The sequence below is a fragment of the Schistocerca cancellata genome, chromosome 6 (genome assembly GCF_023864275.1).
Source record: "Schistocerca cancellata isolate TAMUIC-IGC-003103 chromosome 6, iqSchCanc2.1, whole genome shotgun sequence".
Classification (NCBI taxonomy): domain Eukaryota; kingdom Metazoa; phylum Arthropoda; class Insecta; order Orthoptera; family Acrididae; genus Schistocerca; species Schistocerca cancellata.
Genome location: NC_064631.1, coordinates 27,460,972 through 27,605,150, shown reverse-complemented (window position 1 = coordinate 27,605,150; position 144,179 = coordinate 27,460,972). Strand labels below are relative to the sequence as shown.

Below are 144,179 nucleotides of genomic sequence, written 5' to 3'. Positions count from 1 at the left end.
CCCCAGTTGTACAGCCGACTTTGCTAGCGATGCTACAACTGACAAATACGCTCTCATTTGCCGAGACGATAGTTAGCATAGCCTTCAGCTATGTCATTTGCTACGACCTAGCAAGGCGCCATTACCAGTTACTATTGATGCTGTAAAACATGTACCGTCAAGAGCGATGTTCACCAATTATGGTATGTACTATTTTTGGCTACTATAATTCCTTGTCATTTTCCAGACCTCACGCCAGCCTGCGTGAGCTTAAACGCGTGCCTTTCGGCTTCCTCCAAACTCTGTGAATTGGCTCCTGCCAATTCACAACAATTTCCACACTCCTAAACATCCCTGGGTCCACTGTTTCCAATTTTATAGTGGAGTGGAAACGTGAAGGGACACGTACAGCACAAAAGCGTACAGGCGGACCTCGTCTGTTGACTGACAGAGACCGTCGACAGTTGAAGAGGGTCGTAATGTGTAATAGGCGGACATCTATCCGGACCGTCACACAGGAATTCCAAACTGCATCAGGATCCACTGCAGTTGCTATGACAGTTAGGCGGGAGGTGAGAAAACTTGGATTTCATGGTCGTGCCGGTAAATCACGTCGGTAAATGCCAAGCGACACCTCACTTTGTGTAAGAAGCGTAAACATTGGTCGATTGAACAGTGGAAAAAACTTGTGTGGAGCCGCGAATCACAGTACACAATGTGGCGATCAGGGTGTGGGTATGGCGAATGCCGGGTGAACGTCATCTGCCAGCGTGTGTCGTGCCAATAGTAAAATTCGTAGGTGGTGGTGTTACGGTGTTGTCGTGTTTTACGTGGAGGGGATTGCACCCTTTCTTGTTTTGCATGGTACTATCACAGCACGGGCCTACATTGATGTTTCAAGCACCTTCTTGCTGCCCACTGACGAAGAGTGACTAGGGGATGGCGATTGCATCTTTCAACACGATCGAGCACCTGTTCATAATGCATGGCCTGTGGCGGAGTCATTAACAACCCTGTAATGGACTGGCCTGCATTGAGTCCTGACCTCAATCATATAGAACACCTTTGGGATGTTTTGAAACGCCGACTTCGTGCCAGGTCTCACCGACCGACATCGATACCTCTTCTCAGTGCAGCACTCCGTCAAGAACGGGTTGCCATTGCCCAGCACCTGATTGAACGTACGCCTGCGAGAGTGGAAGCTGTCATAAAGGCTAAGGGTGGGCCAGCACCATACTGAATTCCAGCATTACCGATGGAGAGCGCCACGAACTTGTAAGTCATTTTCGGCCAGGTGTCCGGATACTTTTGATCACATAGCGTAGTTTCATGAGGAATATGATTAAACAGGTACAAACAGTCCCTCACTCAAGCAAAAATGGATTTAGAAAGAGAGAAATTACCACACCACCACATCTACTGGAAGTACTGCAAACTGGGCAGAGAAGTAAGACATCACGATGAAGAGAGACAAAAACCATGAAAAGTTGTTAAATTGAGAAAACTGATAATAAAATTCCGCTATAAATATAGGTATTCATTCTACATAAAAAAAGCAATCGCTAAGAGAAAGCTATAGCACGCTCCAACATACTCTAATGAGCATAAAGATGGACAGAAACAATCGCATAAGAAGTCACAAAAGACATGAAATGGGAAATCATAAAAATAGACAAAATTTAGCTTGTAATGACCGAATCATGAAAGGGTGCCACATAAATAAAAATAAAATTGTCCAAGTACGAATATTAGCTGTAAGCCTCGTAACTTAGGTAGAGGAATAAAGTGTGGTGTCACCCCCAGACACCACACTTGCTAGGTGGTAGCTTTAAATCGGCCGCGGTCCATTAGTACATGTCGGACCCGCGTGTCGCCACTGTCAGTAATTGCAGACCGAGCGCCACCACACGGCAGGTCTAGAGAGACGTACTAGAACTCGCCCCAGTTGTACGACGACTTTGCTAGCGACTACACTGACGAAGCCTTCCTCTCCCTTGCCGAGAGATAGTTAGAATAGCCTTCAGCTAAGTCCATGGCTACGACCTAGCAAGGCGCCATTAACCATTTCTAGAGAGAGTCTCACTTGTATCATCAAGAATGCTGTATACAAATGATGGATTAAAGTTAAGTATTCCAGCAGCTACGTACTTTTCTTTATAGCATTCATTCCGTATCCTGTTTCAGACCTAACGCCAGCCTGCGTGAGTTGACGCGTGCATTTCGGCCTCCTCTCTCAATTAGTGTGCGTTGTGTTGGCTAATCTGCCGACACAACATAAAGTTCAAACCGCTTTCGTCAGTCCATTAAGAGATCGTACGCATAGAGAAACGGCAGATTTCACATGCACTGATGGTGAATTGGATGTATCATCCACAAGCAATCAGCTGGAACGCGATATAAAGAGGCTCTCAGGCGCCAATCCAAACAGTGTTAGGTAAGAGATGATGATGATGTTTGGTTTGTGGGGCGCTCAACTGCGTGGTTATCAGCGCCCGTACAATTATCCAATCTTTGCTCAGTCCAATTTCGCCACTTTCCTGGATGATGATGAAATGATGAGGACAACACAAACACCCAGTCATCTCGAGGCAGGTGAAAATCCCTGACCCCGCCGGGAATCGAACCCGGGACCCCGTGCTCGGGAAGCGAGAACGCTACCGCGAGACCTCGAGCGGCGGACTGTTAGGTAAGAGTCCGAGGGTTCTCGCAAACGGGAGAGATCCAGCGCCTGCCACCTCGGATGAACGAGTGTACAGCAGATGCTATTTAAGAGAGCAGTCTTATTCAATTAACTTTGTGCACTAAGAACGAGTTGCAAAATTTGCCTCTACGTATCTCTGGGCTAGCGTTATTGATTTCCATCATTCCATCATTCATTTATCTACATACACCTATGCCTGTGTGTCACATTATGACAAACACTTGAACCTAAGGATTGGATTAGAACCTTAGAATATGTCACTTTCATCATTTGTGGTCTGCTGTAGTACCACACATTAATGGATGTATCCGAATCTTGACAAAGTTATAGGCTGGACTGGCCCTTTGGTTCTGGTAATTGCATGTAAGAATAATCTATGATCTACACCTGCTGAAATTGTAAACTAGTGTCTGTGCTCTTCTGCATGTTCCTTACTATCATGTGAAAAAGTAATAAAAAGCAGACCAGTAAACCAGCCCTGAGTCTCATTTCCCCTATCATCACCAAGTCTACCTCCTTAAACTAACATTCAAGTCATTCTAGACTGTCTGCAACCACAGAGACCTAACAAATCTCTGCTTCATCCCATCGCTGTTTCAGTACTGTATACAGACGCTCGTTTTCCAAGAAACGGATGGCCAAAAATCCCGCTTCACCTCTGATCTGAGCATGAGTTTCTAAAATAAATGTGTCACAAAGCAGAGGGGGCTTAAGACCTACAAAACTAGTGTAATATGTGCAGATTTTGTCTTAGATTCATGGCTGAGTACCTTTACTAAATGTAAAGCGTCCTAAAGTAGGGATGAGAGGATTTTCTCTAAGGGAAAATAGCAAGAACCGTCGTAGGGCGAACCGGCTTGAGCTTTCGACATAGATTAGGTAGAGTGCACAGGTAAAGCCGTTATTTTTAGTTGAAACGTCCCCTTAGAACAATTTATACACGACTGTGCTTAAACTGACACACAATATTTTTAGCGCAACGCAATCTCACTTTCAAAAATCCCTGCAAAAGAATGGCCCTGACTAACATTAACCTATACGTTTCACAAATCACTTTCCTCACCAAAAATCTTCCTTACTCGAACTACTGCAATACAGCGAGCGCCACTACTGCCAGCTAAATAAAAGATTCAAACTACGGAAGGCACTAACTACTAGTAGGCATAGTTAGCAAATGAAAGATTTTAATAGAGAACAAACAATGTATTTACCTTAATAGTGTTGAAAAAGCATAATATACATAGCAGTTCATAATATCCATTCTGTACTCAAAAATCCGCCATCTCATTTCCCACATCCTCCACTGCTGGCGGCTCACCTCCAACTGCGCAACGCTACGCGCTGTTCACGTCCAGCTGCCCAACACTACAATGGCAGACAACAATGCAAACTAGCCACAGACTGCACACAGCACAGCCAGTGATTTTCATACAGAGCGCTACGTAACGTTGCCAATAAGAAAATATAAACAACCTACTTACATAGTGTACAGCAGGCGAGAAGCAAGAAAGAAGGAGAAGTCACCGTGCTGTGTCGAAGAATTATGAGATCGCAGCTAGCAGCCCGCAGCTATTGTTTACAAGACAATCACCGGATTTCCGTCATTCCTGCACGAGACGTCAACACAACACCGCCGCCTGACCGAGAAACAGAGTGAGTGGATTCACGACATAAACTATGTGATGAAAACTATCCGGACACCTGGCTAAAGAGAGTTACAAGTTCGTTGTGCGCCACATCGGTAATGCTGGAATTGAGTATGGTGTTGGCACACCCTTAGCCTTGATGACAGCTTCCACTTTCGCAGGCATACGTTCAGTCAGGTGCTGGAAGGTTTCTTGGGGAATGGCAGCCCATTCTTCACGGCGTGCTGCACTGACGACAGGTATCGATGTCGGTCGGTGAGGCCTGGCACGAAGCCGGCGTTCCAAAATATCCCAAAGGATTCAGATCAGTCCATTACAGGGATGTTACTGTCGTGTAACCACTCCGCCATAGGCCGTGCATTATGAACAGATACTTGATCGTGTTGAAAGATGCAATCGCCATCGCCAAATTGCTCTTCAACAGTGGGAAGCAAGAATATGCTTAAAACATCAATGTAGGCCTGTGCTGTGGTAGTGCCACGGAAAACAACAAGGAGTGCAAACCCCCTCCATGAAAAACACGAACACACCATAACACCACCGACTCCAAAATTTACTGTTGGCACTACACACGTTGGCAGATGACGTTCACCAGGCATTCCCCACACCCACACCCTGCCATCGGATTGCCAGATTGTATGCCGTGATTCGTGACTCCACACAACGTTTTTCCACAATTCAATCGCCCAATGTTTACGCTCCTTACGCCAAGCGAGGTACCGTTTGGCATTTAGCAGCGTGATGTTGAGAGGTGGCATGAGCCCCCTCTCATATTTCTATCTTACGATTCTCCTCTCTAATTGCATGCGGTGGAAAGTTGCTATTCCTTCACACGCGGGGATAGGTTCGGAGATGAGATGGGCACATTTTTAGCAGGACAGGACGCCAGGGTCATTGATGAGGAAGGTGATTTGGACGCGATCTCAGAGCAGCGTTGCGGCCGTGATTATGATAGTGAAGTAGAGGATGAAACAGAGACAGGCACACAGGTCGAGACGGTAGCAGAAGTTTATAATCAAACGAACGAGAGCAGACAGGGGCTAGCTCGGTCACGTCAGAGCTCTAGCGCCCAGGTGTCCAGAGTTACATCTCCCACGTTTGAAGAGGATCAAAAAGATGACGTAAACCCAATACTGAGCTTCCTACGATCAATGAAAGAAGAAGCTGACGAACAACGCAAGAAGGAGAAGGAAGAAGAGGAGAAACAACGCAAGAAGGAGAAGGAAGAAGATGAGAAACAACGTAAGAGGGAGAAGGAAGAAGAGGAGAAACAACGTAAGAAGGAGAAGGAAGAAGAGGAGAAACAACGTAAGAAGGAGAAGGAAGAAGATGAGAAACAACGAAAGAGGGAGAAGGAAGAAGCTGACGAACAGCGTAAGAAGGACACTGAGGCAATAATTTCGCGTATAGGGGAAATTCGTGGGGAATTACTAACAATAAAGAAAGAATGTGGAGAAGCAAAACAAATGTCAATGGTAGCACAAAAAGTAGCAGGCTTAGCCAAAACGGCAGCAACAGGGGCAATGAAAATCGCAAAAGTAACTTCTCAACTCGCAGGGCGCTTGCGACGTGCAACACAAGCACACTCAAAATCCCTAGCGGTCTTAAAGACTCAAGGTAATATTGTGGTTACGAACATCACGAAACGAATGAAAGAAGTAGAGAGTCGGATAGCAAAACTAGAGCGAAACGGGCACACGAGCACTGCGCGTTCGGATACCAATGATGGAGTTCACGGAATTGTGTCTCCGAGGAAAAGCCTGCCGTGCTCTAGCCCAGTGACAGAGTGCGGAACTAACAATGCACACGCAGAAACAGAGAGTAATAGCTCCAATAATTGCAGCCCACTTAGAAGAGCGAATGCTGAATGCCACTTCCACTGTGATACAGAGGTAGCAAATCACAGTTATCAGCAAGATAGATCAGGACACTCAGCAGACGTGCAAGTATCGGAAACGAGTGACAACAGAAGTGCGAGGATCGGACAGGATTTTGATCACAATCAATTCCTGTCGATACTAAAATTCCAGTAGTTCAAAGATAATGGAGGGTCGATGCATCCGAAAAGCTGGGTGATGCAGTTTACAAATTCATTACCGTCGTCATGGCCAACTCAGGCAAAATTAGAATTCATGTGTGGACACATCGAAGGCCAAGCCGCGGAAAAGATGCGGGGCGTGGTAGCGACGTGTCGGACTTATCAGGAATTTGTTGGTGCATTCCTGCGGACCTACTGGTCAAAGGAAACGCAAGATAGGATTAAAAAGGAAATAATATTTTGTCCTGAACTGGAAGTGTCCGGGCATAGGAGCGCAACCAAATTTTTTGATGATTTACTCAAGAAGAATCAGTTTTTAGATAGTCCATATAGCAACGGAGAAATCATTAAATTTTGCTTTTCCAAATTGCCAGTTAGGTATCAACAGACACTTGTCGGGAAGTGTGGATCTGACATAGATGCATTCAAGAGTCTAATGCGCGTACTCGAAGTAGTCTTCGATAAACAAGACGCAAAGGACAGGAAGAAGGCGCAAAATAACAAATACCACGGGCCAGCAAGGGAAGACGACAACAGATCGCATAATCGCACTGGTCAGTTAGGAAACCAGGGTTACGGAAATCAAGGTTACGCTATTCAAGGTTATGGAAACCAGAGACACGGAAACCAGAACGTCAGGGAACAGGGTCAATCTAGACAAGCAATCTGGGACAGGAGGAATGACGAACGGCAAAGCGACCGTAATTGGAGAGAGCGAAATCAAGGAGAACAGGAGAACCAGGAGATTGAAATTAGACCTGCAAATCCTAATGCACGTCAGAGGAGGGGGAGTCTAACAAGGGATTGGCGCTAGTCCATAGGATTCCACCACATCTCTCACACAAAGAAGTTCGTGGAATAATAGTAGTTTAAGTGGTGTACATAGTAGAATAGGCAAATATATGAACCTTTCTTCGGGGAACAATAATCGTTGCATTAATACACTCCTGGAAATGGAAAAAAGAATTCACGGTGTTCTTATTTCAATTTCCAGGAGTGTAGATTAAGATTGTTAAATTATTAGCACGCTGCGTTTTCTCGCATAAGAATTTACTGCTGTTAACTTTTTTTGTCTATGTTCGCGATCTCATCTGTCGTTGCGATAAGAGGCACTACCTTTCCATGAGCAATGTTTGTGTCCTTTCCTATCTGGTGTCCATGTTAAGGGGTAAAGATGAGTGACGAGATGTCGCACAAACGGGCGCATACAAGAAGCGTTCTGAGAAGTCGTGATACGCTCCATAGCGGCCACAACCAGTTCGTGAGACGTTCATACCAATGCTTGCAGACACGCGTCAGTGCACTGCAAGATTGTGGTATATTGCGTGATTTCGAGGATGAATATGGGCAGTATAGTTTCTGCAGAGCTGCGCCAGCATCGTTGTCTTGCAAGTCGGGGTGAACCTGTGAGCGTTTGACTCCAATGGTGCCCTAGACGAGAGAAACGCGGGCATAAAGCCTACCATGCCAATGTGCTGGTTGGGGATTTAGCGTGCTGCTTGTGACTGTCACAGATGAATAACCAAGGAATTATACTTGGAAATTCGTGACATACTGTATAGCTGATGGGTAGTGGGCGACGGAATCCTCAACAGGAACCAGTCCTGGCTTGGTCATATTACATTGCCTCTGGAAAGGTGTGCTTTGATCGCGAATACTGCATAAGATAAAAAAAAGAAGTTGCAACTATAAATTTATTGTCTTATATAGGCATGGCTAACCCAGTCTCTGGAGTTTCAGTGAGGCGTAGTGAGAACTCGGAGGCCATTTCGTACGGCGCGCACATCACTGTCGTCAATAGCGGCGTGCAGCGAGACATCTCAGCGGAACAGGAATTATGTAAGAGTGTTGTATAAGGTAAAAAGAAAAAAATAATAATGATAATAGAGAGAGTACCATATACTAGGATAAATTAAACTTTAGGATTTTACAATAACTAGATCCTTAATAGTGTGGCGGTTTTCCACCACTAGTGTTCAGCAGAGCGCGCCTGTTGGGATGCTATTTTTCAGGTCACCAAACCACAGACCCAAGATGGAGGGAAGACGGGCGAGCGAAAGTAGCATAGTTGCATGTTCTTTATAGCACAGTAAAACTTAGACCTGCATAACAACATAATTTAATTAAAAGACATAGAATGTAGATCGTTGGCAAATGGTAGTTAATTCTTGAGCATGTCTACTGTCGATCTATATAATTAATAGTAATATTAGTGCGGGCCCGCACATTTAGCTGTTCATCCAGTGTAGCGTCACACACCATGTACAGTAGTGAGACCGGTCTCTATTTTGTTATAATGATAGCCATAGATTAAGAGCTATAAAAGTAAAATAAGAGTGTCTAAAATGACAGACCATCAATGTGTCATTGTGTAAATTTATTATAACATAGAAGGTCATGGGAAAAAGTTAGGCATAAGATTTTTGTCAGAACTGTGCAGATGACGGGTATCGTGGCAATGCAGAGGCCAGCCAGCGCAAAAACAAGAGGTCTTCGGCTACCTGCCCGAAGGTGAGCGTCCGGTCCTGCAAGCTGACAGTCACCGGGCCGTATACCTGAGGGATTAGGCGGGATCCTCGCCGGGCCACAAGCGAAAGTGAGGCTGGCCATTGACACTGACACGCGACCCACATGCGACAGCCTGCTAGCTCTCCGATCGCGGCAGCCGTTTGAAGGGATTCCCTGCGACAGACTACGTCGTCGTGAGTACACGAAGAAGATCACATATCGTGTCAGAACCTGCGCCTCATGTGCCTCAGGACAGAAAGGGACGATATATACTCACCTGTTTGGGTTTTTACAACTCACTAGCATTGGCCGATCTACATACACAAAGTAGTATCGTGCCACACTAACAAATGTATGGTCTCATTTCTAACTTCTCCTCTCTATTAGAGAGCAGTTTTAGCAATCGTCGCTCCTAGTTCGATCCTGTATGGATGACCTCACACACTTGTGGAGTCACTCCATGTGCCATCATCCCTCGTCGAACTGCAATATTGGGAAACGTAAAGTACTGTCCAGCGAGAGAAGAGACCTAGACTAGTGATGTATCCCAACAAGTAGACCTCAGAGACAATTAATCGACGTGAGGAGGGCCTATCACTGTGTCTTCCTACTGTACTGCCGTGATCATATGCATGGGTCTGACTACAATCTCAACAGCGTACTGCAGACGCTCCAGCACTCCCTATTGCTGTTGCAACAACGTAGCAACAACACCCGACGTTTAGCTCCATGTGATGTCAGAACTGTGGCCCCATCCCAAAAGCCCCCCTCCAATGCTCAAGACATGGAACCACGTGCATCAATGCATATGACTCAACATACCAACCCCCTCAGAGAAACTAATGAATTTGTGAAGTGCTTCGAACATTTCTAACAATGTGATTTAGTGCCTCATTCTCAGCACAGTCGTGAACAGTGTGCAATGTGCACGCACTACTTAATGTCCCATGAACCTTGTTTTTTTTCTTAAATTTCTTTCTCTAGTGTTGTTTTTGTAATGTATGTGATACCTTGCATGTGTTTGTTTTACACTGTAATTCTTATTACAAATTACTGTGTTGTTCTCCACACCATGTTTTTTTTGTATCTTGTATTTATTGTTGTGTGTATGCAAACAGCGTGCCTGAAGTCCCCATAAACTGAAGCAGATACCAACACTGTCATTGTGAATGGATCATCAGTTCAGGGAACATTTTGTAAAGGTTATTCTTGCTGCAGGGAGACAGAATGAATCGGAGGTTGTAATCAGATTCTGAAAGCTCACAAAGAGATTGTTAACTTAAATAGTATCATGTGTGAGTGAGTTCAGGTTAGTTTAATGATTAAAATTGTTGTAACATCTTGGGCATTTAATTGCGGAGCACTCCAACTCTGATTGTAAAGAATAAATTGTGCCATATTTGGCTCACATGCCCGGGCCATATTTAGAGAGTGAATGTCTGTGTGAATCGGTGTTTGGAAGGGGCTCCCTGGGTATGGATGTGTGATGTGAGTGTTAGTGTTCCATATGAAGAAGGTGAAGTTGGCTACATCATAAATAATCCTCCCTCTATGAGCTGCATTTTTTCAGTTGCAGTGATTTTCTTTATAGAGTGCAGCATGTGCAGCCAGTTTGAGAGATTGTTCTTGGGCGATTGACTCACTACCTTGCTCCTAAGTGAGCCAACCGCTCACCAATTACAATCTAAAATGGCGTAGGGGCTATGAGAGGTGGCATGAGCCCCCTCTCATATTTCTATCTTACGATTCTCCTCTCTAATTGCATGCGGTGGAAAGTTGCTATTCCTTCACACGCGGACTTCCCACGCAGCATCTCTCGTCACCCGGGTGGTCTGGTGACAGGCGGGCTCTGCTGATCTGGAAAGCTTTAAGCCGACGGGTGTGAGGAAGTCGAGTGAATGCTTTGCAGACGCCGACATTGTCAAGAGGCACGCCCGCAGGGCCTGAAGTAGCGGCTGGGCTAGAGGTTCCATTACTTCGAAGAAACTTAGTGAAAACACTTTCTGGCAGGCTACCAGCGAGGCGTGGGAATGACTTGTGTACCCAGGCAGCTGTTTTTTGTTTTATGTTTTTTTTCTTTGTAGACAGAAAAGGGCCGAAAGTATGGTAAAATGGGCCAATCACGTTGACGCTTTGTAACACCAGCTTCGAGAAGTCGTCCAGGGAATGATGGCATCAGACGTTCCGGGTAGCCTTCTGTAATTGGGAAGCTGGCGCAAGCACTGTTTATACAGGGGACTGGAGTCGTGAAAGCAAGAGGAGAGGTTTTCAGCGTTAACACAACATGAAGATCTAGTGTTAAGCGAAGAAGCACCCATCATCCCTTGAGCCGTGGTAAAAAAAATTACTGTTTTGAAGAGCGAGCCGCAGCGCGTTGTGTGAAGCAGTCGCCCTCCGTTTCTGGCGGTGGCGCCGCTGTGGTAATCGCAGCTTTGGTGTCTCCCTCTGGTGGGAAAGCGCATTTAAGGGGCGCTATCAGCTCGGCAGGGCCCCCTGCCACGTCTTCACTGTTGTGTCCCCCCTACCCTCCATCTCTACACCTTTCATCTCCTTTCCCAAGGTGGCTTCCATCAACTCCCCCTCCCAGATGATGCCCTCTCTCCCTCCATTTATCCCTCCTATCAACTCTGATCCTCACCCCCCCTCCTTTCCTCTGTCCTTTTCCTGGGCTCCCTCTCCCCCCTTCCATCCTCATTTTTCCCCACCTACCCTCTCTCTGCACCCCTTCTCTCACCCGAGTCCTTTTGCATTTCCCTCCTCTGCCTTTTCCCATTCCCTCTGGCGTCTTCCCTGCTGTTCCCCCCCCCCTGCCCCCTTTAGTTTTTCCTCTCCCCCCTCCTTGTCCCCCCCCCAAATCTGTCCAGGTCCAGACCCCCATCTGCCCTTGGCTATTGGGTGTCCTCTTTGTGCTGACATTTTAGTGCAGTGTGTACAGTGAGTGTTCAGTGTTGTGTGTCTTTTCCGAAGTGTTGCGAACGGACATCATACTGTCGCTGGGTGTGATTTTTATGTCTCTTGCAAACAGAAACCAGACTGACGCCATGTTTTTTAATTGTCTGTCTACTATGTTATCTGTCTGATTCCTGTGTATTTTAATTAGCATTGCCAACCCTTTGCTTTATGTTTTAACTTTGCACAATTTTCCGCCGTTTTTCCAATTTAAGTTACAGTTTCTTATCTTCTTCTTACGTTTTAAAAAGTCTGTAGGCTGCAGAGCAGCGTAATAAGCTGCTGCCAGCTTATAAAGGAAAAACAACTCGGCAGTGAGTCAGTTGGGGAGTGAGGTAGAGTCTGTCAGTCTCGGCGAGTCTGGTCAGTTGGTCAGCCGGGTCAGTGTGGGGCAGTCAGTGTCTGTCTGTCGTCCGGGGTGCCAGTACGTGTTAGGCCGCCAGTCTGCTCGAGTTGTTCAGGCAATGGACATTGGCGGTTGGATTGATCGATTGGTCGGTCTCTTCCCGGGGCAGGGATGTCAAGTAGTCTGAGGGCATGTCTCCTCTGCAGGGGTGGGTCCGACCGAGTGTATCGCTTAGTCAATGTCGGTCTGCCTTCTGGAGTGCCAGCATGTCTGTCGTTCGGATCGACCTTTAAGGCCGGTTGGATCGATCGGTTGGTAGGTCGCGCACTGGGACACAAGATATCTTGTCTGTTTTGAGCGTCGGCGCATGCGAGGCCGCCACGTCAGGCCAGTGGGCCGCGCCGTATAGCGAGGGGTAGTGGCTTCGCGGCCGACACGGGAGCAACAGGAGTCAACCCACGACATCGGTCTGGCCGGCGCGAGCTGCGACGCCGTGAGACGGGAGATCGGCGCGCCTTCCTGCGTCCGTTGAAGCGGCTGGCAGCGGACGGTTGGGGACAGCGTTTTGGAGGTGCTGCGCCAGGTCTTCCCCAGACATCGCAGTTTATTAGAACTTAAGTGATTGCTGATATGTTGTTTCATTTACTTGTTAAATTCTACCTGTTTTCTTGGTCAGTCTCTCGTCCCCAGCTTGTTCGTCTGTCTTTCGTCCGCATTTGTTAGGTAGTTAGTGTCTGTCTATCTGTCTGTCGCCCGCATCTCGTGGTCGTGCGGTAGCGTTCTCGCTTCCCACGCCCGGGTTCCCGGGTTCGATTCCCGGCGGGGTCAGGGATTTTCTCTGGCTCGTGATGGCTGGGTGTTGTGTGCTGTCCTTAGGTTAGTTAGGTTTAAGTAGTTCTAAGTTCTAGGGGACTGATGACCATAGATGTTAAGTCCCATAGTGCTCAGAGCCATTTGAACTATCTGTCTGTCGGTCTGCCGTACGTTAATAGTTGCCCGTGTCATATTTGTCGGATTCGGTGTTAACGAATTTATTGCTTTAAGGCCGAATTCTTGAAACACGTTTTTTACCTTGCCTGTCATCTTGCGAGGTGGTATACGTGTAATGTAGAGCATGTTGTACATGTTATGTAAGTCTGCATTTTGTGGGTTTTGTTTAAATAGTCATTTTAGGTTATAAGGTTGCCACACTTCCACCGTAAAAGACCTTTAAAAAAATCAAATTGCACTTTCGGTGGCAAATAATTTGAGTGTTGTACCATTTCCATCCCTCTTACAGGGTGCATAGTTTACGTGTTTGTGTGAGTTGTTAAAAATTTTTTTGTTTGAAGTAACCTGGTGTGTTGCAGATTTGCACCAGTGAACTCTTTCAGAGGTTTCTGTGAGCGGTCGTGACTACGGCCGTGCTGAGAGGGAGCAGGCAAGCTTCTCAGCCCGAAGGCTCCTACTGTTAATATTGTTGCTTCTGCCTCTGAATAAAATTGTAACTTGATATTTCGAGGGTGCTTTTCTGATTATAATTTTAAATCTATTTTTGAAAACGCTTTTAGGAATAAAATTCACATTTGTTACAAGTAATTTCATTTTCCATCAGTTACTTCCTGGCAACTACTTCCACGCTCACCTAGTGTGATTAAATGTGTTAATGTTCTTGATGAATCGCTAGTAAATAAAGTAAATACCTTAAGAAAAAAATTTGACAGTAAATTCACGGTTCACCCCTTGCAAAGAAAAGTTCGATGAATCCGGTCATCTGAGAGATTACTTTTCAGACGTAAGAAAGGAGGCCAACATGCGAGAAATTATACTACAGAGAAACGCGTCAGGAAAGTAGACGCCATGCAGGTGCGTTGTAGTGGAGCAGAGAAACAAGCATGCCATAGTCCCTCATCGCCGAGAAGGACAGAGTAAACGCTATGGGGAGGTCATCAGAGAGGAACTGAAAGCAAGCTACCGAACGTGTGTTGTCGATGAGATCACCAAGGGCAGCCAGGCCGCATGATCTGGCAAGACTCGTGGTATGTTTCATTTATAAAGAAACAAGCCACCTATCCCGACATTGTAACGCCGATGCTGCGTTAGCGAATACAAAGACTCAAAAAACGGGAAACGAAAGAATGGCAAAGTTATACTCAGCAGACTGCAAGAGCAGGAACGATTCTGTGAATATAAGATGTGCGCAGGGAAGGGCAGGAACTACAAGTTTCATTGTAGATAGTGCTGTTCAGGTGAGTTTAATAAAGGAATCAGCACTGTAGGGTACGTTTGCCAGTAACGCTGACGAAAGAATAAAACTTAAAGGGATCGCTAAAGCAGTAACAGAGCCTCACATAACAGCAATGTTAACGCTGAGGACAATGCCGATGTGTTTGTGGAACACAAGTTTCAGATAGTGGAGGATGAGTTAGATGTCCCGTATGAAGGAATTGCGGATAGGGGTTGATGGAATTGGCTTTATTCAACCATTCCAGGGATGTTCTCGGTGCCATGTGGCTGTATTAGATGACAGCTAAATTTTAGGAACGGTAGTGATGATCAGAAAGCGCTGATGCTGATGTCTGCACGTTTTCCGCCAGAACCAACTACTACTGTCATCGACCACCCTCCCTCCATACAGTCCCCACTTGGCCCCATCCGATTTTCATCTGTTTCCAAAACTTAAAGAACACCTTCGAGGACGTTCGTAGGAAGTGGTGCAAGTAAAGGTGACATTGTGACTCCATCTACGATGAGAGTGTCAACAAATTCGTCTCTCATTGGAAGAAATGTGTTTGTTGCCAGAATGATTATGTTGAGAAATGTGGAGCATGAAGAATAAAGATGTAGAATGTTAAAAAATTTGTTTTAAGAGTTTATACATAAAAATTCGAAGGTATTAAGTTTTAGCCCTTCATCGTAATAAAATGATTTGAGACTAATACTGTAACAAGGAAACGTAAAGTAGGAATTATTCATAAAATATAAATATGACGATGGCAGAGGGCACCTTTTTTAGTGAGTTGTTGGCTGATGACTTTTTGTTACTTACGACTGAAAAGCTGAAGGCTCTGTATTTTCTCCTGTTGTAATAAACGTAAAACGAAAGTATTTACTTTCATTTTATTGTACGAAGGATGCACGAGAGTCACATCTCGCTACCAGACTTGAGTATTGAAGTCTTATGTTTACAGTTTGGTTGTTCTATAGCTCACGTGTGATGATTTCCTACAAAAAATCACCTTGCTCTGTTGTGATTAAATGAGATATAAATTGGTGGCGCAGCGACGTCAGAAACTGTCCAGAGAAACGTATTTCACAGCGGTAACTACTTGTCATCTCCGTCCGATAGGTTCGTCGATTTGTTGCTGAGGTAACATAAATCGACAATCTTAGAAAGTGTACTTATTTATTGTATGGATTGTGATCGATTTTCACTATGCGTAAAATCATATTTTACCTTCACCAACAGGCATTGTAAGTTGCGAACATGTTTCATTCATTTTCGTTCAATGTCTGCTTTTGTGACGACAGCAATGGCAGATATCACGTTAAGCAAATCATCTTCCCTCCAGGGCTTATCAGCGCTGAAGCGGTATCTTGCGCTCCTTCCGACACCTCGCTTTGCTTATCGTCGGATTATTACGGCCATACGCAGTACACCAGGAATAAATATTATATCACTTCCTTATCGAAATATTTTTTCCACTCTCGCGAGATATCGGATGTCGTCACAAAGACGTTTTGAGCAGGTTTATCGAAAAAGCTGTCTCCTAACGCATTCTACATTAGATTACTAAGAAGCACGTGCTTGAGCGAGAAAGAAGATGATGTGGTAAGATAAAAGTCGCAATGAACACCACTTTTGAGGAAATGCATTAATGGAAAGCTGCAGTTGAGTATGGTAACAGCAGTTAAGTATGAAGGTGGGACTGGGTGCACCAGTTGCAACGAATGGAAAAAGCATGCGTCATGTCCAATTTTATCAAAGTAATTATTACGGCTGTTTAAATAACGTCAAACTGATTTATGTAGCTTTGTTGGTTATAAACCTACCAGTACACGATTTTAGCGGGTCCGTAACAGTTCAGAACGTTGTAGAAAAACTAAAAGGCTGTTGAAATATGTTATCCATATGTAGTGTCACAAAAGAAAACTGTGGCACTCGCATTTGTACCGCTTCTGGAACACGGTAATGAGAGCGAAGCATATGTAGTTGTTAATTTTCAGAGTGTGAGAATAGATTTCTCGCTTTGTGTTTTTCTACGTTCAGCTAATGACGGGGTCAACCGATGTTCCCGGAGAAAAGCAAAGCGCGAGTCTAAGAAACGTAATTGCTCAAGAAGATACAAACTGTATAATTATTGGGAAATAGGGAAACATACATACGAGGGCTATTCGGAAAGTAAGGAACGATAGGTCCCGAAATAGAAACCATAGTGAAATGCAAAACTGTTTTATTTGCAACGGTTAGCTACACCTTCTTCTCTACACAGTCGCCGCTCAGACTTGGATATCTGTCGTAGCGTTGTACCAACTTCTCAGTTCCCTCGTTGTAGAAGACAGGCGCCAGTGCTTTTCGACAACTTTCTACTCTGGACTGCAGATCGTTGTCTGTGTCAAAATATTGCCTTCATAGCCATTTGAGCAGAGATGAACCTCAGGGGTGGCCAATTACGGGCTGTACTGTGGGCGATCAAACACTTCCCATCGAAATCGCTGCAGGAGCGTCTTCATTGCCCCTGCAGAGTGCGAGCGAGAATTGTCGTGTAGAGCGAACCGCATGACAGTTATGTTATGTGGATTGCATAGCTTCAGGCGAAATCTTTCGCCAGGCCCTCATACTTGGCGGGAGACGCTAATTTCCAGCCATCTTTACGTTCACACTGTGAGCTCAGAACTGAAAAGAGCGACACGATGCGATCGACGGGCCCACTAGACACAGTGCCCAGTGCATCTGTGCAAAGCTTCATCATTTCGCGACCGATCGTTCCTCACTTTCCGAATAACCCTCGCTCAATATAGAGCTTAAAGAGATGTCGAAGGAGCTAGGGCCCGTGAAGAATGGTTGCCTAAGACGTGTTATTGTACTATAAATTGGAAACCGCTCGCGATAAATCAAGAAAAATTGGCATGCAGGTAAATGTTAATGAGACACGTTAGCAAATGGTATGACGTCGCCATGACTACACCGCTCTTACATTTTAAAAAGGGACTCACACGTTTAAATTACTTGGAACTTTTCATCCCTGGACTTGAAGCAAGGTTCTTACACCATGTATCGGGAGGCATGATCCAAAAAATGATGAAAAAAGATCGGCTTTGTAGTCAGCGCTAACGCTAATCCTCGGTGTTGACGCTGTGGATTTTCCTTCCTTTTTTTCTTGAGATGTAAATAGGCTGGACGCTAGGCAGACCTTTCCAGTGTTGTCCATATCATGTGAGCGGATGTACCGGCCGATGTTTGCAGTCCTCAGGCAGATATAGACAACTGCAAAATTTCTACTACCAAAACACGGATTCCATATTTTTTGTCGTATGAAGTGTCTGTCTCCCAGGTAGTTCTGCGGTGGTACTTTTTTCGCTAGGCGACACAAGAAACTGGTCAAGCGAAATGCAAAGCAACTGACGCGTGTCGTTCAAGGGTGGTGGCCCACAATTTTAGCATACACTGCTACCAAGCCACCTTGTTATCTTAATCGAAATTAAGCAAATAAAACGGTAAGATCGGAAACCTTAGTAGTTTTTTTCGTTTCCTTTAGCCCACATTACCACATTTTAATAAGAGACCCAGTACCTGCATGTAGTTGAACCAGGCTGTGGGTTGGTTATCTCTCCGACATAATGGGCGACACAGATACCCAGGAATCAGTTAATAGTGTTTACACTACATACACGACATTTGTGTCTGTCTTGCAGGCGACCACCTACTCGCTTTCCACCTAAGAAATTTTATTTCTGTGTTAGCGGAGAGGGATAGCCGCATGCTATAAAGACAGTAATTTTTACTTCAGTTTGATTTTGATAAAAGTCCATGTACACTTGCTTCAAATCCAGGGTCACAAAGGTCGAGCAACCTTAGTATGGAAATTCGTCCTCACTGTACGAAGGGACGTGATCCCCAGGTAAACCATATTGTTTGGTAATGTGTCTTGAAACAGCTCGGTGGTAGGCCAGTATTAAGAGTCAACCTTTCTTGATGTATCTGCAGTGTCTGTTAATTTGTGACCTGAAGATGGTCGCTTTCTGAGAATACTTTTCTGAAAACAGGGGACGTTTGCCTACATTGGACCGCTTTTATATTTTGCTACCCCGAAGCCTTCGTCATGTACTTAACTGAAACGGAATATACTGTAAAATAATTTACATTTTACACATTTGCATCACATGGTATTTCATTTTGAATAAAGATGTAGCTTAGAGGCGTATAATTTAAAACTTGGCAAAACTATGAGTAAAAAATAAACAAAAACTGTTATATTTTAAAGAACTTGTATTTCAACTCATTTATTAGACACAGGTGACAATTAGGTAGTTAGGCCATTTACATAAAGCTGGACCAATAGTAAAACTGTGAGTGAAAGGTAAATAAAAACTGTAATACTTTAGAGAAGTTGCATTTCAACACATTTATTAGATACACAAGACATTTAGGTAATTCGGCCATATTACACAAAACCAATATTTGTGTAGTATTCATCACTAGTAAAATGAAAGATGCAGCACTAACCTGACTACAGCAGGTGTTTAAAGTGACCCCCATTCGTCTCTTGGCACTTTTGAGCTCTGGTCAGCAATTGCTGAGGACGAATCGAAGCTGGACTGCTGGAATTTCTGCAATTTCATCCGAAATATTCTGCTGCAGTTCTATGAGGCTTGTTGTAGCACAACTTAAACTCGAGTGCTCCACACACAAGACGATCGCACACTGACATATCAGGTGATCTTGCTGGCTAGCTGGGACTGCGACCAGGCTGACATCTGCTGACACCCCTGTTAGGCGTGAAGATTGTGTAAACGTGGTCCAAGGTTCGGACGGCTGTATGGGAAGTTGCCCCATCCTGTTGGAACTAAGTTGGTGTGGTTATATGCATATATTCACGTCCAGTCGATCCACTTGCCGGGGCCACTTTTATTTTTCCAACTCTGCTTAAATCTGGAGGGAGAAACATCTTGTTCACAACCTTCTTGAACATCCTTAGGTGCCATACAGTCGTCATCACTTGAAATGTCTTGTGCCTTCTGCCTTCCACTGTTTCTAGAGATCGACTTCTCTAGGAAATTATCATCAATTTTTAAACACTGCTGAAGAAATTCGTTATGTGAAAACGCGTTCATATTCACAAGCCAAATTCCTGCTGGCCAGAAGACATTCTCTGTGGTTGCAATTGTTGTTGCTAGGCCATGGGTTCCATTCAACAGTCCAGATATCTGAATCTACGTTATAGTTTTACCTGCGTTTTCAGCAACCATTTGTTCGGGGCTTTAATGAGAAAGGTTTGACGAGGTGCACAGAACGAAACATCAAGTGGCTGAGATCTGTGGGTGGTGTGCATATTACGTGATGCACCACACTTGGTTATTGCTTTTTTGCATGTCTTTGCACGTCTTTCAGCTGTCTTTTTCGAAAAATTTCTCTCCATTAAACCCCTTAACTCCTACCATTGACCTTCCTTCTGGCTGACAGGGGGAAAGTTGTGGATTTCACCTCATGAGTAAAACCACTTTTTCCTCGTCATTTCATTCTCTTTGTTGAAACAATGAAGTAGCTCACGTATCTTTGCTACGTAAATGCTAGGTTATGATTATCTTTGATGGTATATCCGAAAAACTCCCTTCAAGTAATAGGAAGTGGCTTGCGAGTTTTTTTCCATTTCAGACATACACTCCTGGAAATGGAAAAAAGAACACATTGACACCGGTGTGTCAGACCCACCATACTTGCTCCGGACACTGCGAGAGGGCTGTACAAGCAATGACCACACGCACGGCACAGCGGACACACCAGGAACCGCGGTGTTGGCCGTCGAATGGCGCTAGCTGCGCAGCATTTGTGCACCGCCGCCGTCAGTGTCAGCCAGTTTGCCGTGGCATACGGAGCTCCATCGCAGTCTTTAACACTGGTAGCATGCCGCGACAGCGTGGACGTGAACCGTATGTGCAGTTGACGGACTTTGAGCGAGGGCGTATAGTGGGCATGCGGGAGGCCGGGTGGACGTACCGCCGAATTGCTCAACACGTGGGGCGTGAGGTCTCCACAGTACATCGATGTTGTCGCCAGTGGTCGGCGGAAGGTGCACGTGCCCGTCGACCTGGGACCGGACCGCAGCGACGCACGGATGCACGCCAAGACCGTAGGATCCTACGCAGTGCCGTAGGGGACCGCACCGCCGCTTCCCAGCAAATTAGGGACACTGTTGCTCCTGGGGTATCGGCGAGGACCATTCGCAACCGTCTCCATGAAGCTGGGCTATGGTCCCGCACACCGTTAGGCCGTCTTCCGCTCACGCCCCAACATCGTGCAGCCCGCCTCCAGTGGTGTCGCGACAGGCGTGAATGGAGGGACGAATGGAGACGTGTCGTCTTCAGCGATGAGAGTCGCTTCTACCTTGGTGCCAATGATGATCGTATGCGTGTTTGGCGCCGTGCAGGTGAGCGCCACAATCAGGACTGCATACGACCGAGGCACACAGGGCCAACACCCGGCATCATGGTGTGGGGAGCGATCTCCTACACTGGCCGTACACCACTGGTGATCGTCGAGGGGACACTGAATAGTGCACGGTACATCCAAACCGTCATCGAACCCATCGTTCTACCATTCCTAGACCGGCAAGGGAACTTGCTGTTCCAACAGGACAATGCACGTCCGCATGTATCCCGTGCCACCCAACGTGCTCTAGAAGGTGTAAGTCAACTACCCTGGCCAGCAAGATCTCCGGATCTGTCCCCCATTGCGCATGCTTGGGACTGGATGAAGCGTCGTCTCACGCGGTCTGCACGTCCAGCACGAACGCTGGTCCAACTGAGGCGCCAGGTGGAAATGGCATGGCAAGCCGTTCCACAGGACTACATCCAGCATCTCTACGATCGTCTCCATGGGAGAATAGCAGCCTGCATTGCTGCGAAAGGTGGATATACACTGTAGTAGTGCCGACATTGTGCATGCTCTGTTGCCTGTGTCTATGTGCCTGTGGTTCTGTCAGTGTGATCATGTGATGTATCTGACCCCAGGAATGTGTCAATAAAGTTTCCCCTTCCTGGGACAATGAATTCACGGTGTTCTTATTTCAATTTCCAGGAGTGTAGAAGTTTACTGTCTTCCGAATGTGTGTTTACTATCAGCATGTGTGTTTACCATAAACACGAGCGCACTTATTAAATCAATAGTCACAGTTTCTGTCTGCTGCCACGGTGACCTTCATCTTCTATTTCACATGCATCCTCCTTGAGAAGCTAAAAACTTATCACCTTCCAGTTACTTATTGTAAAAGTGCACTTCAAAATTAATTGTTATGAGTGTCTCCTAAGATAGACCGGTCCAGATTAGGAAACACGCGGTAGTTCGACTTCGGCAACTGGCCGCCGTATAAGAAAAGGAAACACAACAGGAATGCACTAAATTAAACTCTAGTTTTGCAATGTCTAGTTATTAACTAACGAAATCCAGTTATGGAATAGTTTGCAGATAATTTATTTGTTACTCGTACTGTGTAAAAATGCTTATGGTTTGTTGCGCAACGTTTTTAACAAAAACGAAGACAATATAACAATGGCAACTATTTTTTTCTCCACAGCTACAGTCGACTGACCGCTGTGTCACGCGACCTTGAGAACATTTCTCTCCAGTACGGCCACTTGAAGGTTTAAATTACCAACACAAAGCACAATACGAAGGTGGCGCAACTTAGGCAACGGCCCAGCATTGGAAACTCTCCCTTAAATATTCCTCACAATAGTTTTAGATGCTTCCACGATGTCTTACCTTAAATACAGGCTCCTCCAAAAAATGTATACACATTTAATGAACGAAAAGTATTACTTATGTGTTTATTTTACATTTAATAATTGATCACACATGTTGTACAACCTTCAGTTAAGAACGTGGTTGCTTTAAATGTTCAAAATGTTCGCCGTTGGCGGCTATACACATAACAGAACGACGAGCTCTCGCTGCAACTACGTCAGTCAGTGTTACAGTGGAGATCGCTGCACATGTCGCTGTAACCTCCTGGCGAAGTTCCTCCAGCGTGCGTGGCTTACGTCGATAGGCGTTATCTTTCACAGCTCCCCGCAAGTAAAAGTCCATAATGTTAGATCTGGCGACCGCGTAGGGAACTCAATGGGCCCTCTTCGTCCAATCCAATGCCCCGGAAAATTCTCATCCGGGGAAGTTCGTACGGCTTGATGGTACTGTGGTGGCGCCCCGTCCTGTTGGTAGAAGACCTCTTCATCAGCTCCATAAAGCGGACGTATACCTTTCAAAACTGATGTGCGTAACATTTCCAGGTACACTTCTCCAATGACAGTAGCATCGAAGAAAAAGGGTCCTACTAAGCCCCTAGACGACAATCCACACCGCACACGATCCCCTAGTGCACTGACCGCTTTGTCCACATGAACATACGGATTTTCCGTTGCCAAGTACACACTGTTATGCCGATTCACGGTTCCATTAAGATGAAATTGTGCCTCGTCACTCCACACTACCTTCGTCACAAGTTGTTCGTCATCAGTTACCACTTGCTGACACCATTCGCAAAATTGCATTCGGCGATCAGGATCGTCATCATTAATAGCGTGCACTAATTGTGGAATGTAAACTTTCCACTTTGCAGCTTTCCGAATTCTTCGTAGACTTGTTCTGCTACCCCCAACTTCACGTGCACATTGCGTAGCAGACTTCTGTGGAGGATTAACAAACGTTTCCAGCACGAGAGCCGACGAAGCAGGGCTTGTAGCTGTACGCTGTCTTCCTGATCTTCCTTTGTAATTGTTAGGCGAGTTGGTGGTTCTGTTTCAAACTCCCGTCTCCATTGACGTTGCACTCCAACGGCATTATCAAATTTGAAAAACGACTTCACAATACATTTTCGTTGCTCGAATGTCAAGCGTGCTCCAGCCACCTTGTTTTCTCAATACCGAGATGAAAGTACTAATATCTGTTGAGCCAATAACATACTACAACACACTCGTAACTCAAATCGAATGACAATATCGATACCGAGCGCTCTAAGATGCTGCAGTCATGGACCGTGCGACTGGTCCCGGCGGAGGTTCGAGTCCTCCCTCGGGCATGGGTGTGTGTATGTGTGTCCTTAGGATAATTTAGGTTAAGTAGTGTGTGAGCTTAGGGACTGGTGACCTTAGCAGTTAAGTCCCATATGATTTCACACACATTTGAACATTTGAGAATATCGATATCTCGATAGAGCCTGACAATGAATGTATAGATTTTTCTGGCGGACTCTGTACAGTGGATCTGCTCGGCACTATCAAAGAAAACTACTTCTCCAAACTTTAGTTTCTAAAGCCAAACAAAATTTGAGTACATTTTTATAAAATTCGATTACTTTTTGCTTGCACTGTACTGTTCTAAAAAGCTGAAAATTAGAAAAAAAGCTTCATGTTTCATTTTATATTCAAGCGATACTAAGTTTATGCGTGCATTTACACCACATTCCAACAAATTGGGTGATCGTAGGAAATGGTACTCCGAAATAGTGTTATGAATGACAAACTTTCGTGGAAAATTGTGGATTTTCAGGGAGAAGCTCAATCATAGGTGTGTTACAGAGAAAGGAATGCTCTTTAAAGTGGTAGTTAATTTAAGTCTGGATAGGTGTCACTTTAAGTTAGAAGAATTTTCATGTCATTATTTTTGCAGCAAATGGTACCTTTCGGTTACTTTCTCTCCCTTTTATTTTAAAAATTATAAAACTAAAAGTGATAAGTAATGCAGGTAGTCGAGCGCACAACAACCAAATGAGGTGTTGCATGTGTTATGAACCAGCTATTAGACAACAAGACCGCAACAGGGAACCCGTCTAAGCGAAGTACGTGAGGAGACCAAGACACGAGGGGCGTTCAGTACGGAATGTAATACATTTTTTCCGAAAACAGGTTAGTTTTATTCACAATTCCAATATGCCATATTATTCCCCACTCTCTTGGCTACAAAACCCTGTTTTCCAACGTTCAGTGCGACGGCTTCATGCAATCCTACTGGGAGGGCCTGTACGCCCACGTGGTACCACTTTACTGGTGAACGTCAGAACCAATGCTGCACCCATAAACCCACCCCATCATCCACGTACTGCTTCCCTCGGCGTTAATCCTTCATTGGGCCATACAGATAGAAGTCGGAAGATGCGAGATCGGGGCAGTAGGGTGGATGAGGAAGGACAGGCCAATGAAGTTTTGTGAGCACCTCTCGGGTGGTCAGACTTGGGTGAAATCTTGTGCCGTCACGGGGACTGAGGAATTCGTTTGTATTTTCGTGGCGTTGAACAAGTTGAAATCGTTTCCTCAATTTCTTGAGGTTAGCACAGTACACTTCCTAGTCGACTGCTGCACTTTGAGGGAGGACATCAAACAGAACAACCGCTTTAGAGTCCCAGAAGACCGTCGCCATCACTTAAACCAGGCTGTTCCAACCGAGCTCCAGGGAGCCGGAGCGCTCCGGAGCGCTCACTGCGGCAGCTTGGAGCCCGCGTGGAGGGGGAAAGCGAACTCACTGCCCCCTGGCCGCATGCAGCCGCAACTGACTCAATAATCCGTGTTCAATGACCGCTATGACTAGCCGCGTGAGCCCTACACCTCTATTGGAGGATACCTTCTATTCATTGAGAGGGATGGTCGTCCGCAGTGTCTTGTATGTCATAAATTATTTAATTCTGCGAAGAGGTACAATATGCAGCGACTTTATACACGTCTTCACGCAGTGCACTACGATCAGGTAGAAGGCGTTGCACGCAGAGAACTGGTAGCCAGACTTAAGAACGACATACCAGGGGACCTAAGTTTACAAACGGTTTCGTAATACGGAGGGTATCGAAACATGCAACATATTTCGTGTTCTGTAATGCGTTTATAATTTTCAGGTGAATGAGAGCGGAGAAAATACTACTGCATCTGCAATTCGAGCAAACTACAGGGTCGCTCACATCATTGCGACGAGTGGCAATCCGTTTTCGGTGGAACCACTCGTAAAATCGTGCATGGTAGCAGTTGCAGAATGTTTTTTTCCAAGGGAGGTGCAGGTAATTGAAGGGGTTTGCCTGTCGAAGCAAACAATGTCTCGTCGAATCCTGGACATGGCAGCGGATTTAGAGACACAGCTCAGGAAAAAGGCGGAGAGCTTTGTCGCGCTTGGCGAAAGCACCGACTTAACGAACTGTGCCAAGCTTGCAGTCTTTGTGCGTGGTGTCGACATGGAGCTAGAAGTAACTGAAGAGCTCTTGGATGTGTTACCACTCGATTACACCGCAACAGGACGTGACATTTTTGAAGCTGTTTGTGAATCAGTGGACAATATGAATTTGCCGTGGGATAATCTCCATTCTGTGGCGACAGACGGTGCACCACAAATGATCGGGCGTCACCAAGATTTTGCTTCTCGTTTGAAAAATAAACTCAGGGACGAATTCGGGAAAGTCATTTTGACTCTTCATTGTTTTATTCTCCAAGAGGCACTGTGTGCTGAAACAGTAGAGCTAGGTTGCGTAATGAAAGATGTCGTGAAGTGTGTGAATTTTGTGCGGCGTCACGGTATGAATCATCGCCAATTCAAAGGATTCCTGAAAGATATGGAATCGGAGTATGGGGATATACCTTACCACAGTACAGTTCGTTGACTGAGTCGGGGAAAAGTTCTTGATGTTTTCTTTGCCATTCGTGAGGAAAAATCCCTTTTTCTCGACATGAAAGGGGAAGAAATGCGTTGTCTGAAAGATTTAAAATGGATATCAGACGTGGCGTTCCTAGCTGACATAACTATGCATCTGAATAATTTAAATCTGTCACTGCAGGGTAAAGGGCAGCTAATCGTTGACATGCACGACCAGATCAACGCGTTCATGGAAAGTTACGTTTATTTGAGAGGCACATGAGTAATGAACATTTAACGTTCTTCAATCGTCTTGCTTGTTTAAAACTACCTGAAGGTACCACTTTCGGCGATTACCAAGCAAAGTTAAACCAGCTCATCACGTCGTCTGAAACACCATTCCATGACCTCACTAGTTTGGAAATGGAACTTAAGGTGTTCAGCAATTCTTTTTCAGTTTCCCCCAATGACTTGTCATCGTCAATTCAATTGGAGATTATTGATTTGCAAAATTTAGCTTTGTTGAAAGAGAGGTACTACAACACGTTGGATTTGTCACTATGGTATCGTTCATTACAGCAAAAAACATTTCCCAAGCTTCACAAAAATGACGCTCAGACCATGTGCATGTTTGTATCTACATATTGTTGTGAGCATCTTTCCTCAGCAATGAGAAGAGGAAAAAGTAAGGAACGATCGTTTCTTCAGGATGCAACAATGAAGGTCATCCTCCGCATTAACGCTGCGAACACTTTGACGCCTGATATCTCCGATCTTGTAATGAAAAGAAAATGTCAAGTTACAGAGGCCCAATAAATATAATATGCAATTCCTTGTAAAACAGTTGTTTCTTATTTATTTGCTGAACATCGTATTTCCTGGTGTAGCACGTCACCACGCCTTAGCAGCTAAGAGTATGAGGTTGTCGATCTTGTAAGACGCAGCTGGAACATCAAAATGTTTGCCTTGCCGCCTGCCTGAGCCAGCCGTACCACGTGCTGGCGTGCTGGCCCACTTGAATGGCCACAGCGAGCGACACGGCTCCCTGGAGCAGGGAGCGCTCCGTGGCTCACAACGGAGCCGACGAGCTGGAACAGCCTGACTTAAATGGTTGACGGTGCGGCGTTGAACTTTTACTTCGGAGGAGAGGTGGTGTGGCCCCATTATGGTTCGAAGTGATGAACCCATCGCCTTTGCGATATTGGACAAAAAATCGTTACGTTCAGCCTCATAACGCGCAAGCAATTCCTCACATACGATCCTTAGTTGCTCTTTATGGTCTTCTGTAGGGGGGCAAGGAATCCAGCGGGCACACACCTTCGAGTATCCCAACTGGTGGACGAGTCTGTCAACAGCACCAATAGAGATGTCCAGTTGTGCAGCAAAGTGTTTGATTGTGATTCGTCGATCACCTGGAATGAAGGTGTCCGCACGTTAAAACACTGCAGAGCCGCAGCTGTGTGTAAATGGCTCGCACGCAGGAGATGCGATAATAACAGACGCCTCGCCCAACGAGTCACCATGCTTTTGTTCACTGCCAGGTCTCCGCCCATGAATATCAGCATTGCTTTGGTTTTCCGTAAAAAAAAAAAAGAATCTGTGACAGCTCTCTGCTTGGAACGCAACTCCGTAAAGACGTCATTTTGAAGGCTGCTTACAACGCCCCCACCTATTGGAACTTCACGAAACTATGGGGGACGAAGTGAGAATATTCCATGAGGTCCCACAACAAAACGTGCATTTTTTCAATTGAAAAAAATGTGTTTCATTGTTTATTGAACGCCCCTCGTATTTAAGCTTGGGAGACATGGCCTCATAAAAAAATTTACTGACAATTTTTAGTGTCGCTTGGCGCAGAAAGAATGAATCAAGCGATATAAAATCTATGCAGAATTCACAACATTAACTGTTAAAGAAGCGTGCTAAGGTTGGAAGCTTTTACGTAATTGTCATAATTATTCAGTGGTACACAGTAATTCATATACTGTCATAGATTCTGAAATTTTGCCGCGATGTTTTGTTGTTCTTTATTTCAGGCACCCCTATTCACAAAACACTGAAGTTTGTATATCTTGTATATCACCACTGACTCGATTAGCAAACTTACACACAAAATTTGAACCAACTCTTCGAGGATCGTGGGGGAAGGGTGAAAGACATCTCTTAATCATTTGACCTGGAATCACCCAAAGGTGACTCGAAAACACATGTAGTGAAGTAATAACTTTCCAAAATTGCTGCCAGATGGCGCGTATATATAGCCATTCAGAAATAGAAGGGAATGCCTGCAAATGACGCTTTTTGAAAAGAATGGTCAGAGCTGCAAGCGAAGCCATAGAAAAGGACCTTCCAGAGACAAGACCCCAAAATTATAAATATTCTGTAATTCATCTACTTCACCTGAAAGGAGAGAGGCAAGACATAAAAAACACTGGATCCACCAGACTCCTCTCCATGATGTGCAACCGAGCGAGGTGGCGCAGTGGTAGCACACTGGACTCGCATTCGGGAGGACGACGGTTCAATCCCGCGTCCGGCCATCCTGATTTAGGTTTTCCGTGATTTCCCTAAACCACTCCAGGCAAATGCCGGGATGGTTCCTTTGAAAGGGCACGGCCGACATCCTTCCCTAACCCGATGAGACCGATGACCTCGCTGTTTGGTCTCTTCCCCCCAAACAAACAACAACAACAACATGATGTGCAATACGTTCACAAAACTGGCACCAAATGCTTTCAAAGAAGCACTGGACCGAAACAACACAGTGAACAGAACAGCTTTAGAAATGAACACCACAGTGGAGTACTCGCACGAGCGCGGCACCTCGTGGCCGGCCGCTGTGGCCGAGCGGTTCTAGGCGCTTCAGTCCGGAACCACGCTGCTGCTACGGTCGCAGGTACGAATCCTGCCTCGGGCATGGATGTGTGTGATGTCCTTAGGCTACTTAGGTTTAAGTAGTTCTACATAAGCCAGATAATGCAGGACCTAGGATGCAGAAGTTTCACGGAATTGAAGAGGCTGGCCGACAATTGCACTGAATGGAGAGCTGCTGCAAATCAATCTTAGGATTGGCAACTTAAGAAGAAGAAGTCTGGGGGACTGATGACCTCAGATGTTAAGTCCCACAGTGCTTAGAGCCATTTTATCCATTTTTGTGCACCTCGTGTTCTTATCAGACTTAGAGCGGAGAGCTATAGAAATTACTCCTACTTCCTGCAATTCTTTTCTTATGACCCCGTCTCCTTAAACTATTTAGTACCAATATATGTGCACTTTTTCTGAAGGTCACATCACACGTTATTGTCCGTAGAATGAACTACATCCAAATGTAATGGGTTGCTAAATATTCGTCACGCCTCAATACACTGCAGTGATTAAAACTTGCTGTTAATTCAATTTCATTATACTATGTTAATTATTTGCCGGCCGCTGTGGCCGAGCGGCTCTAGGCGCTTCAGTCCGGAACCGCGCTGCTGCTAAGGTCGCAGGTACGAATCCTGCCTCGGGCATGGATGTGTGTGATGTCCTTAGGTTAGTTAGGTTTAAGTAGTTCTAAGCCTAGGCGACTGATGACCTCAGATGTTAAGTCCCACAGTGCTCAGAGCCATTTGAACCATTTTTTGAATTCAAGACCCATTGCGTATCACACATTCACTGAGCGGAGCATCTTTTCCCTTCTTCCTCTGACTGATGTTTCTAATATTCTCGTTTATAAACGGCCTCCCATCTAACATACAACAAGCAGAATTCATTATTTTTGGAGATGACAGTAGTACCGTACTGTAAATAAACGTAAACACACATTAACAACGAAAGAAATATTAATGTTCTCGGAAGTATTATTGACCAGTTTTCAACAGGTTGTCTCTCTTTCATATCCAGAGGGACACAAAATATTCAGTTCTGCATATTTATAGGTACTGCACTGACAATAATACAACTAATGGTGAGGAAATAATAAGTGAGGAGGAAATTTCAAAAGTTTAGTCTCCATAATGATGAGAATTTAAACTAATTTAAACTGGATAAAGCACTCAGTTAAACCAGATTTGCACTTCGAAAGATTGCTACCCTTGAGGGAAAAAAATCAGTAAGTTAATATATTTCGCGTAATTTTAGTTAATAATGTATGGAATAATATTCTGGAATAACTTGTCTTTAAGAAAGGAAGTTTTCAATGCCCAAAAACATGCTGTAAGAGTAATATATGGTACCGACACACGAGCATCTTGCAGAACATATTTAGGCATTTTGACAACCGCGTCTCATTATTCGTATTCCCTCGTGAACTTCGTTGTAAATAATTCACCATAGTTGAATAGAAACAATTATGTACACAATTACAACACCCGAAGCAAAAATAACATTCATTACTCCATATTAAAGTTGACTTTAAGAGCTACACCAAAATTTTTGATTACCTACTCTGTAATGTAAAATGTCTGACAGACAGCAAAGTTAAATGTGAATAAAATGTTGAAAAAATTTCTCCTTGACACCTTCTTCTACTTTGTAGGATAATTCCTAGTTTCGAACTACGTAAGAGGTGGTGCATAGGAATTATTAATTTACTTTGGGAAAAAGTTAAAAAAGCACTAAATGTTCAGCACATAGCTGTATTTATGTATGTCTGTATAAAATGAATATAAAGTGGCTCGACGTACAAAATCATAATAAATTCTCCACCCGATCCATGGAACATGAAACTATCTAATCACTTACGATAAGAAGAATGATGTCACCAGAGCTATTGACATATCTTATGACTCACTGTTATAGATAGATCCGTCACAAGCGTAGTAGTTTCGATTTTACCTTAGCCACTATGACGGTGTACTTCCCTCTCGGACACACAGCTCTTCTGCTGACAACAGATGACTCAGGAATTCTCCGCCGGAGCCAAACTTTCACAGATAATTTGCTCCGTTGATTATCTGTCAGGACGGCCACTTCTTATATACAGATGGCGAGGTGAGACGTAAGGAGTTGGAGTTGAGGCAAAAGGCAGGTGAGTGTGGCAGGCTCTCGCGTCGTTTCTCTCTCTCCCTCTCTCTCTCTCACTCCCTCCCTCCCTCCCTCCCAGTTTAACGGTATGCCTCATTCATACTTAGACTATCGGGAGATGCACACGAGCTGTGGCAGCGAACGGGTGAGTGTAGCAGCACGCTAGTTCCGCTCTCTCTCTCTCTCTCTCTCTCTCTCTCTCTCTCTCTCTCTGTCAACTTAACAGTAGGATCCATTCGCACATTCATGTCCGTAGTAGAAACTGACAGTCAGCGTATATCTATGAGACTCACGCAGCCTGAGACCTTCCGCGAACGGTCGACCTTGATCTTCACTGCGCATGCGCTGTTGGTGCCGCCTCACTTGCTTATCTCTCTTGGTTGCAGTATCGCTCAGTCTGTCAGTAGTGGGTGTGGGTTTGTTCTACAAACGACACGAATGAATTTCAAAACTAGTCTCCGTTTGCATTGTAACAAAACTCTCATGTGAGAAAAGCGTGAATTCGTAACCTTGGGGTTAATTTTCTAGTTTTTGATTGCGAAGTGAGTGTTTTCGGCTGACTGACGATCCGCTGCCAGTATTGTCAGAGCAACGAGGGCTACTGTAGTGGTTAGCTACCCGATGTTAGTGCCACGGACTTCATGTTGTGTTCAGTTTAGTCACTTCATTGTTTCATTCTCACTCTCGCAACAAACTTGACGATGTCAAATGTGCCGATTGACAAATACAGCACAATTTTAAACAAAATTTATTTATGTGGCTATAAGTTTGTAATTGACTGGGTATTATTTATTTTAACTCTTGGATGGAGTAGGAGAAACAGTCTCAGTGTGTACTTGATATTATGCTGGAGTTTCTGAGACATGTTATTTGCAATGGTAGATTTAATAAATGTATATCTCACCCTCACTCTGTACCAAATTTAGATTCACTACAAAGTTATAAAGATCATATTCCCCCTTGTACTGACGTGTTAACAACTAAGTAACTGTATTTTTAACATTTCTGATGTTTTAAATCTTGCTTGGTTTTTTAAGAACCGTGTCATCTACAGGAGATGTATTTAATGCTTTTAATAACTCATTAAAACGTGTTATGTTTGTAAATTTTAACAGCCTGTCTAAATGCACGACTGGTTTATTCGTTATTGGGAGGGCTGACATAGTTACTACCACTAATTGTATACGCAGCCATTAAGGAGTTTTCCGTATTTCGCTGTCTACGTAGTGTTATATTCAAGAAAGTGATTTTTAAAATAACGTCAATCACGCCACGAGGCCAGGTGGGTATTTCCGAACTCGTGTTTTCGAGCGACGGCGTTGCGTTTCCTGGCAAGCGAATGTGAGTTACGAGTTCGAGGCATGGTGAAGGCCGCTCACGGACGGGTGTGTGGTAGTAAGCCAGGCCCGTTTTCACCGTTTCGTCCTGTGTGGATCGCGCTGCGTTCTTAACCACAATTCATATATGACATAGTTTACAGTGACGGCTGGTCAAGTGCTTCACAAGAAAGCAATAGGAACCTTCTCCTCTTTCTTCTTTTTCTTCTTCCTCTTCTACAATTGAACTGTTTAGGTATTTACGTGTTATGATACTGATCTTTTCCTCTGGCTTCCTTGAATTCTCCCTTTTTCGTTTGTATCTAAGACATTCAGAGATAATCTTTGGATACTCATTCTGTCAATGTGTTCATTCCATTCTGTTCTGCCTGTATTTATGTTAGTTCCTAATATATAAATGTTCAATTCATTCCCAATTTCTCCACTGTATCTATATCATATTCATATGTAATGTCATATCCTACATATCTTATACAAAATATTCTAATATTGATATAAAACATCAATTTATTGTAATATTAAACAAAAAGAATAGTGGATCCGTTTGTATCACTCCTTCAAAAATTGTTGGAATAAGGAACCCCAATTCGTAGAACCAAAACAAGAACAACAGGAGAATATGGTGGTGTATTTAGAACTACGTAGAGAATTTCCGTGTCCGTTCTAGTCCCTTGCTCGCAATTTTCATATCTTCAGCCAGGCAATACAATCGCAAAAAAGAAAACGGTGGCTTCGCAAAAAACTTTTTCCAACGCATCATGTTCACTTTGTACACTGCAGGTATGAAACTGCCAGGAGAATAAAAGACTGAAAGACAAACGCAACACCAACAAATAATTAAAAATTGTTCAAATGGCTCTAAGCTCTATGGGACTTAACATCTGAGGTCATTAGTCCCCTAAACTTAGAACTACTTAAACCTAACTACCCTAAGGACATCACACACATCCATGCCCAAGGCAGCATTCGAACCTGCGACCGTAGCAGCAGCGCGGTTCCGGACTGAAGCACCTAGAGCCGCTCGGCCACCGCGGCCGGCAAATAATTAACGTAGTATAATGAAATATCGGGAATGAATTTGTCTAGGTAACATATTTAAGTGATTAACATTGCAAGATTACAGACAGCCATTGCAAATTTAAAATTATGGTACATTAATAACTGGTGTAATCGCCGGAATGTTGAATGCAAGCTTGCAAACGTGCATACATTGTGTTGTAAAGGTGTCCGATGTCAGTTTGTGGGATGGAGTTCGATGCCTTCTGTACTTGGTCAGCCAATACAGGGGCGGTTAATGCTGTTTGCGGATGACGCTGGAGTTGTCATCCGATGATGCACCAAAGTTCAAAAATGGTTCAAATGGTTCTGAGCACTATGGGACTTAACAGTTGAGGCCATCAGTCCCCTAGAATTTAGAACTACTTAAACCTAACTAACCTCGGCACATCACACACATCCGTGCCCGAGGCAGGATTCGAACATGCGACCGTAGCGGTCGCGCGGTTCCAGACTGTAGCGCCTAGAACCGCTCGGCCACTCCGGCCGGCTGCACCAAAGTCATATGCCGAGTATAAGCGGCTTCCCCTCCTGGAAGTGCCTCATGGCCATCTGTAGACCAGTCTCCTTGCGACAGTACATTACCGTGATCACCGCTACCAGCAATCGTATACAATGGTTATGTCCCTGCCAAGTCTTTCTGCCGTATCGCAGAAGGATCATCCCGGTTCTCGTAGCTGTATTACACGACGTCGTTCAAACTCCGTGACGTGTTGATAATGCGTCTTTGTCACCATAAAGACATTCTTGACTAACATCAAGTCACCACGTCCAATGTCAGAGGTAACTAACACTCACGACATAGTGTATGTAAAGCAAACCTGGTTTGCATCCGCATAGTGGCTTTACTAACGCCACTCTTATGCGACCGACAAGAAATATAAATATACGAGGCGTCTTTTTTAAATAAGTACCGTTTTACCACACCGCGGCCGCAGCGCTCCGGTCGGCGTTCTGCGCATGCGCCCTGGGTACCTACATCTGTTGTCTACAAACTGACGCCATTACAGTCTGATTCTTCTTTGTTTACGTTGTGTACTGAGTGTTTAAGATGCCTCCGATAATCGTGAGTCCCGCCGACTGTGAAGTACGGGCTGTTATTTCTTAGTGCTAAAGGCCTAAAAGCGATCGATATTCATCGTGAGATCTGAGCAGTTTACGGAGAAAACATTATGAGTGATGGAATTGTAAGAACGTGGGTGAGAGCATTTAAAGATGGCCGCACAAATGTGCATGATATAACAACGGAGTGGGCGTCCTTCGGTCGTTAATGAAAGTTTGGTGAAGGAAGTGGACAATAAGGTGAGAGAAAACAGATGCTTTACGATTTCCTCCTTCCTTCCCTAATGTTTCTCATAGTGTTTTGTATGGTATTGTGACCGAGCACTTGAATTACCGAAAATTGTGCGCACATTGGGTACTGAAAATGTTGACGGATGTGCACAAAACCAGATGTTTAGACAGTGCATTGACTTTCCTTGAGCGGTACCACAATAACGGTGATGATTTTGTAAGCCAAATTGTTACGGGCGATGAAACATGGGTGGCCTACATCACACCAGAATCAAAGCAACAGTCCATGGAATGGCAGCATTCAGATTCACCCAGAAAAATGAAGTTTAAGCAAACAATTTCTGTCCAAAAAATCATGTGCACAGATTTTTGGGACAGAAAAGGAGTATTGCTTGTGGAATTTCTGCCTCGTAATGAGACAATCAATGTAGCAGCTTACTGTAAGACATTGCACAATCTGCGTCGTTCAATTCAGAACAAAAGACGTGGCAAGTTGAGCAAGGGCATCGTTTTGCTGCAAGACAATGCCCGTCCGCATGTGACGAATCAGACCAAAGATCTCATCACATCTTTTCGATGGGAAACTCTAGATCATCCTCCGTACAGCCCCGATCTTGCGCCCAGTGACTACCATCTGTTCCTACACTTGATGGAACACCAGGGCAGTCATTGTCTTCAAGACGATGACGAAGTCAAAACAGTGGTGATGCAGTGGTTAACAAATCAGGCGGCAGACTTCTATGAGGAGGGTATTCAAAAAGTGGTACAACGTTATGACAAGTGCCTCAATATTGACGGAAATTATGTAGAAAGGTAGATTAAGGTACAGGCTTGCATGCAAAAATAAAATTATTGAGATACCATAGCAAGTCTTTTTTAAATTTCAAAACGGTACTTACTCAAAAAAACACGCCTCGTACATCATCTGTCACATGCAGAAACACCCCTACCAACTTTTGTTTATGTCGCACAGCTCGTTCTTGATGTTGCGATTTTTTATTAATATAGTTTACATATTGAAAGTGCATATCCCACAGCATGATTTTTGCAGATAACTTTAAAAGAAACTTAGTGACATTCTAGTCGACAGATTTGTATGTTTGAGAACGGCACATCTCGAATTAATTGCGCTGACAAAATTTACGTACAAGAAAATTATGCAAGAGGTATTTGCTGGAAACGAGCTTTGTATATGATGGAGTGCTTGGAACCGGATCAGGGAAAGCGACTGTATTCCTCTACGTTAGCTGCTTTTTACAGCGCCAGTGGCAAATATTTCTGAGGATTGCCAATCCGAAATGCCGTACTCTGTTTTTAAATAATGTGAAAACGCGACGACATTTGAGTATAAACTGTCTGATTCCTTACCGCGTCAGAAGAGGGTAAAACCTCAGTGTTTTGTCATTCACATTCATCGTCTTCGTCAGAAGCGGCTGACTACGAACAATGCTTTGAATAACAATTTCTGCCTTACTACCTAGCGTGTTCAGTTATTTTCATGGACTACGCTAGCAACTTACCTGTGCCAGTCATTAATGCTAAACACTCAGACACTATTAAGTCGGTGATCTCTAACAAAATACCACCTTTTTCATTAAAATTTCAGAGCGGAGTTGTTGGTCCTTTAAAAGGCCACGAATCGGCTCTGCGTACATAGGAGCAGATGAAACAGCGAAGCAACAGGGACGTCGTCTTGTTACCCCACCACCACGCCATTCGAATTACAATCGAATTTAACGGCCTGTCTTACCTTAGAACCTCGTTCCTTGAGGACGTGTTCAGCATAAATAACGTTTGAGTAAGTCTACGGCTTACGTTCAGTCCCCTACTAATTTTATTGCCTGCAACTGGTCGCTATTGAATTTCAGTGGTTTAATTCGGTCAAAACTTTTGATGTTATGGAATGCTTCCGATATCTCCTTTCTTTTCTTATAGGCTCTTCTCAGCTATTCAATCAAAAACATTTTAAAAAATGATGAATGGAATGTAAGTTAGGAGAGATATTTATCTCACCATCAGGTTGTAAAACTTAGCTCATGAGATTAAAACGTTAAAGAGACTGCCAAAACAATTCCGTTGTTCACAAAATGAAATGGAATAAAAGCACATTGGATTATCGGGATTACTGAAGAATGAGATAGAACCCATCGGCTTTGACCAATGACGTCAGAAGTTACCAGAGATGATGTATTGCACAGATTTAACAGCAAAGACGAACGTTGGGAAACAAACGAATGCGGGATAGAGAAAACAGATGGTAGACGTGTATCACGTATATCCGTATTTCGAACATAATGTTAGATTTATTACTTCTTTGGGTCCTAGTATCCTATTGTTCATTTGACCTATATAGCTCAACTGAAGAATGGGATACCAGTGCATAAAAGAAAGAAAAAAAAGGGACAGAAATAATGTTAGCATGGACTAACTCAGTTGACAAATATGAGTTGTGTACCGATCTTCTGTTGATCTATATAGCTTAACTGCAGTAAGGGATACAAACTTACGTATGTCGACGTGCCGCCTTCGCTAACACTAGTACCCTGTTCTTCAGCTGACTTACATAGGTCAACTGAAATACGGGTGACAAATTTTACAGTTGTTGCTTTTTTCGTCTCCGCCACTATTAGCATCCTAATATGCAGCTGGTACTAGTACTAGGGGAGGGAAAAGACCGAAATACTGTACGTAAAATTTGAATCCCATACTCCAGCTGGCCTATACAGGTCAGCTGAAGTAGGAGATACAAATTTTTCGTATGTCGGTCTTTTCGCCTTCGATATTACTAGTAATGGCTGAAAAATCTAGCAGTAATACTAGTGCTAGTAAAGGCGAAAAACAGCGACAGTTGTAATATTTGTATCCCGTACTGCAGTTGTTGTTATTGTTGTTGTCTTGCATGATGCAGCTCTCCATGCTACTCTATCCTGTGCAAGCTTCTTCATCTCCCAGTACTTACTGCAACCTACACCCTTCTGAATCCGCTTAGTGTATTCATCTCTTGGTCTCCCTCTACGATTTTTACCCTCCACGCTGCCCTCCAATGCTATATTTGTGATCCCTTGATGCCTCAGAACATGTATTACCAACCGGTCCCTTCTTCTTGTCAAGTTGTGCCACAAACTCTTCTTCTCCCCAATTCTATTCAATACCTCCTCATTAGTTATGTGATTTACCCATCTAATCTTCAGCATTCTTCTGTAGCACCACATTTCAAAAGCTTCTATTCTCTTCTTGTCCAAAGTATCGTCCATGTTTCACTTCCATTCAAGGCTACACTCCATACAAATACTTTCAGAAACGACTTCCTGACACGTAAATCTATACTCAACAAATTTCTCTTCTTCAGAAACGCTTTCCTTGCCATTGCCAGTCTACATTTTATATCCTCCCTACTTCGACCATCATCAGTTATTCTGTTTCCCAAATAGCAAAACTCCTTTACTACTTTAAGTGTCTCATTTCCTAATCTAATTCCCTCAGCATCACCCGACTTAATTTGACTACATTCCATTATCCTCATTTTGCTTTTGTTGATGTTCATCTTATACCCTCCTTTCAAGACACTGTCCATTCCGCTCAACTGCTCTTCGAAGTCCTTTGCTGTCTCTGACAGAATTACAATATCATCGGCGAACCCCAAAGTTTTTATTTCTTCTCCATGGATTTTAGTACCTACACCAAATTTTTCTTTTGTTTCCTTTACTGCTTGCTCAATATACAGATTGAATAACATCGGGGACAGGCTACAACCCTGTCTCACTCCCTTCCCAACCGCTGCTTCCCTTTCATGCCCCTCGACTCTTATAACTGCCATCTGGTTTCTGTACAAATTGTAAATAGCCTTTCGCTCCCTGTATTTTACCCCTGCCACCTTCAGAATTTGAAAGAGAGTATTCCAGTTAACATTGTCAAAAGTTTCTCTAAATCTACAAATGCTAGAAATGTAGGTTTGCCTTTCCTTAATCTATTTTCTAAGATAAGTCGTAGGGTCAGTATTGCCTCCCGTGTTCCAACATTTCTGCGGAATCCAAATTGATCTTCGCCGAGGTCGGCTGCGACCAGTTTTTCCATTCGTAAAGAATACGCGTTAGTATTTTGCAGCTGTGACTTATTAAACTGATAGTTCGGTAATTTTCACATCTGTCAACACCTGCTTTCTTTGGGATTGGAATTATTATATTCTGAAGTCTGAGGGTATTTCGCCTGTCTCATACATCTTGCTCACCAGATGGTAGAGTTTTGTCAGGACTGGCTCTCCCAAGGCCGTCAGTAGTTCTAATGGAATGTTGTCTACTCCCGGAGCCTTGTTTCGGCTCAGGTCTTTCAGTGCTCTGTCAAACTCTTCACGCAGTATCGTATCTCCCATTTCATCTTCTTCTACATTCTCTTTCATTTCCATAATATTGTCCTCAAGTACATCGCCCTTGTATAGACCCTCTATATACTCCTTCCATCTTTCTGCTTTCCCTTCTTTGCTTAGAACTGGGTTTCCATCTGAGCTCTTGATATTCATACAATTGGTTCTCTTTTCTCCAAAGGTCTCTTTAATTTTCCTGTAGGCAGTATCTATCTTACCCCTAGCGAGATAAGCCTCTACATCCTTACATTTGTCCTCTAGCCATCCCTGCTTAGCCATTTTGCACTTCCTGTCGATCTCATATTTGAGACGTTTGTATCCCCTTTTGCCCACTTCATTTTCTGCGTTTTTATATTTTGTCCTTTCGTCAATTAAATTCAATATTTCTTCTGTTACCCAAGGATTTCTACTAGCCCTCGTCTTTTTACCTACTTGATCCTCTGCTGCCTTCACTACTTCATGCCTCAGAGCTACCCATTCTTCTTCTACTGTATTTCTTTACCTCATTCCTGTCAATTGTTCCCTTATGCTCTCCCTGAAACTTTGTACAACCTCTGGTTTAGTCAGTTGATCCAGGTCCCATCTCCTCAAATTCCCACCTTTTTGCAGTTTCTTCAGTTTTAATTTACAGTTCATAACCAATAGATTGTGGTCAGAGTCCACATCTGCCCCTGGAAATGTCTTACAATTTAAAACCTGGTTCCTAAATCTCTGTCTGACCATTATATAATCTATCTGATTCCTTCTAGTATCTCCTGGATTCTTCCATGTATACAACCTTCTTTCATGATTCTTAAACCAAGTGTAAGCTATGATTAAGTTATGCTCTGCACAAAATCCTACCAGGCGGCTTCCTCTTTCATTTCTCTCCCCCAACCCATATTCAGCCACTATGTTTCCTTCTCTCCCTTTTCCTACACTTGAATTCCAGGCACCCATGACTATTAAATTTTCATCTGCCTTCACTACCTGAATAATTTCTTTTATCTCATCATACATTTCATCAATTTCTTCATCATCTGCAGAGCTAGTTGGCATATAAACTTGTACTACTGTTGTAGGCATGGGCTTCGTGTGTATCTTTGCCACAATAATGCGTTCACTATGCTGTTGGTAGTAGCTTACCCGCACTCCAATTTTTTTTATTCATTATTAAACCTACTCCTGCATTACCCCTATTTGATTTTGTATTTATAACCCTGTATTCAACTGACCAAAAGTCTTGTTCCTCCTGCCACCGAACTTCACTAATTCCAACTATATCTAACTGCCCTTTTTAAATTTTCTAACCTACCTGCCCGATTAAGGGATCTGACATTCCACGCTCCGATCGATAGATAAATCCAGTTCTACAAAGGAGAATCAGAAAATAAAAATTCTCCAGAAAAAATAATTCTTCCAAAATCTCTCAAATTCACCAAGGATGAAAATAAGTACCGAGTGAATTGGAACGAAGAAATAACTTAATACAAGATACAAAAATCATACACAATATCTAGCACTATCTTTTAAAAACACATTCATGTATTTTGCTATAATGACGCCTCCTCACAGAAGATAACCGATTTAGTATCTATGATTCGAAAATAAAGACATTAATATCTACGAGTAAACTATGGCGTCATTGGTCAAAGCTGACGTGTTGTCTGCCATCTCCAGTTGACCCGGACTATGTATCCTCGTCTTACACTAAAAGGGTCGTCTGTCAGTGGCCGTCCCGAGTCACACCGCACACTGCACCAGACGGGATTCCGCTGATCTGCTGTGGTCTTCCAGAGTCCCAAGCTGACGATTCTCAAGAGATGCGGAGATTGTTGTGAACCGACATGTTCGTGGTATTACAGGGTATGCGTAGCTGTTAGCTCAACCACAATGCTGTTCTATTGGTCGCCCACATTTTCCTCATTACCTAAGCCTCCGGTCGTCACTTTATAGCAGCTTCTTCAAAGAGGCATTGCAAATTAATAGTTATGTATATGCCTTAAAAGAAAAGCACACAGGCGTTAAGAAATCGTCTTTCCGTCCTCGTTAGCTAGTCCCACAAAATTCTGCGAACATTTTTAAACCACATGGTGCTAAGACAGCGTTACAGAGAAATGATCTAGTCAGTATAACCCGAAACATGTCTGAAACCTGGTAGTGAAGGGAGGGCAGGATTCGCCCGTACGATTATGGACGGGGCCGTAATCAGTTACTATTGGTTGCCTTTTACAGATACACACAATTTATTTCGAACCAGTAATTCCAGACTCAACAATAAATAAAAATACCAAACGTTATTAATGAAGGAATAAACAACTGTATAAATAATAGTGTTTCCGGTGGGTTACAATTTAGCAAATCGCCATTAGATACTGCAGATAATGTTTTATAAGCAAGCCACTGTGATCCGAGCAGAAGGCGTTACACTGCAAAAAAGGCAATAAATTAAGAATTGTTCAAAACTCGCTGCAACTTACAAATTAGGTATTGAAATATTAAAGGTAAGTCGCCACAAAGACAGCAGGAGGCACCAGACGCCAGGAATGGCAGTAAATAAGCTCTTAAAGGCTTACTGCGTAAATACAAATACCAAATTAGAATTTTAAGGCAAATGACCACAATCACGGCTGAAGGACTTACACGCCAGGGCGGCAATAATATAAAAAAATTAGAAACCTAAGGTGAAACAGCAAATACAATAGCAAAGGTTAATGTGAAAAAAGCGACTTATCTCCTTTTAGAACACACATGTCTTACAAGAACTAAGAGGCCACAGACGGTGCTCCAGGAATCGACCTCTGAGAAGGTCCGGCAACAAACACTTCCGCGAGCGATGAGATAGACAGCCAAGAGTTGCATTTACGTCACAAGATGGTAAATCAGACTAGTGGCGGTCTAACGAATGACTAATGATAATCTTGCTGAAGCTACCTGACGTCCGATAAACCAAATGCAACGATGGAACAATACGCCAAAGCCAGGACCGGCGGTCTGCACTGCGTCCCAAGAATACTGCGTTTAGAGCGCCCGGAACGAGAAAGGAATCACCCACCGTCCGCTGACTGAAATTAACAAATCGTAACAAGCTGAACGCAGTAAATAGTAATAAGAAGACGAGGAAAGGTAAACAGATCCATCTTCCCCAAGCACTCCACTCGCTGCTCTTCGCCCCGGCTACACCACGAGCAGCAATACGGATCAGGTCACTGGAGAACCGCGAGATATCACAGTGGTGGAGGTTTCTTACTTGGATCGAAATGCACTCGTCTTAAAGCTTGCTGAATCTGGTATAAGACGGGGTCGTGCACTCCCGTGACCAAAGCCCTTCCATCCGGCAGCCCGTGCATGCCAACTAAACGATACCGTCTGGCCTCCAACAGAGGGCGGAAACCTACAAACAGCACCAACGTGAGCCGCAGTATGGCTCAATGTCGTCGTTAGAAAGAAAAATCAAGTTCGAAAGATGTTATCAAACTGAGTCCACATCCTACAGTGAAAACTGTATCGTCCAGTCACAATAATGTGATCGCCATCTACGTTCTACGTCAGCGTGCAAGAGCCACTCACAGATGGCAGGTGTCAGCACTGGCGACGGAGTATGTATGAAGAATTAAGGCGGGACCCGTAAAAAATAGCGGATGTTCTCGTGCCACCGAGGTTAAAGTACTTCGTGCATGGCAAAATGGCGCTGTCCGAAACCTGCGCCGAGGCAACCACGCCTACGTGTAGTTGGTTTTTCCTCGACGCGGTGGCATGTACCAGCAGGACAGTGTAACGTCCCACACCTCGTTGTGTATGTACAGGGTGTTTCAAAAATGACCGGTATATTTGAAACGGCAATAAAAACTAAACGAGCAGCGATAGAAATACACCGTTTGTTGCAATATGCTTGGGACAACAGTACATTTTCAGGCAGACAAACTTTCGAAATTACAGTAGGTACAATTTTCAACAACAGATGGCGCTGCGGTCTGGGAAACTCTATAGTACGATATTTTCCACATATCCACCATGCGTAGCAATAATATGGCGTAGTCTCTGAATGAAATTACCCGAAACCTTTGACAACGTGTCTGGCGGAATGGCTTCACATGCAGATGAGATGTACTGCTTCAGCTGTTCAATTGTTTCTGGATTCTGGCGGTACACCTGGTCTTTCAAGTGTCCCCACAGAAAGAAGTCACAGGGGTTCATGTCTGGCGAATAGGGAGGCCAATCCACGCCGCCTCCTGTATGTTTCGGATAGCCCAAAGCAATCACACGATCATCGAAATATTCATTCAGGAAATTAAAGACGTCGGCCGTGCGATGTGGCCGGGCACCATCTTGCATAAACCACGAGGTGTTCGCAGTGTCGTCTAAGGCAGTTTGTACCGCCACAAATTCACGAAGAATGTCCAGATAGCGTGATGTAGTAATCGTTTCGGATCTGAAAAATGGGCCAATGACTCCTTTGGAAGAAATGGCGGCCCAGACCAGTACTTTTTGAGGATGCAGGGACGATGGGACTGCAACATGGGGCTTTTCGGTTCCCCATATGCGCCAGTTATGTTTATTGACGAAGCCGTCCAGGTAAAAATAAGCTTCGTCAGTAAACCAAATGCTGCCCACATGCATATCGCTGTCATCAATCCTGTGCACTATATCGTTAGCGAATGTCTCTCGTGCAGCAACGGTAGCGGCGCTGAGGGGTTGCCGCGTTTGAATTTTGTATGGATAGAGGTGTAAACTCTGGCGCATCAGACGATACGTGGACGTCGGCGTCATTTGGACCGCAGCTGCAACACGGCGAACGGAAACCCGAGGCCGCTGTCGGATCACCTGCTGCACTAGCTGCGCGTTGCCCTCTGTGGTTGCCGTACGCGGTCGCCCTACCTTTCCAGCACGTTCATCCGTCACATTCCCAGTCCGTTGAAATTTTTCAAACAGATCCTTTATTGTATCGCTTTTCGGTCCTTTGGTTACATTAAACCTCCGTTGAAAACTTCGTCTTGTTGCAACAACACTGTGTTCTAGGCGGTGGAATTCCAACACCAGAAAAATCCTCTGTTCTAAGGAATAAACCATGTTGTCTGCAGCACACTTGCACGTTGTGAACAGCACACGCTTACAGCAGAAAGACGACGTACAGAATGGCGCACCTACAGACTGTGTTGTCTTCTATATCTTTCACATCACTTGCAGCGCCATCTGTTGTTGAAAATTGTAACTACTGTAATTTCGAAAGTTTGTCCGCCTGAAAATGTACTGTTGTCCCAAGCATATTGCAACAAACGCTGTATTTCTATCGCTGCTCGTTTAGTTTTCATTGCCGTTTCAAATATACCGGTCATTTTTGAAACACCCTGTACGTGGTTCGAAGAGCACCTGGTTGAGTTTATCGCACTCCCACGGTCGCCAGTGGCGTCGGATTTAAACTCAATCGATAGCCTGTGGGATAACCTCGATCTGGCTGTTCACACCATGGATCCTCAGTCGAGAGAACTAGCGCAGCTGTTGAAGCCACTGGAGTACCTTCCAGAGCCTCACTGACTCTCTTTCTGCCTGTTCAGGCTTTTGACAGGTGGTCACGTCAATGTGACTGGACAGTGTGTATTGGACAGACGCGAAGAGCATTTTCGGTCAGATACAAGGAACGTAAAGAGGCATTCAGACTGAGTAATTATGACAAATAAGCTGTCGCGAATTATGTAAACGAAACAGGCCTACCTCATAAACGGGAGAAGAAGACTTGGAAAGAGAGGGAACTCGGTTCGCTGGAAGAACTGGAGACCGCCATTCACGAAAAGAAACATGGCAGTATACTGAATACGTAATTTACTGGCAACGAAATGAGATTTCTGAACGCCTTCACAGAATTATTTTAAGACAGGTACATAATTATGACCGACCCTAGGAGAGATCAGATTTCGGAGAAATTTCGGAACACGCGAGGCAATACTGTTCCTACGACATACAGCATTTGCAGACTTAGAGAAAACTTTTGACAATGTTGACTGGAACGCTTTATTTGAAATTTTAAAAGTAGCTGGGGTAAAATGCAGGCAGCATAAGGCTATTCATAACTTGTATAGGAAACAGACGGTTATTATGACAGTCGAGGGGCATGAAAGGCAGGCAGTGGTAGAGGGAGGAGTGCGACAGGGTTTTAGCCTATCCCTTATATTATTCAATCTGTGCATTGAGCAAGCAGTAAAGTAAACCAAATAAAAATTTGGAGTTGGAATTTAAGTTCATGGAGAAGAGATAAAAAACCTTAAGATTTTCTAATGATATTGTAATTCTGTCAGGGACTGCTACGTACTTGGAAGAGCAGTCCAATGGAGGGCATGTTGTCTTGAAAGTAAGATATAAGATGAATATCAACAAAAAGCGAACAAGAATAACGAAATGTAGTCGAATTAAATCAGATGATGCTGAGGGAATAAGGTTAGGAAACAAGACACTTAAAGTAGTAGATTTGTTATTTGGGCAGCAAAATTATTGCTGATGGCCGAAGTAGAGAGGATATCAAATGTAGACTGGCAATGGGAAGAAAAGCGACTCCGAAGAAGGAAATTTATTAACACCAAATACAGACTCAAGCGCTCCGAAATCATTTCTGGAGGTCTTTGTGTAGCCATGTGTAGAAGTGAAACAAGGACAGTAAAGAGTTTTTGGACGACAAGAGAATAGAAAACTTTGAAATGTGGTGCTACAGAACAATGCTGAAGATTACATGGGTAGATGACGTAACTGACGAGGAGATACTGTACAGAACTAGGAAGACAAGAAATTTCTGGCACAACTGGACTAAAAGGAGGGGTTGGTTGATAGGATACACTCTGAGTCATCAATGGATGACTAATTTAGTATTGGAGGTAAGTTTCAATGGTAAAAATTGTAGAGGGAGACCAAGAGATGAATAGAAAAGGCAGATTCTGAAGGGTGTAGGTTTCAGCTGTTATTCGAAGATGATGAGGCTCGCGTAGGATAGAGTAGCTGCCTGAACAGTCTTCACATTGAAGACCATAACAACAACAGCAACAACAACATTATTGTAAAGTTACAATACCTCTTTGATGAGGACCGCACATTTAGTAAATTGAAACCTTATAGTCAAGGGAAGGCAAGATTCGATTACGATTGTGGGCGGGGCCGTAATCCGTTACTGGTGGTTGCCTTTTACAGGAACACACATTTATTTTTAAAACAGTAATTCCAGACACAACATAAATTAAAAAATACCACACGTTATTAATGAAGGAATACACAACTGTGTAAATAAAAGTGTGTCCAGTGTGTTACAATTTAGCAAATCATATAAAATACAAATACATAAAGTTAAAAAAAAAACGAGCCACTGTGATCACGGTTGGTTGGTTGGTTTGGGGAAGGAGACCAGACAGCGTGGTCATCGGTCTCATCGGATTAGGGAAAGATCGGGAAGGAAGTCGGCCGTGCCCTTTCAGAGGAACCATCCCAGCATTTGCCTGGAGTGACTGTGATCACGGCTGAAGGCCTTATACGCCAAGAATGGCAATAAATCAAGCATGTTTAAGAACTCGCTGCAATTACAACTTACAGGTGCTGAAATATTAAAAAGTAGGTGGCCACAAACACAGCAGAAGGTATCAGATGCCAGGATACAAGGTTTTAACGCTTATTGCTAAAATACAAATATCAAATTATTTTTTCAAAATGGTTCAAATGGCTCTGAGCGCTATGGGACTTAACTACTGTGGTCATCAGTCCCCTAGAACTTAGAAGTACTTAAACCTAACTAACCTAAGGACATCACACACAATCATGCGCGAGGCAGGATTCGACCCTGCGACCGTAGCGGTCACGCGGTTCCAGACTGTAGCGCCTATAACCGCACGGCCACTCCGGCCGGCAAAATTATTTTTTCAAAGCAAATGACCACATCACAGCTGAAGGCCTTACACGCCAGGAACGGCAATTATATAAAAAAATTAGAAATCTGCTGTAAAAGGTTAATTAAAAGAAACAAGCAACTGACCACCAAACGGGTGAAATGAGATGATGGTAATCTTGTACATACATAACCTTTAATGTAGGCATTACAATAATAAAACGCAAGATCCAGTCAAAGACGGTGCTCCAGGAATCGACCTCTGAGTAGGTCCGGCAACAAACACTTCCGCGAGCGATGAGACAGGCAGCCAAGAGTTGCATTCACTTCACAAGATGGTAACTCAGACAAGTGGCGGTCTAACGAATGACTAATGATAATCTTGCTGAAGCTACCTGACGTCCAATAAACCAAATGCAGGAATGGAACAATACGCCAAAGCCAGAACCGGTGGACTGGACTACGCCCCCAGAATAGTGTGCTTAGAGCGCCCACCAGAGTAGAAGAATCACAAACGGCATACAGTCAAGAAATCTGTCAAAACTACACGCCTTACAAGACAGCAGCGGCAAGGCGAGGAAACGTACACTGCCGTTACATACACTAACACCCTGGGCAGGTAACTGGGGCGTTAGCGGCCACCAGGCAAGAAAAGTACAGCTGGTTGAACTCAACAAATTGTAACAAGCTGAACGCAGTGAATAGTGACAAGAAGTCGAGGAAAGCTGATCATATCCGCTTTCCCCAAGCGCTCCACTCGCTGCTCTTCGCCTCGGCAACACTCCGAGCAGCAACACGAACCCAAGTCACTCGAGAATCGCGAGATGTCACAGTGGTGGGGGTTTCTCTACTTGGATTGAAATGCGCTCATCTTAAAGCCTGCAGGATCTGGTTTACGACGAGGTCGTGCACCTTCATGACCACAGCCCTTCCATCCGGCAGTCTATGTGCGCCACCAGCAGTCCCAGCTTGTTCTAGCACCGCGTGGACCTGGCTCCTCCTGAGTCCCCAACCAAAGGGCTACACTCACACGACGTGGAAAAACAACGACGTCGTCCCAGAGATGGAGCACACAGTCCAGTATGTTTTCATTCCATTCCATCTTGTGAACGTCGCAACTGCGTTGGAGGACGTTTCAGCATTGCCTCTCCAAAACAAGTTGCTGAGTTGTGTGTAGGACAAAAATTATGGTTGCACGCTACCAGTTATTGTTGTCAGAACATAACAACAGTAACCTCAAATCCGTAATGGATAATTTGAAATTACAGAATATAAGTATCTTAGCTAAACTCCATTCGACCTTACGTAGTTTGTTCCAGTATAAAAGCATTGTCTGTACAACCTCAATATTTTCCAAAACTAGGGCAAAGTTAGGGACGTAAAAGGAGGGACTTACAAGACTGCTTCAAAGACGTTCAGATCAAAACTTCCCGACGTATTCGGCTTTTTTTACTTGTTAGTATCAGTACCCATGTCATGTAATATAATGCAGCCACCAATGAAATTATATCCCCTCAGTGAAACGTTTTTAGATATTGACCTGTATGCTCTTCAGCCGTATGATGCTATATGTTATTTACTATGGCTGGCGAATAGTGTAAGATTAGGATCAAAGGTGGCCGAGCGGTTCTAGGCGCTACAGTCTGGAACCGCGAGACCGCTACGGTCGCAGGGTCGAATCCTGCCTCGGGCATGGTTGTGTGTGATGTCCTTAGGTTAGTTAGGTTTAAGTAGTTCTCAGTTCTAGGGGACTGATGACATCAGAAGTTAACTCCCATAGTGCTCAGAGCCTTTTCAACCATTTGGGTCAAAGGATCACGGACTTAAGCATATAAATTGCGAGGCGTAGGTGTGCCAACACTACGCAGCTAGAAGAGCTCACTAAATTGGGGAAATACATTTAAGACGTAAATAAGGTCGAATAAAATTTTTTTGAATTAAATGTCTCTGAAGCTACCAGGTAGGCCGAAAAGCTAGTTAACTTGTTTTATTCTTTTATATCCCTAACTGCCCAGTACATATTCGTCTTTTCCTGTGCTTTCAGAGGACCATTTTTCACTCTGGTTTCCAACATTTACTCTACCATAATCACCATATCTTGGCAAACGAGGATTTTTTTTTACTCAGTCTATTCCGGTATAGGTTTTTTATTATATTGTTATCTTTCGAACCATTTTACTTATATCGTGGCAGCGGAAAAAGCTTTGACGAAACTGTCCGGTTCGTCGCTCAAACCTTGATCAATATTCTGTAATATACCTACAGAAAGATAGATGTTCTATTGTCCATTAAACTGGCCGATGATCTGGGCTAAACCAAAAACTTTTCACCTCACGTTCCTAGGTCAAATAGAAACGAGTACAATGAGCCCCCCCCCCCCTCCTTCTGCGATTCTGTGCGCTGTGTAGCAATAAGGTGACTTCCATATTTATCTTAATTCTGTTCGCAATAATCTTTCGAGTATCTTCACATGCAGCATTTATATGTGCAGCATATACCTCTGCCCCACAATCGCAGGATTCACTATCTGCTTCAGCTACAGGGGCATTTCAAAAGACCATATACTTCTTGGTCTGAATGACTGTGATAACGATGATTTCTTTTTCAGCTGCAGCCACAGCTTCCTTTACACAAAACACCACTGGCCTAAATGGCTACAAACAACAATTCCCTTTCGCACCTAGCAGTTGTATGGCTGCTCGCATAATGTGGCAAACATCATAGGCTACAGTCTGTAAACATCGCATATAAAATGAGGTGATAATAATGTCACTGGAAAGTTCCTTTCTGGTGGTGACAGTTATTTTACATGCTAGTAAAAGGACGGTACAATGCGACGGAAGGACGGGATGTTACAAGGAAGCAAGGAGACGTCACACTCATTTCACTTATATCCGGTTCTGTTTCAGATTCTTCAACATGGCTTTCTACGCAGAATCGTGGCTCGAAGAGCTGTTGGTAGGCCTGTCACTGGTAGTGGCTGCGGCGTACGTGTGGTTCTCCCACTCGTACAAGTACTGGAAGAAGAAGGGAGCGCCCTATCTGGAACCGCAGTTCCCCTTTGGTAACGTCTACAAAAGTTTTGTGGGCAAGCTCTCAATGCCATTGGATATAGTTGATGCCTACTGGCAACTGAAAGGTATGACTAGACGTAAATATTATTTAAATCCATTATTTTCTCCATGACCACACGCAGAGATAGTGTCATACTTACTTTTGATTAAATTCCATCTTAGAATAGATATTTGTTATACGTCTTTATTGAAAATCCATTTTTTCGGAAACATTTTTTTTCTATAACTTCAACAGAGATAAATGCATTTGATCCAACAAAATTCTAACACCTTTTTCTCTCAGCAAACTATACATATCGCTCGTTTACATCACTGATAACCCCAGCGCTACCATCAGGTTTCAAATGGAACCATCGCGCTAGCCTAGGCGCTCTCGACACAGTGGCAAGTCACTTTGCACACCATGCAGATAAGTAGGAGATTTCAGGTCTGCCTCCAAGACAAATCCTTCACCGGAATCTGCGGCCACATCATGGATGTTTTCTTCCAATCTGACGATTTCCACTCTCAACAGCCAGTGGAACCCTCCAGAGGTAGAGATTGTTGGCATGGCGTGTCCATAGAGATTGTGTAAATTCAAGTAGAGGATGTAACTTAAACCGTCAGATGGCCTGTACCCCTCCTCGCTCATTTGTGGGTTATTCGCCATGGTGTGCCTGTATACACACTGGCAAAGTCCCATGTGAATCCCACATTCGAAGAAGAGCAGCACGTCAACATCAGTGAACACTTCGACGCTCAAATTTGCTCTCCTTAACATTGCGTCCATGTAAAAGACCTGGCGTAGTGTAATTCCCTCCGAGGAGTCATACGACGATACATGGTGCCACGTACAGTACGTGCCGTTCTATGAAGGTTTATGAGAGACATCAGGGTAACCTTCACAATGTGCCTTAGGAGCTAAGGGGGCACCTGAAGTCAGCGCAAAAGAACTTCTTATCCCCTGTAGGCATTTCCACATTTACCAGTTCCTGGATCGAACACTCATTCAGGTGCCTTTCCAGATACTAACTCTTGGTAAAAGAGTTGGCACCTGTGGTAAGAAAGCCGAGCACCATTGTGGTTTGATAACTAGTGGGAAAATAAGGGGACAGGTTTTTGATCCAAACATAGTGCTCCCTCTCGCCCTTGGAGAACAGCAACAGATCTACGTGTTTGGAGTGCTGACCAGCTAATTTTGAAAACTAGGGGGAACTACTTTATGCAATAAAAATTTACTTTACTTTCTGTACTATGCTTTCACACATGTTCAAATAAATTTCTCTTTCCAAGACATAAAAGATGGCTCCACATACATCAGGTATGATTAGAGAAATCGTGCTCCCAGGAATGCGAAACAGGTTCATCAGAGACCTGTACGAGTCTCCTACAAAGTTAGTATTTCGGAATTCGACTTTTTTTTAAATGTATGTTTCATACAAATAAATAAAATGTGCTGTTTAGTTCGTAGCTAACCTGCAGCGATAAGTCGTTGCGTGCCAAGTAATCTTCGCTGAAATAGCTGTGTGAAATGTTGGGTCCTGATTTGAAATGACGTCTCGTATCTATGTTAGCAAATACTTAACATCGTTTTGTAGAGATTCTACACTCCTGGAAATTGAAATAAGAACACCGTGAATTCATTGTCCCAGGAAGGGGAAACTTTATTGACACATTCCTGGGGTCAGATACATCACATGATCACACTGACAGAACCACAGGCACATAGACACAGGCAACAGAGCATGCACAATGTCGGCACTAGTACAGTGTATATCCACCTTTCGCAGCAATGCAGGCTGCTATTCTCCCATGGAGACGATCGTAGAGATGCTGGATGTAGTCCTGTGGAACGGCTTGCCATGCCATTTCCACCTGGCGCCTCAGTTGGACCAGCGTTCGTGCTGGACGTGCAGACCGCGTGAGACGATGCTTCATCCAGTCCCAAACATGCTCAATGGGGGACAGATCCGGAGATCTTGCTGGCCAGGGTAGTTGACTTACACCTTCTAGAGCACGTTGGGTGGCACGGGATACATGCGGACGTGCATTGTCCTGTTGGAACAGCAAGTTCCCTTGCCGGTCTAGGAATGGTAGAACGATGGGTTCGATGACGGTTTGGATGTACCGTGCACTATTCAGTGTCCCCTCGACGATCACCAGTGGTGTACGGCCAGTGTAGGAGATCGCTCCCCACACCATGATGCCGGGTGTTGGCCCTGTGTGCCTCGGTCGTATGCAGTCCTGATTGTGGCGCTCACCTGCACGGCGCCAAACACGCATACGACCATCATTGGCACCAAGGCAGAAGCGACTCTCATCGCTGAAGACGACACGTCTCCATTCGTCCGTCCATTCACGCCTGTCGCGACACCACTGGAGGCGGGCTGCACGATGTTGCGGCGTGAGCGGAAGACGGCCTAACGGTGTGCGGGACCGTAGCCCAGCTTCATGGAGACGGTTGCGAATGGTCCTCGCCGATACCCCAGGAGCAACAGAGTCCCTAATTTGCTGGGAATTGGCGGTGCGGTCCCCTACGGCACTGCGTAGGATCCTACGGTCTTGGCGTGCATCCGTGCGTCGCTGCGGTCCGGTCCCAGGTCGACGGGCACGTGTACCTTCCGCCGACCACTGGCGACAACATCGATGTACTGTGGAGACCTCACGCCCCACGTGTTGAGCAATTCGGCGGTACGTCCACCCGGCCTCCCGCATGCCCACTATACGCCCTCGCTCAAAGTCCGTCAGCTGCACATACGGTTCACGTCCACGCTGTCGCGGCATGCTACCAGTGTTAAAGACTGCGATGGAGCTCCGTATGCCACGGCAAACTGGCTGACACTGACGGCGGCGGTGCACAAATGCTGCGCAGCTAGCGCCATTCGACGGCCAACACCGCGGTTCCTGGTGTGTCCGCTGTGCCGTGCGTGTGATCATTGCTTGTACAGCCCTCTCGCAGTGTCCGGAGCAAGTATGGTGGGTCTGACACACCGGTGTCAATGTGTTCTTTTTTCCATTTCCAGGAGTGTATAAAGGTTTTCGAAGCTTTCCATGTCCTCAATACTCTGTTATTGCAGGTTCCATACTGTGGTCTTCTCAGTATCCAATCACTAAACCAGATACTTCTCGTTTTCTTGTTCGCATTCTTTTTAATAATTAGAAGACCTGCGAGCCGCCTGATCGCCATTTTACTTGCTCCCGCACTCAGACTAAAAACACGTGTTGCAGAACTTCTTGCTTATTTCTTCAGAGTGCTGCGGAATCACAGCAGCAAGTGGCTCGTAGTAACTTGGAGCGATGACTTGTGCAAACGACATGCTAGTGTAAACCCAGCTTAACAGCTTTTAGCAAACCAACCTCGGCAGCAGAGTGCAAGCATTTTCATTGCTCATTTCCTGTTCTCACTGATGACACTCCTCTGCGAAGAGCTGCTTCCAGCTGAGACACTCAGAATTTCCTTCCTAGTGGTACTGGAAGGTACCTGCCATCATGGAAAGTGACAAGCCCTTAAACCAGTCTAGTAGACTCAGACCATAGCTTACTTAGATAATGCTACCCCCAGACTGGGAAACAGCCCCTGTCATCTTCGATACCAGAAAATGACTCAAGCGTACTTATTAAGCCATCCATTCACAGCCAGACTTGTTACCTGACCCCCACCATCTCCCCCTCCGACGGCCGGAGTGGCCGAGCGGTTCTAGGCGCTACAGTCTGGAACAGCGCTACCGCTACGGTCGCAGGTTCGAATCCTACCTCGGGCATGGATGTGTGTGATGTCCATAGGTTAGTTAGGTTTAAGTAGTTCTAAGTTCTAGGGGACTGATGACCACAGCAGTTAAGTCCCATAGTGCTCAGAGCCATTTTTGAATCTCCCCCTCCCGTCACCGCTGAGTGGGTCGGAGACCTGTCTGAATTTGTGTGGGCACACTCTTACTTGCCTGCACTGACAAGAGTATGAGCTGGCAGGTAACAGTTGGGTAAACAGGTAGAGGTCTGTCAGGAAAACCGACACATTCATGCCACGGACCTGACTGCTATAAAATCGCCCACATAAAGGCGAAAGGGTCAGGTCAGACCCAAATGGGGGTGGGGGGCAGCCAACTGGTTAAGCCGTCTATGGGGGCCTATTAACCACGGGACGAGCACAACTGGGTGGCCGTGAGTGAAATGTCACAGGATCAGAATCATATTAGGCTGAGTAACCGAAACATCAAGCAACAAAGGCGCTTATACTTCTACCATACCATTGCTTCAGAATGGGTATGGAGTTCGTTTAAACAGCATTCTCTTTCAAGGATACCTCGGATTACAGATTTACGAAACGGGAAACAGATTTCTTGCCACCTGTAATTTCTATTTACATTGTTTTTGTAATACAGAACAAGGGTAAGGGAAAAAAATACTGACGGAGATATAGTATCACACACAGTCAGTATCAAACATTGAGAAACCTTCAATATCCATTAAATAATTGGATGCAGATGGCTACGTGTGTGGAAGACTGCATGGCAACATTACAACGTGTGACACAGATGAAACTGGTACAGGTTGTGGGCGGGCAATAATTACAAAATGTGGTGTGTAAAGTCTTTAATAAAATAAATACGCAGATAATCTAAATGGAAGTGAAGACCAACAAAAAAATTATTAAGTATTTGAATAATATGCTTCAGCTTTGAATTTCTCTTACAACTTCATTTCCTTTATTATAAATGAATTTCTGTAATCTTTGTCCACTTTCACACAAAGATGAACCCATAAGCAACTTTGTAAAATATCCAGCACCTCTCTCACAGCATCCAGTGATAGATTCATATGCAAAAATCAGAAACTCTTAAACGCAGAATGTGAGTCCTAATGAAATGAGAACAACATTTATGTTTTACCTTTGTTCTACTGTCGCAACCTGGCGTTGCACTTTTTAAATATGTTTGAAAGCCGGAGGAAAATTTGTTATGTCAACCAGGAACAGTTCAAATGGATCTGAGCACTATGGGACTCAACTGCTGTGGTCATAAGTCCCCTAGAACTTAGAACTACTTAAACCTAACTAACCTAAGGACAGCACACAACACCCAGCCATCACGAGGCAGAGAAAATCTCTGACCCCGCCGGGAATCGAACCCGGGAACCCGGGCGTGGGAAGCGAGAACGCTACCGCACGACCACGAGATGCGGGCAGGAACAGTTAACTTAGGGCTGGAAAACGTAGTGGTGGTGAGAGGGGGGGGGGGGGGGAATAATAGACTAGAGTAAGTAGAACAAATTAAAGACGATGTTCGATATAGTAGTTATGTAGGTTTGAATATATTAGCACAAGACAGCAAATGACGAAGTGCCACATCATACCAGTCGAAAGTCGTAATGAAGAGTGAAAAGATATATTTCTCCTATTCTTTGTTTTCTGATTTGCCCAACCATAAATTGTCACGTGTCTTGCCAGCTAAGAGGTAAATGTGAAACCCGATGTGTCCTTGGTGTGTGAATGTTGGTGACCATTGTCTCCTTCATGACACTACCTCTCCAGCCTCAGCCTTGTAACATGTAAGCAATGTTTACGCCCATGTATACAAAATGGTAGGACTAGGTCCCTAAAATACCCTGAATAAATAAGGGCAAGAAATACATTTTAATGAAGCCTAGTGAGGTCGGTAAGTCGTGCCTCTAAACTTCTTCCATGTCATAAACCAAGTCATTCTCTCATTCTTAAATGGATACCATTCTAGCCACTCCAGAGGAGAAAGAAATTCGTTCAGTTCATCTTTTATCCTCATCAACATTAAGCTACCTGGAAAATATTCCTATGAGCGCAGTAAAAGGGATCCAAGAACTCTTTGAGTGCCAACAACATAAAAAATTTATATTTTTCACAAAATTGACCTTTTTCATTGTAGTGAGCAACGAATACAAGAATAATTACTCAAAAAGTAAACAACAAATTGTTTTAAAGAGGTGGTTTGACTTGGGAATATAATTTTAAATTTTTTCACAAAATTAACTTTTACCTTAATAGTAGGCAACGAATACAAGAGTAAATTAGTGAAAAGTAAACAATCAAAATGATATTAATGTTGTGGTTTTATTTTGGAACCACTGGGACATACAGTTTTCAACCACTCCTTGAAAGCAATTTCACATTTTTCCTAGACACAATCCCACACATCAGAACTTCTGTGATCTCATAGTGCCTAAAACAAATTATAGTTCTAAACAACAAGTAAAAAACGGACCTAAAATTTAATGAATTTTATCAAATATACTGAATGCTCCAGTGATTCAGTTTAGAAAGCACATGTAACAGCAGTAGTACAAACTCAAATTTACGTTACAGTTACTTTAGATATACTTATTTTGACTATTAATGACCTCCTCAACATGATCAACATCAAAAAATACACGTCACAATCTCCTACAATAACATAACACCTCAGTGTACCACTAGATGTCTCTGACTTGCAATAGCATCAGATGTTTCATGCGAAAGCACTGGAACTTCCAAATAATAATAATAATAATAATAATAATAATAATAATAATAATATAATGTTGGTTTCATGCAGAAACTATTGGTACTCAATGGGTTACACGACGGCCAGAATAACAGTGTACATCCTCATAGTTATAAACTATAGCATAGAGGCTAGTGGATTACTTACTGTGAAAATTTCCATAGTTTTTGTTCATGGACGCATATTTCTAAATACTTTTCTGCCATGAATTTGACAGAAGTTTGCAGAGGATGTATGTATGCATACACAATGCCAAAATTGGGCAGATTTTCGTTTTATATACAATATTATCGAGTTTATCATTTGAAACTTTTTTTCCAGGCAATCGTTTCGGCGGAATATATTTCTTCACTCGACCAACCCTGGTGGTACTGGATCCGGATTTGATCCGTTGCATTCTCGTCAAGGACTTCTGGACCTTCCAAGACAGAATGGCACTCGTAAACGAGAACGAACCCATAAGCCAACACCTTTTTGCTATTCGTGGGAACAAATGGCGCAGGTTACGTGTGAAGTTGACGCCCACGTTTACATCTGGAAAAATGAAGATGATGTTCCAGGTGAGACAACTGCTCGGCATATTTATAATTTAAACCGGAAAAAACACATTTTTTAACTCCTAAAACGACTTAATTCCGCCATACTTGAACTTCGAATCATGGTAACTTTGTAGCAGGTGATTGGCAGGAATTACTAACTCATAACTATACACCGAAACAAAATCAGTTGTTATTGCTCAGACTGTAATCATATTTATGTATGAATGTATAATGCGGGTGTAAAGTGACTCAATCCACATCATTACGATGTTCCTTCTGCCATTTGTGCGTAAAAATAGTACACATCGACCAACTGCAGTCAACTGTGTTTTGGCTGACTATCCGATGTGACTGCTTATGATCTACTTGTAGCTTCTAGAGGTCCATGTTTATCCATACACTGATCGGTACAATGAAGGTTCTTTATTTAGAAGTACCCCAATCAGTTCTACACCTTATAATCTTCTATATTTTGTAATAAGCATTCTTATTCCGAAATACATTGTTCTACTGCACAAACCGATATTAGTAGATTGCAAAGAACACCGCCATTTTATACATGACGTGTGCTCACCTATACGAGGTGTGATTGGAAAGTTTTAAGAATGGATCCGCTACTGCTTACTGGTTTGGTAGACAGGTCCATGGAGGGTGCGGAGTGAGTCATTGTCTTGTCCTTATATGCCCTCTGACAGGAAACTGCGTTTCCTTTATTCAGTTCGTAGTGGCAGCAGGTTGAGTGTGGGTCTGTTAGGGCTTGTTGCCGGATTCTGTCTGCGTGAAAATTGATGTAAAAACGGAGCAAAGAGTTTGTGTGAAATTTTGTTTTTAAACCGGGAAATCAGCTTCTGAGACTTACTAACTATTGAAAATAGCCTTTGGAGATAATTGTATAAGCCAGTCAAATGTTTTTGTCTGGTTCAAAAGATTTGAAAATGGCCGTGAATCATTTGAAGATGAACCACGGTCCGGCCGTCTTTCCATCTCAAAAACGAATGAAAATGTTGTGAAAGTTCACTCCTTAGTGCGTTCTGATCGTAGACTTACAATTAGGGAGATTTCTGATGAACTTAATTTAAGTTTCTATGCAGTTCAGCCGACTTTAAATGAAGATCTGAACATGCATCGAGTGTCCGCAAAATTCATTCCAAAAGTGTTGACAAGCGACCAGAGACAATACCGACTTGAAGTGTGCCAACAACTGATTAACCGGACTAAAAATGATCCAGATTTGTTAAACAGGGTAATTACAGGTGACGAATAAATGGATATGATCCTGAAACCAAAGTGCAGTCTTCGCAGTGGAAAACTCCAGGTTCACCACGACCGAAAAAGCACGGCAAAGTCGGTTGAAGGTGAAGACAATGTTGGTGGTTTTTTTTTTCGATTCTGCCGGTATTGTGCATCATGAATTTACCCAGGAGGACAGACAATTAACCAGGAATACTACAAATGTTTCCTTGAGCGTTTGCGCGAAAAGGTGCGGAAGAAAAGGCATGCATTGTGGAAAGACAGGAGCTGGGTGGTATACACAATGGCAATGCTCCGACTCATCGTGCCTTCTCCATCGCTGAATTTTTGACCAAATTCAGAATTCCTCTGCTTCCACAACCGCCATATTCCCCTCATCTGGCCCCTGCAGACTTCTACCTGTTCCTAAACTGAAATTTTCACTGAAAGGAAAGCGATTTGACTCGATTGAAGACATCCAGACAAATACGGAGAGCATCCTTAACACACTTCAGGAAAAAAAATTCCAGGAATGTTTCCAAAAGTGGAAACACCGTTGGAGTCGGTATGTTCGGTCAGAAGGGGAGTATCTTGAAGGAGATGGATCACAGTAGCATGTAAGTACCACCATTGTACAATTACAAGCCCATTCTTAAAACTTTCCAATCGCACCTCGTCCTTCGTGTGTGCACCAAAACGCAAAAGCTCGAGAGAAAAAACGCCATTGTCTGTTGCCAGAAGACGGAAAACCGTAAATTTTATGGCGGGAAAAGATGTTCATTCCGTCTTATCGAACACAGTGTGGTGGAACACAATGCGGCATACAGTCAGAGTTACGATTTCTGCAAATCCAGTTCACAGGGCTGCACGTACCCCATCTAACTGAGAAGACAAGGACGATATTCGATAAACCTTGCCTGGGGACACTCTTCTATTGGATAATTATATGTTAGTTTGAAAAAGTTTCCCACATTCCTACAGTCAAATGTTATCCATAGTTTTATCTATGTTGTGGTCTTCAGTCCTGACACTGGTTTGATGCAGCTCTTCATGCTACTCTATCCTGTGCAAGCTTCTTCATCTCCCAGTACCTACTGCATCCTACATCCTTCTGAATCTGCTTATTCATCTCTTGGTCTCCCTCTATGATTTTCACCCTCCACGCTGCCCTCCAATACTAAATTGGTGATCCCATGATGCCTCAGAACATGTCCTACCAACCGATCCCTTGTTCTAGTCAAGTTGTGCCACAAGCTCCTCTTCTCCCCAATTCTATTCAATACCTCCTCATTAGTTCTGTTATCTACCCATCTAATCTTCAGCATTCTTCTGTAGCACCACATTTCAAAAGCTTCTATTCTCTTCTTGTCTAAGCTGTTTATCGTCCATGCCTCACTTCCATACATGGCTACACTCCATACAAATTCTTTCTGAAACGACTTCCTGACACTTAAATCTATACTCGATGTTAACAAATTTCTCTTCTTCAGAAACGCTTTCCATACCATTGCCAGTCTACATTTTATATCCTCTCTACTTCGACCATCATCAGTTATTTTGCTCCCCAAATAGCAAAACTCCTTTACTACTTTAAGTCTCTCATTTCCTAATCTAATTCCCTCAGCATCACCCGACTTAAGTCGACTACATTCCATTATCCTCGTTTTGCTTTTGTTGATGTTCATCTTGTACCCCCCTTTCAAGACACTGTCCATTCCGTTCAACTGCACTTCCAAGTCCTTTGCTGTCTCTGACAGAACTACAATACCATCGGCGAACCTCAAAGTTTTTATTTCTTCTCCATGGATTTTAATACCTACTCCGAATTTTTCTTTTGTTTCCTTTATTGCTTGCTCAATATACAGATTTAATAACATCGGGGATAGGCTACAACCCTGTCTTACTCCCTTCCCAACCACTGCTTCCCTTTCATACCCCTCGACTCGTATGACTGCCATCTGCTTTCTGTACAAATTGTAAATAGCCTTTCGCTCCCTGTATTTCACCCCTGCCACCTTTAGAATTTGGAAGAAAGTATTCCAGTCAACATTGTCAAAAGCTTTCTCTAAGCCTACAAATGCTAGAAACGTATAGTTTGCCTTTCCTTAATCTTTCTTCTAAGATAAGTCGTAAGGTCAGTATTGCCTCACGTTTTCCAATATTTCTACAGAATCCAAACTGATCTTCCCTGATGTCGGCTTCTACCAGTTTTTCCATTCGTCTGTAAAGAATTCGTGTTAGTATTTTGCAGCTATGACTTATTAAACTGATAGTTCGGTAATTTTCACATCTGTCAACACCTGCTTTTCTTTGGGATTGGAATTATTATATTCTTCTTGAAGTCTGAGGGTACTTCGCCTGTCTCGTACATCTTGCTAACCAGATGGTAGAGTTTTGTCAGGACTGGCTCTCCCAAGGCCGTCAGTAGTTCTAATGGAATGTTGTCTACTCCCGGAGCCTTGTTTCGGCTTAGGTCTTTCAGTGCTCTGTCAAACTCTTCGCGCAGTATCGTATCTCCTATTTCATCTTCATCTACATTCTCTTCCAATTCTATAATATTGTCCTCAAGTACATCGCCCTTGTATAGACCCTCTATATACTCCTTCCATCTTTCTGCTTTCCCTTCTTTGATTAGAACTGGGTTTCCATCTGAGATCTTGATATTCATACAAGTGGTTCTCTTTTCTCCAAAGGTCTCTTTAATTTTCCTGTAGACTGCATCTATCTTACCCCTAGTGAGATAAGCCTCTACATCCTTACATTTGTCCTCTAGCCATCTCTGCTTAGCCATTTTGCACTTCCTGTCGATCTCATTTTTGAGACGTTTGTATTCCCTTTTGCCTGTTTCATTTACTGCATTTTTATATTTTCTCCTTTCATCAATTAAATTCAATATTTCTTCTGTTACCCAAGGGTTTCTACTAGCCCTCGTGTTTTTACCTACTTGATCCTCTGCTGCTTTCACTAGTTCATCCCTCAGAGCTACCCATTCTTCTTCTAATGTACTCCTTTCCCCCACTGCTGTTAATTGTTCCCTTATGCTCTCACTGAAACTCTGTACAACCTCTGCTTTAGTCAGTTGATCCAGGTCCCATCTCCTTAAATTCCCACCTTTTTGCAATTTCTTCAGTTTTAATCTACAGTTCATAACCAATAGATTGTGGTCAGAGTCCACATCTGCCCCTGGAAATGTCTTACAATTTAAAACCTGGTTCCTAAATATCTGTCTTACCATTATAAAATCTATCTGATACCTTTTAGTATCTCCAGGGTTCTTCCATGTATACAACCTTCTTTCATGATTCTTAAACCAAGTGTTAGCTATGATTAAGTTATGCTCTGCGCAAAATTCTACCAGGCGGCTTCCTCTTTCATTTCTTAGCCCCCATCCATATTCACCTACTACGTTTCCTTCTCTCCCTTTTCCTACTCTTGAATTCTAGTCACCCATGACTATTAAATTTTCATCTGCCTTCACTACCTGAATAATTTCTTTTATCTCATCATACATTTCATCAATTTCTTCGTCATCTGCGGAGCTAGTTGGCATATAAACTTGTACTACTGTAGTAGTCATGGGCTTCGTGTCTATCTTGGCCACAATAATGTGTTCACTATGCTGTTTGTAGTAGATTACCCGCACTCCAATTTTTTTATTCATTATTAAATCTACTCTTGCATTACCCCTATTTGATTTTGTATTTATAACCCTGTAATAACCTGACCAAAAGTCTTGTTCTTCCTGCCACCGATTTCAGTAATTCCCACTATATCTAACTTTAACCTATCCATTTCCCGATTTAAATTTTCTAACCTACCTTCCCGATTAAGGGATCTGACATTCCACGCTCCGATCCGTAGAACGCCAGTTTTCTTTCTCCTGATAACGACGTCCTCTTGAGTAGTCCCCGCCCGAAGATCCGAATGGGGGACTATTTTACTTCCGGAATATTTTACCCAAGAGGACGCCATAATCATTTATCCATACAGTAAACTGCATGCCCTCCGGAAAAATTACGGCCGTAGTTTCCCCTTACTTTCAGCCGTTCGCAGTACCAGCACAGCGAGGCCATTTTGGTTAATGTTACAATTCCAGATCAGTCAATCATCCAGACTGTTGCCCCTGCAACTACTGAAAAGGTTGCTGCCCCTCTTCATGAATCACACGTTTGTCTGGCATCTGAACAGATACCCCTCCGTTGTGGTTGAACCTACGGTACGGCAATCTGTATCGTTGAGGCACGCAAGCCTCCCCACCAACGGCAAGGTCCGTGGTTCATGGGGGGAGTTTTATCTATACCCCAAACAAAACAAAATACATAATTTTCGAAGGACTTTAGCTGATCTTTAATTACACCAGTCAGTATTAAAAAATATAAAAAATTAAAATAAGACAATAAATCCTTTTAAATAAATATATCTGGAGTCTTGTGGCGCAATGGTTAGAGCATCTGCCTACTAAGTGGAGATCCATGTTCGAATCCCAGTGTTGGTACAAATTTTAATTCATTGCTTCAGCTTGTATTCATTATCATAAATAAAGCTGAGATATAATATGTCTCAGGAATATGTAATATCATCTGAAATAACGTTTGTTAACATTATTTCATAGCTGATCAAATGTACTTGATTCAATCATATGGGGATATTTTATCAGATCATTAATTCAGTATAGGTCATATAAATAGCGGTATTAATAATATAAAAGGATGTACTTACAAAATATGTTGAGTGGAATGCACTCTTTGAAGTTCTGAAGATAGCAGAGATAAAGTAAAAGGAGTAATGGCGTGTAGTCTTGTACGAAAGTGAAATGTGGACGACAAGCAGTTCGGACAAGAAGAGAATAAAAGCTTTTTAGGTGGTCTGCTACAGAATGCCCGCATCTCGTGGTCGTGCGGTAGCGTTCTCGCTTCCCACGCCCGGGTTCCCGGGTTCGATTCCCGTCGGGGTCAGGGATTTTCTCTGCCTCGTGATGGCTGGGTGTTGTGTGCTGTCCTTAGGTTAGTTAGGTTTAAATAGTTCTAAGTTCTAGGGGACTTATGACCACAGCAGTTGAGTCCCATAGTGCTCAGAGCCATTTGAACCATTTTTTGCTACAGAATAGTAGCAATAGTACAATGGGTATTCTGGACCAAATGAAGAATGGATGGAATGCAATGGCAACGTAACAAATGCAATGGCCAGGTAACCAACATGCAAGGGCATGGTCGTGATGGCTGTGACTGTAAGACATCATCAATGGCAAAGCGTGATTCATACCAATGTTGCATGGCAACGAGTCTTTGTAGCAATGATATATTTTAGAGAGTGCTTCCTGTCAGTGTTGTATGGTAGAGGTTGAATCCTACCAAAGTTGCAGAGAGTGCTTTTACCAATGTTATGTGGCGGAGGGTGCTCCACAGCAGACACCTGAGACACTTTAGATGCATGCGCCCGAAAATGCGCACGCACGCACACACACACACACACACACACACTTTTTGATCTCCCAGTCATCACCCACCAGCCACTGAACTGAACTGCCAAAAATCCAAACTAGTTCAATGCCAAGTGCAGTGTAATCTGTAAGCTACACTAGTTGTGCCAGACGTTTATGTATTTTTAATATTGGGCCTCGTGCATGAGTTCACATCATTTTTTCATAAGTTTAATAAAGACAGCAGATACACAAAACACAGACTTTAGTCATCAATAATATGTTCTCAAATGGTTCAAATGGCTCTAGGCACTATGAGACATAACATCTGAGGTCATCAGTCCCCTAGACTCAGAACTACTTAAACCTAACTAAACTAAGGACAAGATGGCAGTTATAAGAGTCAAGGGGCATGAAAGGGAAGCAGTGCTTGGGAAGGGAGTGAGACAGGGTTGTAGCCTCTCCCCGATGTTATTCAATCTGTATATTGAGCAAGCAGTAAAGGAAACAAAAGAAAAATTCGGAGTAGGTATTAAAATGCATGGAGAAGAAATAAAAACTTTGAGGTTCGCCAATGACATTGGAATTCTGTCAGAGACAGCAAAGGACTTGGAAGAGCAGTTGAATGGAATGGACAGTGTCTTGAAAGGAGGATATAAGACGAACATCAACAAAAGCAAAACGAGCATAATGGAATGTAGTCGAATTAAGTTGCGTGATGCTGAGGGAATTAGATTAAGAAATGAGACACTGAAAGTAGTAAAGGAGTTTTGCTATTTGGGGAGCAAAATAACTGATCATGGTCGAAGTAGAGAGGATATAAAATGTAGAATGGCAATGGAAAGGAAAGCGTTTCTGAAGAAGAGAAACTTGTTAACATCGAGTATTGATTTAAGTGCCAGGAAGTTGTTTCTGAATGTATTTGTATGGAGTATAGCCATATATGGAAGTGAAACATGGACGATAAATACTTTGGACAAGAAGATAATAGAAGCTTTCGAAATGTGGTGCTACAGAAGAATGCTGAAGATTAGATGGGTAGATCACATAACTAATGAGGAGGTATTGAATAGAATTGGGGAGAAGAGGAGTTTGTGGCACAACTTGACAAGAAGAAGGGACCGGTTGGTAGGGCATGCTCTGAGGCATCAAGGGATCACAAATTTAGGAGTGGAGGGCAGCGTGGAGGATAAAAATCGTAGAGGGAGACCAAGAGATGAATACACTAAGCAGATTCAGAAGGATGTAGGTTGCAGTAAGTACTGGGAGATGATGAAGCTTGCACAGGATAGAGTAGCATGGAGAGCTGCATCAAACCAGTCTCAGGACTGAAGACAACAAAAACAACAACCTAAGGACATCACACACATCAATGCTCAAGGCAGGATTCGATCCTGCGACCATAGCTGAAGCGCGGTTCGGGACTCAAGTGCCTAGAACCGCTCGGCCACAGCGGTCAGTAATATGTTCTCCTTCACCATTTACAATAGTCTTGCCAACACTAGGGTAACTTTTCAGTTCCACAACTGTAGAACGCACGTGGTCTTGTTGTAAAGAACTCATCGAGTCGTGTTCAGAGTGCATTTTCATCCAGAAAGGAAGTTACTGGAGGGTTCGTCTATAGAGAGGGGAAGAGATGAAAATCAAGTGACTAAGGAGGGTGCACAATGACTTCCCAAACCTACTCCTGTATAGTGTTTTTATCTGTCTAGCAGAATGCTGGCAGGTGTTATCACGGATTAGCGTCACTTCATGCAGTCCTACTGCTCATCGTTCTTGGATTGTCTCTGCAAGACGTCTCAGTTATTGACAATACTCGTACATGTCAGCAGGGAAGCTTACACCTTAGGGAAGCAATTCCTAGTGCACAGTGCCTTCGCTTTTCCACCACATCCATAAAATGATCTTTTGTGGTTGCACTCAGGTCTTCGCATGGAGATTTACTGCTTTGTTAGAGCTCAGCTGTTCCTTTCTTTTCCTTACGTTGGCATAAAGACACTATTTTTCGTCATCAGTAACGAAACAGGATACGAATGGTTGGTGTTCTTCATCATCCAAGCAAGCAGAATGTACATATGGCCACACACTGATTTTTATGGTTTTGGCCCGGCAGCCTACTATGTCGAGGTATGACGGTATGTGTCATCGGAGTACAATGGGCACCTAGTGTACTCCGCTGACGACTGGATACAATTGGGTCCACTTTCCTGCCGCATGTTCTTTTGCTGTAGTGTAGGGTCAGACGGCCGCCACGACGTATGACGCTGGGAGTTCTAAGGGTAGCTCAGATACCAATATAGGTGTAGTTCCAATCCGGCATGGTCGGCCTCGACGTTGCCAACAATTCCGTCTGCGGGCAGAGGCGGAGTCTTTGTTTCATCTCTCAAACAACCCTGTGACATACAGCGCGGGTAATAAGTTTCACGCTACGATCGAAAAGTAGATGCCGAGTATATCGGCAGGAGGTATCTTGACTTCTTCCTTGAAAAACCTCTCGACGTCGCGTGTATTTCTTCTAGCAAAGTCGTTTCCAAAAGCGAATTTCAACGTTGGTTTCCGGTATTAGTTTGCCATCATCTTGTCGCGATATGGCGGAAACTATCGGCTGCTGAAGCCAGACTGCACTTACCAACCACTAAAAGTTTGTTGCCTCATTAAGAAAAAGTTGTCTTTAATTCATTGACAAAATAATCGAATATATCTGTGCTCATTCTCATGTTTTCGAAGAATTTGTTTGGTGATCTTCACAGTTGGTGATATAAATTACGAAATTCTTCATAAAGATTCCTCCCTTTGTAAATTTCACGCACAGCTCTCCTTTAACACGTTATGTTATTGCCTTTGCCTCACTCTCGAACTACAACATCAACAGTTTATGGGCACCATGTATTAGAAACAGCTGGTGGGCTTTTACGGCCATCTTGTCCGAGTGTTCATCGCTCCCATGCAGGACAATGGAGGATGTAGCAGGAATGATGCGCATCAAGATGTAGTGCACTGTCTGTGGTTTGTACTGCTGACGTATGGCGTGAGGTTCTGAGCACTGGCCTTTGTTTTCGCATGTGTCGACATCTTGCTGTTTGAAGCGTCACCGAGCCCGAAGGTGGTGTCGCAGGGCTGCACGCCCTTCACCATTACATAGGAATATACTTATATGGATATGGTGTCTGTTCTTCGACCATGTCCGAAAGAACAGACACCATATCCATGTAAGTATATAGTTCTGGCAATACCGGCCATGACCTCCTTCTTCTGTGCGGATGCGCACATATTCCCCGAACTCTTACGGGACTTGGTAAGAATGTCTTCCACGAGTAATGAGTGTGTTGGGGTGGGACACTACGAATGTAGTGCGAGGACATACAAGGTGAGAATGTGGGTCTCGCGGGAGGCGGCGAGAGATAGTCCCTGCAGTCGCGCTATGTACTGTGCCCTCGGTGGCTCAGATGGGTAGAGCGTCTGCCTTGTAAGCAGGAGATCCTGGGTTCGAGTCCCGGTCGAGGCACACATTTTCACCCGTCCCCGTTGGTATATATCGACGCAGCTGAAGGTATTAATCCTAAGTTCATTACAGAGGAGTGTTGTAGGCACCGATTAGCCGAATTTCAATCTTATGCGTTGCATCATCATCATCATCATCATCATCATCATCATTTAAGACTGATTATGCCTTTCAGCGTTCAGTCTGGAGCATAGCCCCCCCTTATACAGTTCCTCCATGATCCCCTATTCAGTGCTAACATTGATGCCTCTTCTGATGTTAAACCTATTACTTCAAAATCATTCTTAACCGAATCCAGGTACCTTCTCCTCGGTCTGCCCCGACTCCTCCTACCCTCTACTGCTGAATCCATGAGTCTCTTGGGTAACCTTGCTTCTCCCATGCGTGTAACATGACCCCACCATCTAAGCCTGTTCGCCCTGACTGCTACATCTATAGAGTTCATTCCCAGTTTTTCTTTGATTTCCTCATTGTGGACACCCTCCTGCCATTGTTCCCATCTACTAGTACCTGCAATCATCCTAGCTACTTTCGTATCCGTAACCTCAACCTTGTTGATAAGGTAACCTGAATCCACCCAGCTTTCGCTCCCATACAACAAAGTTGGTCGAAAGATTGAACGGTGCACAGATAACTTAGTCTTGGTACTGACTTCCTTCTTGCAGAAGAGAGTAGATCGTAGCTGAGCGCTCACTACATTAGCTTTGCTACACCTTGCTTCCAGTTCTTTCACTATGTTGCCATCCTGTGAGAATATGCATCCTAAGTACTTGAAACCGTCCACCTGTTCTAACTTTGTTCCTCCTATTTGGCACTCAATCCGTTTATATTTCTTTTCCACTGACATTACTTTCGTTTTGGAGATGCTAATCTTCATACCATAGTCCTCACATTTCTGATCTAGCTCTGAAATATTACTTTGCAAACTTTCAATCGAATCTGCCATCACAACTAAGTCATCCGCATATGCAAGACTGCTTATTTTGTGTTCACATATCTTAATCTCACCCAGCCAGTCTATTGTTTTCAACATGCGTTGCAATAGAAGACAATTACGGCGTTTCGAGAAAATGGTCCTTGAACTGTGTTGTGCATAGTAGGATGTATTCCATCTGAAAAGGACAACAGCAACTAGGATGACGACATCAACAATGGAATGTGCTTGCCTTTCAGGTACAAAGTAATCTACTTTGAAAAATATATTATTGAGTTGATAACCACCAATAGTTTGGAGTACAGAACTTTTGGGGTATATCTTGCAATATTTAGTTATTAGGGCACAGTAGGTCTTCAAGTTTAGCAGTCCAGCGATGTCAGATATGGCAACTTTTGTATCCTGGAGAAATCTCTACCGACGGTCACAACTCGCTGTCTACAGAAAAGCTGGTCCCTTGTCCTTGCAGACAGTGGCGGACTGCGGCCGCGAGATGGCGCAGGCGCTGGAGGGTCCAGCGTCGCGCGGGGAGGTGGTCGAGGTGCGGGAGCTGAGCGCCCGCTACTCCACTGACGTCATCGCGTCCGTCGCCTTCGGCATCCAGGTCGACTGCCAGCGGAACCCGGAGAACGAATTCCGGCGGTGGGGGCGGCGCGTCTTCGAGCCGGGTCTGCTGGCCACCCTCAACGCTCTCATCTCCTCCATCAGTCCCAAACTGCTGACTACACTAAGGTACTCACCGAAACTGTTGCATTCCCTGCCAGTTCCAATAGTTATGCACCGACTATAACAGGAATTGTTACATTGTGGAACATCACTCCAATATTTGTCAAACTTTGTGATGTGATAAAGCCTGCATTCCTTTCAAAATTGGTGTCCACCATTAACACGAGGACCCGTATGATGTGTGAACCTCACAGGGATTAATACACTCTTGTACAGGGTTATTACAAATGATTGAAGCGATTTCACAGCTCTACAATAACTTTATTATTTGAGATATTTTCAAAATGCTTTGCACACACGTACAAAAACTCAAAAAGTTTTTTTAGGCATTCACAAATGTTCGATATGTGCCCCTTTAGTGATTCGGCAGACATCAAGCCGATAATCAAGTTCCTCCCACACTCGGCGCAGCATGTCCCCATCAATGAGTTCGAAAGCATCGGTGATGCGAGCTCGCAGTTCTGGCACGTTTCTTGGTAGAGGAGGTTTAAACACTGAATCTTTCACATAACCCCACAGAAAGAAATCGCATGGGGTTAAGTCGGGAGAGCGTGGAGGCCATGACATGAATTGCTGATCATGATCACCACGACCGATCCATCGGTTTTCCAATCTCCTGTTTAAGAAATGCCGAACATCATGATGGAAGTGCGGTGGAGCACCATCCTGTTGAAAGATGAAGTTGGCGCTGTCGGTCTCCAGTTGTGGCATGAGCCAATTTTCCGCGGGCTACGCGTGAAACTTGCCCGCACGCGTTCAACCGTTTCTTCGCTCACTGCAGGCCGACCCGTTGATTTCCCCTTACAGAGGCATCCAGAAGCTTTAAACTGCGCATACGATCGCCGAATGGAGTTAGCAGTTGGTGGATCTTTGTTGAACTTCGTCCTGAAGTGTCGTTGCACTGTGAGGACTGACTGATGTGAGTGCATTTCAAGCACGACATACGCTTTCTCGGTTCCTGTCGCCATTTTGTCTCACTGCGCTCTCGAGCGCTCTGACGGCAGAAACCTGAAGTGCGGCTTCTGCCGAACAAAACTTTATGAGTTTTTCTACGTATCTGTAGCGTGTCGTGACCATATGTCAATGAATGGAGCTACAGTGAATTTATGAAATCGCTTCAATCATTTGTAATAGCCCTGTATTTGTTGTGATATGGAAACAAATACCTTCCAGTTATCGTCTCCTGCCATGCCTGGAACATGTTCTGTGTCAGTTGATGCAGAGCACTGACTGGAGGCTGGTATGAAGGTATACGTCTTCCAACAGCCTCCCAGACATGCCGTATGAGAAACGAATTAGGGACTGGGCAGGCCAGTCTACGAGTCATACATTCCTCAAGGCATCCGTGTTGGCTAAACTGCTCTGTTGCATCTTATATTACCCTAACGGGATATGCCAGTAAGTACTCTGTTCATAAAGGATATCACAACAGGATTTGGCATTATTGAAAAGTGTCAGCGAGCGTTTAGCCTCCCTTCAACAAAATTAAATCAGTCCTGCAGTCATATGCAACAGTTCCCCAAACCATGACTCCAGAAGTTGCGGAGTTATGAGTCCTGAGAATCGCTGCTTCCCGTGACATTTCCACGCCGTTTACCAACATGTTGATCTGACCGCTACTAACAGAAGGGAGATACAACGCTGATCATCGCAGATCCCACTCAACGTCACAGTTGAATCTCGCTCTACACCATGCAACTGTTATCTGTGGTATGGTGTTAATGGAAAACGATGAATGGGAATTCGAAATCTCAACCCATCGATCGTCCAATAATCTGCTCCCTGCATGTCGCTGGCGACCATTTGCCTTTATGCCAGGATAACCTTATGCTCTCGTGATGTAGTCCTTCTCTAATGACCTGCGTGTACTCTTCTTGCCTGACTATTTTCCTGACTCCATCTCATCACATCTCATTTAGCAGCCAATGCACTACAGCCAGCTCTCTATGCGATAAGTCCACATGATGCTCCCATGTTCCTCTCTCATTTCAAAGAGTCAAACTTCCTCAAGGTCCTAGATATACTGATATGCTGCATGCGCACATCCTCTGGGCATCCTGTGTTGCATTCTCCATCTGAAACGTTCCAATAACATTAGACACACCCAACAGACATCGTGTACTCACCTCATTCTTCATCTGTAGGAATTGCATTTGATGCACTGAAAGTACTGAAAATAAGCTCTCGTAAGAATGCCAACACGAAGAAAGCTGCAGCCGGCGGGATGCGACGTCATTCGCAATGCTTTGAGCAGGCTTTCATGACCTGGTTGCGAGGCCACATCATATCTTCTATATACATAAAACAGAGTGTATGCAGTGCTGCGGACAGGTTCAGATAGACAGGTACAGCGAGGGAGAGGAGAAACTGGACAGGGAAAGTGAGGGAGCGGGAGATACATGAGGCGGGTGGAGAGATAGACGGGTAGTGGGCTAGTAGGAAAGGAAGAGGGGGAAAGATAGAGCAGAAGGAGGGTATGGTCAGAAGAAGCGGGAAGGAAGGTATGATCAGAGAGAGGGAGGAAATCGACAAAGAGAGAGAGTGGAAGAAATGAAGAGGCAGAGCGAGTGGGGATTGGTTCAAATGGCTCTGAGTACTATGGGACTTAACTTCTAAGGTCATCAGTCCCCTAGAACTTAGAACTATTTAAACCTAACTAACCTAAGGATATCACACACATCCATGCCCGAGGCAGGATTCGAACCTGCGACTGTAGCAGTCGCTCGGTCCCGGACTGAAGCGCCTAGAACCGCCCGGCCACCGCGGCCGGCCGAGTGGGGAGAAAGGGGTGGATAGACTGAGAGTGGAAGTGATCGGCACAGTGAGGGGAAGTAGGATGTGCGTTCAGTATATGTGTTGATTGCATGTGCCGGTGAAGCCCCTGGGAAAAGTAGAGTTCCTTCTATATGATCGACGTTTTCATTCCCCTCTGCTGATAACTTCTTCAGGAAATCGTGGTTTCCACAGCTGACTGAACGCTGTCAAAGACCAGTGCCACAGTCTCTTATAAAAGGGGATCTTCCCGGTGCTTACGTGGAGTTGTGGGATTATTGGGTAAAATTTCTGTGGCTAATATTGATGAACCATCGTCATTACATAATAAGTGAAGATTCGCCTGTTAATGCTGAAGACGTGGGGTTGTTGGCTAAAATTCTTGTGATTACAATTGGTGACCCATCGTCAGTGGACAGAAAGGGATTTTTCCTGTACTTACGTTGCAGAAGAGTTCTTGATTATTCCTGCTGCTATTGGTAGGCCACTGTCACTGTGTAGAAGCGAAACCAATAGAGCAAGAGAGGGAGGCGACAGTGTACTAAAAGCATTATTGGCCGCAGAGGTGACTTCCTAGACATTTTTTACATTACTCACACGTCGCGGCCACATGTTCACTTCCTTGATGGTGGGTAGCCAAGAAGATGGAAGCCTAAAGGCATTCTCTCTGGTTCAAATGGCTCTGAGCACTATGAGACTTAACTTCTGAGGTCATCAGTCCCCTAGAACTTAGAACTAGTTAAACCTAAGGACTTCACACACATCCATACTCGAGGCAGGATTCGAACCTGCGACCCTAGCGGTCGCGCGGTTCGACTGTAGCGCCTAGAACCGCTCGGCCACCCCGGCCGGCGCATTCTCTCTGCTGAAGTTACATTCGTTCTTAAAAATTTCAATAGATTCTTGGACTTTTCTGCTATAAATGTTGGTTTCCTTACCCAGCATATGTACGTTATTGAAATCAAAGTCAAGGCCGCAGTTCTCGTGATGTTCCACTGCTGCAGATTTCACGCTTTGTTTTAGCCATGTATGACATTCGTGGTTGCTTCTGTGCTGCGTGGTGGTGCAAAATGGCATCTAAATATCTATTTATGTTAGTAGGCGTTCTATACACTCTCTGGCCAAGAGTACTGTCCGATCTCCTATATACCAAAGCATCTAGGAAAGGGAGACCAACCTCAATCAACTTTGGACGTAAAGTTAATTCTGGGGTGAATCTAATGCAAAAAATTCTGAAGCCCGTGAAGCTCTTCTTTACTACGTAGCCATGTAACAAGTGTGTCGTCCACACAGCGGAGCCAATAGGACGTATTTGCAGAAGCATTACTTAATGCCTGTTACTCAAAATATTTCATAAAAATGTCAGCTGTTACTGGCGACAATAGTGAGCCCATAGCAACACCAAAAAACTGTTCATAAAATCGTCCTCTATATTTAAAATAACTTGATCGAAGACATAATTCCGATAGGTCACAAAAATCTGGAGCAACTCCCTTATGAACTGCATTGTATCTGATACTAGGATGTTAGTAAAGCAACTCCATTGTATCTGATACTGGGATGTTAGTAAACGAACATTTCACTCAGAAGCTTACAAGAATGTTGAAATTTCGTAGAGTAAAACTGTGTACCGGACTGACTTTCGTGGGGAAGGGCTCTATCTTTTTTTTCCACTTTAGTGACGTTTGTTTCGCGCATTAAGGGTGCCTAGCAAAAAAAAAAAAAAAAAAAAAAAAAAAAAAAAAAAAAAAAAAAAAAAAAAAAAAAAAAAAAAAAGAAGCTGCACGGTCATCAACAGTAACTGTTCTTTTGAGAACAAGTTACTGGCTTCGTACATTTCGTCACTTTGTCTGTACATTCTATGTAGCTCAAACTTGGAATTGTTAGACTGAAAATTGTTACACTGAAGAGATTATTTTGTCTTTCGCCCTTTGCTTACGACACATTTGGTTAACACAAAGTTAAGTATTGTATTTTTTTTTTTTTACTTTTGTCATGTTGTTGTTGTTGTTGTGGTCTTCAATCCTGAGACTGGTTTGATGCAGCTCTCCATGCTACTCTATCCTGTGCAAGCTTCTTCATCTCCCAGTACCTACTGCAACCTACATCCTTCTGAATCTGCTTAGTGTATTCATCTCTTGGTCTCCCCCTACGATTTTTACCCTACACGCTGCCCTCCAATACTAAATTGGTGATCCCTTGATGCCTCAGAACATGTCCTACCAACCGATCCCTTCTTCTGGTCAAGTTGTGCCACAAACTTCTCTTCTCCCCAATCCTATTCAATACTTCCTCATTAGTTATGTGATCTACCCATATAATCTTCAGCATTCTTCTGTAGCACCACATTTCGAAAGCTTCTATTCTCTTCTTGTCCAAACTATTTACCGTCCATGTTTCACTTCCATATATGGCTACACTCCATACAAATACTTTCAGAAATGACTTCCTGACACTTAAATCTATGATCGATGTTAACAAATTTCTCTTCTTCAGAAACGCTTTCCTTGCCATTGCCAGTCTACATTTTATATCCTCTCTACTTCGACCATCATCAGTTATTTTCCTCCCCAGATAGCAAAACTCCTTTACTACTTTAAGTGTCTCATTTCCTAATCTAATACTCTCAGCATCACCCGACTTAATTCGACTACATTCCATTATGCTCGTTTTGCTTTTGTTGATGTTCATCTTATATCCTACCTTCAAGACACCATCCATTCCGTTCAACTGCTCTTCCAAGTCCTTTGCTGTCTCTGACAGAATTACAACGTCATCGGCGAACCTCAAAGTTTTTATTTCTTCTCCATGGATTTTAATACCTACTCCCAATTTTTCTTTTGTTTCCTTTACTGCTTGCTCAATATACAGATTGAATAACATGGGGGAGAGGCTACAACCCTGTCTTGCTCCCTTCCCAACCACTGCTTCCCTTTCATGTCCCTCGACTCTTATAACTGCCATCTGGTTTCTGTACAAATTGTAAATAGCCTTTCGCTCCCTGTATTTTACCGCTGCCACCTTTAGAATTTGAAAGAGAGTATTCCAGTCAACATTGTCAAAAGCTTTCTCTAAGTCTACAAATGCTAGAATTTTGTCATAAAATTCATTAATACGGTTTGTTTGAATGTTGTCTAGCGATCCGGCAAAGCGGGTTTCCCAGATACCCCACGTTTGACGACTAGGCTCGATTCAACAAAATCTCTTCACCATCTAAGGAAATTAACATAATTAAAAGAGGCAATCGGTCGAGCACTAATCCTTAAGGGCGATTGGAATGAGGGACAGGAGATCCCAATAACCATGAAACAATGATTTCCTTTCTTTTTTTCTGTATTGTTATCGTTCGTTGTTCGTTGCCTCTTATGTGTAGGTGCACATTACCCCCTGTGTCCCGAAAAGGGGAGAGGGGCACATCGCATGTTTAGGGAGGGTGGGGGAGAGAGGGTCAAGAAAGACGCTGTGGAGATATTCTGCGACGGTTCGTCGGTCATGGGGCGACCGGGTGAGCGTAGTGTGTGCGATCACAATCCGATTCCAGAAGTCGAGGACCATATATGCACCATTGTGAAAGAAGTATTCTAAAGCCTGTACCCTGAGCCACGTGAGTGCACAGTGTTTTGCAAGAGAGTAGTGTGAAGTCTGGGTCAACAGCACGGCCGGCCAGAGTGGCCGAGCGGTTCTAGGTGATACAATCTGGAACCGCGCGACCGCTACCGTCGCAGGTTCGAATCCTGCTCGGGCATGGATGTGTTTGATGTCCTTAGGTTAGTTAGGTTTAAGTACTTCTATTTCTAGGGGACTAATGACCTGAGCAGTAAAGTCACATAGTGCTCAGAGCCATTTGAACCATTTTTAACAGCACGAACGCGTGGTAATTACTGGAGTAACTTATTTACCGGTTATCTTTTTTTATGATTACCAATATCTTTTCGTGAAACAAGCGAAAAAACTACCAAAAAGCTTGCAGGATCGGTGTCATATTTGACAGTTATTGCTGAAATGTTTGCGACAGTCAACTTCGCATAGACATTTCAGTTAAAAACTGAGCTGTAAATGTGGTGTCACCGCCAGACACCACACTTGCTAGGTGGTAGCTTTAAATCGGCCGCGGTCCATTAGTACATGTCGGACCCGCGTGTCGCCACTGTCAGTAATTGCAGACCGAGCGCCACCACACGGCAGGTCTAGAGAGACGTACTAGGACTCGTCCCAGTTGTACGACGACTTTGCTAGCGACTACACTGACGAAGCCTTTCTCTCATTTGCCGAGAGACAGTTAGAATAGCCTTCAGCTAAGTCCATGGCTACGACCTAGCAAGGCGCCATTAACCATTTCTAGAGAGAGTCTCACTTGTATCATCAAGAATGCTGTATACAAATGATGGATTAAAGTTAAGTATTCCAGCAGCTACGTACTTTTCTTTATAGCATTCATTACGTATCCTGTTTCAGACTTAAGCAAGCCTGCGTGAATTAAACGCGTGCCTTTCGGTTACCCGTCACTGTGGACTGGCTGTCTTGTCAGTCCACTACAGGAAAAACAGACCTTCAAAGTAACCTCAATGGTGATACAAGAACAACCTTGTACAACTGTTGTGATATGGACTGAATACAGAGTGAATAATGAGTATTAAGTATATCAATAAATGAATACTGAAAGCTGCATAAACACTAAAACACCAATAAAATCCACAAAACTGTTAGCACGAACTAGGAACGGCGTGCTGCAACTCAGAATATTGTGACCATACTACCTTGGTCTCCCCTAAAACTCTTACCCGAAAATACAGGGAAAAAATTACTGAACTGCATGAAGAAGAACGTAAATTACTTACAAACAACGGCGTGAACACACTTTATTCCACATGTAAACATCACTACAGATATTAGGATTTAGGCTATGACATCGTCGATATGCCTGCCATCATTGGCGATGATGTGGCGCAGACGAATGGTGAAATATTGCATGACCCGCTGAAGTGTCGGAACATCGATGCTGTTGATGACTTCTTCAATGGCTTTTTTTCAGCTCAGCAATGGTTTTGCGGTTTTTAATATAACCCCACAAAAAGGAGTCGCTTGTGTTCAGATCCGGAGAATTTGGCGGCTGGTCGAGGTTCATGTCAGTGGCCTCTGGGTACCCCAGAGCCAAAATGCGGTCCCCAAAGTGCTCCTCCAGGACATCAAACACTCTCCTGCTTCGATGGGGTAGAGCTCCGTCTTGTATGAACCACAACTTGTCGAAATCAGAGTCACTTTACGTACCGTTCCGGAGTCATCGTGCCATCAAGGAATATCGCACCGATTATTCCGTGACTGTTGAATTCATTTGAGAATCCTAAAAAATTCTAGCGACAGAGAGCTGAAGCTATCAGACAGTCTTCGGCTTGGAATATCTTTGAATGGAGTATAATTAGAATGAAATTTTCACTCTACAGCGGAGTGTGCGCTGATATGAATAGTTGTCTTCCGTGATGAGTCCCACTTCAGGTCCAGCCCTCATGACCAGCGAAGATGTCTATGTGGACTCCCTGAACAGCGGTGCGATACCAACCTTACTGTCGCCTGACATACGATACAACAAACTGGAGTAATGGTGTGGGATGCCATTTCTTTTCATAGCAAGACTCCTTTGGTTATTGTCCGCAGGACTCTTACCGCACAACTGCACATCTACGATATACTACGAAGTATTTTGTTGCACTTCATGCCAAGCCATCCTGGGATTATATTTTAGTAAGACAATTCCCACCCACATGCCGCGAGAGTTTCCGCTTCTCTTCTTCGTGCTTGCCGAACCGTACCTTGGTCACCAATGTCGCCGGATATCTCCCCAACTGAGAACGTTTGGTTCATTATGAGTAGGACCCACTAAGTAGCTCGAGATTTTGACCATCTAACGCGCCAATTGGACATAATTTGGCACGGTGTCGCTCAGTGCCAAGTCGAATAACTCCTTGCATAAGGGGCAGAGGTGGACCAACACGTTGTTGAATTGCTCAATTTGTGAAGCTCTTTCTCTTGATTATATCGTTCAACTTCTCTGAAATTGTAATCATTCGTTCATTGTTGGCTGCATTAACCGTTTGTATGACTTGGCAACATGGAATACGTTTGTCCACACTCTGCCACCATGCACAAGCGAACATCTTGTCCACATCTCTCTCTCTTTCTCTTCTCTCTCTGTCTCTGTCTCTCCCTTTCTCTCCTTTTGTTCAGAACCTCCTTCAGGAGTGATCCACACCACGGAAAGAGAAAAATCTAAACGATGTGGGAGTATTGCTGTTCATATGTGTTAATCTCTCGGATGACAGATTAGCTGGATTCTTAATATTTTTCGTTTACAGTGGGGCGTTGTCAACAGTGGAAAAGGAGCTAACATTATGTATCAGTGTCTACCAAGCAAAAGATGACGAGCAAGTCATTAATTGAAACGTGTTTCTTTTTGTGCAGGGTAAAAAGTAATCTTTCAGTCATCTCGGCGTACTTCCGCGGCATGGTGAGGGAGACAGTGAAGTACAGGGAGGAGAACAACGTAACGAGGAACGACTTCATGCAGCTGATGATCCAACTCAAGAACCAGGGAAGCGTCGACAGCGCCAAGGGCGGAGAGCACGAGGAGGCTGGAGGAGATGTCTGGAGTAAGTGACGCCCTCTGTTTCTACATTCGTTTACGACCGTTTTGCTTCACGTACGACAATGTAAACAAATGTAGAAGCACCGGGCTGACAAGGGAGATGTGTTTCCACTTTCACCTGGCAGAAATGTTCAGTGCTCACACACACAACATGCACACTCCAAAGGTTCTTTGATGGAGGTATGTTCCGCGTTTGCATCTAAATGAAATGCAATCTTTTTTGCTTCTTTTGTTTATGAAACATCTTTAGTGGCCTGCGATACATGTTTATCTATTAGTATTTTAAAGTATGTTAGTATGTTTTCGCATGTTGCTGTCTTGTTTTAAGAAACACCTTTTGGGTCTCTATACTCTAAATGACCCGTGTTCGGCGTTTTCTCGCCCACATTATTACAACACTTCACTTGCACTTTCACTATGTGTTGAATGTGTTTGTGTTCACAGTGTGTAGTGTTGCCAATTGTCGCTGTGTGTTTATATTTCGTCGTTTGTTTGTGTTGTGTATTTGTTGTCTGATATTTGTTAACTTATTGTTTGTGTGTGTGTATATATGTGTGTGTGTGTGTGTGTGTGTGCTTGTGTGTGTGTGTGTGTGTGTGTGTGTGTGTGTGTGTGTATGTGTGCGTGTGTGTGTTATTCTTTATGTGAGTAGTTGATGCGTGTGTATGTGTGTGTGGGGGGGGGGGGGGGGGAGAGGGGGAGAGAGAGAGAGAGAGAGAGAGAGAGAGAGAGAGAGAGAGAGAGAGAGAGAGAGACATGGGGGGTAAGAGGGAAGGAGAGGTGGGATACATTAATTATTTAGTGTGAATGTGTTTTACATATCTGTTTGTTATTGCTTTAGTGGCTGACTCGGCCAATGAGTTATTGCTTCTGTTGCTGTGGTCATTACTTACTTTCTTTTTCATTCCAAGGGCCCTTTATATCTGAAAGTCTTCCTGTCATGACAGGAGTTTTTTGTTGTAAATCTTCAGTCTAAAAATTTTCATGTTCTTTTCCATGTTGGATGGTTCATGCCCATGCTTTATGAACTGTTCAACAGAGTTAGAATGGCTATTGTTCTTTATACCTATTTTTGAAATTTTTGCATGCTATTCCCAGATACACTGATCCACATTCTCGATATTCTGACTGGTTTATATCTGCTCCTTGGTAACTGTTGGTTAATGTGACTGGAAGAAGAGGAAGAGATTACTGTTTAACATCCCGTCGTCGAGCTCATTAGAGATGGAGCACAAGCTCGGATTAGCGAACGATGGAGAAGGAAATCGGCCTCTTCGCACAGCGTTCTTCTGTCGCGCGTCATTGTATTTCGCCCTGTCGAATTCAACTCGTATATTTTGTAGTGGAAGCCATCAAACTTACATTCAGGACAGTGGAAATTAAAATGTCCTGTGGTGTCTCTCCTACTCCCAGTCTGCCGGTTTGACATCCTACCCTCCTCAAAAACAACTCCCAATTAATACTGCGTGGTAGTGTTTGTGACCGGAGGAATAAGAACTCTCCAGAAAATTTTCACTCTTTATTGTCTATTATCTAATAACTTTCTATTTTGTGTAACTCAAAATTAAATCTAGGAAACTAAAAAAACATAAAAACCAGTATAGACAAGAGACAAGCAAGACATCCACATTTCTTCAACCCTTGGGTCCCATCATTTTTTTTCTCTCTAATCTTGCTATAGCTTTACAAGTCATGCTTCCCTTTCTGCGCAAGAATCTATTAGCTCACCAAAGTTCGTCAAACGTTTTGCTACATGAAAAATCAAACTGTCATTGTCTAATACTGAAAAAGCTGTTAATACGAATAGTACTCAAGAGTGGTGTGGTTTCTAGATTTGATCACGTCTATTTTGTCACTGTCTGCTAGATAAAACAAAATAGGCCCTTCTGATATTGCAGCAATTATAATACACGCCAAATAAGCGACACTGTTTTGGCACAAATGGTCATTTTTATCTACCTCACTTACATAACTAACACGACAGAACATAATTCACAAAGTACCAATATCAAATGCCTATTGGGCCTATTACAAGTAAAAAGTTTTATGTTAGGAAATAATTTCACATTTCATTCATATGCTCCAGCTTCTCAATCATGAGATCGAAAAGTAGCAGTAGTATGCAATTTTTATATAAATTTTGAATCGTCATATTTTTCCATATAATTTTTGCGATGTCCGCATTTCCTCTACTTCTTCGTTCTAACAAAAGACCTTGCCATCACTAATTCTGTAACTATTCCTGCCCTTGTCAAAACTTATTCTCCGGTTAACTTCACTAGCCCTGCCGGAATCACCGGTTTAGTTAACCCACCTTTATTCTCCATCAGAGAGGGTTTTCCGCGCTATTCCGAGAGTAGAACTTAAGCAGCTGCTGAGGACTGTACAACTGGCCGTTAGTAGTGTAACGATCTTACAAAAATTTTCTGTCCAGTTTCATTTTCTTGGATACACCGAGAAGATAATATGCGATCTTTCTTACTTGTTGTTCCTGTTAGTCGTTTATTTCCACTGTGGTAATCTGAATCTATGGATTTCGCTAGTAATTGTAACAAAGCTTATGATTGCCACACCCAATCAACCACATAAACAGCGATTGGCATTCACCCGTTCGGGCTCATTCTTTATAGCCCCATTCCCTTTTGTCTGCGGAAAAGCTGTTTTCTTCTTGATGCGAAGGGGATTCCCCTGGCGGAGACATCACGTACACCATGAACGCATAAAAAAATTAACTCATGATTCGTTCATAAATCAACTTACAACGTGTTCAAAGATGTTTAAATACCAAAAGGGATGAGTTTCAAAAAAAAAATATGAAAAATCGATAGACCAACTTGCGCTGTATGCTAGGCGCTTTGTAAAAAAAGTTTTTTTTTCCTTCAAGAATACGAATTTGGCGTCCCCCAAAAATTTCCGCCCGGGGCAGATAGCCAGGTTTGCTCCTCCCCCTCCCCCCCCCCCCCCCGCTAGATGTGGGCGTGGCATCATAAGGATATCCCCAGCACGCGTCCATGCTGATTAACCTTCCTGTCTGACACAGTAGCAACATTTCTGCTCCTGCTTCGGTGAGACTTTTTTTCAGATTTTTTTTTTTTTAAATGAGCCTCATAAGTGCGGAACCTAGCTGACGGCGATCTCCATCATGATCAAAATGGGTCGTGAGTTTGCGAACTAATCCACGACTAATTTTCACATTTGCCACTATCGCCTCGATTACTATTCGGCAGACACCGAATGGTCCACGTGACTTGCGATTCCCGGTTCTTCATAGAAAGATGGTCCGCCATTTTGTTCTTCGTCATTCAGACTTGTTTGACCTCACTGGAAGCGAGTGTGCCACGTATGAAACGTCCCCTTTGAAAAATTATACAAGACTGTGCTTAAACTGACACACAATATTTTTAGCGCAACACAATCTGACTTTCAATAATCCCTACAAAACAATGGCCCTGACTAACATTAACCTATACCTTTCACAAATCACTTACCTCACAAAAATCTTCGTTACTCGAACTACTGCAATACAGCGAGCGCCACTACTGCCAGCTAAATAAAAGATTCAAACTACAGAAGGCACTAACTACTGATAGGGATATTTAGCAAATGAAAGATTTTAATAGAGAACAAACAATGTATTTACCTTAATAGTCATAATATATGATATCCAGTATTACAAACTTCAAAACTCCGCCATCTCTCTCCCCACATCCACCACTGCTGGCGGCTTACCTCCAACTGCGCAACGCTACGCGCTGTTCACATCCAGCTGCCGCTGCCCAACACTACAATGGCAGACAACAATGCAAACTAGCCACAGACTGCACACAGCACAGCCAGTGATTTTCATACAGAGAGCTACGTAACGTTGCCAATAAGAAAACATAAACAGCCTACTTACACACCCAGTCACCGTGTCACACGATGATGCTCTGTCCGTACACTACCACGAACTCAGCATGGATGGTTGCAGCAGTGGACCCACGTAAACGCAAAAAAACGAATTACTGCACGGTGCTGAACTATATCAATGTGCCGCACCATTTCGTTTTGGCTCCTGCAATGGCGTGCTACGCCGCTGCTGACGGGGATTTCAACAAGTATCACATCTGTAGATATCTACCTGCAATGAAGCAAAAAATTAATTACGAAATTTTATTTTGTTCTGGGTGATCGTTAAAACTTTATAGCTACCCGACCCGTAGACACAGTGTTACCAGCTTGCGGTCTGACCGATCATACCGGGTGGTTATAATTAGAGTGCAGCTACTCGCGGAGGTCAAGTGTTGGCTGTAATTATTGTATGGCACCGAAACTTGGTAGACATGCTAGTGCGTTAATGTGGAACCAATTTACTCCTGAAAGCAAATTAGATCCAGTTGTGGCCACCAGGTGAAGATCTGGCACTGCACAGTGTATGACAGTATGACATCCACGATGTCAATTGGCAAGCTATAACGTAAGTGAACAGTATGGCTATAGAGAAGTGAGACCGTGCGCTGTTAGTGAAACCGTGTTATGTGAACGGCAGTAACTACAGTGCTGCATTAAGAGAGCGTCGGCGACCGAATAGTCTGAAGAGAGGCCTGATGTCATAAAATGGATTAAAGAAGACGATAATGAAATTCTAAAACATGTCTGAGCTTTGTGTGGCAGCTGGAAGAGGAAGGCGTCCTGTACCGTTCAAAGTTATTGAGGAGGTTGCTATTGCTGTAACTGACCATGCAGCACATGCATTGTTAGTGCTCGTGCAGCATCACAAGAATTGTCCAGCCTCATGATCGACAGTTTGGAAAGTTTTGTGCTCTATTTTACACTGGTACCCGTACAAAATTCAGACGGTGCAGCAACTGAAACTCACGATCCGCAGCAACGCTCAGAATTTGCCCTTCTGTTTCTGGCACAAACGGAATATGATGAGATATGGCCGGGCAATATTCTATGGGGTGAGCAGGCACATTTTACTCTACAGGGTGAAGTGGATACACAGAACCGCCGAATCAGAGTTACTGTGCTGCACGATGAGCTATTGCACTCGCTGTATTTCACTGTGTGTTGCGGATTCAAAAACACTTTTAGTCTCGGTCCCTTCTTCTTTGAAGAGAATACACCTAGAGGGCCTGTGAGGTGTGTCATGACGTCTGTACGTTATCAAGACCTTACACAGCGTGTGATTCCTACTTTGGAAGAATGCAACTGTGTGGAAACCACTTTCTCATTCAAGCTGGGGTAACATCTCATTTCGCTTGCCCAGCGAAAGATCTACTTCATGCAAACTTCAACAAACGACTTATACCCAGAGGTTTCCCCGTTGCATGGCCTGCAATATCACCTGATTTGAATCCTTGAGACTTTCGACTCTAGGGCTGTCTAAAAGGATGCGGTTGCCACGAGTACACTGTTACACGTTGCCCAGATTCCACTGGTACTTTTTTTTTTTTTTTTTTATAAAGGTTCAAATGGCTCTGAGCACTATGGGACTCAATTGCTGAGGTCATTAGTCCCCTAGAACTTAGAACTAGTTAAACCTAATTAACCTAAGGAGATCACAAACATCCATGCCCGAACAGGATTCTAACCTGCGACCGTAGCGGTCTTGCGGCTCCAGACTGCAGCGCCTTTAACCGCACGGCCACTTCGGCCGGCCTTCCACTGGTACTGCTTCGAGGAACTGTAGACTGTAACATTACAGCCTTTATCACTGCGATTTTTAACATGTAAAAGTTTTTTTTTCTGTATTCGCGTCAGTATGTGCGAACTTTTAACATATACCAATGAATGTTGTAACCAGATATCTTTGCCGCGCTCCTGAAAAGCGCAGAATATCACGATAGCTATAAACTGTTATACGCTGCTATCGATCAGTAAAAAAACGATGCACCTATGTTTCAAAATAACAATTGCCAATTTTTACTTCTGCAGGGAGCCGCGCCGCTCTCTAGCTGTTCTTCTGTGAATGTGTTGCGAGTCGGACGCAAAAGTGTTGTGCTCCATACTGATATAATTATTTTATTGTAAATTTAAGAGTTTAAGTGATTAAAAATATATGTAGCCACAAACAAGCGAGAATGTGTATCATGAAAATTCGCTCCACCGCCACAATGGGTGGCCATGTTAATGTAAGTTTCCGTTTCATAATATAATACTTGAAGCCTTGAAGTTTATTTAATTTCAAAGAAAATCTCTCAACCTTATTTTCATTAATTATACTTGTGATAATATTTTCTGTTTAAAAGATTTATGCAGCTTATGATCCAGCGTGTGTTCTGTCGGAACAGGAGGCTGTCGTGACGACATCGTTATAGTATTTATTCCAAGTTCTTTCAGTTCCGGTTTATATGTTCGTACAAATCCAATTAGTTGGTCCCTTAGGTTTCTTTCATGTAACTTTGTTTTCTCCGCGCGATCTTCCTCCGATAAAAAAAATTTCTGTTCATTTTTTTAGTAATTTTCGATATCGCGAATGAGAAAAGACAGCCGCCTCCTGCTCCGAACGGAACACCACGACTTTTCTAACGTCGGAGAGTACCGCACGAATTTTCCGCTAAAAGGTAATAAAATTTCTTAAAGCTGGATCAATTACACATGTTGCTGCTGTTCTCCGACAAATCTGGTGTGATTGATAGTAATTTATTCTGTCACGACAAAAAGAACCAATTTTATTTTTACCAAAGCAACAAAGCTTTCAATTAAATTACTAAAAAAAAGAAGAAAAAATCATACCAGAAGACCACGTGGAACTGTTGATCACGTCATTTCATGGATGCGATATCTCGTCGACGTCTCCGGCGCTCATGTTGAACAAATTGTATAAGCGGTGCTTAAGAATAAAATGAGCTGTATGCCTTGCTCACTTGTTTGATCTTTTCTGCCCACATCCCGTTTCTAATCCATTACATATGGAAACATTTCGATACGCCTTTCTTGCATTCACAGTGTCAGTTTTGCACCTGGTGACCAAAATTGAACTAATTTTTTTACAGCGTTAAATGGGTCCCGCATTAACGCATTATTGTATCTACCAAGTTTCGCTGCTAAACGATAATTACAACCCGTAATGGACCTCTGTGAGTAGCTGCACTTTACCTATAGCCAACTAGTCTCACAAATGTCTGTTTGACATATTAACCCTCTAGATAAAGAGAGGATATGTTGCTTTAACAAACCATTCTGCCGCGGCTAAGCCAGTTTTCGACAGATTCTTTCCCTAACAAAATAAAATCCTACTACCTGGAGCTACCTCTCACATAACGAGATTTTCTGACAGTCAGCAGCTAACCTAGTTTATCTCTGGCGCACGAGAAGTTCAAATATAGCAACATATGTTTATATCGTGGAGATACATTATATCTCTCACACAGCATGTGACAGAACTTGACATCCTCACTGTGGAAACTGCAGGTTCATCCTAAATAAAGAGTATTTTTCCATTTAGTGTTAATGAAACATACTGTGTCCTTGAGAGCCACTATGGTGGAAGCAGTTGTTGTGGTCCTTCATTTATCCTTCCACATCCCAGTCATTCAAGCTAGTGCCGATCTGTAATGAACATGTTGTCGACAAGCGCATAAACCTTATTTATTTTCTTTTTACAACCATATAAGATCAGAAGTACTTTAACATACTTCTTCTTTCGTTGCCTATCCGGTTCGGATGTTGGCGATCATGATAGCTATTTTCCCTTGTTCGTAACAACACGGAATAGTTCTGTTGAAGACATATTTAACCAACATCTAAGGCTGTCAAACCAAGATATTTCTCTTATTCCAGGACCTCTTTCGCTGTTGGTTTTTCCTTGAAGTATTTTTTTTGTAACAAATCATATCTATTTGTATTCACATGATATGTTCTAGATATTGCGCCTTTCAGCATTTCACTATCTTGATTAATTTAGGTGTAGTGTTCATTCTTCTCAAAACTTCCACATTTGTCACTCTCTGGGACCAACGTATTCTCAGGATCCGCCTATAAAGCCGCAATTCAAAGGCTTCCAGCTTCTTCTTCATGTTTTCATTTAGCGTCCAAGTCTCTACCCCATACAGGAGGACATAATACACATAGCAGTACAAAACTCTGATTTTTGTTCTTAAAGTTAGGTTATGGCTTTTGGAGACAGCACTCTCTTTCTGAACCATACTTCTTGCTTTCCCCATGCGACTCTTGATTTCTTGTGAGTTACTCCAATTTTCATTTATTATGACTCCAAGGTATACATATTATTTTACCCTTTCTATAGTTCTTTGGTTTATGCCTAAGTTTACTCCTGTAATACTTTCTTTTCTTACGACAGTGTTTATTTCAAACTCATACTGACTGTTAACTCTTACAGTTCTATCTCTTAACGATTGTAACGTTTGGATAGTGTCAGGAAATACAATAGTATCATCAGCATATCGAATGTTGTTTAATCTCATTCCATTTATCCCAATTACTTCCTCTACTTCTTCCAGGGACTCTGAATATGAATTCTGAGTATATTTTAAATAGTATGGGTGACTTACTACTCTGAGATTTTTGACTGCTTCGATTTGTTCTCCATCAATACGCAACAATGCTGTGTGATTTCAGTACAGGTTCTTGGTAATTCGCAGATCTCTTCATTCCAATATTTCTCAAAATTTCCATCAATTTGGCGTGTTTTACTCTATCAAAAGACTTCTAGTAATCTATTAGGGAAGTAAATACATTTTTCTGGACATCCCTACATCTCTGAAACAACAGTTGTACACTGAACAACGCTTCTGTCGTACCCACGGCATTAACAAACCCAAAATGATTAGGGGCTGCCTGTTCCTCATATAGTCTATGTATTCTTCTGCGTATTACCCTCAAAAACAATTTCAAAATATGGCTCATTAAGCTTATCTTAAGACTATCTCCACAGTGTTTTGCATTTGTCTCTTTGGGCAGAGTAATGAACTGATTTCAACCGTTCTAGTGGATACATAAATTTGATTGAAAATTTGGGCTAACCTTTTTACATGATTTTCATCCATCACTCTGCTTCTAATTTATCTGGTCTCACAGCATTCCCGCCCTTCATCTGACTGATGGCTGTTTGAACCTCTACTTCTACTATATCTGTAGCACTTATTTCATTCGTATTTAAATTAAAAGCACATCTATTGTCATGAAATAAATTTTCTATATATTTTTTCCATGTCTCTTTCTTGTCTTCTAATTCCACCATCAAGTTCTCTGCTTCATCCACTAGTTTCCACTGATTGTCTTCCTGTATTTCCCTGTTGTTTCTTTGACTTTCTCGTGTACAGTGAAACCATCATATTTACTTTTATAAAACTCTAATTCCTCGCACTGCTCCACATTTGTCATTTCATTTGCCTCCCTTATTTTTTTCTGATGTCCTTATTTGGCTTCCTGTATTCCGTTGGATTTTGCCTAATTTAATCTGCTTTCCTCCATTAGATTCAGAACCTCATCCGTGACTTCCTCTTCTTTTTCTCTGGTTTCATGTACTTTTTTTATTTACTGTACAACATTCTGTAATTTGTTCAATTCTAAATTGACATTGTTACTTGCGATGTCTTCTGTGTTAATCGCCAGTTTGAGTTCTGTTTGTATATTCTGTTTTACTATCAGGTCTTTCACTTTCCCCAAATTGTCGATCTGCTTTCTCATTCTCTTCACTCTCTTCATTCTAACTTTAAAAACTCCTACAAGCGGTGTGCGAAATCAATCAATCTAACAAGACTTCCATGTGTACAGTCTTCCAGGTGGAAGTTCAAACCAGGTGTTCATAATCACTATATCATTTGATAACGCAAAATATTCAAGATCGTCCACTCTAGAATTCTTCTCTCCTAATCCATATGGTCCTACCATGTCTGATGTTCTGCTATCCCCTACTTTCGAATTACAATCTCCTATCACAACTGTCAACTCACATTTATTAAGTTTTCTCAAAATTCCATTTATCTTATCATAAAATTCTTCTACCTCTTCATCTTCCTTGTCCATTGTAGGGGCATACACTTGTATTATACCGACTGATAAAGGTATGCAGCTTTTGAGACGTCTTCCGAGATTCGCTGATAATATTACACCGGCCCTATGTTCATGCTTCCCGTCTGCTCTTTCTCAGTATAGCACTCTATGTCCATTTATATAAGTATCTCCTATGTTCGGCCGTCGTATATCACTAACTCCAAGTATCTCTGTTCCCATCCCATCCATTTCTTGAACTGTATTATGTATTTTCCCCCCTGGACTCACTGATTTTATATTCCATGTTGCCACTTTTATTTTTTCTTGCCATTTGATTTTCCTCACGTCTGTTCTCAAAACTGTTCCTCCCAGACATCCGATTGAGGAATTTTCTCCGGGTGCTAGTTCCGCCACGAGCATAACCATGAACATTACTGGGACATGCCGTAAGGCCTCTAATATAGTCGTTGTCCAGTGCATTCTACATCCTTATGCCGTTGACTATCTTCATGGTTCCTTCGCCTTTAGAGCCAGTTTCCCAATTCTAGAGCAAAAGAGTGCCCTAACCTCAATCCGCTATTGGCAAGAAAGAGGGGGACTCCTTACCCCGAGAGTCATTCGGTTGCCAGAGCCTCGTCAATCTAAAGCAGGCTGCCCCACGTGCAGGTGAGGATGGCGTTTGGGTAGAAATTACCGCTTACTTTAATGTACACTCGTGGAAAAGATCACAGCACCAGAAACTAATTAATGTAAAGTAATTAAATTCCTGGAATACATTTTTCGAGGTGGCACTTTTAAGTGACTAACATTGCAAGATCACACGTTACTGTAAGAACGTGATAAGCGTTTGCAAATGTGAACTGCAGGTACATTGATAGCCACTGTAACCACCAGAACGTTAAATGCAAGCATCCGAACGTGCATGCATTGAGTTGCGCAGGTGCCGGATGTCAGTTTGTCAGATGGAGTTCCATGGCTTTTGCACTAGGTCGGTCAGTACAGGAATGGTTAGTGCTGTTTGTGGATGACGCTAGAGTTGTCGACTAATGATGACCGATATGTGCTCGACTGGAGACAGATCTGGTGACTGAGCAGGCAAAGGCAACATGTCGACACTCTGCAGGGCATGCTGGGTCACTACAGCTGGGTTACGACACCCCCTGGAATGCTGTTCATGAATGTCTGCACAACAGGTCGCATCACAAGACTGACGTACAGATTTGCAGCCAGTGAGGGTGAGACAACTACGAGAGTACTCCTGCTGTCACGTGTGCTTGCACCCTGGACTACGAGGGCAGTTCAATAAGTAATGCAACACATTTTTTTTCTGAAACAGGGGTTGTTTTATTCAGCATTGAAATACGCCAGGTTATTCCCCAATCTTTTAGCTACACAACACTATTTTTCAACGTAATCTCCATTCAATGCTACGGCCTTACGCCACCTTGAAATGAGGGCCTGTATGCCTGCACGGTACCGTTCCACTGGTCGATGTCGGAGCCAACGTCGTACTGCATCAATAACTTCTTCATCATCCGCGTAGTGCCTCCCACGGATTGCGTCCTTCATTGGGCCAAACATATGGAAATCCGACGGTGCGAGATCGGGGCTGTAGGGTGCACGAGGAGGAACAGTCCACTGAAGTTTTGTGAGCTCCTCTCGGGTGCGAAGACTTGTGTGAGGTCTTGCGTTGTCATGAAGAAGGAGAAGTTCGTTCAGATTTTTGTGCCTACGAACACGCTGAAGTCGTTTCTTCAATTTCTGAAGAGTAGCACAATACACTTCAGAGTTGATCGTTTGACCATGGGGAAGGACATCGAACAGAATAACCCCTTCAGCGTCCCAGAAGACTGTAACCGTGACTTTACCGGCTGAGGGTATGGCTTTAAACTTTTTCTTGATAGGGGAGTGGGTGTGGCGCCACTCCATTGATTGCCGTTTTGTTTCAGGTTCGAAGTGATGAACCCATGTTTCATCGCCTGTAACAATCTTTGACAAGAAATTGTCACCCTCAGCCACATGACGAGCAAGCAATTCCGCACAGATGGTTCTCCTTTGCTCTTTATGGTGTTCGGTTAGACAACGAGGGACCCAGCGGGAACAAACCTTTGAATATCCCAACTGGTGAACAATTGTGACAGCACTACCGACAGAGACGTCAAGTTGAGCACTGAGTTGTTTGATGGTGATCCGTCGATCATGTCGAACGAGTGTGTTCGCACACTCCGCCATTGCAGGAGTCACAGCTGTGCACGGCCGGCCCGCACGCGGGAGATCACACAGTCTTGCTTGACCTTGCGGCGATGATGACACACGCTTTGCCCAACGACTCACCGTGCTTTTGTCCACTGCCAGATCACCGTAGACATTCTGCAAGCGCCTATGAATATCTGAGATGCCCAGGTTTTCCGCCAAAAGAAACTCGATCACTGCCCGTTGTTTGCAACGCACATCCGTTACAGACGCCATTTTAACAGCTCCGTACAGCGCTGCCACCTGTCGGAAGTCAATGAAACTATACGAGACGAAGCGGGAATGTTTGAAAATATTCCACAAAAAATTTCCGGTTTTTTCAACCAAAATTGGCCGAGAAAAAAAATGTGTTGCATTACTTATTGAACTGCCCTCGTATAATTCCAGGTGTAGCCCCAGTGCGTCTTGCAGCTAGACAAGGTGGTTGCAGGCGCTCACATGGCCCCCTTCTAACCGACGAACGGCAATCACTGGCACGGAGCCAGAACCATCTTTCACCAGAAAACACGACAGATCTCCACCCTCTCGCTTGACGTAGCTGAAGTAGCAACTGGCGGCGGTCCGGGATCAGAGGAATGCATGCCATCGGCCGTCTCACCCAGAGCTGTCCTTGAAGTAAACGTTTTATAGCAGTTCGTTGTGTCGCTGTGATACCAACTGCTACTCATATTGCCGCTGCAGATGCAACACGAGCGCCAGAGCCGTGCGCCTAACACGACGGTCTTCCCACTAGGTACCGCCACTTGCCCCTTAGGGGCGCGTACATTCTAGTGACCACCGCTGCCAGCAGTCATGCGCAGTGGCTACATTCCTGCCAAGTCTTTCTGCAATATCGCAGAAAGGGCGCCAGCTTCTCATAGCTCTGGTACGCGACCACGTTCAAACTCAGTGAGGTGCTAATAATAGCGTCTTTGTCGCCTCAGAGGCATTCTCTACTAAAATCAATTCACCACATCCAATCTCAAAGTGTCCGCCTCGATAGCTGACTGGTCAGCGCGGCGGAATGCCATGCAAAGGGGCCCGGGTTCGATTCCCGGCTGGGTTGGAGATTTTCTCCGCTCTGGGTCTGGGTGTTGTGTTGTCCTTATCATCATCATATCATCCTCATCGACACGCGAGCCGCCGAAGTGGCGTCAACTAAAAAGGCTTGCACCAGGCGACCAGTCTACCCGACGGGAGGCCCTAGCCACATAACATTTCATTTCATTTCTCGAAGGTAAATAACGCTCACGATCGTTAAATTGTGCAGTTAAAGGAAACCTGATTTGCATCCTCATAGTGGCGCTGCTAGCGCCACCCGTATATGACTGAAGCGAAAATTGAGTAGTCATCATGTTTCAGCAACAGGAACACGCCTACCAACTTTTGTTTATTTCGCACAACCCGTTCGTGGTGTTGTGGTTCTTCTTTCCGTAAGTTCATGTGTAGCCACCTTTCCGTGTGGGCTGAACAATCACGTGCTCGACTTTACCTGGAAAATAGTTCAGGCATCGAGGTTAACCGCCGGCCCGTGTGACCGAGCGGTTCTAGGCGCTTCAGTCCGGAACCGTGCTGCTGCTACGGTCGCAGGTTCGAATCCTGCCTCGGGCATGGATGTGTGGGATGTCCTTAGGTTCGTTAGGTTTAAGTAGTTATAAGTCTAGGGGACTGATTTAAGTCCCATAGTGCTTAGAGCCATTTGAACCATATTTTGAAGTTAACTTCTATCACGACAGTCAGCCAATGACAGATTCTTCTAAAGTCGTGGAAGCGAACTGCAGCGGCGTATCATCCGAAACCCAGCAAATGAAAAGCACTGGTTGCTAAATAACGAGATGTGTATGAAAATTGACCAGCAAACTAAAAGTGTGTTAGTTGTATTCCGGTCAGGCGCGGTCACTGTTAGATAATGGTTCTGCATTTCATCAATATTCTTTGATAAAATACATTCCAGTACAGCAGATAAAATTATATTAAAAATTGTTACTACGTCTTTTCGCGGCGGAAATGAAATAGTATTTATTCCTATTTTCATTTCCATGTCTTAACAGTTACATATAGTCTTTACTACATTCCGAAATTCATTACGGAAATCCGTATTAGTTAGGCTAATACACTCAACTCCCCATCCCCTTTAACTAACACAGTTCCTATTACGTAACAGGCAGCTTATTAAGGAAATTATAATATTACCCTGTTTGTGGTCTGTTTAAGAGTTGCGCCTTCGACGTAATTCTGTTTATGGTAATTCAGTAGTTGGTCACTCGTATCTGGCAAAGTAACCTGATAATAAAGGTGAAATTCAACTACTAAATAATACAAACATTTTGGCATCACAAAGTGATTTATTGCAAGAATTCCTAAGGCATTACAAGGCATAAATATTGAATCGACTATAAATAACAACAGTGTAATTTCGGAAATGAGATGTTGGCTGTATTCGCGTACAGGAATGGAATCAACTATCACGTTATAGCATCCTATAAACTTTGTGAGAGTAAGCCTTAACCTGTTATCCCTGACTGTTACGAACAATATTGATTGAGAATGACAGCCCTTGATACGCATCACAAGTGCTAGCCATAGCTGTGTATGGTGACAAGGTGGGACTGTAAGCCTGGAGAGGTCGTGGTAATCAGACGAGTCCCTACAGCGCTGGTACTGCAAACACTGCAAATACTGCACCACCTGCGAGACGGGCCTCGCGCCGACAGCTTGCAGCACAGAAATGATGTTGCAGCTGCCCTCAGTGGTGGTCCATACCCGTGGGTAAAGACACGACCGAAATAGCGCGAGCGCGAAATGACGAAAACAATACCGACTGCTGTCAGCAATTGGTAACAGGACATGATCTGCCCGAATTACAGTGACAGTAATATTTCTGGCTTTTGCGATCACCTAAACTCTGGCTGACTGGAAGTGGGTAACTCTAACGTTCGCTCTGGCATTCCAGAAATGAAACAAGGCCGATCTCTCCAGGAATCCAGATGTATATCCCTGAACTCCTCACTTCGCCTTCACACTGAAAGATTAGCACCTTGTCCCCACCATGCATGAAAATCTACACTCACTGGCTCACTCAGAAACAGCCGCCAATCATACAATTAGATGCTGCTGGTCCCTTCCCCTCCAAACCATTAAAACAAATTTTTCTCCTATCTAGGGCTGTCCCGCCGAATTCGGAGTGCACTCTTTTTGCGTCACCACACGTCATACCGGTCCACCAATCAGATGGCTTTTTCGGTCTATGTTCGGGGAAGCATGGGCCTGAAACTGCCTCTCGCCGTTGAACGGCAGTGGTCCACTTGGATGCTGTATTGTCGACTTCCAGTTGACGTAGACACTGAAATTTTCTAAACCGACACATATACAGATACTGCAGCCATCGTCTGCTAGGCGAGCAGTGGACACCAGTGCACTAGAAAGAAATGCGAGGTAGCGGCCCTGACATTGCCCACATCTCAGACACCCTGCTCACCTTGCTGCAAAAGACGAAAACGCCAGGTGAAGTGTCGGCAGAATTGCCAACACTGTTTTTAGAGGAGGCCGAAATGCACGCTATAAGCTCACGCAGGCTGGCGTGAGGTCTGAAACAGGATACGTAATGAATGCTATAAAGAAAAGTACGTAGCTTCTGGGATACTTAACTTTAATCCACATTTGTAGAACATTGCTCTTTACTGTACAGGCTTTATCATCACAATATCAATTGGTAATGGCGCCTTGCTAGGTCGTAGCAAAAGTACCTGAAGGCTATGCTAACTATCGTCTCGGGAAATGAGAGCGTAATTCTCAGTGAACCATGGCTGTACAACTGGGGCGAGTGCTAGTACGTCTCTCTAGACCTGCCGTGTGGCGGCGCTCGGTCTGCAATTACTGACAGTGGCGACACGCGGGTCCGTCGTATACTAGCGGACCGCGGCCAATTTAAAAGCTACCACCTAGCAAGTGTGGTGTCTGGCGGTGTCACCACACCAGGCATCTCCTATGGTGCGAAAAGCGGGTCGTACTCTGCTATTCTGCGAATATAGCCGACCTCTTCAAACACAGGGGTTACCTACGCATGTCCCTAGTGCTCTTGTCGCTCAGGTAGCCGTCTCGGCACACATTGTCCCACGCCTAATGAAGTGCTACCGCCCTGTTACCTAGTTTGTGCCTAAAGAAAATCAAAGCTCGCATTCCAGATTGATTACTCCTATGATCTTAATTGATCATCACCATTTGGGAACTTAACAGGAAAAACTTGAATCAAGGCAAAAAAGAACGGAAGGGGAGAGGCCACGAGAGCTTGGTGTCTTTCAAGTATATCATATGGTAGCCCACCCAGCTGTCAACAGGAGTGATGAGTTCGATTCCTTGATTACGTACCAGAGGTTCAAGCCTTGTGGCTTCTAAACTGATAACAAACAAAGAGGAAAACAATAGACACAGATATTTGTACATGGAACAAATGGTATTTACTTCCTGACATTATCAGTTTAGTGGCGGACGTTCCCATGTCTTCCAACAAGACAAAAATAGTACATTCATACTCTGGTGCTACAAACTTTTTTCAAGTTGAGGGGAAAATGTAAAAGTTGCCTGTCTCTTTCAGAATTATCGATCGACGACGTCGCAGCCCAGGCGTTCGTGTTTTTCGTCGCCGGTTTCGAGACCTCGTCCACCACCATGAGCTTCGCCCTTCACGAGCTGGCTCACCACCCAGACGTCCAAGCGCGCTTGCAGGAGGAGATCGATTCAGTCCTTAAGCAGCACAGCGGGCAAGTCACCTACGACGCGATCAGCAGTATGCACTACCTCGATAAAGTAGTTGCAGGTATGTATGAGTGTATTGTTTCCTCTCAAAATTTCATCACAATTCAAATGAACTGCACAGCTGTGCACGATTGCCTTATTTTCACTTGAGAAAAAAAAAATATCTCCACGTGTTATTTTAACCCACCTTGGCACTATCAACGCAAACTGGCGGTTATTATTTGTGTATTGAAATCAAATTCTTTAATTGCCTATTACTTTGGACTTTGTTCCGTAAAACAGCTGAATTTCGGTAGCTTCCTGCCACCAAATTACGATATACAGTGTCCCGGTCATCTTCAGGTGCATACTGGCGAAAGTATTTTCTCACTTTATTCGTCATTTCATTCCCCGTAAACTGCGAAGCGGACGGGGTGGTAGCAGTCACATTGACGTTTTTCAGTCAAATAATGTTAAAAATACGTACCTATAGTTAATTACAGTCAAAAGGTTAAAATAACAGGATTCCGATCCAATAAAATAATTTCCTTTGATGATACAAAAACAAGTAGAGGAGGTATGACAGGTGCTGATGCTTCTGGCAAGCCCGTCGAGGTCACCTCGCAGTAAGCAGTTGGAGGATAAGAAGAGATGATGTAGGGATGAGGGCAAGGGTCGCTAGGTCTGGGAGTGGGGAATTGGAAAGTGGGACGTATATATGGGGGGTGCAACACGAGGGACCAAGGTTACGTCAGGCAACTGGGAGATATTGGAGCCTTAATCTGGGGAAACAATTCAGGGTTAGAGCTATAGCTGACAGGATGAGTAGTTATTAGGAAAAATTCCTGGGTCGGGAAGAGAGGCCTCTGACGCTTCGCGAAAGCTCACCCAACTCCCCTATTTAAGAAATCGCTACACGTGCATCGTGTCCTTGTAAGACACTGCACAGGCGTTACCTGAGCACGTGTGATTCTGATGTAGGTCCGTATTTTGCTCCGAACGACCCCCGTGGGGAAAGCTCATCCTATCGGTATCAGACCGACAATTTTCGTTGGGTACGTTGTCGGATGAGCAGGGCACTATGTTCCACAATGACAGGATTTCATGAGGTATACAACTAGAAACGACCGTCCTGATTAATCAGTTCCTCAGTCTTGCTGCTCCTGATTCCTGGAATCCCATATAGCAATACTGACCGATAATCAGATGTCTTCACAGAGCAGTTAGTCAGATAGCCCCAATCGAGAGAAGCATTTTAGACCTTCTGTATACTATCAGGCCAGATATTTTCTGCAGAATCACCAAAGCAATGGGGATGAGCGGTAATGATGTTATTAAAGCGAAGACAGTTAATAAACGCAAAGCGCAAAGCGTCCGGAGAAAACCAAATAGTGGCCGAACTATGGAAAAAGGCTGACAAAAATGCAATTACATCCCTAAAGTGTGTTTTCGATCAAATCTGGAAAGAAGAAGAGATCCCCGCAGGATGAAGAACAGCTCTCATCCACCCTATCCACAAGAAAGGTTTGAAGACAGACCCAACAATTACAGAGAAATATCACTGCTGGATGTAACGTACAAGATACTTTCTAAAGTCCTTTTGAACAGAGCAGAGCCGCAATTGGACCCACAAATCGGGGAATACCTGGTAGGTTTTAGAAAGGGTAGATCATGTTCAGAACAAATACTAAACCTCAAAAACATCATGGCATACCGAAAATCAAGGGCAAAGACATACGTAATCTCCTTCATTGATTTCAAAAAAAGCGTATGATTCGATTGATAGAGAATCTCTGTTATCAGTCCTGGAAGAAATGGGTTTGGATAAGAAAACAACTAATATTATAAAAGCGACCCTTACAAATACATTTTCGAAAGTTAAATTTATGGCCGAATTATCGGAACCCTTTGAAATAAAAACGGGAGTGCGACAGGGGGACGGGCTCTCAACGTTGCTGTTCAATTGCGCGCTTCAGAAAGTAGTCAGAGAGTGGAACATAAATATTTAGAGTGGTATAAGACTGGGTTGCAACAAGAAGAACCTTAAATAAATTGCATTGCTTTTGCAGATGATATGGCCCTGTTTGCTGAAACAGTGGAAGAAGCACGGGAGCAAATCCTTGAACTAAAGAAACAAGCAGCTAAAATAGGTCTTCACATCTCCTTTGAAAAAACTAAGATATTGACAAACATCAAGCATTCATGTAAATACCTCACAGTTCAAGAACAAAAGATTGAAATAGTAAAAGAATTCAAATATCTCGGAGAATGGATTAGTTGGAATGCTGGAGAAAGCAAAGCAATGGAATCCAGAAAAAATAAACTTGAATTGACCTTGCAACTAACAAAAAATACATACAACAAAAAATCCCTTTCATGGGGGTCCAAAATTACACATTACAAGACAGTGATTAAGCCAGAAGCACTGTATGCAGCAGAAACACTAAACATGAATTTCAAAGACCAAGTGGAGAAACTTGAGGTAAAGGAAAACAAAAATTAAGAAAAATCATAGGACCAAAATTTCAACACCGTAAGGTTATATACATTAAAAATGAAACTCTCTACAAGAAAATTGAAAAACTTTCAGATACTATGCGAAAAAGAAGGATAAATTTTTATGGTCATCTTCTCAGAACAAATTCCAACAGATTATCTAAACAAATCTTTGACTTTTTCCGTAACCGCCAAACGAAATCCAACTGGTTTAAAGAAACTGAGAAAGACCTAATAGAATTAAATATTTCAGAAAATTCACTTATTGATCGAACAGCTAAATTAATTACTAATGATGAAAACATAAGGTTCCAAAACAAATCTACACAAAAGCCCAAACCCTGCATCTCGGAAGAAGAGAGGAAATGAAGATCAGGAAGAACGAAGAAATAGTGGGCCCTAAGAAAAGAACAACGCACAAAGAAATGATTGATCCAGCGTAGACCTACCCCAAAGAGGGTGAAGCGAAAGAAGAGGAATAAACGCAAAGTATTCAATAAGGAAGTCATAAAGTGTATGTGTTTTGTAGAACTGCATACATAAAAGACGAACTGAACACATTCAAATTTTTGACTAATAGAACCCAGTGCTCTATCTTGGATGGTCGGTGTTCAACAGAAACGAAAGTAACCTCGGGAGTATCCCAAGGAACTGTCTTTGAATGACTCGATGACCGATATGTCTTCGAGTAAAAGTGCCAGACGAAACCCAAGCTCACCACTACCAGCCACTCTCGTCCACAGAGTTCACTGTCGGTTTCATGTTGGCGTTCGACAGACCTGACATGTCTGCTCGCTGTTACGAACTCTACTGCTCTTGGTAAGTCAAATCTGTCCTTTGTTATACACTCCACGTGTTGTTGTAAATGTGTGTAGTTCCTAGTTCATTGATTCTTTATTCCATATATCACCTGAGGGAGATGGATTTCTAGAAGAAAGCTGAGTTCTAGGAACTGCGTGTGAACGACTCAACATTGTCAGACAGTGAGCTTTCTTCATGGGATCCCGGAATTGCATCAAATCTAAAGAACTGTCCATATGTAGTTCACACATAGCGTGACAAATGAATGGCTATTTCCGCTGTATATTGCATACCTGACCTCTTGAGAGCGGCTATACATTGCATGGGGGCTTATTTACTAAATATAATGCAAATATTTTTAGTAGCTGTCTGTCCGATTACGCTGTTTCGTAAACGGCTGGCCCTGACTAGTTTTTGTACGCAATCTGACTGCATGGAACAACAACAAAGAATGAAATGAAAATTTTCGTTAATACAATTAATTAATTAAGTCCCCAGCAACTATATAAAACCTACGAAACCAAAGCACAAGTATAACTGTTCTGTATGTGGAAGTATGACTCAACGCACATCTGGCACGGTTCTTCTTCAACAAGACAAGAATTTTTAAATACCAATTATACTGACGTGATAAAAAAAATTAGAAATACTATAATTGCGCAAGAAAACCAAAATTACGCTCTAATACAAGAACACAAGCCAGATGCTTTGTTGACTGAACCTGTAATGATGCATCATTTGAGAGACATAAATAATAAAAGAAAAAAAAACAGGGAATTTGTTACCTTCATATATATTGACGAAAAGCACTCAGATCATTACAATATCTCCATTGGATCAACATCTGCTATCTCTCCCATCAAACCACTGCATAAAACATGGAACAACACTCTCCACTATCACATCTCACTCCGACTTCACGACAAGCAGTGTCCACCACAACTTCTCGGCAAGAACTGCCTGCCGCTACTTCTCAATAATCACTGCCAGTGGAGGTGGCGGAACAATACTCTCTGGCGCGATCTCTGGCGCTGTGGCTCAGTGTAGCCACCTTTCATATGCCCTTCCTCCACGGGCTAGAATTTGATGGTATTTTTGCCAGCATTGGTGGTGAAAACACCACCAAATTCGTCAAAAAAAAATACAGCCAAAAATAAAAGATAATATTAATACGTAAATATCATATAACTAGATAAAATTTTGGCTTTGCACTGACCTTTCAATAGCCTAATATATAAAATACAGTAAGGAATACAAATTCTTTCATACATATGACTTTACATAATAGTTTACACAAATATCATGTGGTTAAACAATTCAATCGATAGTGTCAGCAATGACGAATATGTGCAGGTAAGAGTCTCATAACTTTTCACAAACAGTAATACACAAAATATCAGTTTATACAAATATTTACATAAAATGCTTTCACAACAAGTAGTTGACAGTTCCAGCAGTTGCACCCAGCAATGTTGAATAGGTGCAGACAGCAACAAGTGACATCATCTCAGTAGAAGCAGTCCATCAGTGGCAACCAGCATTGTGGAATATGTGCAGACACCATCAGGTGACATCATTTCAGTAGAAGCAGTCCATCAGTGGCACCCAGCAATGTTGAGCAGGTGCAGACAGCAACAGGTGACATCATCTCAGTAGAATCAGTCCCATCAGTTGCACCCAGCATTGTGGAACAGGTGCAGACACCATCAGGTGACATCATTTCACCAGAAGCAGTTCCATCAGTGGCACCCAGCATTGTGGAGTAGGTGCAGACTCCAACAGGTGACATCATTTCAGTAGAAGCAGTCCATCAGTGGCACCCAGCAATGTTGAGTAGGTGCAGACACCATCAGGTGACATAATTTCAGTAGAAGCAGTCCATCAGTGACACCCAGCAATGTGGAACAGGTGCAGACTCCAACAGATGACATCATTTCAGTAGAAGCAGTCCATCAATGGCACCCAGCAATGTTGAGTAGGTGCAGACAGCAGTCCATAATATTCACTATCACTAATCACACTGTTCATCAGAGTTTATAAGCAGAAAGTAAACATGTCCTATTGGCACCAATCATGTAGAAAAAGTACAAGTAACAGTCCATAATATTCACTATTACTGATCACACTGTTCATCAGCAGAAATTAAACATGTCCTAGTGGCACCAATCATGTAGAAAAAGTACAAGTAACAGTCCATAATATTTACTATCACTGATCACACAGTTCATCAGCAGAAATTAAACATTTCTAAGTGTCACACATCATGTTGAAAAGTGCAGGTAACAGTTCATAATATTCACCATCACTACTCAGACAGTTCAAGCATGAACAATAGTTTGAATACACATACAAATGCTTTTACAATGCTCTTACACTAAACATACAAATTCTAATAAACACACAAATGATATCAGATAATTGTCATATTACTATTACAAATACTCAAATATCAGTAAACCTATAATATTTATGAGTGTCAGTGCAAGCCACTACAAACAAATAAAATAATATTTAGGAGATAGGTGGGTAGGATTAGGGAAGGAAAACACACAAAACACACTCACTCATCTTTCATCCACATTAAGTACTACTGTGTAATTGAATAGTGTTACTGTGTAAATGCAATTCTGTCAAAATTTGATGTTCATCATGTGTATCAAGCGGTAGTGGCAGCAATGTATAACAGTCAATAATAGTTAAGTCAACGTCATAGTCATCATGTCAAGACCAATGTTTGCCAAGCTAAATCAAAATGTACGGTTGCTGAACAACTGTCAGTGAGCCAAGATATGCAAATACTTCCTCTCTCCCAAAAAAAAAAAAAAAAAAAAAAAAAAATACATACCGCTTAGTGATTTAACAAAGTGTGTGTAGACAATCTTCCTTCCACTTTAGTGTTCTAGTCTGCTATCTTCATCCTCCTTGTTCCATATAGACCAACAAAAAAATATGCACCTCACTTACTTTACCTCTTATAAACCAAAACTCCAATAATCATTAGTATCACATAATCTCAATACTTCAATAATACCTCTTCAATACGTCGACACATATAAACCTTATCGCCAATATCATTTCACTTTCATAACAACTCTTTCCTCTAGTCAGTCTCCTCGAACAAGTACAGATAAAATCCTAATGCAAACCTCATCATCCCATACAATCCGAAGACACACTGTCAACACACAACCTCTGTGTAATCCATCTGATCCAAATCTTCTACTCATTATGAATTATAAACAAAAGAAATACATACATGACCTCTAACAGACTTAGTTCGAATAACTCTCAGTAATTAAGTACGATTACAGAGTGTGAATGATCATAATATTTCACAGTGTGTACACCACTTCAAGAATTATGGCAAACAGAAGCAAACATGTGGAGTATTTCTGTGTCAAGTGTCACTATTTCAGTTGCTCACGAAAAATGCAGTGTAATAACTGTGTTGGTATGTCATGTCGTTAGCTTCCTTCCTATTAGCATAAATTTATACAGCTTTCATAAAACCTCCAGCTCATGTGACTTCTATGAAGTTTCTTGTACTAATATCGTTCGTCGAATTATAGCAGTTCATTTTCCTATCTTAAAAATATAAGGCACTGAGCGTAAGCAAAACAAGCAATAGCGAGTAAATATACCAGTAGAGAACAGAATGTCAACAAGTGGATGCAGCACAATTCTTACAACGAGGCTCTGCCAAGCGAACAATCTGTAACTAATACCATAGTGTAACCTAAACTCTACACGGTTCGTCTTCAACAAGACAAGAATTTTTAAATACCAATTATACTGACGTGATAAAAAAAAATTAGAAATACTATAATTGCGCAAGAAAACCAAAATTACACTCTAATACAAGAATACAAGCCAGATGCTTTGTTGACTGAACCTGTAATTATGCATTATTTGAGACACATAAATAATAAAAGAAAAAAGAACAGGGAATTTGTTACCTTCATATATATTGACGAAAAGCACTCAGATCATTACAATACCTCCATTGGAACAACATCTGCTATCTCTCCCATCAAACCACTGCATAAAACATGGAACAACACTCTCCACTATCACATCTCACTCCGACTTCACGACAAGCGGTGTCCACCACAACTTCTCGGCAAGAACTGCCTGCCGCTACTTCTCAATAATCACTGCCAGTGGAGGTGGCGGAACAATACTCTCTGGCGCGATCTCTGGCGCTGTGGCTCAGTGTAGCCACCTTTCAACATGTCACAAACTATTTTATTTTCCGGGCTTGATATTGAAAGGCATGATGTTGGGAAGAATTCCTCTGATAAAATTGTTGGTTATTGAAACACATCTGGTTTTGCGCCCTAAAGCCCCATCATGAGGTGCAGCCTAGTTGGTAAAACGCAAAGTACAGTGTCGCCACATTTTGTGGCTATTAAAAGTAATAAAGGAATGTCTAAAATACACTCACAGTATTACAAAATCATGGAGTATCCATACTCCTAGTCAGCGAATATTGTCAATATTCTCCCGAATGAAAGGTAACGAAGATGTTCTCAATTCATTTAGGACAATCTGCTGATAGCTGCAACTAGCGGTTACAGAGCCATGTTTTAAAATCTGCCTACATCTAAAAGAAAGAAAATATTTTATAGTGAGAGGATGTTAAAAGTTTGTACGATGCCAGATTGGCGATAAAAAACTATCACTGCCAACATGATTAGTCGTGGCACTGTGCAAATCACCATGTGGAATGTATCAGGGGACAGTGAGAAAAAGGAAAAAACCATATTTTGAGTATATTGGGAGAAGAAGATAATTTAAATATAAAAAAGAAAATACACAGTTCACCTTGAATAACGAATTAGAGTTAAACAATCATTCTGGCAAATTTTAGCATTTATACGATTACATATTAGCACGTAATAAAATTCTGTATTATTCTCACTTGTAAAGGCAGCGACCCAGCGGTCCTAGCCATGAGTACATGACATCACTCTGTCCATGTGAATATCACCCGTCCCGCCAGCCAGCTAGTCTGTCTTTGTCGTTCGAGCGGGCCGCTTTTAATTCGGCCAACACCGGATTGCCCTGCTGTGACTCCGGTAAGACACAGCCACCTGATACATTCCACATAGTAATTTGCAAAGTGTCTCGACTAATCATGTTGGCAGTGACAGTTTTTTAATTGCCAGTCTTGTTCCCTTAAAAACTTTTAGCATGCTCTCAATATAAAATATTTTTCTTTTTGTGTTCCTCGAACCACTCCATCGTATTCCTGGCCTTTTGACATGGCAGATTATCAAATGCCACTGCCGTCGGGTAACACGATCGTCATGAAGAGGTGTACATGGTCTGCAACCAAAGTACGATACTCCTCGGCCATCATGTTGCCTTGTACGAGCTCCTATGGAAGCGTGGATGCCCCCGTGAATCTTCCCCAGAGCATAGTGGTGCCGCTGCCAGCTTGTCTCCATTCCACAATCCAGGCGTCAAGCAGGTGGTAATCTGGAAGATGACGGATTCGTGCCCTCCCATGGGCATGGTGAAGATGGTACCGTGATTCATCAGACCATGCAACGCTCTGCCACTGCGCCAACTTCCAGTGCCGATGGTCATGTGCCCATATCCGTCGTAGTTGCCTATGTCGCGGTGTTGACAGTGGCACATGCTTAGGTCATCAGCTGCAGAGGGCCATCGTAAGAGTGCTCGGTTCATTGTGTGTTGAGACACACTTGTCTCTGCCCAGCATTAACGTCTGATGTTAGTTTCGCCACAGTTCGCCGACTGCTCTGTTTTACCAGTCTGCCCAACCTACGATGTCCAAAATCTGTTATAAGTGATAGCCGCACACCCCCCACGACGTCTGCATGTGATTTCACGTTGCTTTCGCCAAGTGTTTAGGACACTCTCCAGAGCTCTCCTCGTACACCCGACAAGTCGTGCAGTTTCCGAAATACTCGTGCCCAGCCTCTGGGCCATCACAATTTACCCTAGGTCAAACTCGGGTAGATCACACACTTTCCCCATTCTACACAAGGACAGCCCATTCACCAATACATCATGCACCATGTATGTGTCGGACTAGCAGTCATTCCTCGCCAGAGGACGCTGCTATTGCCTGGGTGGGTCTATATAGATAGTAGGTCGATGGTGATAATGTTGGTTGGTTGGTTGGTTCGGGGAAGGAGACCAGACAGCGAGGTCATCGGTCTCATCGGATTAGGGAAGGACGGAGAAGGAAGTCGGCCGTGCCCTTTGAAAGGAACCATCCCGGCATTTGCCTGGAGCGATTTAGGGAAATCACGGAAAACCTAAATCAGGATGGCCGGAAGCGGGATTGAACCGTCGTCCTCCCGAATGCGTGTCCAGTGTCTAACCACTGCGCCACCTCGCTCGGTGGTGATAATGTTCTGTATGGTCATAATGTTCTGGCTGGTCAGCTTACTTGGGTAGAGATTTTTATCTGCATGTACTAGTCCTTCAGTAAGGTAGGAGAATTTCATACCCGGGAAATATAACACGATGATGACATTGTAAGTAGGCTGTTTATGTTTTCTTTATGTAAGTAGGCTGTTTATGTTTTCTTATTGGTAACGTTACGTAGCGCTCTATATGAAAATCACTGGCTGTGCTGTGTGCAGTCTGTGACTAGTTTGCATTGTTGTCTGCCATTGTAGTGTTGGGCAGCTGCAGCTGGATGTGAACAGCGCGTAGCGTTGCACAGTTAGAGGTGAGCCGCCAGCAGTGGTGGATGTGAGGAGAGAGATGGCGGAGTTTTGAAATTACATATATTATGACTTGTGATGATATTAAGGTAAATACATTGTTTGTTCTCTATTAATATCTTTCATTTGCTAACTATCCCTATCAGTAGTTAGTGCCTTCCGTAGTTTGAATCTTTTATTTAGCTGGCAGTAGTGGCGCTCGCCGTATTGCAGTAGTTCGAGTAACGAAGATTTTTGTGAGGTAAGTGATTTGTGAAAGGTATAGGTTAATCTTAGTCAGGGCCATTCTTTAGTAGAGATTTTTGAAAGTCAGATTGCGTTGCGCTAAAAATATTGTGTGTCAGTTTAAGCACAGTCTTGTAAAATTGTTCTAAGGGGACGTTTCAACATATGATGGACATACCTTTGAGATCTCCAGCAATCGAATTTTCCTTGCGCATGACATCAAAACAATTACTTTAAATATCAACATTTTAGGCTAGGCTTTACAGCGACTGTTATTGATATCGAATGAAACAGCAAATTAGGTTAGGTTTTACTGTGATTGTTGCTGACACGGAGTGAAACAATGAGTCTGCTGCTGCCAGTGTCACTGCTCTCCTCCAATCATTCCTTTCAACAATTTCACATTTAGAAATAAGTTTAGTCTTTAGTTTTAATATAGTGTTTTATGTTTGTGCAGTGGATAGTGCTACAAGTTACCCCAAAATCGTAACACAACACACACAGATATATGTCACACTATGTTGTTGTGATCTTCTGTCTGTGGACTGGTTTGATGCAGGTCTCCATGCTACTCTATCCTGAGCAAATCTCTTCCTCTCCCAATAACTACTACAACTTACGCCCTTATGTATTTCCTTAACGTATTCATCTCTTGGTCTCCCTTACGATTTTTATCCCCCACACTTCCCTCCGATACTAAGTTGGTGATTCCTTGATGTCTCACAATGTGTCCTGTTAACCGATCCCTTCTTCTAATCAGTATTAGCCACAAATTTCTTTTCTCCCCAATTCTATTCAGTAGTTCCTCATTAGTTCTACACATGTAAACCTACATGATGATGGAAGTTTTAACCTTCGAAACAGTTTGTAGATATAAATAGACAGTGACTGGTAATGGTAAACTTGTTGTTTCGTTCGAAAAAAATTACTTTCTTCACTGTATTGTGCTTGATAGTCACAGAAAGGCTGACATCTCCTGGATAATTTTCTACATGTGCAGTATCCTGAGTCAGCAGTCCGGAGTTTCGTTCCGTGTACCTAATGTCGGAAACATAGGCTCATAATTTATAGCTAACTAATTTACTCTGTTGGTTCTGTTACAGAGACCCTGAGGAAATATCCGCCAATTCCGTTGCTGAACAGAATATGCAATCGTGAGTACAAGATACCTGACAGTGACGTAGTCGTGGACAAGGGAATCTCTGTTATTATACCTGTATACGGACTGCACCACGACCCAGAGATCTTCCCAGACCCCGAGCGTTTCGACCCCGAGAGGTTCTCTGAGGAGCAGAAGGCCCAGAGACACCCCTACGTCTACCTGCCGTTCGGAGAGGGTCCACGCAACTGCATAGGTGAGTATTGTAACAGAATGCCGTCTACGAGGAGTCAATCCCATCTCAGCAACTCCATACACAAACCTGAGATATATATATCACACAACTGGTTCGGCTGTCACTTGTGTCGAAGTATGTGCGAGATGGGGAAGTGGGTCTTTCGTCGACAGGACACACACTGCTGCGTCAGAAGTCAGGGGATGCCTCCTGATATCCCGTCGGACCTCCTTTTGCCCGGCGAAGTGCAGCGACACGACGTGGTATGAATTCAACCAATCGTTGTAAGGCCACTGAAGAAATGTTGAGCAATGCTGTCTCTATACTCTTCCATAATTGCGAAAACGTTCCGAGTGCAGGATTTCGTGCGAGAACTGACCTCTCCATTAGGTCCCATAAATGTTCGATGGGACTCATGTTGGGCGACCTGAATGACCGAACCATTCGTTCGACTTGTCTAGAATGTTCTTCAGACCAGTCACAGTTGTACCCTAGTGACGTGGCGCACTGTCATCTATAAAAATCCCGTCGTTCTTCGGTAACGTGAAGTCCATGAATAGCTGAAAATGGCCCCCAAGTACCCGAACATAACCATTTCAGGCCAATGATGGATTCAATTCGACAAGAGGATCCAGTCAATTTCCATGTAAACACTGCACACACGATACTGCACTCACCACCAGCTTGCATTGTGCCTTGTCGAGAGCTTGGACCAATGGCTTCTTGGAGTCTGCACCACATACAAACGCTACCATCAACTCCTAATAACTGTAAGAGGGACTAATCTGACCAGGCCATGACACACCTTGATTTGTGCTGTTATTTGGTTGTCTATTAACACTGACAACTCTACACAAACGCCCCTGCTCAAGGTCGTTAAGTGAAGGCCATTCGCCACTGTCTTTTCCGTGGTGGAGGATAACGCCTGGAATTTAGTATGCTCGGCACACACTTGAAATTGTGGCTCTCGGAATACCGAATACCCTAACGATATGCGAAATGCAATGTCCCATGCATTTAGTTGAAACTGCTACTCCGTATTCAGAGCCTTTTAATTCCCACTGTGTGGCCACAATCAAGTCGGAAACCTCTTTAAGCGAAACACATGAGTACAAATGACGGCTCCGCAATGCACAAATACAGGGCTATTACAAATGATAGAAGCGATTTCATAAATTCACTGTAGCTCCATTCATTGACATATGGTCACGGCACACTACAGATACGTAGAAAAACTCATAAAGTTTTGTTCGGCTGAAGCCGCACTTCAGGTTTCTGCCGCCAGAGCGCTCGAGAGCGCAGTGAGACAAAATGGCGACAGGAACCGAGAAAGCGTATGTCGTGCTTGAAATGCACTCACATCAGCCAGTCATAACAGTGCAACGACACTTCAGGACGAAGTTCAACAAAGATCCACCAACTGCTAACTCCATTCGGCGATGCTATGCGCAGTTTAAAGCTTCTGGATGCCTCTGTAAGGGGAAATCAGCGGGTCGGCCTGTAGTGAGCGAAGAAACGGTTGAACGCGTGCGGGAAAGTTGCACGCGTAGCCCGCGGAAGTCGACGAATAAAGCAAGCAGGGTGCTAAACGTACCACAGCCGACGGTTTGGAAAATCTTACGGAAAAGGCTAAAGCAGAAGCCTTACCGTTTACAATTGCTACAAGCCCTGACACCCGATGACAAAGTCAAACGCTTTGAATTTTCGGCGCCGTTGCAACAGCTCATGGAAGAGGATGCGTTCAGTGCGAAACTTCTTTTCAGTGATGAAGCAACATTTTTTTCTTAATGGTGAAGTGAACAGACACAATGTGCGAATCTGGGCGATAGAGAATCCTCAAGCATTCGTGCAGCAAATTCGCAATTCACCAAAACTTAACGTGTTTTGTGCAATCTCACGGTTTAAAGCTTACGGCCCCTTTTTCTTCTGCAAAAAAAACGTTACAGGACACTTGTATCTGGACATGCTGGAAAATTGGCTCATGCCACAACTGCAGACCGACAGCGCCGACTTCATCTTTCAACAGGATGGTGCTCCACCGCACTTCCATCATGATGTTCGGCATTTCTTAAACAGGAGATTGGAAAACCGATGGATCGGTCGTGGTGCAGATCATGATCAGCAATCCATGTCATGGCCTCCACGCTCTCCGGACTTAACCTCATGCGATTTCTTTCTGTGGGGTTACGTGAAAGATTCAGTGTTTAAACCTTCTCTACCAAGAAACGTGCCAGAACTGCGAGCTCGCATCAACGATGCTTTCGAACTCATTGATGGGGACATGCTGTGCCGAGTGTGGGAGGAACTTGATTATCGGCTTGATGTCTGCCGAATCACTAAAGGGGCACATATCGAATATTTGTGAATGCCTAAAAAAACTTTTTGAGTTTTTGTATGTGTGTGCAAAGCATTGTGAAAATATCTCAAATAATAAAGTTATTGTAGAGCTGTGAAATCGCTTCAATCATTTGTAATAACTCTGTATATTGTAGCTTGTGTATGCGATTCCACCGCCATCTGTGTATGCGTATACAGCTACGCCATGACTTTTGTCACCTCGGAGTACTCTTGACTTTTCGTTGCCCTGTTGTGTTCGTGTGACCTGCAGATAAGGAAATATCCCAGGAAACAGTATATGCGGGTACCTTTGAGAGCGTCAGACACATCATGCTGATTTCAGAAGCGTTAGTGAATGTTGTGATAAACTAAAACACGTCTACATTGGAGAATCAGAGTGCAATAGCCTTTCTACATCCTGGTTACGCAACTCGTGTAACATATCCCTCTAGTAATATTAATCTGACCACTGCCTATGTTCGACGTCAGCATTTAATGACCACTCACAGACGGCAGGTGGCAGCTCTAGCAGGGGAGGGTATATAAAGCATGACGGCGGGACGCGGAAAACAGTGCAGCAGGATGCTAATGCGGAAACGGAACGATTTATCTGACGTCCAAACGAGTGTGGTCATTGGCTTTCGGGCCATGGGTGGATGTATTTCCGAAACAGCCAAGTTCCTAAACTGTTCACGTGCCGCCGTGATTAGAGTATACCACGTCTGGTTAAACGGCGCTACTAAAACCGACGCCGAGGCAACTTTAGTGCACATAGATGAACAGGAGTGAGCGACGGCTTGCAGACATATGTATGGGCAAATAGGCGGGCAGCTGCTGAGCTACAGACCAGCAAGGTAAACAGAGGGCCTATCAACAGGGTTTCCCCAGGGACCATTCAGGGAACGTTGTTACATGTGGGCCTCTGCAGCTGGCGCCTGGTTCGTGTAGTACCAATGCCGACTGCTGCTCATCGGCGAAGAGACCTGGAATTTTCACGCCCATACCGCATGCGGACATCCACTGAATGGCGACAGATGGCCTTCTCAGATGAGTCACGTTTTGTACTCCATTTGACAGATCGCCGTTGGATCGTAGGAAGGATCCAGTCAGGAGGAGAGAGCGTTGTTGTCTTGATAATGTTTAGGCGGCACTCCTACATCTACATCTACATCCATACTTGGCAAGCCACCTGACGGTGTGTGGCGGAGGGTACCTTGAGTACCTCTATCGGTTCTCCCTTCTATTCCAGTCTCATATTGTTCGTGGAAAGAAGGATTGTCGGTATGCCTCTGTGTGGGCTCTAATCTCTCTGATTTTATCCTCATGGTCTCTTCGCGAGATATACGTAGGAGGGAGCAATATACTGCTTGACTCTTCGGTGAAGGTATGTTCTCGAAACTTTGACAAAAGCCCATACCGAGCTACTGAGCGTCTATCCTGGAGAGTCTTCCACTGGAGATTATCTATCATCTCCGTAACGCTTTCGCGATTACTAAATGATCCTGTAACGAAGCGCGCTGCTTTCCGTTGGATCTTCTCTATATCTTCTATCAACACTATCTGGTACGGATCCACCTTGGGTGATCGCCTCATTCTCGAAGGCCCAGTGGATGAAGAAAAGTGTGCGTCTGTCCTTGGGAACCATGTTCACCCATACATGCAGTTTTTTTTCTCCTCGGGTTGTTGGCATCTACCAGCATGACAAAACAACATGCCATATAGCTCACAGTGTACATCTTTGTTTCGAAGAACACCAGTATGTGTTTACCGTCCTCTCCTGGCCACCAAACTCCCCGGATTTAAACTCAACCGAGAGTCTCTGGGACCTAATCGATCGGACTGTTCGCGTCCAGGATCCTTAGCCGAGAAACCTATCGTAACTGGGCACAGGACTCTGCATGACTCGGCATCCCTGCCGGCACCTTCCAGAACCTCACTCGCAGTGGTCAACGCTGCCAAAAGCAGTTATTCTAACTTTTGAAAACTGGTCAAACGAATGTGACTGGACAGTGTATTTCACCACTTTTGATCTCTTATACGATACACCGAAAACGATACTGCACACCGATTGATACTGTGTTTAATATATAGACGCAAGTGAGTCTGTGCTTTCTTATTTTTTTATTAATTTTTTATTTATCCATACATCCTGTTCTGAAGAGCCCATAATTAAGAATGAGAAACATCAGGTATTCAATAGCAACAGACAGATACCTCACAAAAGCTTCATCAGTATATTATGTTAAAAACAGACGATCACTTTATTGCTTAATGCTACTCATACTTACACCATCAAAATTCAGTCACACAAACAAATGCTGCTACTTCAAAGTTCCAAATACTTCGTCAGTTACGCTAAATAACTACTGTTTATCTCCGATTTGCAGATTAACATTTAACTTAATAACTTAATCATAGCTAACACTTGGTTCAAGAATCATGAAAGAAGGTTGTATACATGGAAGAAGCCTGGAGATACTGGAACGTCTCAGATAGATTATATATTGGTAAGACAGAGGTCCAGGAACTAGGTTTTAAATTGTAAGATATTTCCAGGGGCAGATGTGGACTCTGAACATAACATATTGGTTATGAACTGTAGATTAAAACTGAAGAAACTGCAAAAAGGTGGGAATTTAAGGAGATGTGACCTGGATAAACTTACAGAACCAGAGGTTGTAGAGAGCTTCAGGGAGAGAATTAGGGAACGATTGACAGGAATGGGGGAAACAAATACAGTAGAAGAAGAATGGGTAGCTTTGAGGGATGAAATAGTGAAGGCAACAGAGGATCAATTAGGTAAAAGTACGAGGGCTAGTAGAAATCATTGGGTAACAGAAGGTATATTGAATTTAACTGCTGAAAGGAGAAAATATAAAAATACAGTAAATGAAGCAAACAAAAAGTAATACAAACGTCTCAAAAATGAGATCGACAGGAAGCGCAAAACGGCTAAGCAGGTATGGCTAGAGGACAAATGTAAGGATGTAGAGGCATATCTCACTAGGGGTAAGATAGATACTGCCTACAGGAAAATTAAAGAGACCTTTGGAGAACAGAGAACCACTTTTAAGAATGTTAAGAACTCAGATGGAAACCCATTTCTAAGCAAAGAAGGGAAAGCAGAAAGGTGGAAGGAGTATATAGAGGGTCTATACAAGGGCGATGTACTTGAGGACAATATTATGGAAATGGAAGAGGATGTGGATGAAGATGAAATGGGAGATATGCCACTGCGTGGCCGGCCGGAGAGGCCGAGCGGTTGTAGGCGCTACAGTCTGGAACCGCTCCACCGCTATGGTCGCAGGTTCGAATCCTGCCTCGGGCATGGATGTGTGTGATGTCCTTAGGTTAATTAGGTTTAAGTAGTTCTAAGTTCTAGGGGACTGATGACCTCAGATGTTAAGTCCCATAGTGCTCAGAGCCAATTGAACCATATGATACTGCGTGAAGAGTTTGACAGAGCACTGAAAGGCCTAAGTCGAAACAAGGCCCCAGGAGTAGACAACATTCCATTAGAACTACTGACAGCCTTGGGAGAGCCAGCCCTGACAAAACTCTACCATCTGGTGAGCAAGATGTATGAGACAGGCGAAATACCCTCAGACTTCAAGAAGAATATAATAATTCCAATACCAAAGAAAGCAGGCGTTGACAGATGTGAAAATTACCGAACTATCAGTTTAATAAGTCATGGTTGCAAAATACTAACACGAATTCCTTACAGGCGAATGGAAAAACTGGTAGAAGCCGACATTGGGGAAGATCAGTTTGGATTCCGTAGAAATTTTGGAACACGTGAGGCAATACTGACCCTACGACCTATCTTAAAACATAGATTAAGGAAAGGCAAACCTATGTTTCTAACATTTGTAGACTTACAGATTTTTACAATGCTGACTAGAATACTCTCTTTCATATACTGAAGGTGGCAGGGGTAAAATACAGGGAGCAAAAGGCTATTTGCAATTTGTACAGAAAAAATAAATACCAGTGGTCTAGGGGCAGTGCGGCTCTCGCAGCCGAGCGAGGCAGACGTGCGGTGTGTGCTCTCCGCTGCCAGAGAGGCGCCTTGTTTACTTTCTTCGGCCGACACTAACGTGACGCCGTAGCGCTACAAGACCATGGCAAACCAATACAGAAGATCAACCTTGAAATTCACATTTCGGAACGACTTTACCCGACCAAAGGCGCTCGAAGTCGAACGCTTTTTAAAAGAGGAAGCCAAGATCCCAGCTGCCGACATTGTCGGCATTCACTTTTCGATCGTCAGTAGCACGGTCTATGTAAAGCTCATAAACGAAACTACATGCGACAAGGTGCTTCGTGAGATGAAACAAGAACTCCGCTTCTGCCACGCAGATGGCAATGTTGGCAACGTCGAGGTCGGCCATGCCGCAATGGGACTGCGGACTATCCGCATATTCGAACTTCCATTTGAACTCCCGGCGGCAGAAGTTGTAGCGGCGCTCCGCCCCTACGGCACGGTACACGAACACGTGGCTGAAAAATGGACCCAGTTTAAGACGTATCCAGTACTCAATGGAGTACGCCAAGTGCGCATAGATCTCCAACGACACGTGCCATCCTATCTACAGATAGGAGGATGCCGGGCCATAGTTATTTATGACGGTCAGCCGAAGACGTGTTCCGGATGCGGCAAAGAAGGACACCTTCGTTCCGAGTGCCTCCAGCGTCGGATCACACAACTCCCACCGAAGGACGTTGCACCACCAGCGGCGAAGACTATTCTACCCGTGACTTACGCGGCGGCGCTCACGACGTTCTCCACACAACAGACACGGCCGACCGCTTCAGCGGTACAAGAATCACTTTCCACGGACAAAAACCTGGATGATCCGCCGACCTGGCCAGTGGTGGAAAATAGTACTACGACTCTGGAGCTACCGAACGCGACAGACATTGACGCCGGCAAGATGGCAATTGATTCCCTTATTGTACCGACCGAAGCGTTTGTTCCGGCGGAGCGTGAGTCAGTGCCGTCTTCTGACAATGAAGGCCATGTACGGAATCAGCGATCACCGAAACGCCGAAAGCGCCGTCGTCGGACCGTGTCGGAACACAGCGGTTCGCATTCGGCCGGGGAAGAACAACTGACCACTCAAGAAGCCAGCCGCGAAGCTGAGGCTGTTTCCACTGGCTCCAACCTTGCAGAACAGACAGAAAAACATGCAGCTTTCGAACATCAGCCCATTGACAGAAACAGTGAGCAGCGGGAAGGTACCAGTGCAGGCAGCGACGTCGCCCGGTCCCTTACTACCAAACATTCCGAGGCTATGGAACATGAACAGACATCCGCGCCCGCTTCGTGGGCCGAGGACGTCGAGACACAAGATCCCGACCCGCGGCCAGCTGAGGCGCCGCCGGATCATGCAGCATAAGCAGCACAAGGAGGACCGCGTTTGGCGGGGGGTGACATCACTTCCGATGTTCGCTTCTCTCCAACTTCAACACGGATAACCTCGCCCAAACAACGCGTTGCCGGGCTTACCGCCTGGCGACAATGAATATCAACATGATCAGTTCTCCTATCAAGATCCAACTTTTGAAAGAAACGATACGAGCCATGGGAGTTGACTTTGCTTTCCTACAAGAAGTGAAAACGACTCCACTCCCGCACTTTTACGGTTACGCCACACATGTGACGCCCGGTAGCCCTGCAGACACCGGAGTGGCAATATTAGTGCGTGAAGGTATTGAAGTTACCGACGTCACGTTTCTTCCCTCCGCGCGAGGAATAGCATTTACGGCACTCAACACCCGATTCATTAATGTTTACGCGCCGTCGGGTACCACAAGACGTCACGACCGCGCCAGATTCTACTCCACAGATGTCGCTCCCCTTTTCCTTGGGCGATACGACCACAGCGTCTTCGCCGGCGATTTTAATTGCGTACTTCACCCCAAGGACCAAATCCCACATTACATGCCTTGTCCGGAACTGGGTGCGATGATCCAAGAACTTCACTTGTGCGACACGTGGGAAAAAGTCCACGGTAACCGCTCTGGCAACACTCATCTTACCAGTCATTCGGCCAGCCGACTTGACCGCATATATGTGTCACAAGATCTCACACAAGGTGTGGTGGACGCCGAATTATGGCCTCAAGCCTATTCCGATCACAGTGCCTATATCTGCACTATACACCTACGCCCCCAACAAGTCTGGCGCAGCAATGGCTTTTGGAAGCTCAACATAACTCATCTCCAGGACCTGGATTGCCGTCGGCAAGTTGCAGCAACGTGGACTGACTGTGAACGCCGCCACCCACGATACACCTCGACCCTGGAGTGGTGGCTCCTCTGTGCCAAACCAGCAATCCGTAGGACACTTACGCGATATGGCAAGGACGTGACTGCGTGGCATCGACAGACCCTCGATTTTTACTACGCGGCACTCAGGGACCTCGACGCCTTACCCCCTTCCCCGGAGAGACAACATGACCAAAGCAGAATCAAGGCTCACATACTATCATTGACGAAGCGTCAACTAGAAGGTGCAGTAGTCCGCTCGCGACGGCACGACCGAACGGTTGCAGAGGAACCCACTATGCACCACGTTGTGGTGGATAAGCGCCGACAACGCCAACTTTTAATCACACAACTCAGGACACATGACGGTCGCTTCTGTACGACCCAAGAAACCATAGTAAAGGCGGTGGAGGATCATTTTCGTCATCTTTACAAGGAAAGAACCGTCAATGACGAGGCCACTACTGAAGTGTTACAGCAGGTAACACGTACTATCGACGAGGCCACCGTGAATGCACTAACAGAGGAAATCTCACTCGAAGAAGTCGAAGACGCCGTGGACAAAGGTGCGGCCAATAAATCTCCTGGACCTGATGGATTGCCCATCGAATTCTACCGGACTTTCCGTGACATCATGATGCCTCGCTGGGTTATAATGTTCCGCGAACTTATGTCTCCAGACTGTGTTGTGCCGCCAGCGTTTGTAGAAGGTCTCCTCAAGCCAGTACACAAGCCAGGTGGAGGGCTATCGATTAACGACTATCGGCCGCTTACAATGCTGAACGCCGATTACAAGATTTTCACCAGGATTATGGCGAGCCGTATTAAGACGACTTTGCCGATGATCCTCGCTCCAGAACAGACGTCGCAGGTGGGAGAAGCTAACATACACATGGCCACCGGTGACTGCAGGGACTTACTAGCGATCGCTTCTGCGTGCCGTCTGAGAGCGGCGATCGTCTCCGTCGATTTCAACCGCGCCTTTGATAGAGTGCACCACAACTTCCTCCTACGAGTGATGGACTGTATGGGATTCCCCCCGGGCCTCATCGACACCCTACGGCGTCTTTGGACCGCAGCCAGCTCACACGTCCAGGTCAATGGAAGGACGGTAGGACCAGTACCCATTAAGAGGTCTCTACCACAGGGTTGTCCCCTTTCTACCTACCTTTAATGCAATCGCACTCGAGCCACTCCTAGGGGGCCTTAACCACCGCCTATCTGGCATCACGCTGCGGGACGTCACCTTTCGCTATAGGACATACGCTGACGACCTGCTACTGCTGGTTCGTTTCAATGACGAAGTTCAAAGCGTACTAACCTGGATTGAGCGATACGGACAGGCCGCAGGCAGTCTTCTGAACATCAACAAGTCGGCGGCGTTGGACATTGGGCGTGGTCTCGGGCCGGAAGCCCTCGCTCCCCTCCCACCAGTTTCTGATCTGCGATATTTGGGAATCACGTTCAAGAAAGATGTACGTAAAACAGCTGCAGCAAACTACCGACGGTTATTACAGATCATACGCGCAATGGTGCGACACAACCTGCTCCGGGACTTGAATCAGCTACAACGTGTTGAATACCTGAACCTCTACGTAGCATCCAAACTCAACCACGTGGCACAGGTCCTCCCACTACCGCTGCAGATAGGTCGCGGCTTCAGGCGGCCTTCAGTTACTACGTTTCCGCAGGTCATATCTTTAAAGTACGATACGACACTCTTACCCTCCCAGTGCACAAAGGAGGGCTGGGATTGGTCAACGTCAGGGCGAGAGCAGCTGCCCTTTACATGAGCAACATGAGGAAACGATGGAAAAGTCAACATACCTCTCTCACGGGTCGTTTACTACAGGTTCTGATGCCAGTCTCTAACGTCCCGCCGGTGTCGGTTGCGCACGTCGCACCACAGCTCTCCCATGTGTCGACCTTCATTCTTGATTACAGCTATGTCAGCTCGAACCTCTCCGCCACACGTCCACCAAAGGCGAAAGGTTTTTATACCAACCTTCTGCGGGCTGTTCACCATAACGTGGTGGAAAACAAGTACCCTACGGTTCACTGGCCAAGAGTGTGGAAAACGATACACCACCACTTTCTGTCATCCACGGTGCGTTCGAAGTGGTATCAGATCGCCAACAAAAAATATGCCACACGCCAGCGACTTCACACTATTGGACTGGCAGACTACCCTTATTGCCCAGATTGTCACCTTTTGGATACCGATGAACATCGTTTTACTTGCGCATCATCATCCGGAGTTTGGCGACTAACACAGAAGATATTGGCTTGTTACCTCCGGGTCACGCCTGATATGATTGACCCGCAGACCCTACTCTGTCCCGATGAAACTTACTTTCCGGCTGCAAAATATCATGCGCTTACATGGTTCAAAGGACTTACCGTCGCCTACATCTTTAGCGACGGAGAGAAAGAACAGCTTGATTACTGGTGGTTCCTACAAAATGCTCACAATGCCCTCGAACGCACACCGAAATACCGTACGCTCTTCGCAAATTATTTACGCAGCGTTTTCGTTAACCCCCCACTCAGCTGGGGAGTGCCAGGCTGTGGTTAATGTGCTGTGCCGCATCACACTAACGGCTCAACGTTCTGCCTTGTCAGCCATGACCAAAGGAAGAGACAAGCTACTGCAAGGATACTGTTTTCCTTGAGGCACTAGCGAAGCAGAATTCCTCCGTTGCAGATGCCCTTCAAAGGCGCTATTGGAGATTCCATGTGATGGCGAGGCTCCAAGTGAAACCAGTTACATTATTGAAGAACCTTTTAGTTAGAATTAAATCAGTGGTATATATTTTTATTTTTTTGATTACTCTTTTATGGCACATTTGTTGTTGTAACACTTACTTGTAACACTTAGTTACTAGAATTCTCATTTGTACACGCTCCCTAAATGTAATCATACTAAAAAAAAAAATAAAAAAGTGGCAACGGATAGCCCTAACCTTGATTTCCCATACATCCCCTGGTCTATAGGCAGCCCTTTGGGGTGGGTTTACTCAGGAGCCAACGCCTGAAGTGGATCAGATTTTTTTGTTATAGGATGACAAGTGGCGGTGGCACTTAAGTTTTTTATTTTTTTATTTATTTATTTTTTTAGTTCCATTTTCCTAAGGGGCTTTTTAAGGGAAAAAAGTGGTCCAAAAAGGGGGTAGCGTCTAAAAAAAGGGGGTAAAAAAAAAACACTCTCTGAAAGCCAGATTTTTAATTCTTTTGTAGCAGAACTACATGCAGGCAGATACAAATTCAATGAGCGAATCGTAAGACAACGCTCCAGCAAAACTCGTCATGCTCCTTTTAGTAACCCTTAGTGTAAAAAAAAAAAAAACAAAAAGGGGGGGTAGCGTCTTTGATTCGTAATCAAAACGTCTTCGGTCCCGGGTTCGATCCCCGCCACTGCCTAAATTTTGATAAATAATCAGGATTGGCGGCCGAAGACTTCCGGCATAAGAAGTCAGCCTCATTCTGCCAACGGCCTTGTCAAAGAGGGTGGAGGAGCGGATAGAGGTTCAGGGCACTCTCTTCTCCTAGGGGTGGCAAATTGCCCCTAAAGGCGGAAGAATCAGCAATGATCAACGACATGAGGATGCAGAAGGCAATGGAAACCACTGCATTAAAGACACGTAACGTGTATCCACAGGACATGTGGCCTGTAATTGAAGAAGTGTCATGATGATCTCTCCATTGGCAAAAGATTCCAGAATAGTCCCCCATTCGGATCTCCGGGAGGGGACTGCCAAGGGGGAGGTTACCATGAGAAAAAGATTGAATAATCAACGAAAGGATAACGTTCTACGAGTCGGGGCGTGGAATGTCAGAAGCTTGAACGTGGTAGGGAAACTAGAAAATCTGAAAAGGGAAATGCAAAGGCTCAATCTAGATATAGTAGGGGTCAGTGAAGTAAAGTGGAAGGAAGACAAGGATTTCTGGTCAGATGAGTATCGGGTAATATCAACAGCAGCAGAAAATGGTATAACAGGTGTAGGATTCGTTATGAATAGAAAGGTAGGGCAGAGGGTGTGTTACTGTGAACAGTTCAGTGACCGGGTTGTTCTAATCAGAATCGACAGCAGACCAACACCGACAACGATAGTTCAGGTAGACATGCCGACGTCGCAAGCTGAAGATTAACAGATAGAGAAAGTGTATGAGGATATTGAAAGGGTAATGCAGTATGTAAAGGGGGACGAAAATCTAATAGTCATGGGCGACTGGAATGCAGTTGTAGGGGAAGGAGTAGAAGAAAAGGTTACAGGAGAATATGGGCTTGGGACAAGGAATGAAAGAGGAGAAAGACTAATTGAGTTCTGTAACAAGTTTCAGCTAGTAATAGCGAATACCCTGTTCAAGAATCACAAGAGGAGGAGGTATACTTGGAAAAGGCCGGGAGATACGGGAAGATTTCAATTAGATTACATCATGGTCAGACAGAGATTCCGAAATCAGATACTGGATTGTAAGGCGTACCCAGGAGCAGATACAGACTCAGATCACAATATAGTAGTGATGAAGAGTAGGCTGAAGTTCAAGACATTAGTCAGGAAGAATCAATACGCAAAGAAGTGGGATACGGAAGTACTAAGGAATGGCGAGATACGTTTGAAGTTCTCTAACGGTATAGATACAGCAATAAGGAATAGCGCAGTAGGCAGTACAGTTGAAGAGGAATGGATATCTCTAAAAAGGGCCATCACAGAAGTTGGGAAGGAAAACATAGGTACAAAGAAGGTAGCTGCGAAGAAACCATGGGTAACAGAAGAAATACTTCAGTTGATTGATGAAAGGAGGAAGTACAAACATGTTCCGGGAAAATCAGGAATACAGTCGCTGAGGAATGAAATAAATAGGAGGTGCAGGGAAGCTAAGACGAAATGGCTGCAGCAAAAATGTGAAGACATCGCAAAAGATGTGTTTGTCGGAAGGACAGACTCAGCATACAGGAAAGTCAAAACAACCTTCAGTGACATTAAAAGCAAGGGTGGTAACATTAAGAGTGCAACGGGAATTCCACTGTTAAATGCAGAGGAGAGAGCAGATAGGTGGAAAGAATACATTGAAAGCTTCTATGAGGGTGAAGATTTGTCTGAGGTGATAGAAGAAACAGGAGTCGATTTAGAAGAGATAGGGGATCCAGTATTAGAATCGGAATTTAAAAGAGCTTTGGAGGACTTACGGCCAAATAAGGCAGAAGTGATAGATAACATTCCATCAGAATTTCTAAAATCAGTGGGGGAAGTGGCAACAAAGCGACTATTCACGTTGGTGTGTAGAATATATGAGTCTGGCGATATACCATCTGACTTTCGGAAAAGCATCATCCACACAATTCCCAAGACGGCAAGTGTTGACAGGTGCGAGAATTATCGCACAATCAGCTTAACAGCTCATGCATCGAAGCTGCTTACAAGAATAATATACAGAAGAATGGAAAAGGAAACTGAGAATGCGCTAGGTGACGATCAGTTTGGCTTTAGGAAAAGTAAAGGGACGAGAGAGGCAATTCTGACGTTACGGCTAATAATGGAAGCAAGGCTAAAGAAAAATCAAGACACTTTCATAGGATTTGTCGACCTGGGAAAAGCGTTCGACAATATAAAATGGTGCAAGCTGTTCGAGATTCTGAAAAAAGTAGGGATAAGCTATAGGGAGAGACGGGTCATATACAATATGTACAACAACCAAGAGGGAATAATAAGAGTGGACGATCAAGAACGAAGTGCTCGTATTCAGAAGGGTGTAAGACAAGGCTGTAGCCTTTCGCACCTACTCTTCAATCTGTACATCGAGGAAGCAATGATGGAAATAAAAGAAAGGTTCAGGAGTGGAATTAAAATACAAGGTGAAAGGATATCAATGATACGATTCGCTGATGACATTGCTATCCTGAGTGAAAGTGAAGAAGAATTAAATGGTCTGCTGAACGGAATGAACAGTCTAATGAGTACACAGTAGGGTTTGAGAGTAAATCGGAGAAAGACGAAGGTAATGAGAAGTAGTAGAAATGAGAACAGCGAGAAACTTAACATCAGGATTGATGGTCACGAAGTCAATGAAGTTAAGGAATTCTGCTACCTAGGCAGTAAAATAACCAATGACGGACGGAGCAAGGAGGACATCAAAAGCAGACTCGCTATGGCAAAAAAGGCATTTCTGGCCAAGAGAAGTCTACTAATATCAAATACCGGCCTTAATTTGAGGAAGAGATTTCTGAGGATGTACGTCTGGAGTACCGCATTGTATGGTAGTGAAACATGGACTGTGGGAAAACCGGAACAGAAGAGAATCGAAGCATTTGAGATGTGGTGCTATAGACGAATGTTGAAAATTAGGTGGACTGATAAGGTAAGGAATGAGGAGGTTCTACGCAGAATCGGAGAAGAAAGGAATATGTGGAAAACTCTGATAAGGAGAAGGGACAGGATGATAGGACATCTGCTAAGACATGAGGGAATGACTTCCATGGTACTAGAGGGAACTGTAGAGGGCAAAAAACTTTAGAGAAAGATAGAGATTGGAATACGTCAAGCAAATAATTGAGGACGTAGGATGCAAGTGCTACTCTGAGATGAAGAAGTTAGCACAGGAAAAGAATTCGTGGCGGGCCGCATCAAACCAGTCAGTAGACTGATGACAAAAAAAGAAAAAAAAAGAAAAGAAACAGAAAACAGGTGACAGTTACAAGAGTAGAGGGGCATTAAAGGGAATCAGAGGTTGGGAAGGGAGTAAGACAGGGTTGTAGCCTATCCCCGATGTTATTCAATCTGTATCTTGAGCAGTAAAGGAAACAAAAGAAAAATTCGGAGTAGGAATTAAAATCCATGGAGAAGAACTAAAAACTTTGAGGTTCGCCGATGACATTGTAATTCTGTCAGAGACAGCAAAGGACCTGGAAGAGCAGTTGAACGGAATGGACAGTGTCTTCAAAGGAGTATATAAGATGAACATCAACAAAAGCAAAACGAGGATAATGGAATGTAGTCGAATTAAGTCGGGTGATTATGAGGGAATTAGATTAGGAAATGAGACACTTAAAGTAGTAAAGGAGTTTCGCTATTTGAGGAGCAAAATAACTGATGATGTTCCAAGTAGAGAGGATGTAAAATGTAGACTGGCAATGGCAAGGAAAGCGTTTCTGAAGAAGAAAAATTTGTTAACATCGAGTATACATTAAAGTTTCAGAAAGTCGTTTCTGAAAGTATTTGCATGGAGTGTACCCATGTATGGAAGTGAAACATGGACAATAAATACTTTGGACAAGAAGAGAATAGAAGCTTTCGAAATGTGGTGCTACAGAAGAACGCTAAAGATTAAATGGGTAGATCACATAACTAATGAGGAGGTATTGAATAGAATTGGGGAGAAGAGGAGTTTGTGGCACAACTTGACTAGAAGAAGGGATCAGTTGGTAGGACATGTTCTGAGGCATCAAGGGATCACAAATTTAGCATTGGAGGGTAGCGTGGAGGGTAAAAATCGTAGAGGGAGACCAAGAGGTGAATACACTAAGCAGATTCAGAAGGATGTAAGTTGCAGTAACTACTGGGAGATGAAGAACCTTACACAGAATAGAGTAGCATGGAGAGCTGCATCAAACCAGTCTCTGGCCTGAAGACCACAACGACAACATTTAACTGATTACATTGACATATATAAACATATATACGTATATAAACATATTACTCTGTGTAAACCACGGTCAGGTGCATGGCAAAAGGTACGTCCCATTGTACAAGGTATTAGGGTTGCTGTTTGAGTGCCGCTGTGCGTGCAGTAACTATTCTAATCTTATCCCTACGATCTCCCTACATGAGCGATACGTAGGGGATACTTTGTTAATAGACTTTCTTGGAAGAGTTTACGTTTGTCTTCAAGAGTCTTCCAGCCTGGTTCCTCCAGTATCTCTGTGATCCCACAGATCAAACGAACCTGTGACCATTCGTGCTGCCCTTCTATGTATACGTTCAATATCCCTTATTAGTCCTATTTGGCATGGGTCGCACACACTTGAGCAATATTCTACGATGGGTGGCAAGAGTGATTTGAGAACAATCTCCTTTGCAGACTGACTGCACTTCTCCAGTGTTCTGACAATAAACCGATGTCTACCGCTTGCTTTACCCGCGACTGAACCTATGCGATCATTCCATTTCATATCCCAACAGAATGCTACACCCAGATATCTGCATGACTTGGCCAATTCCAACAGTAACTGATTGATATTATAGTCATAGGATAATATGTTTTTTTTAATTTTTGTGAAGTGTACACTTCTACATTTCTGAACATTGAGAGCAAGTTGCCAGTCTTTGCACCACTTTGAAATCTTATCAAGATCTGACTGAGTATTTATGCAGCTTCTTTCAGATACTACTTTATTATAGATAACTGCATCATCTGCAAAGCGCCCGATGTTACTATTAACATTGTCGGCAGAATCATTAATATATACAACAGGAACAGCAAGGTTCCCAAACACTTTCCTGGGGCACACCCGAAGTTACTTCTACATCTGAAGATGACTTTCCATCCAAGATAACATGCTACGTTCTCCACAGCAAAAAGTCGTCAATCCAGTCACAGATTTCACTTGATACACCATATGATTGTAATTTTGACGATAAGCTTAGCTGTGCTACTGAATCAAACGCTTTTCGGAAATCAAGAAACACTTCATCTACCTGACAACCTTGATCCAAAGCTTTCAGTACATCATGTGAAGTAAGTGCAAGTTGCGTTTCACATTATCTATGTTTTCGGAATCCATGCTGGTTGGCATTGAGGAGGTCATTCTGTTCAAGATATCTCACTATGTTTGAGCTCAGAATATGCTCTAAGATTCTAGAACAATTCGATATCAAGGTTATTGGACGATAGTTTTATGCATAACATCTATCCTTCTTGTAGATGAGTGTGAGATGCGCTTTTCTCCAAGAACTGGGCACTGTTTTTTGTTCGAGGGATCTACGATACATTATGGTTAAAATAGGAGCTAGCTCAGCACCAAAGTAACTATAGATCCTCAGAGGAATTCCAATGGGCCCTGGAGCTTTGTTCAGTTTTAACGATTTCAGCTGTTTCTCAACACCACTGACGCTACTGCTTCTTTCATTTATCTTTTCAATGCTACAAGGATTAAATTCAGTTTTTCTTTGTAAGGGAACATTTGAAAAAGGAGTTAAGCATTTCAGTAGTTGCTTTGCTACCCTCAAATTGTAATGTTATGTGTGCCTCACTGCTTTTTTTAAAACTAATTTGTGCCTGATTTTATTACGAGAAATTCAGTAATGTATGTACAGGGTGTTTAAAAAATGACCGGTATATTTGAAACGGCAATAAAAACTAAACGAGCAGCGATAGAAATACAGCGTTTGTTGCAATATGCTTGGGACAACAGTACATTTTCAGGCGGACAAACTTTCGAAATTACAGTAGTTACAATTTTCAACAACAGATGGCGCTGCAAGTGATGTGAAAGATATAGAAGACAACGCAGTCTGTGAGTGCGCCATTCTGTACGTCGTCTTTCTGCTGTAAGCGTGTGCTGTTCACAACGTGCAAGTGTGCTGTGGACAACATGGTTTATTCCTTAGAACAGAGGATTTTTCTGGTGTTGGAATTCCACCGCCTAGAACACAGTGTTGTTGCAACAAGACGAAGTTTTCAACGGAGGTTTAATGTAACCAAAGGACCGAAAAGCGATACAATAAAGGATCTGTTTGAAAAATTTCAACGGACTGGGAACGTGACGGATGAACGTGCTGGAAAGGTAGGGCGACCGCGTACGGCAACCACAGAGGGCAACGCGCAGCTAGTGCAGCAGGTGATCCGACAGCGGCCTCAGGTTTCCGTTCGCCGTGTTGCAGCTGCGGTCCAAATGACGCCGACGTCCACGTATCGTCTCATGCGCCAGAGTTTACACCTCTATCCATACAAAATTCAAATGCGGCAACCCCTCAGCGCCGCTACCATTGCTGCACGAGAGACATTCGCTAACGATATAGTGCACAGGATTGATGACGGCAATATGCATGTGGGCAGCATTTGGTTTACTGACGAAGCTTATTTTTACCTGGACGGCTTCGTCAATAAACAGAACTGGCGCATATGGGGAACTGAAAAGCCCCATGTTGCAGTCCCATCGTCCCTGCATCCTCAAAAAGTACTGGTCTGGGCCGCCATTTCTTCCAAAGGAATCATTGGCCCATTTTTCAGATCCAAAACGATTACTGCATCACGCTATCTGGACATTCTTCGTGAATTTGTGGCGGTACAAACTGCCTTAGACGACACTGCGAACACCTCGTGGTTTATGCAAGATGGTGCCCGGCCACATCGCACGGCCGACGTCTTTAATTTCCTGAATGAATATTTCGATGATCATGTGATTGCTTTGGGCTATCCGAAACATACAGGAGGCGGCGTGGATTGGCCTCCCTATTCGCCAGACATGAACCCCTGTGACTTCTTTCTGTGGGAACACTTGAAAGACCAGGTGTACCGCCACAATCCAGAAACAATTGAGCAGCTGAAGCAGTACATCTCATCTGCATGTGAAGCCATTCCGCCAGACACGTTGTCAAAGGTTTCGGGTAATTTCATTCAGAGACTACGCCATATTATTGCTACGCATGGTGGATATGTGGAAAATATCGTACTATAGAGTTTCCCAGACCGCAGCGCCATCTGTTGTTGACAATTGTAACTACTGTAATTTCGAAAGTTTGTCTGCCTGAAAATGTACTGTTGTCCCAAGCATATTGCAACAAACGATGTATTTCTATTGCTGCTCGTTTAGTTTTTATTATCGTTTCAAATATACCGGTCATTTTTGAAACACCCTGTAAATACCGTAAATGTAAATGTGATTCAAAAAGTACTTGAAGTGAAGTGAAGCGCAGCTGGACAGCAAGAAACTCTTTAGCGCGCAATCCCCGCAACGACAGTAGTTGTGAATCTTTGAGTGTGGAATCTAAAAAAAACTGTTAATCTGTATCTTACGGAAAGAGGACGTGCTGCTAGGCCATCGCTCAGAACGTATTGTTACAATTAATGAAAATTAATATTTTAGTGATAAATCCGAGTAAAGTATGCGTAAGAGTTGCCTAACGAAAAGCAGACTGCTGTTTGATCTTATTTACTTACAACAGTGGTCCATTAGGTATGAAAAGCTACGAAAACGAAAACTTGGGCTCAAAGCCATCCGCAATACGGCCAAGTAACTAACAGAGTCGTATTTTAAACCTTAAAGAACAATAGCTTCCTCCAAATTCTAATACGTCACCAATTGGTTCAGAAGCTGATCATTCAAGGAGGCAGCAACCAAAATTCAGTTACCAGTTACAACTTAAAGTAAAAAATCTTAATCAAAAATCAATCTCTCTCTCTCTCTTTCCAAACACATATATAAATATTCATATTATTATAAAAAAAGTCATTTTATAAGTTTCAGTTCCTGACTCATTCGCTAGGGACTGAACACTAACTTTGATGCCACTTACAGCCTTTACATACGACCAGAATTTCTTTGCGTTCTGTGAAAGATCATTTTACAATATTCTGCTATGGCAGTCACTGAAGGCATCACACAGTGCTCTCTTTACAGCCAAACATGTTTCGTTTTGCATTTCTCTATCTATAGCCCTACGCTTTGCTTTACACCTATTATGAAGTAATCTCTGTTTCTTTAAAAATTTTCTTGACAGTGAGTGTGTACCATGGAGGTTCCCTACAATTATGGACTGTTCTCCTGGGTGCTTATCTATCCAGTGCGTGGTCAACTATTCCTTTAAATTTGAGCCAAAGTTCCTCTGCATGTTCCTAATCTGTGCTGAAAGTTTCAAGTTCCTCTTTGAGATATGACACAACTGATCTTTTATTTAGTTCATTGAACATATATATAATTCTGGTTGTTTCAGCTCTCCTTTCCACTTTGGCAATCATTGTTGCCAGTACTGCATCATGGTCGCTGATACCAGTTTCCATGTGGACATCCTTCAAGAGATCAGGTCTATTAGTTGCCATTACATCAAGTATATTTCCATCATGAGTGGGGTTCCTACGTATCTGTTCTACGTTGTTTTCGGAAAAGGCATTTAGTAATGTTCACAGGATGTCTTATCACGCCAGCGACTAACAAACAAGTTTATTGTTGAATGATTGGAGTGTTGGCCAATGACTCCAGTATGATTGGGGAATTTACGCACAAATGAACAGAGGTTTTCACTAAAGTTTTCTGTTACTGGTGGGTGGCCAATTATCGTTTATGCCCAGCCCTGATACTGAGTCTTGTTCAAGCAGTCTCACTTGCAGCTCCAATTTGAGTTTCATGTCTACTGTGACAAATACACCACCTCCATTTCCCTATTCTTTCGATATGCAGTTAAATTTCCCCCAAAAATCTCAATGCTCTCAATTTTAGGTTTCAACCAGCTTTCTTTACCTAGTATTATGTGAGCTTCAGTGCTTTCCGCATTTTGTTGCAAATGCTTTTAATACTCTCACATATGGGAGGCATTTCTTTCGATTGGATGGAGAGTCGTCTAATCTGAAAGAAAATCTCTTGTGTGTACCTCACACAGTCAGCTACATGAGTAGCAGACTCTGTTGCATAGTCCACACTTGGTCCAGTTCTCAACCCTATGGTGCAAGTCCAGGAAGCCGCAGACTAGCTAGTCACAGTACATTTGAAACCTCTGCTTCAGCACTTCCACTCGACTTACAGTCAACTCTGAGGCCAATGCTGCGAATTGTGAGTTCCGTTAAAACTCTGTGCTCAGCTCTAGTCTTCTCAGAATTCTCTGCCAACCGCTGGAATGACCAAAGTATGACCTCGGAGCTCAGATGACAGGCATCATTTGTGCCAACTTATACCACAATCGGCAGTTGGTTGCACCTGTTCCCTCAATGGTTGCTGGAATAGCCTCTTCACCATGTTGAATGAGACCCCCAGGCATACACACCGAGTGAACCTAGCGTTCTTCCCTGTCCCTCGCTGCAATTTTCCTGAGTGGTATCTTCATTCGCTATACGTTTGAATTGACAGTTGTTCATAAACACTTAACACTAGGTGCTTTTTTCGCAATCGAGGCGGGTTTTTAGTTTTTAATATGGTTCGTAAACTCCTACCCTGTTGCGTTTGCCTCCACTTGACACTGGACAAACCAGGTTTCCCCAAAAGAGGTGAAGTGAGGCCCCTGGCTCAGTTTCAGTGAGAGACGGCACCTGTAACTTGTTGGTTAGGACGAACCATACAACACCCTGGATCCTCCATAGTGTCCGCCCGGGATGCCCAGATATCCCACTGACCCGCCACTTCCACTCAAGTGGACGAGTAATGACAGATCCTGTACTTTCTGCAGAGGAGACACAATCTACAGGGGAGGATAATACTAGAGATACCTCTGCTACATGTTATGTTGTTAACAGAACTTTACGTCTATGAACATAGATCTCCAGATAACTTGTAGGGAGAGTTACTTGATATATGTTCCTAATTTTCTTTCAGATTCGTTGAATTTGCTTTCTGCTAGATGGCAGCTTCTTGAATACCTTTTCACCAGGTTACATAACTCCACAAAACCCGGGACCAGGGGGCAAAGTACATTTTTGTAGCTTGTATTTTGATTGTGCAAATCATAGTTCAACTGAAACTGACTATCATTTACTAGATAAACATTTCATTTACTTAGAGTACAGTACCCTAGAAGATAATTCCATGCGACTACAAGGAATGAAATACCCAAAATAAGCCAACCCTCTTCTTTTTAGGTCAATAGATGATAGATGTTTCCAGGGGCAAAACATGCAGAACTAAGGTTACTGAGTTGTTTTCCATCTGATGACTCCATTTTAAATTGTCAGCCAACTCGACTCCAAGAAATATTCCGTAGGGTGTTTCATGTAGAGGGTGATCATTAATGACAACTTCTTGTGGCAGCATGTCATGGGTGTTCGTCTGATTAAGCCCTAAACCGTTAACTCTGAAATACTTGTACCTATTTTCGGCTGTCATCTCAGCTGCGTTTGGCAACAATGAGTTTGCACCAGTAATTAGTATACTTCTGTTTATTTACAGTTTTTGAACTGACTTTCAAGTCTTTGGGAGATCATTTATGTGGTATGAGAATAAGAATGGGTGTAGTACTGATCCTTGTAAAACTCCATATGTTATTTTCTACCAACCTGAGAATATTTTCATGCCTGTAACATTGTCTGTCAATAAGACTATTTTGTATTATGAAGGTAACATTATCCATGTAGGAGAAATGCAATTAAGGGATAAAAATTTAGTCTGCCAAGTAAAATTTTGTTGTCCACAAAATCAAAGACTTTGGCAAAGGTACAAAGTATACCAACAGGATAGTTTTTCTTGTTTGATTCTACTAAGACTTCATTCGTGTGGTTTTGTCGTACTTTCTCTCTAAAGAATCCTTTACAAAGGTGACAGGCAATGAACAGGTTCTGCTCTCTTAAGTGCATTGCTAGAGTACCATGGACCACTTCCTCAGACTCTTTTGAAAATACTGGAAAGGGTGAGATGAGTCTATAGCTGGACGTGGTTTGATTATCTCCAGTTATATGGATTGCTGCTGCTATAACTCATCTTTGTGTATGATGAAATATGCCCTCGTTCACCCGGAACACAATGATTAAGTCATTGTTTATATTTCTGCTACGTGGTACTGTTCTTCAGTAATTTGTACCTAACTGGTCATTGCTTTTTTATTGTTAACATTTAACCATATGTTTTTCAGGTAATTCATTGCATTTTACTGGGTCTAAAAGCAAACTGTCAATGGCTGTTGCATTATTTTCTTTGTTCCTCCTACTGAATTTCAGTATGGCAAATAATCCAAAGCCGGGAATCAACAATTCAAGGTGTTCTCAATCAGTACTATCTGACATAAAATGGACAACATATCTCCAGAAACATGACAGCTCCAGAGTGAATCTTCCACTCCGCTGCGGAACGTGTCACCTTTTGAAACTTTCTGGCAGATTAGAACGATGCGTGAGATCGGCACTCGAACCTAGAATCTTGCCGGGCAGTGCTTTTAGCGAGTGAGCTGTCCACCTACAAGTCACAACACTCCATCAGAGCTTCAGTTCTACCAGCACCGTTCTCCTACTTGCCTGGACAGCTCAGTGGGAGCCGGCACGGTAGCTCAGCGTGTTCGGTCAGGGAGATGTCTGGTCTCTGTAATAAAAAAGAACTGAACCAAAGGATCAATAACGAACTTCAACGGATGTCATGTGACGCCCGCTATGATCAAATACTACGAACTATGATGAACAAAATGCAAAAAAAAGTGGATAACAGCATTGCCCGCAAATGGTAAGGGTCTGAGTTCAAGACCCGATCCGACATATGATTTTAATGTTTCAGGAAGCTGTGATGACTATCCATTTCTCAAAAAATCTTTAATTCTAGAGAAAAAAATTGCCAGGAGTCATTTTTCTACATTAACATATTATTATTATTTTATTTTAAGGTTGAGTAAGAAGTACACTCTTTTGTTCTACTGATTTTTGTTCCAGGTATGCGGTTTGGACTGCTCCAGACGAAAGTCGGCCTTACGAACGTGCTCGCACGCTTCAGTGTAGTACCGTGTGAGAAGACAGTTCGCCATTTGTCCTTTGAACCCAGATCAGTCATCCTGAAACCAAAAAGCGGCATCCAACTGAGACTCAAGAAGAGAAACAAAGTGTAGTGCTTCTTATCTATCACTGGATACCTTATAAAAGACAATGCTTTCAATTCATCACAATCGCACATTCTGTGAAAAAAAATTATCTGGTTGAGTGCTTATTTTCATGTAGTCTGTATTAAAAATTGGTGGTAATAATTTCTCTGAGGCCCTAACTCAATGAGCAGAACCCATTTACCATGACTTTCGTAGCCTATTGTTCTTATATGACACTAGAAATAAGTATGCTATCGATAATATTATGTATGTACAAATTGAACGGCCCTTCCACTTCTAATCTGTACGACGAAGAGAGAACACAAGCTGTGACACAAACTTAAATATAATAAAACAATCCTGACTGTTATTTTTGTACTGTATTGTCTAAGACCATACGTTTAAGTATGTATATTCCTTCAGGCGTAAATTTTACTATCATACTACCATTCAAAAACAAGTCGTTGTTTAGTGTTACTACTAAAAATCTCGAAGCTTACTTGACCGATTTACTTCTAATTTGTATGCAATTTCCTAATAAGTGTCCGGATGGACGTAAGCTACATATTTCTTTAATATACAGGGTTATTATAAATGATTGAAGCGATTTCACAGCTCCACAATAACTTTATTATTTGAGATATTTTCACAGTGCTTTGCACACACATACAAAAACTCAAAAAGTTTTTTTAGGCATTCACAAATATTCGATATGTGCCCCTTTAGTGATTCGGCAGACATCAAGCCGATAATAAAGTTCCTCCCACACTCGGTGCAGCATGTCCCCATCAATGAGTTCGAAAGCATCGTTTATGCGAGCTCGCAGTTCTGGCACGTTTCTTGGTAGAGGAGGTTTAAACACTGAATCTTTCACATAACCCCACAGAAAGAAATCGCATGGGGTTAAGTCAGGAGAGCGTGGAGGGCGTGACATGAATTGCTGATCATGATCTCCACCACGACCGATCCATCGGTTTTCCAATCTCCGGTTTAAGAAATGCCGAACATCATGACGGAAGTGCGGTGGAGCACCATCCTGTTGAAAGATGAAGTCGGCGCTGTCGGTCTGCAGTTGTGGCATGAGCCAATTTTCCAGCATGTCCAGATACACGTGTCCTGTAACGTTTGTTGCGCAGAAGAAAAAGGGGCCGTAAACTTTAAACGGTGAGATTGCACAAAACACATTAACTTTTGGTGAATTGCGAATTTGCTGCACGAATGCGTGAGGATTCTCTACCGCCCAGATTCGCACATTGTGTCTGTTCACTTCACCATTAAGAAAAAATGTTGCTTCATCACTGAAAACAAGTTTAGCACTGAACGCATCCTCTTCCATGAGCTGTTGCAACCACGCCGAAAATTCAAAGCGTTTGACTTTGTCATCGGGTGTCAGGGCTTGTAGCAACTGTAAACGGTAAGGCTTCTGCTTTAGCCTTTTCCGTAAGATTTTCCAAACTGTCGGCTGTGGTACGTTTAGCTCCCGGCTTGCTTTATTCGTCGACTTCCGCGGGCTACGCGTGAAACTTGCCCGCACGCGTTCAACCGTTTCTTCGCTCACTGCAGGCCGACCCGTTGATTTCCCCTTACAGAGGCATCCAGAAGCTTTAAACTGCGCATACCATCGCCAAATGGAGTTAGCAGTTGGTGAATCTTTGTTGAACTTCGTCCTGAAGTGTCGATGCACTGTTATGACTGACTGATGTGAGTGCATTTCAAGCACGACATACGCTTTCTCGGCTCCTGTCGCCATTTTGTCTCACTGCGCTCTCGAGCGCTCTGGCGGCAGAAACCTGAAGTGCGGCTTCAGCCGAACAAAACTTGTTGAGTTTTTCTACGTATCTGCAGTGTGTCGTGATCATATGTCAATGAATGGAGCTACAGTGAATTTATGAAATCGCTTCAATCATTTGTAATAGCCCTGTATATTGTATTCACACTGAGGTGACATAAATCATGGGGAAACTATAAGAACACACACAGATGGCGTAATATCATGTACACAAGATATGAAAGGGCAGTTAATTGGCGGAGCTGTTATTTGCACTCAGGTGATTCATATGAAGAGATTACGGCTGCACGACGGGAATCAACAGACTTTGATCGCGTAGTAGGAGCTAGACGCATGGGCCATTCCATTTCGGAAATCGTTAGGGAATTCAATATCCCGAGATCCACATTGTCAAGAATGTGCCAAGAATACCAAAGTTTAGGCATTACCTCTCACTACGGCCAACACAGTGGCCGACGGCCTTCAATTGAAAACGGAGAGCAGCGGCATTTGCATACAGTTGTCAGTGTTAACAGACAGACAACACTGCGTGAAGTGATAGCAGAAATCAATGTGGGACGTACGACGAATGTATCCGTTAGGACAGTGCTGCGAAATTTGGTGTTAATGGGAAGCACACGACTGACGCGAGTGCCTTTGCTAACAGCACGATATCACCTGCAGGATCTCTCTTGGGCCGCGTGACCGTAACGGTTGGACCCTAGACAACTGAAAAACCGTGGCCCGGTGAGATGAGCCGGATTACAGTTGGTAAAGCCCGTCTCACACGGAGCAAGGTTCGGCGCAAGTTTGCGAGATGGCGTGCATGGCTGTCGGCTTGCAGGGAAAGGAGGCGGCTGTCTTCCATGCCGAAGCTCTCCCACGGTGCAAGATCGGCTGCATGTTGTATCGAACGAAGATGGCTGCTTCAGGTACAGATGTTCAGAGCAAACTGGCGTTATAAGCTGTTTTGGTGCTAAACAATGCAGAAATGCATGCTAGTGAGAGAAGAAGAAAGAAAGAATAGACGAAAAACTGGATTAAGAGGAGAAACGCTGGAAAAGGTGTGCTCTCCATGCTTCATAAAGAGTTGAGGTTAATTCGCATAACACGTACTTTTGTTTGAAAAGTATCACCATTTCATTACTGTTTGATTTTATAAATATACCGATAATGACTGTTATATACGAATTTATTTTATATGATAGAAGATCGTACATCCTTTGCAAATTTTATACGAATGGATGTATTGGTATTTGCAACTCTTTCGAGCGGCTCAGCACGCAAGTGTTTATTATAATAGTTTGCGCTTTTCACGACGTACAGACACTGTTCTTCCCTATAAGTACATATCAATGCTTCAATCGCTTCCTTGGACCACTGCGGTGCCATTATTTAATAATTATAAGAACTTCCTACCGCACCTCACAACAGCAGACAAGCGACTATCAATATAGGCTTCCCGCCCAAGCTTTCCGCGTCTGACGTCACAAACGAAACGCCTCACGATTGGCCAACGCAGGTAGCACGCAGGGAACCTTGCAAGAAAAATAGCACCGGACCTACCCTGGAAATCCTACAAGGTTCCCAGCAAGGTAGCCCGCTAGCAGACGACGGAGCCCGCAAGGTAGCCGCCGCGCGAGCCAGCAGGGAAACTTACAGCGAATCTTGCTCCGTGTGAGAAGGGCTTAAGAGATGATGGTAGGGCTCGAGTGTGGCACAAACCCCCGCGAAGCCACGGACATAAAATTTTCAACATGGCTGTGTGCAAGCTGGTGGTGGCTCTATAACACGGTGTCTGCTGTGTTTACGTGGAACGGACTAGGTCCTCTGGTCCAACTGAACCGATTATTGACTGGAAATGGTTATGTTCTACTTGGCGACCTTTTGCTGCTATTCGTGGGCTTCATGTTCCCAAACAACGACGGAATTTCTATAGATGACAATGCCCCATGTCACCGGGGCACAAGTGTTCGCAATTGGTTTGAAGAACGTTTTGAACAATTCGAGCGAATGACCTGGCCACCCAGGTCGCCCGATATGAACCCCATCGAACATTTATGGGACACAGTCGGGACGCCGGTTCGTGCACAAAATCCTGCAATGGCAGCACTTTTGTAGTTATGTACACCAATAGAGACAGTGTGGCTCATTATTTCTGCAGGGGACAGTCAAGGACTTATTGAGTCCACACAGTGTTGCCAATTTAGCGACTTTGTCGCTAGAAATGGCGACTTTTGCCTTCGTCTTAGCGACAAAAAAAAAATTTTTAGCGACAAAAATTATTTAGCGACTTATTTGGCGACGTTTGGAGTACTGACGACTTTTGAAGTACGAATCAAAACTATTTTGGGCCAGTATTTTCATTAACAAAACTAAGATTTTAACTATGGAATGGGTACTACACTGACTTTGTTCTAGATTTACTAAGTTAAATTAAGTTCTTAGCAGATCACGTAGCATTGTTCAGCATTTAGTACATTTGTGACGACTCAAATCATCTTTACATGTTTTACCTTAAACATGCTTTAAAAGACGTACAAATAGCAATAAAAGCTTTTGAAGGAGAAGACAATGACACCACTAAATTACTAGATACACTTCTATTTCTCATGCAGTCACTCGGACAAAACATAGTTTTTCCAACTGTTGATTTGTTGACAACACCAGTTCCAAGCGAATGTATGTTCGCAAATCCGAACCTTGGTTTTACGTTTGAACAGAAATTGTCCGAGTCAAGTTTGTCTGAAGAAAATAAAGTTTATTTGAAGAAGAGATGCATTCAGTTTAGTCTGAAACTCATAAAAGAAATTCAACAAAGACTGCCAAGTAACGTTACGATCCTGAAAAAAAGTTAATGCTGGATGTTGAAGAAACACTACAAGTGAATAAAAATAATGCTGTAGCGGGTGTAGCCAAAGAATTGGGTTTCAGTGGCGATTTCATAGACGGTATGCTACAAGAATGGCATAATACCAACTTCATTGTGTGGAATAACACTACTAACACTGTTCGATTTTGGAGTGAGGTTTCGCAGTATAAAAATGCCGCAGGAGAGAATCCTTTTTCTTTGATTTTACAGCTAGCAATGACTGTTCTATGGCTACCGCATTCAAATGCAGAAGTGGAAAGAATATTCAGTTCCATGAACATTATAAAAACTAAACAATATAACAGATTATCGTTAAAGTCAATTAATGCTTTGATCATATTGAGAGACCAGCTGAAGAAACAAAATAAAGATTGTGCATCTTTTGACATACCGTCAGACGTATTGGAGCTTATTGGAACAAAGAAAAGTTACTCTTTTGCGACAAAACCAGTCGAACTGCAACATCACCTTTTGAGCGACGTTCAACATTCTACATCAACTACAGTTCTGTTAGAGCATGAAGCAGAAGAGTTATTCGATCTTCTGAGTGATAACGATGAATAGCTCACATACTGGTATGTGTATATTTTGTAACCTAATTTGAGTTCTTGCTTTCTTTTGTTACAAATATAGTTGTATATTTCTAGTATATTTGACTACTGTGATTGAAACAACAATTTATGTGTTGCGTCAATTATGATAACATGTTTAATTAAACGTTAGCGTATTTTATATGGATGTTGTTGCAAGCGATGCGTCATTTAATTAAGACAACTCCCGCTCTCCCCCCCCCCCCCCCACCCTGGCTTACTGCGTCATTCACAGCACGAAATTTTCAGTACACCCATAGTAAAATCAGTTTTAGCGACTTTCTAGAGACTTTTGATATTGAATCTAGCGACTCGGGTTTTTTCGAGTTGGCAACACTGAGTCCACACCAGGAGCAAAAGGAGGTCCGATGCAATATTAGGAGGTATGCCATGGCTTTCGCCACCTCAGTGTAAATACATCCATACTGTGTAAAGGCGAATGGTTGTTAACACAAACCTCGAAATGTTCTTGACCGACTTATTTCAAATACATGCACGATACTATAATAAACGTGCGGATGGGTATAGGCAACTTTCGATGTACGTGGTATATACACTGTTACATAACGATAGATCATTGTTTAACGTTGTTACCAAAAATCTCGAAAAGTTCTTGATCTTTTTATTTGAAATTTTCACACGATATTCTAAGAATTATTCAGCTGGACATAGGCCACATATTTTTTAAACAATAATGTGCAGTTTTTTGAAGAGCTTTTAAACATTAGGCAACCTGAATCTTCCATAGATAACTTAAATTTTAAACGAAAACTGTATACACAAATATCTGCTGTTTTGTTTTCTTCCTTGCGGTTGGTTTTAATAGAAAAGGGGAAATGTGTATTTGTGGCTTATTGGCATACGAATTGTCGGAAGCTTCGTAACCGTACCCGTTCGCAAATTTAAGCTATGTGAAATAATGTCACTGAAGCTAATATCCTCACAGATACAGCAGCAAGAGAAAACTATCCGACCCCCGTATATGATTTCCACATTCATTTTAATCGATTTCAATTCCCAATCAAAGATTCGTTGGCAATAACAATGAACAAAGCTCAAATTTACAGAGGAAATGAAATGATCGTGTGGCATTGTTGGCCGGGACCCCGTATCGGGGGAAGTTCGGCGGCTGAGTGCAACTCTTATTTCAGTCGACGCCACACTGCTCGACTTGCGCGCCTGTGGTGAGGATGATGAGGACAACAGGACACCCAGTCCACGAGCGGGGAAAACCTCCAACCCGGCCTGGAATAGAACCCGGCCCGCTGGACTGTAGGCAAGCAAGTTACCACTCAGCTCAGCAGGCGGACAGTTACAGACACAGAAGAAGAAGCCGGCTGCTGTGGCCGAGAGGTTCTAGGCACTTCAGTCCGGAACCGCACTGCTGCTACAGTCGCAGGTTCGAATCCTGCCTCGGGCATGGCTGTGTGCGATTTCCTTAGATTAGTTAGGTTTAAGTAGTTCTAGGTGACTGACGACCTCAGAGGTTAAATTCCATAGTGCTTTGAGCCATTTGAACCATTTGTACCGCAGAAGAAGAAGAGACGAGTAGAGCGGTAGAGCGGGCAGGGGGGAGGGAAGAAATAGATATAGAGAGAGGGAAAGGGACAGAGGGAGGTTGGAGAAAGAGACAGTGAGAGATAGGGGATGGAGGAGATGGACAGAGACCAAGGAGATGATGAAAAAAGAGAGGAGGAGGAAGAGGAGATGGACAAAGACTAGGGGAAGTAGGGATTGATAGAGAGAGGAGGGAGATTAGGTCCAAATCCAGTTTCCATACGCATTTGGCAGTTGCGAAGCACTGCCGGGTTCACTGGCTTCTTATAAAAGCATAAATTTAGCTTTCCATTCAACGATGTATGTTTCTAATAGTAAAGACTTTTGTACAGGATGAACTAGTAATACACTTTACATTGTTAACGCACTAAGTGTTATAGTCTTGTTGTGATTACTAGGATATCATAACACAACATGCTCACATCGTCAACTGTTGGTAGTCAGTGTAACAACAACAAATTAAACGTAACCGCCGGACGGAGTGGCCAAGCGGTTCTAGGCACTGCAGTCTGGAACCGCGCGACCGCTACGGTCGCAGGTTCGAATCCTGCCTCGGGCATGGATGTGTGTGATGTCCTTAGGTTAGTTAGGTTTAAGTAGTTCTAAGTTCTAGGGGATTGACGACCTGAGAAGTTAAGTCCCATAGTGCTCAGAGCCATTTGAACCATTTTTAAACGTACCCGCGAATTTTTTTAGCGTCGGATACTTATCCGTCTCACATGAATTATCCTACTTGTATTGTAATAATCTTCTAACGTACCTAAAAAAAGATCACGACCAAAGCTCTTTTGAAAGTACACGATGTTCGGAAAGTTTCTGCGTAGTTACAAGATATTGACGCCCACGAGCAGCTATGTCTGAACGCGCAGAATTTTTGTGGATAACACTTTCACCAGATCTGATCTTCCGTACGCTGTTACTTCAGTTTTTGCGTCATGAAGCGCGCGTGGACTATTGCGATACATTACAGATTTCTGTTGCTTCCAAAAGGAAAAAGCCTGGTGTAGAAAGGTCCGGCGAGCGAGAGGCCAGTCTTTTACAGCTGACACGTTCCCCAGCAAACTCTTCCCTAAGACGCATAATGTTGTTAGCTGTGTGCGCAAAGCCCTATCTTGTTGAAATCATTAGTAATTTATTTCATCTTTCTTTAGCCGACAATAAAATCATAGATCATTAAACAACAATGCTACCTGCCCACGGTTTCTTGAAAAAGTAAAGATCCAGTAATGCGTAGTCCGGACAACGCTACCCTCACTCCAGTTTGCTGGCCATGCAGTGATGTTAAAATCACAGCACGAGGATTCTCAGTCGGCCTTCATCGTGTGTTTTGTGTATTAGCACGACCATGCGTCATCCATATAGAAGGTGACCTGAAGAATATTGATGGCATTCCTCTCAGTGAAAGATGTAAACCATTTGCATTAACGGGTTAACTTCTTCGTGGTCCACATCATTTAAATCATGCACTGCTGTCGCTTTATGCGGGAACAATTTCGATGTTTGTCTAACCGCTGTCTCCTGTGCCAACTTTGGCAATGCTGTTGCAGGGATTGCTGCATAGAATTAAAATATCCAACAGCTTCTATTCGTTTACATTAAGTGCCTTCCAGGCTGTTCAGCAGCTAACACTGAGCTTGTCTTTCTTGGGAAGTCGGCGAACGGCATTACGATGAAACACAGATGTTGACGAGAATATTTCAGCAAATGCTTGCCGCACTAACTCTGTCGGAACACAGGTTCAGCAAGAAAAATACGTTCCTCAGTTGAAAGCGCCGTAGCACAAATTCAACAACCGAACACTACATATCGCATTCAGGAGCTTTCACCAAGTGAACCAAACAGGTTACGCAACAGTTGTTGCAAGACTGGCAAAGTTTTACAGAAGTTCGAAATATGGCGCGTATTTCAATGCGAGATGCTTTTAATAATTTCCACAACGAAATTCTGTCTCGAAATCTGGCAGAAAACCCAAAGAGATTCTGGTCATACATAAAGCACACCAGTGGCAAGACACAATCAATACCTTCACTGCGCGATAACAACGGTGAAGTCACTGATGACAGTGCCACTAAATTAGAGTTATTGATCACGGTTTTCCGAAACTCCTTCACCAAAGAAGACGAAGTAAATATTCCTGAATTCCAATCAAGAACAACTGCCAAGATGAGAAACATAGAAGTAGATATCCTCGGTGTAACAAAGCAGCTTAAATCACTTAATAAAGGCAAGGCCTCCGGTCCAGATTGTATACCAGTCAGGTTCCTATCAGAGTACGCTGATAAAATAGCTCCATATTTAGCAATTATATACAACGACCCGCTCACAGGAAGATATGTACCTAAAAACTGGAAAATTGCTCAAGTCACACCAATACCCAAAAAGGGAAGTAGGAGTACTCCGCTGAATTACAGACCTATATCACTAACGTCGATTTGCAGTAGGGTTTTAAAACATATAATGTATTCGAACATTATAAAGTACCTCGAAGAAAACGATTTATTGACATATAGTCAGCACGGATTCAGAAAATATCGTTCTTGTGAAACACAACTAGCTCTTTATACTCATGAAGTAATAAGTGCTATCGACAGGGGATGTCAAATTGATTCCATATTTTTAGATTTCCAGAAAGCTTTCGACACCGTTCCTCACAAGTGTCTTCTAATCAAACTGCGTGCCTACGGAGTATCGCCACAGTTGTGCGACTGGATTCGTGATTTCCTGTCAGAAAGGTCACAGTTCGTAGTAATAGACGGAAAGTCATCGAGTCAAACAGAAGAAATATCCGGTGTTCCCGAAGGAAGTGTTATAGGCCCTCTATTGTTCCTGATCTATATTAACGACATAGGAGACAATCTGAGTAGCCGTCTTAGATTGTTTGCAGATGATTCTGTCATTTGCCGTCTTGTAAAGTCATCAGATGATCAAAACGACTTGCAAAATGATTTAGATTAGGTATCTGTGTGGTTCCAAAAGTGGCAATTGATCCTGAATAAAGAAAAGTGCGAAGTCATTCACATGAGTACTAAAAGAAATCAGCTAAATTTCGTAACGCGATAAGTCACACAAATCTGAGGGCTGTAAATTCAACTAAATACTTAGGGATTACAATTACAAATAACCTAAATTGGAACGATCACATACATACATTGTGGGAAGAACAGACCAAACACTGCGATTCATTGGCAGAACACTTAGAAAGTGCAACAGGTCTACCAAAGAGACTGCTTACACTACGCTTGTCCGCCCTATTCTGGAGTACTGCTGTGCAGTGTGGGATCTGCATCAGGTGGGACTGACGGATGACACCGAAAAAGTACAAGGAAGGGCAGCTCGTTTTGTATTATCGTGAAATAGGGGAGATAGTGTCACAGACATGATACGTGAATTAGAGTGGCAGTCATTAAAACAAAGGCGTTTTTCGATGCGACGGGATCTTCTCATGAAATTTCAATCACCAGTTTTCTCCTCCGATTGCGAAAACATTCTGTTGGCACCCACCTACATAGGTAGAAATGATCATCACGATAAAATAAGAGAAATCAGGGCTCTCGCAGAAAAATGTAAGTGCTCGTTTTTCCGGCATGCCGTTCGAGAGTGGAACGGTAGAGAGACAGCATGAAGGTGGTTCATTGAACCCTCTGCCTGGCACTTTATTGTGAATAGCAGAGTAATCACGTAGATGTAGATGTAGATGTTGCTGTTGTTGTTGTCTTTAGTCCGAAGTCTGGTTTGATTCAGCTCTCAATTCTGCTCTATCCTGTGCGACCCTCTTCCTCTCTGAACATCCTTCTGACTTTGCTTGCTGTATTCATCTCTTAGTCTTCCTCTACCATTTATTCCACTCACACTTCCCTCCAGCACGAAATTGGTGATGCCTTGCTGTATCACAATGTATGCTACCTACAGATCCCTCCTTCTGGTCAGATTCTGCCACAAATTTCTTTTCTCCCCAATTCTATTCAGTATCTCCTCATAAATTATGTGATCTACCCATCTAAGCTATTCACATCTTCACTAAACCGTTTATCGTCCATTTTTCACTTCCATATATTGCTACACTCCAGACGAATATCTTCAGAAAATATTTCTAGCCTTAAATCCATATTCGATATTAACAAATTTCTCTTCTTCAGAAATTCTCTCCTTGCCATTGTCACCTACATTTTATTTTCTCTCTACTTCGGCTATCATCCTCGTTTTGCTTTTGTTGATGTTCGTCTTGTATCCTCCTTTCAAGACACTGTGCATTCCGTTCAACTGCTTTTCCAGATCCTTTGCTTCCTCTGATAGAATTAAAATATCGTCGGCAAGCCTCAAAGCTTTTATTTCTTCTCCATGGATTTTGCTTTCGTATCCTTTACTGCTTGCTCAGTATACAGATTGAATAACATTGGGGATAGGGTACAACGCTTTCTAGCTCCCTTCCCAACCACCGTTTCCCTTTCATGCCCCTCGACTCTTACAACTGCCGTCTCGTTTCCGTACAAATTGCAAACAACCTCTCGCTGCCTGTATTTGACCCCTGCCACCTTCAGAATTTGAGAGAATTCCTGTCAACATTGTCAAAAGCTTTCTCTACAAATGCTAGGTTTTAGTTTCCTTAACCTGTCTTCTAATATAAACTGTACACTCACTGCGTTTTCCTACGTATCTCCAGAATCCAAACTGATCTTTCCCAAGTTTGGCTTCTACCAGTTTTTCCATTCTTCTGTAAAGACTTTATATTAGTATTTTGCAACCATGAGTTATTAAACTGATAACCGGTAATTTTCACATCTGCCGACACCTGCTGGAATTATTACATACTTCTTGAAGTCTGAAGGTATTTCGTACGTCTCATACATCTTGCACACCAGATGAAGAGTTTTTTCACGGCTGACTCTCCCAAAGCTGTCAGTAGTTCTGATGGAATATCGTCTATTCCCGGGGCCTTGTTTCGACTCAAATCTGTCAGAGCTCTGTCACATTCTTCTCGCAGTATGGATTATTCTTTCGTGTGTTTGTTGTGGTACCCAGCAAAAACGTAAGCAGACGGACAGTGTTTTGAAATGCAGTCGTCGGTTGCCAGTCGAACAGCTCTAATCGCAGAGAGTCTGTATTTAAAGAGAGGGGTCAATCCTCAGGCGGCCTCCATGTTTTTTCTAGAATGCGCACGGAACAATTAGGTCGGGCTACAACGTGAAATGCAGTCGCCAATTGGTTATAACAGGAGGTCGATCTGACAAGTGTAACTAAAGCAGAACATTCAACTTGTTGTTGGGAATCTCGCTCTCGCGAATATCATTCGTATAAGGCTGTGTAGGCTCACTAGCTAATTGTAAAGTCTGTGTAGGGAAAGCACTCCGACTTTGCCGGCGACCAACATTTTGGGTTTCATGGCGCTGCTGGTCATACATTGACCATTGTGGTACACTTACCCGTCTCTACACTGAGGTGACAAAAGTCATGGGACAGCCATATGCATGTATTTGACGTCCGTATTATCGCGTACGCAAGGTACAAGAGGGCAATGAATTGGCGAAGCTGTCATTTGTTCTCAGGTAATTCGTGTGACAAGGTGACCGCCGTGATTATGGCTGCACGATGGAGGTTAACAGACTTTGAATGCGGAATGGGAATTGGAGCTAGACGCATGTGATATTCCATTTCGTAAATCGCTATGGAATTCAATACTCCGAGATCCACGGTGTCAAGAGTGTGCCGGGAAGAACACCAAATTTCAGGCACTGTTGCTCACCACGGACAACGCAGTGGCCGACGACCTCCACTTAACGATCGAGAGTGCGGTGTTTGCGTAGAGATGTCAGTGCTAAAACAGACAAGCAACACTGCATGAAATAACAGCAGAAATCGATGTGGGACGTACGAAGAAAATATCTGTTACGACAGTGTACCGAAAATTTGGCGTTAATGGGCTTCGGCAGCTGACGACCGAAGCTAACACCTCTGCCAACAGCTCGACATCATCTTCAGCGTCTCTCCTGGGCTCTTGAGCATATAGGTAGGACCCTTGCCTGGTCAGAGGAGTAACGATTTCAGGTGGTAATAACTGATAGCAGGGGGTTCGAGTGTGGGGTTGGCGTTCCTCCTGCCGGCTGCTCAGGCGGGAAGAGGTTGCGCTCAGACGTCTTCGGATCGGGCACTGTCCTCTGACACATAGCTATTTATTACGGCGGGAGGATCCTCCGTTTTGTGATGCTTGTGGTGTGCACATCTCTGTCCGGCACATTTTAACAGACTGCGTTTTATACCGTGATGCAAGGGCAGAAGCACAAGTTGATGGGGATCTGCCCTGTGTTTTAGCTAACGATGAGACGTGTGTGTCTAGGGTTTTTAAGTTTTGTGATGTGTCTGGACTCTGGCCTAAACTTTTAGGCTGGCGGTTTTAGAGTATTGCAGAGTGGCTGACTCCTCCCTCTTTTCCTTGCGGT

At 43.6% G+C, this 144,179-nt stretch overlaps 1 protein-coding gene and 1 non-coding gene across 2 annotated transcripts; both read left to right on the top strand.

The window, feature by feature from the left end:
• The first annotated feature begins 31,085 nt into the window (after positions 1 to 31,085).
• LOC126191044 (cytochrome P450 6k1-like) lies at positions 31,086 to 131,281 on the top strand. The gene is made up of 8 exons (XM_049931756.1): positions 31,086 to 31,120; positions 49,768 to 49,997; positions 56,742 to 56,980; positions 68,514 to 68,776; positions 77,999 to 78,186; positions 94,951 to 95,172; positions 106,417 to 106,668; positions 130,813 to 131,281. Exons 2-8 carry the CDS (start codon positions 49,778 to 49,780, stop codon positions 130,983 to 130,985), a joined length of 1,557 nt encoding a protein of 518 aa, XP_049787713.1. The 5' UTR covers positions 31,086 to 31,120; positions 49,768 to 49,777; the 3' UTR covers positions 130,986 to 131,281.
• Trnat-ugu (transfer RNA threonine (anticodon UGU)) lies at positions 67,039 to 67,113 on the top strand. The gene has a single exon. It is a non-coding gene; the product is annotated as a tRNA-Thr (tRNA).
• Positions 131,282 to 144,179: the final 12,898 nt, after the last annotated feature.

Coding starts and splice junctions, on each gene's coding strand:
- LOC126191044 (XM_049931756.1), top strand. CDS start 49,778: ATGGCTTTCTACGCAGAATCGTGGCTCGAAGAGCTGTTGGTAGGCCTG. Junction 95,173..106,416: donor CCTCGATAAAGTAGTTGCAG/GTATGTATGAGT, acceptor GTTCTGTTACAG/AGACCCTGAGGAAATATCCG. Junction 106,669..130,812: donor GGGTCCACGCAACTGCATAG/GTGAGTATTGTA, acceptor TTTTTGTTCCAG/GTATGCGGTTTGGACTGCTC.